At 50.8% G+C, this 130,561-nt stretch overlaps 4 protein-coding genes and 1 long non-coding RNA gene across 6 annotated transcripts; 3 read left to right on the forward strand and 2 right to left on the reverse strand.

The window, feature by feature from the left end:
* Nucleotides 1-7,331: 7,331 nt before the first annotated feature.
* LOC129195505 (uncharacterized) lies at nucleotides 7,332-11,824 on the reverse strand. Of its 2 annotated transcripts, XR_008573922.1 has the most exons (5): nucleotides 10,934-11,824; nucleotides 10,751-10,814; nucleotides 10,603-10,658; nucleotides 10,488-10,527; nucleotides 7,332-7,758 (listed from the first exon to the last, which is right to left on the reverse strand). It is a non-coding gene; the product is annotated as an uncharacterized LOC129195505 (long non-coding RNA). The 2 variants fall into 2 exon arrangements; XR_008573923.1 differs by lacking the exon at nucleotides 10,751-10,814 and having other exon boundaries at nucleotides 10,365-10,527; nucleotides 10,856-11,824.
* Nucleotides 11,825-67,968: 56,144 nt separating this feature from the next.
* On the reverse strand, nucleotides 67,969-68,591 carry RPRML (reprimo like). Its single transcript, XM_054801647.1, has one exon. It carries the CDS (start codon nucleotides 68,438-68,440, stop codon nucleotides 68,105-68,107), a length of 336 nt encoding a protein of 111 aa, XP_054657622.1. The 5' UTR covers nucleotides 68,441-68,591; the 3' UTR covers nucleotides 67,969-68,104.
* Nucleotides 68,592-72,500: 3,909 nt separating this feature from the next.
* On the forward strand, nucleotides 72,501-94,182 carry ITGB3 (integrin subunit beta 3). Its single transcript, XM_054801786.1, has 15 exons — nucleotides 72,501-72,813; nucleotides 77,754-77,839; nucleotides 81,919-82,102; nucleotides 84,130-84,382; nucleotides 84,869-85,031; nucleotides 85,645-85,806; nucleotides 85,968-86,063; nucleotides 86,275-86,364; nucleotides 86,748-86,882; nucleotides 87,303-87,732; nucleotides 90,028-90,250; nucleotides 90,483-90,583; nucleotides 90,704-90,823; nucleotides 91,906-92,072; nucleotides 92,806-94,182. The coding sequence occupies exons 1-15, from the start codon at nucleotides 72,669-72,671 to the stop codon at nucleotides 92,872-92,874; spliced, it is 2,424 nt and encodes an 807-aa protein (XP_054657761.1). The 5' UTR covers nucleotides 72,501-72,668; the 3' UTR covers nucleotides 92,875-94,182.
* A 318-nt stretch (nucleotides 94,183-94,500) lies between these two features.
* On the forward strand, nucleotides 94,501-106,883 carry EFCAB3 (EF-hand calcium binding domain 3). The gene is made up of 17 exons (XM_054801542.1): nucleotides 94,501-95,756; nucleotides 95,902-96,001; nucleotides 96,399-96,598; nucleotides 96,732-96,811; nucleotides 97,711-97,815; nucleotides 98,393-98,491; nucleotides 99,096-99,428; nucleotides 100,027-100,098; nucleotides 101,039-101,131; nucleotides 101,996-102,095; nucleotides 102,710-102,783; nucleotides 103,269-103,412; nucleotides 104,424-104,550; nucleotides 104,877-105,070; nucleotides 105,749-105,912; nucleotides 106,001-106,117; nucleotides 106,498-106,883. The coding sequence occupies exons 1-17, from the start codon at nucleotides 95,545-95,547 to the stop codon at nucleotides 106,780-106,782; spliced, it is 2,499 nt and encodes an 832-aa protein (XP_054657517.1). The 5' UTR covers nucleotides 94,501-95,544; the 3' UTR covers nucleotides 106,783-106,883.
* Nucleotides 106,884-107,025: 142 nt separating this feature from the next.
* Nucleotides 107,026-121,281, forward strand: METTL2A (methyltransferase 2A, methylcytidine). Its single transcript, XM_054801544.1, has 9 exons — nucleotides 107,026-107,150; nucleotides 109,050-109,141; nucleotides 113,084-113,445; nucleotides 114,818-114,867; nucleotides 115,331-115,391; nucleotides 116,555-116,694; nucleotides 117,503-117,609; nucleotides 117,809-117,874; nucleotides 119,251-121,281. Exons 1-9 carry the CDS (start codon nucleotides 107,062-107,064, stop codon nucleotides 119,400-119,402), a joined length of 1,119 nt encoding a protein of 372 aa, XP_054657519.1. The 5' UTR covers nucleotides 107,026-107,061; the 3' UTR covers nucleotides 119,403-121,281.
* Nucleotides 121,282-130,561: the final 9,280 nt, after the last annotated feature.

Consider the following 130,561-nt stretch of genomic DNA (forward strand, 5'->3'; position numbering starts at 1 on the left):
TCCGCGGGATAGTAGGACCTCCAGCCGGCACCGAGGGATTCTCGGGGAGAACCTCTGATCCCTGGACTGAAGAGCTCCGAGCAAGACCCCTGGGAAGGTAAAGGCATTCTTTTCTTTAAGGGACATTAAAGGTTGCCTGCCCGTAAGGCGTGGCGAAAGCCTCGCGGGGTTGGCCTATAAAGGTGCCTAAGGGAAGGATTCGATCCTATCGGACAAAAGTCTGAAGGACACCCGGGTTTGGAAGAGGTGGGTTAGAGTCCCGCTGGTATGAGGGGTTCGAGTCCCCGACTTCCAGTTATTTTGTGTTAAATCATTGCTTTTGTGTTTTCATCTTGTTATTTTGTGTTAAATTATTGGTTTAGCGTTGTTGCGTTACGTTTCGTACTATTTTGTAACGGGTAATAAACCCTCGGCGGAACGGGGGATTCTAAAAAAATCTCCTCTCGGATGTATATTGAAATATTGGAGAAAGGTGCGGGGAGATCTTCTCGCTCTGAGGCAGCCTGTGGAATATTGTAACAATTGTTGGCCATTGTACGGCCAAATAATGGAACGTTAAAATATAACACCCTGTTACAATTAATGTTGTTTTGTAGAAGAGAAAATAAGCGGGATGAAGTACCGTATGTAGATTTGTTCTTTACGTTAAGAAATCATCCGGAGTGGCAAAAGGTTTGCGGGCATGCTCCGCAGGACCCTATGGTTATAGCCCTGGTAAAGGAAAGCGGGTGGGGGGTGGAGCAGGAATTTGAAAAGATGTTGCTCAGCCTGTAGCATTGGAAAAAGGTGCTTGAAATGTGAAAGAGAGAGGATGATTTGGAGTTAATGGTTGCTCCTCGATGGAGATAGGAGAACCCTGTGGATAAGAAATGATGATGACAGCAGCGTAAGAGGAGAGAGAGGGAGCGGTCGTAGACAGGATGGTGAAGTTAGAAGCGCAAGAGGAACGGGAGGCGGAAGTCGTGAAAGAGAAGGATGACTTGGTGGGGCGGAAGGATTTAGCCCGATTGCAGGAAGAACATGGGGGAGACGGGAAGAGACGAGGGGAGTTATTCAAGCTCCTCTCGGGCAAGGAGTCGGAAATAATGGGCCAGTAACAGTTAAAGTGCTGTTTTCAATAACAGAGCTAAGATCCTGGAAAGAAATGGCAGGTACTTACAGGGAAGACCCAGAAAGGGTGGCAAAGGTGTTTGAAATCATAATTAGAGCTCAAGACGCTGATTGGAATGACATGCAGGTTATAACGGACACATTGTTAGATGAAACTGAGAAAAAGATGGTATTAAACACTGCCCGGAAACAGGTAGGAGGGTCACGTGCTAATGGGGATTTGCAGGGAAGGGTAGATCGGAATTTTCCTACCGTAGACCCAGGGTGGGATCCCAACCGGCCGGACCCCGGGGGCTTTTAGCAAGGTGTCGGAGACGGATACTATTTGGCGTAAGGCGTGCTATGCTAAGAACGATCAGCTGGTCCAAATCATATGAGGTTAAGCAACAACCAAATGAATCCCCGTCCGCCTTCGTGGAGCGGTTAAAAGTCACTGCCAGGGAATATACTAATCTGAACCCTGCAAAACCAGAAGAGGCTGTCCAACTGGCTTCTACCTTTATGGGACAATTGGCACCAGATATAAAAAAGAATCCTCAAAAATTAGAAAGGGCAGACTCAAGGGATTTGGGAAAGATGTTAGAGGAGGCATGGATAGTTTTTAATAATAGGGAGAAAGAAAAGGAGACACGACAGGCTCGAAAGGGAAAAAATCTAAGAGCTGGGAGACTGATTGCTGCTTTAGCAGGGGCTCCTGGAGGAGCCTATAGAGGAAGGCGAGGCACAGTAAGGGGTTACCGAGGAATGGGAAGAGGAGCATCCGCTCGGTTGGGTCCGAATAGGCGTGCAATTTGCAGACGGGAGGGACGCTGGAAAAGAGAATGCCCCCCGAGGGAGAGGGGGAGAGTCCGGACTAAGGCCAGAACAGGCTCAAATAGCCGCCAGGCTGCTTATCCTAGGTGGAGATACTGATTGATGATGAGGACTGGGGGAAGTCTCGAAAGAAGCCCCAACGGAACCCTCGGTCACGATAACATTGGGGATTTTCTGGTAGATACCAGAGAGGCCTACTCAACGAGTCATACTTATAAATAATACTTATAAAAAATACTTATAAAGGGAAACTAAGCCAAGAGAATGTAGTCGTTGTTGGTGCTACAGGGAAAAAAAAGAAAAGAGACTGTTCTTTTAACCGCTACATTTTAATACTGGGAAACAGCGAGTAACCCATCAGTTTTTATACATGCCAGAGCACCCCGTTCCCTTGCTGGGAAGAGACCTCCTCACCAAAGTCGGAGCACAAATAAATTTCGAAAGAGGAATGATCTGTGTAAAGATACCTGAATCTAAATCTTTAGATGCTGAAGTTTATACGTTACAGGATCCGGTGGAAACGGAAATCCTGCGGGAAATAGAGGATGCGGTAATCCCGTTGGTATGGGCCAGTGGAATTCCGGGAAGGTCATGAGCCGTGGAACTGGTGAAGATTTTTCGGTTAAAGCCGGGAGCTAAACCGGTAAGGCAGAAACGATACCCTTTACGGTTAGAGGCTAGAGTAGGATTAGAGATGTTAATAAATAATTTTAAAACATTCGGGCTATTGGTTGAATGCCAGTCAGCGTTTAACGCTCCGATCCTGCCGGTAAAGAAACCTCATTCAAATGAGTACCGTCTGGTACGAGGCCTGAGAGCTGTCAATCAAATTGTAGGCAATTAAAGAAACAGACACATGGTTTACAGTTCTGGACTTACAGGTTTAAAGTTCTGGACTTAAAGGATGCTTTCTTTTGCATACCCTTGAACACGGGGAGTCGGGAACTGTTTGCCTTCAAATGGGAAAGCTGCACGACAGGGTGAAAAAATCAATGGATTTGGATGGTTCTTCCCCAGGGGTTTAAAAATAGCCCGCTCTGTTCGGGGAATCAATTAGCCAAAGAGTTAAAAGAATGGAAGCAACATCATGAAGACTCCACTCTGCCGCAATATGTGCGTGATATGTGAATTGCGGCCGAGTCACCTGATAAGTATATGGAAATTGCTATAAGCCCTTTAAATTTCTTGGGATGTGTGGGGTATCGAGCATCTAAAAAGAAGGCTCGACTACTAAAATAACAGGTATTATATTTAGGGTTTGCTATTTCCCCAGGTTTGCGGAGCCTGGGGACAGAGAGGGAAGAAGCTATATGTCAAATACTGGAACTGACTTTGAAAAGGGAACTGCAGGCTTTTTTGGGAACGGCGGGGTGGTGTGGGTTACAACCTCTTTACGAGGCATTGAAAGAATCGGCAGACAGCTTGGTCTGGACCCTGCGGTGTCATCGAGCCTTTGACTCGCTTAAAAGAACCTTAATGATGGCCCCAGCTCTAGGACTACCAAATCTGACTAAACCTTTTGAACTGTTCGTTTGTGAAAGGTTTCACCTGGCTCTGGGAGTCCTCGCCCAACATTTGGGATCCCAGAAAAGACCGGCGGGATACTTTTCGAAACAGCTGGACAATGTGAGTAAAGGCTGGTCGTCCTGCCTCCGGGCCATAGCGGCGACGATATTGCCGATTCAAGAGGCACGGAAGTTTGCTACGGGGCAATGGATGACCGCGTAGGTGCCCCGTATGGTGACGGCGGTACCGGAGCAAAAAGGAAATCGCTGGTTATCGCCGAGCAGAATGATGAAATATCAAGCCATCTTTTTGGACACAGATGAGGGGAACTTAAAGGTAACATCTATGCTTAATCCTGTATTATTTCTATCCACCTCTTTGGAAAATAGTGGGGAAATAGAATGGGACTGTTCGCGAACAATCGAACGGGTCTACTTTAGCCGAGAGGACCCGAAGGATACCGCGCTTGAACGCCCTGATTGCGAAGTATATATGGATGGAAGCAGCTATGTGGAAAAAGGAAGATGGTTGGCAGGTTATGTGGTGGTTTTTCAGGAAAAGGCGATTAAAGCAAAGGCTCTTCTACCTAACACCTCAGCACAGAAGGTGGAATTAGTGGCACTTGAAAGGGCATTAACGTGCTCTCAAGGAAAGCGAGTAAATATTTGGACATACTCCAAGTATGCCTTTGGAGTGGAGCATGCTCATGGAGCTATTTGGAAAGAGAGGTCTATTGTCAGCTCGAGGGTCCCCCATTACATATGGAGAAACTATGGTAAAACTCTTAAAGAGCGTCCGGTTACCGGCAGAGTTTGCAGTGACGCACTGTAAGGCTTATCACTTTGGAAATACTGAAATCTATGTGGGAAACAGGTTGGCGGATCAGGCGGCTAAGGAAGCAGCTAAGGGGGGGCATCTTTTGATTGTCCCTAATAAACACATTAACCTTCCCAAGGATAGGCTGTGATATCAGGCAAAATTTTAGATGGCTGCCTATGGGAGTCATCAGAAAAGGGAATAGTCCAGGAGATTACTGGCAAATAGGGTTTTTTTTTTTTCCTGAATTGCCCCGTCAAAATGGTTACCGATATTTATTGGTAGTAGCGGACACCTTCTCTGGATGGCCGCAGGCTTTTCCCTGTAGCACCGACAAGGCTAGAGAAGTAGTAAAGGTATTAATGAAAGAAATAATTCCCAGATTTGGAGTACCAATAGGAATGTCCTCTGATAGGGATCCCTGCCTTGTGGCTGAAATCCTTCAAAATTTGGCTCATATATTTGGAAATTGGGATTTAAAAGAATACACGATGAAAATGGGAAAGATTGTTTCCTTGTTTCAGATATATGTAACACCTCTTTCTTCACCTCAGGGTTTGGATACACGGGTTCATCCTTACCAGCCTGGACATTGGGTCTATATCAAGGTCTGGAATGAGGAACCCCTTCAGCGAAGATGGAAAGGACTGTATCAAGTGATATTAACTACTTTTACTGCTGTTAAGGTTGCAGGGAAGGAGTCCTGGATCGATTATACTAGAGTAAAACCAGCATCAGAGCCAAAAGAAGCTCAATGGAAGGTCTGCTCATGGGATAAAGAACCTCTCCGAATAAGAAAATTCAAAAATCAACATGAAAATGAGCCAGTAAGCTGTGTGTGTTTTGGTTGGAATAGCCACAATGTTACTAACTGTTCAGCTAACCAGGGGGACAAATCACAACAACCTTTATGAGGAGATGAAAATGTGATTGGCTAAAGAGCTTAATGTGACAAATTGTTGGATATGCTCACAGATAATGTTGGAAGGAACAGGGTTCCCTTTTACATCTTATTAAATGGCCCAAAATAGAATGGTGAGTCTACAAAATTGCACGGCCCTAGATTATCTGTTAGCTAGTCAAGGAGGAATTTTGCTTTTATAGGACAAGAACATGGTATTGAGACCCAACAGAAAGAAGTCAATTTGATTGAGAGGGCGGTGGAAGAGTGGCAAAAGGAAAAGGAATCTTCCCACTTGTGGTAGAATTGGTTAACCTCACGGCTACCAAACCTAACCTGACTGAAGGAATTATTTGTAGTAATCATAGCTGCAGTTGTTTGTGTATATGGTGGTGTATTGTGATTCAATATTTAACCTTGATCACATGGTCTTGTACCCAATTGTGTGTACCTGATGGTCAAAAATGATAATATCAAAATTATGCCATCTAGGTGAAAGTCCCAAAGAGATCTTACTTTGGAAGTCTCAAAGGGGGGAAATACTGAGAAATTCTTGTACCGAGCAACAACTAGCTTTGAATTTAACAAGGCCTATGAGCAATTAACGTGTATGGAGAAGACATCCTAACCTTGAGAAGAGAACTGTCCTGCTGTGATTGCCCAAACAGGGTCGATAAGGAAGAACAGCTTGGCCTGATGACAGAGTTGGGAAACATCCAAGGAGAAGAAATTGTCCTTGAGACTTGTGACCATAAAAGGGAAAAGGAGTGGGGGGGCTAACTGCCCAGATGACCACCCGAGACCCCCGTGCGTGCGTAGCGTAGTTTTGCGATGCCAGCATCGTGTAAAAGTAGTAGATAGGCGGAGACTTCTCAGAAAATGGATGAATGTTCACACCTTTAAGATATATAAAGGATGAACTTTTGTTTTAAGGTAGGTGCGATAGGTGGAGCTAGCCCCTGTGCATCTGGTGCTGTAATAAAGAATGCCTGCTCTTTAATATTACATCCCATACTGGGATCAAGCTGGGCATCGTACTGGGAGTACTGGGACAGGGGGTGGGGAGTGTGGGGCCATACTGGTGTGTTCAGGGGCTGGGGTGTCCCCATCTTCCCCCCTCACCAAAAACACCAGCCTCAGCCACTCTGTCATCACCTCCAGGAACTCCAGGTCTGACCCATGTCAAGGGCCAGACCCACAAGTGTCCCCACTGCCCCATAACTGCCCCTATCTCCCACTCACCCCACACCTACCACCCAAGTGCCCCATAACTGCCCCCAATCCCCCCCACTGACCCATTTTCCCCATTCTGCCTGGTTTTGTCCTGTGTCCTTCCTGGTTTTTCCTTTAGTTTACCTGGGGGTTTTCCTCCCCGCTTTTCAGAGACTCTGTTTTACCATTTTGCCTTTCTTGCCCCAAATTGTGCCTTACCTTACCCAGAATCCTCACTGTTCTCTTCCACCCTCATTTTTTTTCTCTCCTTTTTTTCCCTATTTTCCTTCCAATGTTCCTGTTTCCCCTGTTTCTGCCCACTCCCCTCTCTAACTGTTTCTGTTTTCTCCCATTTTCTCCCCCTTTCCACCCTGCTGCAGGATACAGTTGTCCAGGGGTAGGTCCAACAGCACTGGCCAGGTGCCACCGGAGCATCACCCCACTGCATCGTTCAGCTGCTGTGCCACATACATCTACTGCCCATTTCCCCTCCACAGCGACCACCGGTCACCGCCAGAATGCACAACAGTGCGCTGCTGGCAACTGGTGGCGTTGCCTCCTCTGCAGTGCTGGCTACCTGATGCTTGCCTACCCGGGAGCAGGTGGCGGTTACCTTGCCGCTCCTCTCCCACCAGGCTTCCTAGATGCACAGCAGCTCACACACGTGGCTGCCTGAGACACCAAACTCCTGGTGCTGTGTGCTGATGGTGGACCCTTGTTGGGGAACGCTGGGAGGGATCCTTCCTAGCTACAGTGACCAGCTGTTCCTTGTCAGAGGCAGCTGCCTGTGACAGCCCCTTTGTTTCTCTCCTACATGAGCTCCCAAGGCTAGGCAAGCACAGGTGACCTCTGCCACAGCCCTTGGTGCAGGAGGGCCAGCCCCATCCTCAGTGGCTACACAAATAGCTGCCCTGCCCCTTCCCTTCTGGTGAAATGTAACTCTATCCCAGCCAAAACCAGATATTATCCACCCTTTATTCTAAACCATCTACATCCTGCCCTCATCCAACACTTCCAATTAATCACCACCACTTTCCCTCTCTTTTACATATATATAAAAAAAAATTAGACACACAGATATCATTCCCTTAGGCTATGGGCCATGCCTCTAAAATGTCCATTGAGTTCATTTAGTCCATGACTTGGGGCTCCATCTGCTCTAACAGTCTCTCAGGTCAGGAGCAATGCTGTACACTGTTGGATTGTTGTGGCTGCTTCTGGAGCTCACATCTGGCATAGCTGATGTGGTCCAGGCTCAGGGTCGGACCTCAAAGTTGTTGATTTTGAGGAACTTGCTGGGCGCCAGTTACTGAAGTCAGTTCTAGTTCCATCACTGCTATGCTTTGCTCAGTTTCATCAAAGTTCATCCTTCATTAATTTGGGTGATTCTTGTGGTATTACTGTGGATAGAGCATATAGCAATTGTAGTAGCTATGACATATGATAGTAGAGTTATTTAGCAATTCACATCATGCAATTTAATTTATTGGCTATTCACACCCAAAATCAGATCCCCTTGAGATACAGATTCGACCGCCCCATCCTTTTGCATCACCCGCCGAGTGCACCCAGGTCCCTGAGCAAAAGCAATCTCACAGATGGGTTTGGTTTTGTCCAAAGCAGGGCTAACCCAGACTATCTTCCCAAATCTATTCTTCATACGCACTGTGGGGGACTTTTATCTCCTTGTACAGTACATGGAAGTTTATATTGGGCAGGGCCAGCTCGATTGGCAGATCCCCTGGCATTGTCTAACCAGGTGCCCTTTGCTAAATGTGTATCTTAGTGTTTGAGGGTCCCACCACCCATTGCTGAGTAGTCTTTAGCAGTCCATCTTATCATCGGATGTTCCCAGAGGCTGGTGCATGATAGGGGATGTGACAGACCTGCTCAATGCTATGCTCTCACAATCATCTTATGATCCAAAAGTAAGACCTTTGGGTTCTCTGTGACAGCGGTGGACTGTGTGAGCCAGGATCTCCCCTGAGCTGGAAGACCTCGCAGGGGAGATTTCAAGAGGATTCAAAGATCATGCATCCATGGTTTTGTAAGGACTCAAAGGCCTGATTTTGCAAGATTCGCTAATTACCCTTTGACAAATGCCAGCACATAGAAGTGAGTGTGTCATGAAATCGGAAATTTTATTCGTACATCAAGCTCCATGTGTGTGTGCCTGTACAGTTTGGTTAAAAATTATTTGCCTGTCTGTGTGCCTGTAACAATCCAGGATTGTTTGTCAGCCTGTCTAGACATGTGATTTGATTTAACCCCCATCTGTGCATGCAACCCTGCTGTAAGTTTTGGGTCACCCTAGCCCTGCTCAAATTTTTAACTAACTCGCTGTTTTGATTGTAAAAAATTCCATTGAAAAGCATAGTTAGACTGGCTGATGATTAAGTGCCATTAATAATTATGTAAGCTAGTACTGTTATCTGTCCCCAAAATATTAATAAGTCCTGATTGCTACTAAATTAAAACCACATAACAAAATCTATATTTGTGGCAGCACCTTGATTTTGAGCTGGTGTGCCCCAATTTCTGGCTGCGGCACCCTGGAAAGGGGCATGCAGACACATTTTCTTACTTTGCACCCCAATTATCTGGCTGGGGTGCCACAAAGAGGTGCATGGGTACTTTTCCCTGCTGTGCACCTAAAAAAAAAAATCACATGGTGCTCAACTACCAGCCGGGGCTAAACCATAACAAGAAGGCACCAGGATGCAGAGCAATAGCTGAACAATTTCAAATGGCATCTACAGTCCAACTACACACTGCAATTAGAAGAAAAAAACCCCAAAGTTTCAGCCCCACACAGACAGGCCTTTGACCCCTTTGAGAGTCATTCTGCTTTTATCACCCCTGAATAGCCCCTCCCAGGCCACTCCCATCGTGTCCACAGACCACTGTGGAAATGACACTGCAACACAGTCTGGCAACAGCTACTCCATCTGAGGCAACTACACAACCTTTGCCCAAGCATACTGGGCATAATCGCCATACCAACCCTACACTCTTATGGCTATTCCACCTAACCCTGACTCAACAACCCAGGGCAGAGCAGCTCCACGACAAAATGCACGCATGCGAAGACCAATGCTATAAAGAACGTGACTCAAGGATGAGGAGAGAAAACTCTCAGCAAGAAGGACTGCCTGACCAGAGACACTGCCGAGCAAGACTACCTACAGAGTACAACACCCAGGCCAGCAAGCCCTATGGCAATGCCAGAAAAGGATGGACTGTAATGGCCCATTATAAGAAGTTACTGTCAAAAACAACAGGACAGAGGTGGCAAGAAGCCTGTGTTCAAGACCTAAGAATGTAAGGATGCAGGGAGGAAGCCCCATTCTGTTAAAACGGTTGGCTGTAAATGTCAGCTCTCCTGATGCAGCATGCAAAGAGACTGCAAAAAGAAGACCCATCAAAAACTTCTGAGACACAAGATCCATCCAGGCTGTAAGGCTTGCTATGCAATCAAAGAAGCACCCGATTGGCACTATGCCGACGAGTATGGGCATTCGAGATCCTAGCGATGGCACCCGAGAAGCATGCCATGCCTCTTGAGCACAAATAGGGCACTGAGACCAGAGGAAGGGCTAAGACACAGAAGACAAGATATACAACAAACATACCACAGACACAGGCTGGAACTGCCCTGCCCAGCACAGGCTAGCACAGCGCTGACAAGTGACCTGCTCCCTTTGCCTGCCCAAAGGGGACAGCCCCTGGTCAGCCCTCTCCCCTACACTAAACTTTAAAACCCCTCCCCTGCAACTCCCAACCTCATCCCACTCCCTCCCCGGCTGCAGTCCCTCAACTTAGGTTTAGGAGGGCCAAGGATCTAGAACCATCTGCAACAGAAGATGCTGCCTGGTCCCTCTTCATCACTGACAATTAAAATACTAAACACAGAAGAAAACAGTGCTGGCAGTCAACATCGCACCCACCAATGCCAACCTCTCCCACAACAACCCCCCCCTCAGAAGCACCGCGGCTTTCCACGCACCTGCTCGTTCCAGGGACAGACACTGCAGCTGTCATCACTTGTGGCACCAGACACACAAAATGACTCCTACACTGGGGAGAAGTCACCGCTCCCAGGATCACCCTTGCTATTCTTTCAGCTCACCTCAAACGGGCATCCAGTTCCAAACGTGGCCACGCGGCTCCTGCTAAACCAAGTGGCAATGCTTAAACTAGGTGCCATATAGTGCTATGCGATTATACACTGACAACCGCCTCACCTTCTCGGACCGCTCATCGGCATGTGGCTTTGCCCCTCTGAGGCTCCCTACGGCACCTGCAAAAAACAACGCAAAAGAGAGACACATGCTATGTTAGTGCCCAAAACCACAGCCTTCCCACAGCGATTCCCTTCTTCCATTCCTTAACCTCAGTCACTCATCCTCGCCCCCTCTGCCATTTACATGTTGCCACGCTAAAGCGTGTGTCCTACCTGGAAAACACAAAGGATACCTTTAACTTAGCCAGCAACACCTGAAAAATAACTGCTACTTCAGCCCACGAGTCACTGCTCATCTGACCCAAGTCAGCTCCAGCACCAATATGCTCTACCTCCTTACAGCACTCTGCTCGCCTCCTCCGCCGCTCTTTGGTGCGCATCTTGTCTGTCTGCATCTGAAAAAACCACACCAAATTATTAAACAAGTCACCCAGATGCTGAGCGAGAGCCAAACCATTCCAGACCGGACATATCAACATACTAACCGTACACTCTTATTGCTAGTCCACCTGACCCTGACTCCTCGACGGCCCCGGGCAGAGCAGCTCCACACCCAACGCACGCACACAGACCAAGGCTACAGAGAACGCTACAAACCACGCAACTCAAAGATGAGAGAAAACTCTCAGCGAGAAGAATGACTCCCGGACCAGAGACGATGTCGAGCAAGACTACCTACAGGGCGCAACGCCCAGGCGAGGAAGCTCTACGGCAACCCCGGAAGAGAACTGATTGTGATGGCCCGTTACAAGAAGTTACGGTCAAAACCGAGATGACGGACGTGGCAAGAAGCCAGTCTTCAAGACCTAGGAGCGCAAGGATGCGGGGAGGAAGCCCCAGTCCCTGAAAAGGGATGGCTGGAGAGCAGAGCTCCCGCCACAGCCTAGGATGAGGCTGCAAGAAGAAGAGCACCCAGCAGAAACTTCCAAGATGCAGGAACGATGCACGCTGTAAGCTTGCTATGCAAGAAGAGAAGCGCCCGACTGGCGCTATGCCAATGAGTACAGGCATTCAAGACCCTAGGGATGGTGCCCGAGAAGCATGTCATGCCCCTTGAGCGCAAAAAGAGGGCGCTGACACCCGAGGAAGGGCTAACACACAGAAGACAACATACACAACAGACATACCACAGACACAGGCTGGAGCTGCCCTGCCCAGCACAGGCTAGCATCGTGCTGACAAGTAACCCGCTCCCTTTGCCCGCCCAAGGAAGGCTGCTCCCAGACAGCCCTCTCCCCTGCACTAACCATAAAACCCCTCCCCTGCAACCCTCAAACTTGCCCCCTTCCTACACCCCACTCCCTCCCTAGCCCTGGGTCCCTCAACTTAGCTTTCAGAGGGCCGGGGATCTGGAACCACCCGCAACAGAAAGCCTGCGTGCCGCGCATTGGCAAACCAGGACGGCCCTGCAGTCACTTGGTTCCTCTTCATCAGCTACCATTAAAAAAAACCCACAACACAAACAATAAAACAGTGCCGTCAGTCAGCATCGCGCTGCCCAACACCAGCCTCTCCCACAACACCCCCCTCCTCGTAACCACCGTGGCTTTCCACTCACCTGCTCATTCCAGAGACAGACACCGTGGCTGTCATCGCTTGTGGCGCCTAGGATGCCAAGAGACACAAAATTACTCCTGCGTTTGCGGAAAGTCACCATTCCCAGGATCGCCCTCGCTATTTTGCCAGCTCACCTCAAATGCGTATCCAGTTCCAACAGTGGCCACGCGGCTCCTGCAAAACCAGAGGAAAATGCTCAAATGAGTTGCCGTATAGTGCTCTCGTATGAGACACTGACAAGCGTCTAACCTTCTGGGACCGCTCATTGACACGCCGCTTCGCCCCTCCGAGGCTCCCTGCAGCACCTGCCAAAAACAAAGCAAAAGGCACGTGCTGAGACAGCGCCCAAAATCGCAGCCTGCCCACGCGGATTCCTCTCCCCTGCTCCTTTACCTCAGTCGCTCGCTCACCTGGCCTCCGCCATTTTGGGCTGCCCTGCTTGCACCCCACCTAGAAAACACAAACAAAGGATACCTGCATCTTCACCAGCAATGTGACACCTGAAAAATAACCACTACTTCAGCCTGCTAGTCACTGCTCACCTGGCCCGAGTCACCTCCCGTGTTGATATCCAGCTTCACGCCTTCAAAAATCAAGGAGGCCCAGACTAGTCTTAATGGAGCCATAGAGCCACCAGCCAGATCTTCCCTCCGACACCACCGGCCGACCCACCTTCATACGGCGCTCTGCTCGCCTCCTCCGCCGCTCTTTGGTGCGCATCTTGTCTGTCTGCATCTGAAAAAACCACACCAAATTATTAAACAAGTCACCCAGATGCTGAGCGAGAGCCAAACCATTCCAGACCGGACATATCAACATACTAACCGTACACTCTTATTGCTAGTCCACCTGACCCTGACTCCTCGACGGCCCCGGGCAGAGCAGCTCCACACCCAACGCACGCACACAGACCAAGGCTACAGAGAACGCTACAAACCACGCAACTCAAAGATGAGAGAAAACTCTCAGCGAGAAGAATGACTCCCGGACCAGAGACGATGTCGAGCAAGACTACCTACAGGGCGCAACGCCCAGGCGAGGAAGCTCTACGGCAACCCCGGAAGAGAACTGATTGTGATGGCCCGTTACAAGAAGTTACGGTCAAAACCGAGATGACGGACGTGGCAAGAAGCCAGTCTTCAAGACCTAGGAGCGCAAGGATGCGGGGAGGAAGCCCCAGTCCCTGAAAAGGGATGGCTGGAGAGCAGAGCTCCCGCCACAGCCTAGGATGAGGCTGCAAGAAGAAGAGCACCCAGCAGAAACTTCCAAGATGCAGGAACGATGCACGCTGTAAGCTTGCTATGCAAGAAGAGAAGCGCCCGACTGGCGCTATGCCAATGAGTACAGGCATTCAAGACCCTAGGGATGGTGCCCGAGAAGCATGTCATGCCCCTTGAGCGCAAAAAGAGGGCGCTGACACCCGAGGAAGGGCTAACACACAGAAGACAACATACACAACAGACATACCACAGACACAGGCTGGAGCTGCCCTGCCCAGCACAGGCTAGCATCGTGCTGACAAGTAACCCGCTCCCTTTGCCCGCCCAAGGAAGGCTGCTCCCAGACAGCCCTCTCCCCTGCACTAACCATAAAACCCCTCCCCTGCAACCCTCAAACTTGCCCCCTTCCTACACCCCACTCCCTCCCTAGCCCTGGGTCCCTCAACTTAGCTTTCAGAGGGCCGGGGATCTGGAACCACCCGCAACAGAAAGCCTGCGTGCCGCGCATTGGCAAACCAGGACGGCCCTGCAGTCACTTGGTTCCTCTTCATCAGCTACCATTAAAAAAAACCCACAACACAAACAATAAAACAGTGCCGTCAGTCAGCATCGCGCTGCCCAACACCAGCCTCTCCCACAACACCCCCCTCCTCGTAACCACCGTGGCTTTCCACTCACCTGCTCATTCCAGAGACAGACACCGTGGCTGTCATCGCTTGTGGCGCCTAGGATGCCAAGAGACACAAAATTACTCCTGCGTTTGCGGAAAGTCACCATTCCCAGGATCGCCCTCGCTATTTTGCCAGCTCACCTCAAATGCGTATCCAGTTCCAACAGTGGCCACGCGGCTCCTGCAAAACCAGAGGAAAATGCTCAAATGAGTTGCCGTATAGTGCTCTCGTATGAGACACTGACAAGCGTCTAACCTTCTGGGACCGCTCATTGACACGCCGCTTCGCCCCTCCGAGGCTCCCTGCAGCACCTGCCAAAAACAAAGCAAAAGGCACATGCTGAGACAGCGCCCAAAATCGCAGCCTGCCCACGCGGATTCCTCTCCCCTGCTCCTTTACCTCAGTCGCTCGCTCACCTGGCCTCCGCCATTTTGGGCTGCCCTGCTTGCACCCCACCTAGAAAACACAAACAAAGGATACCTGCATCTTCACCAGCAATGTGACACCTGAAAAATAACCACTACTTCAGCCTGCTAGTCACTGCTCACCTGGCCCGAGTCACCTCCCGTGTTGATATCCAGCTTCACGCCTTCAAAAATCAAGGAGGCCCAGACTAGTCTTAATGGAGCCATAGAGCCACCAGCCAGATCTTCCCTCCGACACCACCGGCCGACCCACCTTCATACGGCGCTCTGCTCGCCTCCTCCGCCGCTCTTTGGTGCGCATCTTGTCTGTCTGCATCTGAAAAAACCACACCAAATTATTAAACAAGTCACCCAGATGCTGAGCGAGAGCCAAACCATTCCAGACCGGACATATCAACATACTAACCGTACACTCTTATTGCTAGTCCACCTGACCCTGACTCCTCGACGGCCCCGGGCAGAGCAGCTCCACACCCAACGCACGCACACAGACCAAGGCTACAGAGAACGCTACAAACCACGCAACTCAAAGATGAGAGAAAACTCTCAGCGAGAAGAATGACTCCCGGACCAGAGACGATGTCGAGCAAGACTACCTACAGGGCGCAACGCCCAGGCGAGGAAGCTCTACGGCAACCCCGGAAGAGAACTGATTGTGATGGCCCGTTACAAGAAGTTACGGTCAAAACCGAGATGACGGACGTGGCAAGAAGCCAGTCTTCAAGACCTAGGAGCGCAAGGATGCGGGGAGGAAGCCCCAGTCCCTGAAAAGGGATGGCTGGAGAGCAGAGCTCCCGCCACAGCCTAGGATGAGGCTGCAAGAAGAAGAGCACCCAGCAGAAACTTCCAAGATGCAGGAACGATGCACGCTGTAAGCTTGCTATGCAAGAAGAGAAGCGCCCGACTGGCGCTATGCCAATGAGTACAGGCATTCAAGACCCTAGGGATGGTGCCCGAGAAGCATGTCATGCCCCTTGAGCGCAAAAAGAGGGCGCTGACACCCGAGGAAGGGCTAACACACAGAAGACAACATACACAACAGACATACCACAGACACAGGCTGGAGCTGCCCTGCCCAGCACAGGCTAGCATCGTGCTGACAAGTAACCCGCTCCCTTTGCCCGCCCAAGGAAGGCTGCTCCCAGACAGCCCTCTCCCCTGCACTAACCATAAAACCCCTCCCCTGCAACCCTCAAACTTGCCCCCTTCCTACACCCCACTCCCTCCCTAGCCCTGGGTCCCTCAACTTAGCTTTCAGAGGGCCGGGGATCTGGAACCACCCGCAACAGAAAGCCTGCGTGCCGCGCATTGGCAAACCAGGACGGCCCTGCAGTCACTTGGTTCCTCTTCATCAGCTACCATTAAAAAAAACCCACAACACAAACAATAAAACAGTGCCGTCAGTCAGCATCGCGCTGCCCAACACCAGCCTCTCCCACAACACCCCCCTCCTCGTAACCACCGTGGCTTTCCACTCACCTGCTCATTCCAGAGACAGACACCGTGGCTGTCATCGCTTGTGGCGCCTAGGATGCCAAGAGACACAAAATTACTCCTGCGTTTGCGGAAAGTCACCATTCCCAGGATCGCCCTCGCTATTTTGCCAGCTCACCTCAAATGCGTATCCAGTTCCAACAGTGGCCACGCGGCTCCTGCAAAACCAGAGGAAAATGCTCAAATGAGTTGCCGTATAGTGCTCTCGTATGAGACACTGACAAGCGTCTAACCTTCTGGGACCGCTCATTGACACGCCGCTTCGCCCCTCCGAGGCTCCCTGCAGCACCTGCCAAAAACAAAGCAAAAGGCACGTGCTGAGACAGCGCCCAAAATCGCAGCCTGCCCACGCGGATTCCTCTCCCCTGCTCCTTTACCTCAGTCGCTCGCTCACCTGGCCTCCGCCATTTTGGGCTGCCCTGCTTGCACCCCACCTAGAAAACACAAACAAAGGATACCTGCATCTTCACCAGCAATGTGACACCTGAAAAATAACCACTACTTCAGCCTGCTAGTCACTGCTCACCTGGCCCGAGTCACCTCCCGTGTTGATATCCAGCTTCACGCCTTCAAAAATCAAGGAGGCCCAGACTAGTCTTAATGGAGCCATAGAGCCACCAGCCAGATCTTCCCTCCGACACCACCGGCCGACCCACCTTCATACGGCGCTCTGCTCGCCTCCTCCGCCGCTCTTTGGTGCGCATCTTGTCTGTCTGCATCTGAAAAAACCACACCAAATTATTAAACAAGTCACCCAGATGCTGAGCGAGAGCCAAACCATTCCAGACCGGACATATCAACATACTAACCGTACACTCTTATTGCTAGTCCACCTGACCCTGACTCCTCGACGGCCCCGGGCAGAGCAGCTCCACACCCAACGCACGCACACAGACCAAGGCTACAGAGAACGCTACAAACCACGCAACTCAAAGATGAGAGAAAACTCTCAGCGAGAAGAATGACTCCCGGACCAGAGACGATGTCGAGCAAGACTACCTACAGGGCGCAACGCCCAGGCGAGGAAGCTCTACGGCAACCCCGGAAGAGAACTGATTGTGATGGCCCGTTACAAGAAGTTACGGTCAAAACCGAGATGACGGACGTGGCAAGAAGCCAGTCTTCAAGACCTAGGAGCGCAAGGATGCGGGGAGGAAGCCCCAGTCCCTGAAAAGGGATGGCTGGAGAGCAGAGCTCCCGCCACAGCCTAGGATGAGGCTGCAAGAAGAAGAGCACCCAGCAGAAACTTCCAAGATGCAGGAACGATGCACGCTGTAAGCTTGCTATGCAAGAAGAGAAGCGCCCGACTGGCGCTATGCCAATGAGTACAGGCATTCAAGACCCTAGGGATGGTGCCCGAGAAGCATGTCATGCCCCTTGAGCGCAAAAAGAGGGCGCTGACACCCGAGGAAGGGCTAACACACAGAAGACAACATACACAACAGACATACCACAGACACAGGCTGGAGCTGCCCTGCCCAGCACAGGCTAGCATCGTGCTGACAAGTAACCCGCTCCCTTTGCCCGCCCAAGGAAGGCTGCTCCCAGACAGCCCTCTCCCCTGCACTAACCATAAAACCCCTCCCCTGCAACCCTCAAACTTGCCCCCTTCCTACACCCCACTCCCTCCCTAGCCCTGGGTCCCTCAACTTAGCTTTCAGAGGGCCGGGGATCTGGAACCACCCGCAACAGAAAGCCTGCGTGCCGCGCATTGGCAAACCAGGACGGCCCTGCAGTCACTTGGTTCCTCTTCATCAGCTACCATTAAAAAAAACCCACAACACAAACAATAAAACAGTGCCGTCAGTCAGCATCGCGCTGCCCAACACCAGCCTCTCCCACAACACCCCCCTCCTCGTAACCACCGTGGCTTTCCACTCACCTGCTCATTCCAGAGACAGACACCGTGGCTGTCATCGCTTGTGGCGCCTAGGATGCCAAGAGACACAAAATTACTCCTGCGTTTGCGGAAAGTCACCATTCCCAGGATCGCCCTCGCTATTTTGCCAGCTCACCTCAAATGCGTATCCAGTTCCAACAGTGGCCACGCGGCTCCTGCAAAACCAGAGGAAAATGCTCAAATGAGTTGCCGTATAGTGCTCTCGTATGAGACACTGACAAGCGTCTAACCTTCTGGGACCGCTCATTGACACGCCGCTTCGCCCCTCCGAGGCTCCCTGCAGCACCTGCCAAAAACAAAGCAAAAGGCACGTGCTGAGACAGCGCCCAAAATCGCAGCCTGCCCACGCGGATTCCTCTCCCCTGCTCCTTTACCTCAGTCGCTCGCTCACCTGGCCTCCGCCATTTTGGGCTGCCCTGCTTGCACCCCACCTAGAAAACACAAACAAAGGATACCTGCATCTTCACCAGCAATGTGACACCTGAAAAATAACCACTACTTCAGCCTGCTAGTCACTGCTCACCTGGCCCGAGTCACCTCCCGTGTTGATATCCAGCTTCACGCCTTCAAAAATCAAGGAGGCCCAGACTAGTCTTAATGGAGCCATAGAGCCACCAGCCAGATCTTCCCTCCGACACCACCGGCCGACCCACCTTCATACGGCGCTCTGCTCGCCTCCTCCGCCGCTCTTTGGTGCGCATCTTGTCTGTCTGCATCTGAAAAAACCACACCAAATTATTAAACAAGTCACCCAGATGCTGAGCGAGAGCCAAACCATTCCAGACCGGACATATCAACATACTAACCGTACACTCTTATTGCTAGTCCACCTGACCCTGACTCCTCGACGGCCCCGGGCAGAGCAGCTCCACACCCAACGCACGCACACAGACCAAGGCTACAGAGAACGCTACAAACCACGCAACTCAAAGATGAGAGAAAACTCTCAGCGAGAAGAATGACTCCCGGACCAGAGACGATGTCGAGCAAGACTACCTACAGGGCGCAACGCCCAGGCGAGGAAGCTCTACGGCAACCCCGGAAGAGAACTGATTGTGATGGCCCGTTACAAGAAGTTACGGTCAAAACCGAGATGACGGACGTGGCAAGAAGCCAGTCTTCAAGACCTAGGAGCGCAAGGATGCGGGGAGGAAGCCCCAGTCCCTGAAAAGGGATGGCTGGAGAGCAGAGCTCCCGCCACAGCCTAGGATGAGGCTGCAAGAAGAAGAGCACCCAGCAGAAACTTCCAAGATGCAGGAACGATGCACGCTGTAAGCTTGCTATGCAAGAAGAGAAGCGCCCGACTGGCGCTATGCCAATGAGTACAGGCATTCAAGACCCTAGGGATGGTGCCCGAGAAGCATGTCATGCCCCTTGAGCGCAAAAAGAGGGCGCTGACACCCGAGGAAGGGCTAACACACAGAAGACAACATACACAACAGACATACCACAGACACAGGCTGGAGCTGCCCTGCCCAGCACAGGCTAGCATCGTGCTGACAAGTAACCCGCTCCCTTTGCCCGCCCAAGGAAGGCTGCTCCCAGACAGCCCTCTCCCCTGCACTAACCATAAAACCCCTCCCCTGCAACCCTCAAACTTGCCCCCTTCCTACACCCCACTCCCTCCCTAGCCCTGGGTCCCTCAACTTAGCTTTCAGAGGGCCGGGGATCTGGAACCACCCGCAACAGAAAGCCTGCGTGCCGCGCATTGGCAAACCAGGACGGCCCTGCAGTCACTTGGTTCCTCTTCATCAGCTACCATTAAAAAAAACCCACAACACAAACAATAAAACAGTGCCGTCAGTCAGCATCGCGCTGCCCAACACCAGCCTCTCCCACAACACCCCCCTCCTCGTAACCACCGTGGCTTTCCACTCACCTGCTCATTCCAGAGACAGACACCGTGGCTGTCATCGCTTGTGGCGCCTAGGATGCCAAGAGACACAAAATTACTCCTGCGTTTGCGGAAAGTCACCATTCCCAGGATCGCCCTCGCTATTTTGCCAGCTCACCTCAAATGCGTATCCAGTTCCAACAGTGGCCACGCGGCTCCTGCAAAACCAGAGGAAAATGCTCAAATGAGTTGCCGTATAGTGCTCTCGTATGAGACACTGACAAGCGTCTAACCTTCTGGGACCGCTCATTGACACGCCGCTTCGCCCCTCCGAGGCTCCCTGCAGCACCTGCCAAAAACAAAGCAAAAGGCACGTGCTGAGACAGCGCCCAAAATCGCAGCCTGCCCACGCGGATTCCTCTCCCCTGCTCCTTTACCTCAGTCGCTCGCTCACCTGGCCTCCGCCATTTTGGGCTGCCCTGCTTGCACCCCACCTAGAAAACACAAACAAAGGATACCTGCATCTTCACCAGCAATGTGACACCTGAAAAATAACCACTACTTCAGCCTGCTAGTCACTGCTCACCTGGCCCGAGTCACCTCCCGTGTTGATATCCAGCTTCACGCCTTCAAAAATCAAGGAGGCCCAGACTAGTCTTAATGGAGCCATAGAGCCACCAGCCAGATCTTCCCTCCGACACCACCGGCCGACCCACCTTCATACGGCGCTCTGCTCGCCTCCTCCGCCGCTCTTTGGTGCGCATCTTGTCTGTCTGCATCTGAAAAAACCACACCAAATTATTAAACAAGTCACCCAGATGCTGAGCGAGAGCCAAACCATTCCAGACCGGACATATCAACATACTAACCGTACACTCTTATTGCTAGTCCACCTGACCCTGACTCCTCGACGGCCCCGGGCAGAGCAGCTCCACACCCAACGCACGCACACAGACCAAGGCTACAGAGAACGCTACAAACCACGCAACTCAAAGATGAGAGAAAACTCTCAGCGAGAAGAATGACTCCCGGACCAGAGACGATGTCGAGCAAGACTACCTACAGGGCGCAACGCCCAGGCGAGGAAGCTCTACGGCAACCCCGGAAGAGAACTGATTGTGATGGCCCGTTACAAGAAGTTACGGTCAAAACCGAGATGACGGACGTGGCAAGAAGCCAGTCTTCAAGACCTAGGAGCGCAAGGATGCGGGGAGGAAGCCCCAGTCCCTGAAAAGGGATGGCTGGAGAGCAGAGCTCCCGCCACAGCCTAGGATGAGGCTGCAAGAAGAAGAGCACCCAGCAGAAACTTCCAAGATGCAGGAACGATGCACGCTGTAAGCTTGCTATGCAAGAAGAGAAGCGCCCGACTGGCGCTATGCCAATGAGTACAGGCATTCAAGACCCTAGGGATGGTGCCCGAGAAGCATGTCATGCCCCTTGAGCGCAAAAAGAGGGCGCTGACACCCGAGGAAGGGCTAACACACAGAAGACAACATACACAACAGACATACCACAGACACAGGCTGGAGCTGCCCTGCCCAGCACAGGCTAGCATCGTGCTGACAAGTAACCCGCTCCCTTTGCCCGCCCAAGGAAGGCTGCTCCCAGACAGCCCTCTCCCCTGCACTAACCATAAAACCCCTCCCCTGCAACCCTCAAACTTGCCCCCTTCCTACACCCCACTCCCTCCCTAGCCCTGGGTCCCTCAACTTAGCTTTCAGAGGGCCGGGGATCTGGAACCACCCGCAACAGAAAGCCTGCGTGCCGCGCATTGGCAAACCAGGACGGCCCTGCAGTCACTTGGTTCCTCTTCATCAGCTACCATTAAAAAAAACCCACAACACAAACAATAAAACAGTGCCGTCAGTCAGCATCGCGCTGCCCAACACCAGCCTCTCCCACAACACCCCCCTCCTCGTAACCACCGTGGCTTTCCACTCACCTGCTCATTCCAGAGACAGACACCGTGGCTGTCATCGCTTGTGGCGCCTAGGATGCCAAGAGACACAAAATTACTCCTGCGTTTGCGGAAAGTCACCATTCCCAGGATCGCCCTCGCTATTTTGCCAGCTCACCTCAAATGCGTATCCAGTTCCAACAGTGGCCACGCGGCTCCTGCAAAACCAGAGGAAAATGCTCAAATGAGTTGCCGTATAGTGCTCTCGTATGAGACACTGACAAGCGTCTAACCTTCTGGGACCGCTCATTGACACGCCGCTTCGCCCCTCCGAGGCTCCCTGCAGCACCTGCCAAAAACAAAGCAAAAGGCACGTGCTGAGACAGCGCCCAAAATCGCAGCCTGCCCACGCGGATTCCTCTCCCCTGCTCCTTTACCTCAGTCGCTCGCTCACCTGGCCTCCGCCATTTTGGGCTGCCCTGCTTGCACCCCACCTAGAAAACACAAACAAAGGATACCTGCATCTTCACCAGCAATGTGACACCTGAAAAATAACCACTACTTCAGCCTGCTAGTCACTGCTCACCTGGCCCGAGTCACCTCCCGTGTTGATATCCAGCTTCACGCCTTCAAAAATCAAGGAGGCCCAGACTAGTCTTAATGGAGCCATAGAGCCACCAGCCAGATCTTCCCTCCGACACCACCGGCCGACCCACCTTCATACGGCGCTCTGCTCGCCTCCTCCGCCGCTCTTTGGTGCGCATCTTGTCTGTCTGCATCTGAAAAAACCACACCAAATTATTAAACAAGTCACCCAGATGCTGAGCGAGAGCCAAACCATTCCAGACCGGACATATCAACATACTAACCGTACACTCTTATTGCTAGTCCACCTGACCCTGACTCCTCGACGGCCCCGGGCAGAGCAGCTCCACACCCAACGCACGCACACAGACCAAGGCTACAGAGAACGCTACAAACCACGCAACTCAAAGATGAGAGAAAACTCTCAGCGAGAAGAATGACTCCCGGACCAGAGACGATGTCGAGCAAGACTACCTACAGGGCGCAACGCCCAGGCGAGGAAGCTCTACGGCAACCCCGGAAGAGAACTGATTGTGATGGCCCGTTACAAGAAGTTACGGTCAAAACCGAGATGACGGACGTGGCAAGAAGCCAGTCTTCAAGACCTAGGAGCGCAAGGATGCGGGGAGGAAGCCCCAGTCCCTGAAAAGGGATGGCTGGAGAGCAGAGCTCCCGCCACAGCCTAGGATGAGGCTGCAAGAAGAAGAGCACCCAGCAGAAACTTCCAAGATGCAGGAACGATGCACGCTGTAAGCTTGCTATGCAAGAAGAGAAGCGCCCGACTGGCGCTATGCCAATGAGTACAGGCATTCAAGACCCTAGGGATGGTGCCCGAGAAGCATGTCATGCCCCTTGAGCGCAAAAAGAGGGCGCTGACACCCGAGGAAGGGCTAACACACAGAAGACAACATACACAACAGACATACCACAGACACAGGCTGGAGCTGCCCTGCCCAGCACAGGCTAGCATCGTGCTGACAAGTAACCCGCTCCCTTTGCCCGCCCAAGGAAGGCTGCTCCCAGACAGCCCTCTCCCCTGCACTAACCATAAAACCCCTCCCCTGCAACCCTCAAACTTGCCCCCTTCCTACACCCCACTCCCTCCCTAGCCCTGGGTCCCTCAACTTAGCTTTCAGAGGGCCGGGGATCTGGAACCACCCGCAACAGAAAGCCTGCGTGCCGCGCATTGGCAAACCAGGACGGCCCTGCAGTCACTTGGTTCCTCTTCATCAGCTACCATTAAAAAAAACCCACAACACAAACAATAAAACAGTGCCGTCAGTCAGCATCGCGCTGCCCAACACCAGCCTCTCCCACAACACCCCCCTCCTCGTAACCACCGTGGCTTTCCACTCACCTGCTCATTCCAGAGACAGACACCGTGGCTGTCATCGCTTGTGGCGCCTAGGATGCCAAGAGACACAAAATTACTCCTGCGTTTGCGGAAAGTCACCATTCCCAGGATCGCCCTCGCTATTTTGCCAGCTCACCTCAAATGCGTATCCAGTTCCAACAGTGGCCACGCGGCTCCTGCAAAACCAGAGGAAAATGCTCAAATGAGTTGCCGTATAGTGCTCTCGTATGAGACACTGACAAGCGTCTAACCTTCTGGGACCGCTCATTGACACGCCGCTTCGCCCCTCCGAGGCTCCCTGCAGCACCTGCCAAAAACAAAGCAAAAGGCACGTGCTGAGACAGCGCCCAAAATCGCAGCCTGCCCACGCGGATTCCTCTCCCCTGCTCCTTTACCTCAGTCGCTCGCTCACCTGGCCTCCGCCATTTTGGGCTGCCCTGCTTGCACCCCACCTAGAAAACACAAACAAAGGATACCTGCATCTTCACCAGCAATGTGACACCTGAAAAATAACCACTACTTCAGCCTGCTAGTCACTGCTCACCTGGCCCGAGTCACCTCCCGTGTTGATATCCAGCTTCACGCCTTCAAAAATCAAGGAGGCCCAGACTAGTCTTAATGGAGCCATAGAGCCACCAGCCAGATCTTCCCTCCGACACCACCGGCCGACCCACCTTCATACGGCGCTCTGCTCGCCTCCTCCGCCGCTCTTTGGTGCGCATCTTGTCTGTCTGCATCTGAAAAAACCACACCAAATTATTAAACAAGTCACCCAGATGCTGAGCGAGAGCCAAACCATTCCAGACCGGACATATCAACATACTAACCGTACACTCTTATTGCTAGTCCACCTGACCCTGACTCCTCGACGGCCCCGGGCAGAGCAGCTCCACACCCAACGCACGCACACAGACCAAGGCTACAGAGAACGCTACAAACCACGCAACTCAAAGATGAGAGAAAACTCTCAGCGAGAAGAATGACTCCCGGACCAGAGACGATGTCGAGCAAGACTACCTACAGGGCGCAACGCCCAGGCGAGGAAGCTCTACGGCAACCCCGGAAGAGAACTGATTGTGATGGCCCGTTACAAGAAGTTACGGTCAAAACCGAGATGACGGACGTGGCAAGAAGCCAGTCTTCAAGACCTAGGAGCGCAAGGATGCGGGGAGGAAGCCCCAGTCCCTGAAAAGGGATGGCTGGAGAGCAGAGCTCCCGCCACAGCCTAGGATGAGGCTGCAAGAAGAAGAGCACCCAGCAGAAACTTCCAAGATGCAGGAACGATGCACGCTGTAAGCTTGCTATGCAAGAAGAGAAGCGCCCGACTGGCGCTATGCCAATGAGTACAGGCATTCAAGACCCTAGGGATGGTGCCCGAGAAGCATGTCATGCCCCTTGAGCGCAAAAAGAGGGCGCTGACACCCGAGGAAGGGCTAACACACAGAAGACAACATACACAACAGACATACCACAGACACAGGCTGGAGCTGCCCTGCCCAGCACAGGCTAGCATCGTGCTGACAAGTAACCCGCTCCCTTTGCCCGCCCAAGGAAGGCTGCTCCCAGACAGCCCTCTCCCCTGCACTAACCATAAAACCCCTCCCCTGCAACCCTCAAACTTGCCCCCTTCCTACACCCCACTCCCTCCCTAGCCCTGGGTCCCTCAACTTAGCTTTCAGAGGGCCGGGGATCTGGAACCACCCGCAACAGAAAGCCTGCGTGCCGCGCATTGGCAAACCAGGACGGCCCTGCAGTCACTTGGTTCCTCTTCATCAGCTACCATTAAAAAAAACCCACAACACAAACAATAAAACAGTGCCGTCAGTCAGCATCGCGCTGCCCAACACCAGCCTCTCCCACAACACCCCCCTCCTCGTAACCACCGTGGCTTTCCACTCACCTGCTCATTCCAGAGACAGACACCGTGGCTGTCATCGCTTGTGGCGCCTAGGATGCCAAGAGACACAAAATTACTCCTGCGTTTGCGGAAAGTCACCATTCCCAGGATCGCCCTCGCTATTTTGCCAGCTCACCTCAAATGCGTATCCAGTTCCAACAGTGGCCACGCGGCTCCTGCAAAACCAGAGGAAAATGCTCAAATGAGTTGCCGTATAGTGCTCTCGTATGAGACACTGACAAGCGTCTAACCTTCTGGGACCGCTCATTGACACGCCGCTTCGCCCCTCCGAGGCTCCCTGCAGCACCTGCCAAAAACAAAGCAAAAGGCACGTGCTGAGACAGCGCCCAAAATCGCAGCCTGCCCACGCGGATTCCTCTCCCCTGCTCCTTTACCTCAGTCGCTCGCTCACCTGGCCTCCGCCATTTTGGGCTGCCCTGCTTGCACCCCACCTAGAAAACACAAACAAAGGATACCTGCATCTTCACCAGCAATGTGACACCTGAAAAATAACCACTACTTCAGCCTGCTAGTCACTGCTCACCTGGCCCGAGTCACCTCCCGTGTTGATATCCAGCTTCACGCCTTCAAAAATCAAGGAGGCCCAGACTAGTCTTAATGGAGCCATAGAGCCACCAGCCAGATCTTCCCTCCGACACCACCGGCCGACCCACCTTCATACGGCGCTCTGCTCGCCTCCTCCGCCGCTCTTTGGTGCGCATCTTGTCTGTCTGCATCTGAAAAAACCACACCAAATTATTAAACAAGTCACCCAGATGCTGAGCGAGAGCCAAACCATTCCAGACCGGACATATCAACATACTAACCGTACACTCTTATTGCTAGTCCACCTGACCCTGACTCCTCGACGGCCCCGGGCAGAGCAGCTCCACACCCAACGCACGCACACAGACCAAGGCTACAGAGAACGCTACAAACCACGCAACTCAAAGATGAGAGAAAACTCTCAGCGAGAAGAATGACTCCCGGACCAGAGACGATGTCGAGCAAGACTACCTACAGGGCGCAACGCCCAAGCGAGGAAGCTCTATGGCAACCCCAGAAAGAATTGACCACGACGGCCCATTGCAAGAAGTTACTGTCAAAACAGACGATGGATGCGCAGGAGGCCTGTCTTCAAGATCTATGAAGATAAGAAAGCAGGGAAGAAGCCCCAGTCCCTGAAAATGGATGACTAGAGAGCAGAGCTCCTGAAACAGCCTGGTACTGTGCTGCAACGAAAGGACCCTTTGGAAATATCCAAGAAGCAAGACCGATCCACGCCGTAAGCTTGCTACGCAAGAGAAGCGCCCGATTGGCACTATGCAAATGACTACAAGCATTCGAGAGCCTAGGGATGGCGCACGAGAAGCACGTTGTACCCCTCGAGTGCAAAGAGGGTACTGAGACCCGAGGAAGGACTGAGAGACAGAAGACAAGATACACAAACATACCACAGACACAGGCTGGAACTGCCCTGCTCAGTCTAGCATCATGCTGACAAGTAACCTGCTCCCTTTGCCTGCCCAAAGGGGACGGCTCCCAGACAGCTCTCTCCTGCACTACCTTTAAATGCATCCACTTCCCCCCAACTCCACCCCCGCAGCTCCCAACCTTGTTCCCTCCTCCCAGGCCCTAGTCTCTCAACTTAGCTTTCAGAGGGCCAGATATCTGAATCCATCCTCAACAAAAAACACACCTACCACACATCAGCTAACTGGGAGGTTCCTGCAGTCCCCTGGTTCCACTTCATCATCTGCAGTAAAACCACACCATAAATGAGCGGTGTCCGCAATAAGCCATCGCATCAGCCGATACCGACCTCTCCCACAACCACCCCCTCCTCAGAAGGGCCATGGTGTTCTACTCCTCTGCTCCTTCCAGAGATGGACACTGTAGCAGTCACTGCTTGTGGTACCTGAGATGCCAAGAGACACAAAATTACTGTTACTCTTGGAGACGTCACCAGCCCCATTCTCCTCCTTCTACCACTGCAGCTCACCTCACATCGTCATCCAATTCCAAAAGCAGCCAGCGTGGCAGCTGAAAAACCGAAGAAAAAACACTTAACCGAGCTGCCACGATTTCCTGCTGAGACCCCAGTCCTGCTGACGACCGACTCGCCTTCTCAGACCGCTTATTGGCATACAGCTTTGCCCCTCCGAGGCTGCTTACAGCACCTGAAAAAACCAAAGCTAAAGCCACATGCCGAGGTGCTGCCCAAAACCCCAGCTTGCCCGCAGCAATTCCCATCTTTTGTTCCTTTACCTTGGCGGCTCATCCTCATCGCCTCTGCCGTTTACAGGTTGCCGCATCGAGGCTAAGGTGACAAGTGATGCAAACTACCTCCTTACCTACAAAACCCTTCAGGGAATTACAGAGGCAGTCAGCCGATGGAAAAAAGCAACGATCGCGACACGGCGTCTCAAAGATCTGAAATGGGTACCTTACCACTACAGAAACTGGTGCTAAAAACACAATAGATAAACAAGAGCAAGAGAACATAACCGCCGTGACCGATACTAAAGCGATCATCATCGCGTGCTTAAGGAAAAGGCAAAACTGGAAAATAGAAAAAGCTTGCGTGTCAGGACCACAATAAAAGACAGACCCCTGGCTGGAGATTGTTACGAGCACAGATAATACACATCCTCTTCACCAAGAGATTCCAGAGAATACAGTTGCTCAAGCCCGTGCTGAAAATAAGCGCTTAGTCCACGTCTCTAAGTAACAGTGACATCCAGAAGGACGGTGAAGGGATGGATGCAAAAATTAAGTTGGGGAACAAAGAAAGTAGAAGATACAGGGAAGCAAAGATGTCAGAGTTCAGAAGGGTATATGTGAATGCACCCCATGCTTCATGAGAAAAGACTCTTCCGACGTTCAGCTCTGCTTATTGCTGTGCAGAGGCCCAGACGGTTTACACCACACATCTCAGGATTGTCGTACCTCCGGTCAGCTGCGGTGAGACTAAAATAGACCCCATCAACACCTAAACCCAGCTATAGAACTTAAGAACAGTGATGAGCCCTCCACTTTCACACCTGTTCTTCAGTCCCAAAACTTTAGAAACCCCTTCTTTTCCCCTGAGCTCCCAGGGAAAGACCACCATTCCTTCCTGACAGCTCCTTCCCTGTATTCATACCCCTGAACCCCCTGCATCAACCGCTCCTCAGGAGCTGCTCTTTGCAGTGTTACCCTGCACTCTGCAGACAACTCCTATCGTTCGCCTTCCCGCAAACTCCGGACTCTGCTACGGGCTCATAAAATAAACAAAGTCCCGATGCTTATAATCTACAAGGAGGCTGCCACAAGCCACAAAGGTTCTAGGAACAACATGGTGCTCTGTGGGTGATCAGGAAAAGCGATGAGCTGTCCTGTAGCCTGAAATATGCTATACCTTACATCCCTGCTGCTTTCTTCAGATATGCTAAAATTCCATATACAAATACATACAAGATGCTCACCCTAACCCCTGCTAGATAGTCCCACCATGAGTCCTATGAAGACAAATAGGACTGGCAACTTACCCATGTACAGGAAAACTGGAAAAAACCCCAAGGTTCCATCTTCTGTAAATTCAGGTATTCCAGTAAAATACAATGCACCTAGGAAAAACCCAAATGCAAGCCCCCTATATTATTAAATCATGTTACAAACCTCTGAATAATCAATACAAAATTACTGACCTGAAAAAAAAACCCAAAAAATAAACCCCCCCCAAACCACATAAAGTGTACTTTCTATTACATATGCTTGCTATATACATATATATAACCTTGACTAGTCCTGAAGCTCTTATCTCTGATGCATCTGCCCAAAAAGCTGAGCTAGCTCAAAAAGCTGTCCTTAACCAAAGGAACAGCAGAACACCAACCTCCTCCAAAGCCCGGAAGCAAAATGAGCTCCTTGGCAGAGGCCTCTGGTTCATATAGCCCAGGCCCCGCCCACTGCCCTTCCCACCATCCCCTGGGAAAGGGGAGGGGCCGACCACCAGAAGGCTTAAAAGCGGCCGGAGGAGCAGCGATACATTTTCTCATGTGTCTTAAGTTTGTGGTGTGCTGAGTGCTGAATAGAGAAAGTAGCTCTTGCTAGAAATGGTGATACCTGCTCTTTTACTGCAGCTCCATATATTTTATCAGTCATGTGACTGGGTATGTAATTAAATTTAATTTTTCTGGGATGTGTGTAGAAAAAGATAAATGTCATACTAAACCTTATAGAAGAGTAGCTAATTAAATGCAATGATAATGTTATTATTGAAAATTATGTACTTTAGTTTCCTATAGGAAAACCCAAAATGCTATGGGTTTGCGTATTGTTTTGAGCGAGACTGTGCGTAGCGCCTAACTTCTACCAGAACTCTGCTCCGGATGAGGCTGAATGACAAAGCGGGAATAGATCCTGTAAGAATCTCTTCTCAAAAATATCTCTGGCTGAAAACTAAATTATTTACTGCAAGTTGTCGACTAACCTCGACGGTCTCTCTGACTGACTCCCTTAATAGAACAGTCCCAAAGGAGAGAAAATGCAAAAAACCATAGAAACACAAGAAATGCATCAGAAACTCTACAAAGCAGCCTAACGAATAGGCAAGTACCTACAACAAAAATAAATTGCGAAATGCAATAGCAAACACCATGGGAGATGCATCGATAAAAATAGATGAAGGCTGTCGCCTTCTCTGAAAACTCAAGAGTAGACCTGAATACAGACACCCGGTGGGGTGAGGAACGGACAAGGCCTCGACGCCGTGCAAGCGCCGCTCGGCAATAATTAATGCGTTGCTGCGTTGTGGACGCTGTTTTTGGCACAAATCCAAAATGTAGCCCCATACCGGCTCCTGTGAAGGAAACTAACCCTATCCCATCCAAAACCGGCACACGCAGAAACAAAATTTTAAAAGCTGAGGTACGGGAAATGCAGGAAAAGAATTAAAAATGGGGACAGAAAACTTGATAAACAGAAACTTAAAATTTGGAAAGCGACGGGGTACGGGAAAGACAAGAAAACAATAAAAACCAGAGATGGCAAACATAAAAGTTGTCATAGAAAGCAAGCGTAATAAAGGATGGCATTAAAAAAGACAAGAAAGTCTTGCAAAAGTGGCAGCCGGCTGGATGACGGGGGAGGGGGAGCGAGAAAGCACGAGGCAGGGAAAGGGACGGCAAGTGAAAGACGGGGACAGGGAGGCCGATGGAGAAAGAAGCGGCAGGGAGAGAGAGCGGGACAGCGACCGACAAACAAGGATGGGGAGCGGGAGGAAAAAAGAGTAGGAGCAGGGAGCCGGACCGAGAGAGATGGAGAAAGACAAAAAAAAGCGATAAAGAACGGGGCAGAGAGGGGGGAATGAATCGACGGGGCCAGGAAGCCGGGACATCGAACGATGGAGGGAAGAGGCGGTGGGGCACGCGAACGGACGCCAGCACAAACCAAACCCCGTAGCTACGCGCCTCAGGGCAGAGAGGGAAGAACTAAGAAACGGGAACCAGGCAGCTGGAAAAAGAGAGCTGCAGAGCAAAAAGACTAGCAATGCGCGCAGAAAGAAGAGGGGGAGGAATTCTGAAAGGGAGTCGTTGGGGAGCCAGAGACAGTGAGACAGAGCAAGGACAAAAACAACAGGCTACAGGGCTGGATTGGGCCCCCGCCCCTCCCAGCCACGGGGCTGGCAAGTGTTAGGTTTTTCACTGATTTTCTCGTTATTTCATCATTCTGGGAGGACAGGGAAGGAGAGCTGCCTTTGCTTATTGTGATTTTCCCCAAGAATAATTGCTGGTGCTTTCTACTATCTCTAAGTTGTAGCGTGCTCTGTATTTCTGTTGTATCTTAAATGACGTGGTGGGTGTTTTCTGATTTCTCTTGATTATTTGGTTGGGTTTTTTTTAAAACTTGTGCTGTTTTCTCATGCATACATTTTTTTCACAAGCCAGTAGGATGATTTGAACGTATTTACCCTTAAAGCACTTCTCCCTCTCCCTACATCTTGCCTCCAGAAACCCTGGTACAAGCGAGAAGGAGTTTTTAGCCTTACTCTTCCAAAGTTTCTGGCTGTCCGTATATTTTAACTGCTTACTTTTAGTTCTCAATGGACAATCACAGGTACCCAAACCTCATTTCCAGGACAAACAGGAACATTAACAAAACACACCCTTTTTAACAGATTGCGATCTGAACCAAGAGATTGCCAGAAGTGTCTCAGGCTTGAATCTAAACTTCCCGCTGGAAGCTGTGGGCTGAGCTCTTTCTTAGGATGCACCCAAGCCGGCAGAAGGACTTGAAAGTCTCCCCTGGTATGTGGCCACATTTTGCTCTCCTTTGTCTACCAACTTCTGTCATTTCTCCCTCTGAGAATTTTGGCATGTGTCATTTCCCCTCAAAACCACAATTTCCTATTTTCTTCAAGGTGTTATTTTTTCAGATATCCTCCACAGCCAGTTCTAGGTACCCTCCATAGCCGGAGACCCTGGAGTCTCCCTCTCTTGAGTGAGGGGGTAAACTCACCCTCAGTCTAGGCTTTCTAGGTTTTCCCTGCCTCTTGCTCTGCTAGGATTTCCACCAAAAAAGCTTTGCATAGCACGCTCATGGTCTATCTCCTCCTCCTTCCCTCCGATCATCTCTCCTACCGTGTCTTTTCTGCTAGGATGTCCCCAGCTATATTCCTTCTTGTGCATCCTGCCCAGATGGACCCCAGAAGAACGGCCGTGTTTCCCGCAAAGCCCAGACCTGGCGAGCACGACCACGGTGGGCAAGAGACGTGACGCTGGCCGGCCTGTGAGCCGTCGCTAAGGTGACAGGGAGAAGCAGCAGATACCTCACTGCCATGGTAACAGGGTGTTCCACAGTGCGCAGTGGGGCAGGATGCTCTGTGCTCCAAGTGTCTGGCCAGACCTTGGGGGACCTGGGGTGCTGGGGGCTGTGGGGATCCTGACTTTGGTGCTTTGTAGCTGCTCAGGTAAAAGACCAGTGTGGAGGTGCATATATTCTGCTCTGACTCCTCGGAGGGGCGACGGGAGCCTCGGAGGGGAGAGGAGACCAGAGCGTAGCGAGCATCCTCCAAGCCGAGCCTGAGGGCTGCCTCTCTGCTTTCCTCCTAGGACAGCCAGAGTCGCTGCCTTGGGACCTGCCAGCCAGCTCCAGCTGGGAACACCAAGGGGGTGAGATCTGCAAAGCTCTCCTGCTGAACCTCCCTGACCCGTGCACTTCTCTTTCCTGGGTGAAGTAGTCTTCCCATCCAACCTGCGTCCGGGCGTTGGTCAGAGGACCCTCTCCTCGCTGCCCGCTCTGCCGGTGACCTGGACAGAGGATGTGGCTCACAGCCGACGTGAGCAGAGATGGCCCAGTCTGACTCTGTGGTCTCCACCAGCTTTGCTCACCATAGCCTCGCTTCTTGCCACTTATTCCTACAGCTCCTGGCATTTTCTCTCCTCTAAGCACATAAACGACCTCAGGTCTCCCGGTAGCATGGTCCCCAGTGGGGCTAGGTCCATCCGCATGACACACAGGTTGCCAGCCTGCTCCGGTCGCTTCCCAACCTTCCTGTCTCCTCGGCTCCAGGACTATTTTTCACAGTGCCCCAAAGTTCCTGAAATGCGTCCCCAGCTTTTGTCTCTCTTGCTCTGGCCTAGGCCTTGTCTTCATCCATATGGAGAGCAGCCTGTATTTGCTGCCCTGCGGCCCTCTTGAGACGGAGGTGGCTGATCCCACCTACCACTGGGTGCAGGACAGGGCAGGTAAGGTCCCCGCTCACCTAAGCTGCCCAGTCAGGACCAAGCAGCTGCGATGGGCTCAGCTACCGTGAGGAAAGAAAGGGGTAGGAGGGGAAACGGCCACCCAAGGAGGGAACAGGTCAGCGGAGCAGGCGAGGGACGCGTGAAGACTGGGATCTCACGAGATTGCGTGTGTTGAGGGGTGCTGAAGTGCAAAAAAGACATGAGGTTATGGGGTAAACCTGTATGGGCTAATACTTACCCCTTTTTCTGTCTTAATAAGGTCTGAGAGGTTTTGCTGAGAAAGTTTTCAGACATTCGGATGGTTCTTTTGCAGACAGAAACATTTCTGGCAGAGGAGAGCGCGCTGCGTTTCTTAATTTCTTCTTTCCTCTCTCTCAATAACTCATCAGAGAAGGAAAGGGAAGAGCAGCTCTGGGAGTCCTTGTAGAGTCTCAGCGGTGGTTTAAGGAGACCAAATCTGGGGTAGTCCAAGAGAGCATGACACAGCCCCAAGGAACTGAGCCAGGAACAGCTCAGCACAGGACAGCCAGCTCCTGGCGGTCACCATCAACTCCTCTGTCTCCTGCAGTAGACCCCAAGTTGTTCTCAGTCACCAAAGAGGGACATCTCCTCTTCCAGCACTTCCAAGCAGGCGACAGCGGGAAGTACTCTTGCACCATCTCCTACACGAAGCACGGGGTCCCCGTGTCCCAAACGTTTCACTACAGCGTGTTTGGTGAGTCCAGCGCCATGCTAACAAGTACGGTGGCCAATGCAACAAGGGCAGGAAGGGTGGAGAGGCCATGGGGTGAGAGGAGGGGAGGGACAATACTCGGCTCTCTGGACGAGGGAGTTCTCTCTTGGCAAGGGGGAAGAACCAGGCACCTTTCAGGGTTTTCCTCCACAGGCTACCATGTGCTCGGAGGCCTGGACGCTGTGCTGCTCTTCCACAGCAAGTTCTGTGAGGATGAGTGGACCAAAAGGTTCCTGTGGGGTCTACGGGAGAAGCTGAGGCAGCTGGAGATCGAGCAGCACTGCAAACTCCGGCTCACTGCCGCCTTCTGCTTTCCCTCACTCAACAACCCTTTGGATGAGTTCATCATCCAAGTACAGATAGAAGGTACAGCCTCGGGCACAAGCACCGCAGCAGAGTCCCGGGGGGACTACAGAAGCGGTGGGGTGGAGCGAGAGGAGTTCAGGGATCACAGTTTGTACTCGCAGGGGGAAGAGGGAGGCAGCACAGGGCTGAAGGGGTTGTAGTGAGATTAGGGGCTCTTGGAAGACAGTGGTGTCTAATGGCTAGATTTGTTCAGGGCTTCGCCCATCTCCTGCTGGAGCTGGGGCTGCCTGAGCTGCACCGGTGACTCTCCATACTCTAGTGTCCCTCTTTGGGCCCCGCTGGGACGAACGCTGCAACTCCCAGGACATAGAGACCGTCACAGACTGCTACCGCAAAACAGTCCGGCACAACCTCGGGCAGGTATGCTCTGGGGCCAGCGTGCCGGCAAAGGAGGGAGCGCAGCACAGGGGTCGTGTGGAACCAGGACGCTCTCTCCAGGCCCAGATATCTTCAGCAGTGCTGGAACAAGAGGAGCACCCCTGAGGGTTTGCTCGGTCTCCCTGGGGCTCAGCTAGAGGTCCCACTCAGGCTGGTGTGCAGCGCCTGTCCCCCTTGGCTCACACGCCACGGCTCCTGCACTATCGCGCTGGGAGGACGTTTTCTGTCCGACAAGGTCTCGGCTCCTCTCTTGGACCCCAACGTTGCCCTGCTGAGCTCTGCCTGCCCTACCCTCCCCAGGTCCAGCTCGCCCTTACCAGGTTCTTCAAGGAGCACAAGTCTTTCCGCGTCACTGGGGCTGATATCCCCAGCATCAACTTCACCAATGAGTTTGTCGGCTTCTTAAAGACCGAACGGTGCAGCGGGGGCTATGGGCAGACCAAGCAGCTGCAAAGATGCCTCAACTGTTGCAGTGAGCCAAGAGTCCCCAGCCCTTTGGTCCCCTCTCTTCTTTCCTCCCGCTTGTCTCTTCCCCTCGCCATGCACAGCTCTGCGTTTCCGGGTCCTTGCTGCTCTCCCCATGCCACCCAGCCCAGGAAATGTAGTGGATGGGGTAATTCTGGGCCCTTAAGCATCAGGGCTCAGTTTCCCTGACTCTTTGTTGAATACAACTTTATCAAGCAGTCAATGCTGTTGTTTTAGAAAGGCCTTTCTACATGTCCTCTCCTCAGTTGTGTGCCCACCAGGGATGTTCAGCCCTCCTAAGAACGGTCAGTGCTCCCTGTGCCCTGTTGGGACCTACAGCCTCACCTACGGGGTGGCATTTTGCACTCCCTGCAAGGACGGCACGATCACCAGGGTGCCGGGTGCCAGCTCCGTGACGGACTGTGTCGAGAAGGAAAGGACTAAGCAGGGTACGCAGATCATCTGCTACTGAAGCAGGGCAGGGAGGGGACTGGGGGACTCTGAACTGAGGGCAAGCACTACAGTGGGACCCCAGAGCAGCTGCCCCAAATGTGTTGGCCATGGTGACTTCTGCAGCCCTTGAGGGTCTCTTTGGAGATAGGTAGCTCTCGTCTCTTCCGTCACCATCCCTGAAGAGATCACAGCTCCCTCGCTGCTCCTTACACCAGGCCAATGCTGAACAATCTGACTTCTCTCTCACCACCTTGGTGTCCCCAACTTGCCTTGAGCTCTGACAACCTCACTGCTAGGAGTAATGTAGCCTGTCTCTGGGGCCCGGGAGAATTAGCATCAGGATTATCTCCAGGGCCTTTAGCAGTGGGACTTCTCCCTTTGAGTCAGTCCTACCCACTTCTCTCTCCTCAGCTGTCTCCATCGTGCACAGGATCCCGGTCCTGCTTCTTATCATCTTGCCAGCATTACTAGCCATCAACTTTCTCTTCATCCTGTAAGTCTGAGCTCTGTCTCCCAACATGGGACATTTTGGGGCAGCGTGTTGGTGTTGAGTCCCCCAGCTCTACATTCCTCCTTGGAAGAGGAGATGAAGGAAAAGCAGAGCCCATCACTGTGACACTGGCAGGAGGTGGCATGCCAGAATAAGCGTGCGGGACACCGACAGCTGAGATAATCCTTGGCAATAGCTTACACAGCCGTATAGGGAGTGGTTGGGTATGGCCCTGGGGAGTTCTGGCCCTGAGGGCTGGCGCTGGGTGGCTGCAGGGCTCTGGTGCTGGTTCTTGGCACTGAATTCCTGTTTTTCACTATGGAGTTCTGTCTCTCTGCAGCAGCTCTTGTTACTGGTTCTATCGAGAGTACCAGATGCCATCTCCAAGGGCTTCCAAGATGACAGGCAGCACCACAAGGATGGAGACGGTGACCAGTTTCTCTAAGACGCCCGGGGAGGGCCCCCAGGCTGGCCCTGATGCTGGACGTGCCAGTGACACTGGTCATCTGGACACCAGCGCATCTCAAGGAGGTGATGAGGAGCACGCACGTGGCGCACCATCCCCTGCCGTGACCTCGAACCTTGCTCCTGTAACTGATGAAACAGCTCCTGTGCTGACGCTGGAGGACAGAAAGGATGCTTTTTGACATTCCCTCCGTGTGCACAACAACATTGAGGAACAGCGTCCCTCCAGCCGTCGCTGTCCATTTTGTTTGTGTGCCCAGCCACCTCACATTGGATGAAATATCCGGCAATGGAGAAGAGGGATACCCTTCTCCTCTCGGAATTTTTCTTCCCAAATAGCTCTGACTACAACCACTCTTTTTGCTAATAAAGATTGGCTTCTATTTGCATGTCTCTGCAACACTGGATGCACCAGACACAGCAGGACTTGGGGGTTACAAGGAGGGGACCTATCACACAGGTCGAACCGAGCATTTACCTCTTAGTCATTGTCCTGGTTCTGGCTAGGATAGAGTTAATTTTCACAAGGAGCCAGGACAGGGTGAGCCAAGCTGACAAGGGGGCTAGTCGGGGAGGGGTGGGTTCTGTGCGGCTCCGGGACGGTCTGAGTGTGGGCTGAGCGTCCGGTCGGTCGTCGGATAGGTAAATTGCTTTCTGTTATCACCCATTGTGAATATTCCGTTACCAGTACTGTTTCTGTCTCCCTTGCTGTCCCGGTAAACTGTCCTTGTCCCAACCCATGAGGCTTTGCCTTTGTCTTTCCCGTTCTCCTCCCCATCCCGCCAGCGGAAGGGTGAGCGAGCGGCCGCGTGATGCTCAGCTGCCGGCTGGGGCTAAACCACGACAGTCATGAAAGGGATCGTTCCCAGTCTGTCCTGCACTGAGGAATGACTCTGTTTCCTTCCTATACCGCTTTTTTTATACACCCCTGAAAAAGCAACCCCCGGGAAAAGCTTCAGCCAGAGCATTTGCTGCGGTCAAGATTATATAGGACAGAGCAGGAGAAAGCTCAGCCTCAAATTTCTTCTTTTCAGAGCCAGGCCTTGCTCATGCAGGAGACATGGGGCTTCGGGAAGGATTCCCACCTTCCTGGCCTCAAAGAAGAGATTAGCATCTGCAGCTGAAACTTTCCTGAGCCCAACGGCTGTTGGTGAGCCCAGGAGAGGGCAGCAATGCGGTGCGAGAGGCGCCGCTCCAGCGCAGAACAGCCTGGGCAGGAAGTGGGTGATTTTTAGCAGGAATAAGTTCTGGATCCAAAAATGCAAGCAAGAGAAGAGACTTGCTCTGCTTAGAAGAAGCGTAGAAGCAGCAAACTCTGAGCAGGGACGTTGCTCCAGCTTCAGGTCTTATGTTCGGTACGGTAGTTTCAGGGGCACTGAATTGTCCCAAGAAACTTAGCAGAAAGCGTGGGCTGGCAACTGTTTGTTAAGGCCCAATGAAGGAAAAATAGTGCGAATCGTCCGTTGCCCGCAGACTGGTCCACCCGACAATGGCCAGTCCCCAGGCAGGAATGCCAGAAACTGCCTTGGAGATGTGAGGAGGGAGAAAAGCAAAGTGGAGGAGGCAGAGCAGGGGACAGATGTAGGTGATGCCTGAGGGGAGGGGGGCTGTGAGTCTTCAGGGAGGAGGTGCAGGCAGGAGATTACAGGAGGGCCACTGGTTAGCTATAAAGCTCCATGGTTCTTCTGCTCCTTGTAGCTCTTCTCCAGCTCACAAGGCTCCTCTGTGGGACTGCAGCGCAGATTAAATGCAGCTTTGGCATCAGCAAGCTGAAGGCAGGGAAAAAGCCAGCGATGGGAGGGCTGGCTTCCAGGGTCTCTGATGCAGGGAGAGCGGAGACCTGGAGTAAAGCCAGAGGAAAGGAGATGGTGGGAACAGGCAGGTCAGTTCTGGGTCTGTCACCTTAAAGTTCCTCTGCCAGGCTCGAGGTGAGGTCCCTGGGGGAAGATTGTGCATAGCTTCCTGAGGTGTGGGGACCGAGTACGGGGACTGAGGAGCACTGGGGCTCTCCCGCTCTGCTGTGGCATCTGGATGTGCTCAGCCTCCTCAGTTGCTCTCAGCTTCTCCCCTCTGTACAATCCTAAAGGGGGCTGCAAACCCTCTTTTGAACGAACCTGAGTGCCAGCAGGGATGCAGCCCAAACCACAATCATGCTAATGAGCTAAAGCTAATGCCCACCCACTGCCTTCCTGTGTACATGCTGGAGAGACCCAGCAACTTGTAATGAGACTGCTCGCTTGGCATCGGCTGGGATGAGGAGGCGGCGGCAGCTGCTGCCCAACTTGGCTTTGCAGCCCAGCTTGGAGGGAACAGATTTCCTCTGACTAATCTTGAGACAAGTGTAATTAGCAGGTCTGTGGCGGGGACTGTGGGTGGGAGTCATAGTTGTCCCCTGTCCCCCGTCCCCCGGCTGCGTGGGCCGGGGAGTTGGTGGGAAAGGGGTGGAGAGACCTGGCTCTCAAGGTAGGCTGTTTTGCCCCTGAAATCACGGGCGGAGCAAAAAGCCTGGCAGTGAAATCCCCCACACCCAAGTCAGTCTCCTTGAGGAGGGTTTGAAGAATGGGGCCATGGAAGGGGTTTGGGCAGAGGAGGGCTGGTAGTCTGGAGATAGGCAGATGATGTCCAGCTGATGGCACGGCTGCAAACAAGCACGGGTCTAGTGTACACATCTCTGAATGCTCTGTCACAGGGTTGGTCAAAAGCCTCTTTCGGTGCATTATGTCAGAGTTTAATGCCCTACTGCCTTCCTGATGCTGCTGTTCCATGTGAACAACAACAAAAAAAAAAGCTGCGCCTATACTGGGCTTAATTCAGAAGTCTGTTAGCACACACTTTATTTTCAGCATCTGGGGATGTTTGTGGTAGCATGTGTTTAGGTGCTTCCCTGGGCTGGGATCTAAGAGAAAGACCGAGATCATTGGTTTCCTGGAAAATCGAAGGGATTTTTGGTGTGAGGTGTTAAGGCATTAAGTGGCAGCAACGCAATCGTTTGTAATCGTCTGCCCACGGTGCTACTTAACCAGACTGAGATAACTAATTTATGCTTATGTTTGCAAGCAATCATCTTGGAAAATATTCTTATTTATGTCAGATTTCAGTCTTGCTGGATCCAAAAAGGTCTTCTGTTAAATCAGGGCAATTCTGTGCATGTGGGTGCACGTAACAGAAGCTTTTCGCAAGTAACTCGGGAACCGAAGTTCCATCTTCTGTGGTCCCTCATTAATTGCCGTTTAAAAAAAAAAAAAAATGTCCCGGTTCAGAATTTATTTTATGCTTAAAATCTAACTAGAACACTGTGATCAACTCTATAGGGAAAAAGCAATGGGAAATTTTGGTTGGCCAAAATGAAAAACAAAAAAACTGTTGGATAAATGGAAACACTGATTTCAAATGGCAAATCCAAAACATTTCAGCATGAAATAATCCGACATCTCAGTTTTATATTTGGAGAGATGTTTTCCTCTGAAAATGGAAACATGGCAAAATTTGCCTGCATTTGTAAAATTTCTCTAGGTCACAAAGTCAGTCCTAGACAGGCTGGGGGGAAATTCTGAGTAAAGCTGCTGACCCGTTCTCTGCAGGGGCCTGAATCCAGCCAAGAAGAGGTTTGATCTCCGCAGTAATTCCAGGATTTGGGCCTTCTCCCCAAAGGAGACACCTTTCCTTGCACGTACCTCTTCACTCGTCTTCCTTTCGACCATCAGCAGCTGGGTAGCCTGGCTTTGTGCTGGCTTTGTGCATTTTGGAATAACCGTGCTAGTTTGAGAGGCTGCGGGCTGTGCACTCAAACCATTGTCCCAGTTTTTCCCTCATGCAGATCTGTTTGAATCCAGACTCATTCCAGTGAAATGGAAGCTGAGAAGCATAGCTAGGTGAATAAGAGTTGGGAACCGAAGCCACATTCATAGCAGATTTTATTTTTCAATTGCCTTTACCTCCATGATTTGAAACGGGGCCTCCACAGATCCCACACAAAAGGGCAAGGGAGGACAGGAGGAGCAGAGCAGTGCAGAATTGGACCCTCGATTGCGGGTTGGTATCCATGACAACCTCTCATTTCTACTTGCTCACAGTGCTGAAACTCTCCCCCTGCACCGGAGCATCTTGTGCTGGGACTGCACCTCCTTGCTGGGGGTCTAAGGGAGCCAAGGGACTGCAGAGTGTCTATAGTGAATACACGTGTGATGAGTGGGAGATGGCACAGAGGTGCAACGCTCACAAGGACAAGAAACTTTCCACGTAGTGCCAAGATTGTGAGCATCACTGCCCTCGGCGCTCTGGCATCAGTGGTGATGGACAGACCCTCCAGAGGGGTCACTCCATCTCTGTATCTGCCTTGGGTTCTGGAGGCACCCCCGGTGCCCCCACCCCCTGAACCCCAAGTGCAGAGCAGCCAGCAGGCACGGCCGCGAGAGCTCCACGGTGAGCTTACCCTCAGCAAGCGGCCGCATCCCCCGTGCGTTGTAAAATCGTGAGCTCGTAGCTGCCCCTGCAAGCATGGCACAAGTCCACAGCGCAGCGGGAGCCACCCTGGTGTCGAACGCTCCCAGTGAATCTCTCTCGGGCGGGTCACCCTGCGCTGCACTGCTAATGCTGTGCTGTTTTCCAGCACCGAGGTCTGCAGACCCACAGGCTCACTGGTTTTAATAACATGGTGTGGTGGGTTGACCCTGGCTGGAGGCCAGGTGCCCACCAGAGCCACTCTCTCACTCCCCTCATTCACCAAACAGGGGAGAAAAGGCATAACGAAATGCTTGCAGGTCGAGATAAGGACAGGGAGAGATCACTCACTAATTGTCGTCACGAGCAAAACAGACCGAACTTAGAGAGGGAATTCATCTAATTTATTACTAGGCAAAACAGAGTAGAGGAATGAGAAAATAAAATCAACTCTTAAAACACTTCCCCCCACCCCTCCCATCTTCCCGGGCTCAACTTCACTCCCGGCTTCAACCTTCCCCCCCTCAGCGGCACAGGGGGACGGGGAATGGGGGTTACGGTCAGTTCATCTCACGGTGTTTCTGCCGCCTCTTCATCCTCAGGGGGAGGACTCCTCTCATCGTTCCCCTGCTCCAGCATGGAGTCCCTCTCACGGGGTGCAGACCTTCAGGAGCAAACTGCTCCAGCGTGGGGTCCCCCACGGGGTCACAAGTCCTGCCAGCAAACCTGCCCTGGCGTGGGCTCCCCTCTTCACGGGTCCACTGGTCCGGCCAGGAACTTGCTCCAGCGTGGGCTTCCCACGGGCCGCAGCCTCCTTCAGGTGCCTCCACCTGCTCTGGCGTGGGGTCCTCCACGGGCTGCAGGTGGAATCGCTACACCCCCTCATCCTTCCTCCATGGGCTGCAGGGGGACAGCCTGCTTCACCGTGGTCTTCACCACGGGCTGCAGGGGGATCTCTGCTCCGGCGCCTGGAGCTCCTCCTCCCCCTCCATCTGCACTGACCTTGGTGTCTGCAGAGTTTCTTACATGTTCTCAGTCCTCTCTCCGGCTGCAAAAGCTCTCTCTCTCTAAGTGTTTTTCTACTTCTTAAATATGTTATCACAGAGGCGCTGATTGGCTTGGCCTTGGCCAGCGGCGGGCCCGTCTTGGAGCCGGCTGGCATTGGCTCTATCAGACACAGGGGGAGCTTCTAGCAGCTTCTCACAGAAGCCACCCCTGTAGCCCCCCCGCTACCAAAACCCTGCCACGCAAACCCAACACACGTGGGAAAATTTCCTCCGCACAAAGGAAGCGAGTGGGGTCCTTTGAAGCCCGGCTGCCTTCCCCAGTCAACACCAGCAGGACCACTGGGCTCATGTGATGTCTCGTTAGGCAGCTCTCTTGCACACAGGATGCGTTCTGGGGAGGCTGCACATCAACTCCAATAATGAGGCAAGTTGCAACCCAAACCCCTATGAGGCGGCCGCTCGTGCCGGTAGGACCAAGCTTGCTGAGAAACATTAAAGACCCCCCCATCTGGCTCACAGCCCTCCTTCTCCAAGACAGGGTCAATTTGAAGGCATAAAATGAAGGTCTGGCTTTTGATTAGCATGTGGTGCTGCCTGGAAAAGCAACGGCACGGTGGATGGGTGTAGGAGTGAAGGGCAGTGTGTCTGTAGCTGTCAGTGACAAGCTCACTGTTCTCTAGTTGAGCAAAGGACCCTGAGAGAGAGAGAGAGAGAGAGAGAGAGAGAGGAAAGGGGTTTTTTGCGGGACTGCAAGCAGAGCTTTTCTCGGGCCTTTCTTGCAGGCTGCCACGCTTGAGCAAGAGATTGTCACCAAACAGTGGAAATAGGCCAGGGAAAGGCCTGGAGCCAGATGAAGGTTTCTCAGTGCCTCAAGCAACACCAAATTTTGCCATCCTATGAAGGATGACTGTGGCCAGAGTCATGCGATCTTCAGTGTGAGGAGTTTGCTGTTCTTGCTGCTGGGGGGGGAAGGAGATGGGGTTGCTGTTCCCAGCCCCTTGCTGCCCATATCGACACACCAGGCAGGCCAAGGGGTACCGACACTTCTGAATAGGTGAACTCCATCCAGACATCCTCCTCTTGGCCCTCTAGTTCTCCCTGTGCTGGAGGATGGCCTCCTGCATCGCCTGCAACACCAATTCAGGAGAGCAGCCTCCAAGTTTGCCCTTACTGAGGCCACCTGCCTCTGAGCCAGCCCACGGGTCTCCGGTGGTTTGTGCTCCACCTGTCATTCAAACACCTCCCAGGGAGCCCCCCCACACTCCTGGGATAGAAGGCTTGTGCCATGAGGCTGTCCCCTTCTCATAGAATCGCAGAATGGTTTGGGTTGGAAGGGACCTTAAAGATCATCTACTTCCAACCCCTTCTCCTGGGAGGCTCTCTGTGCTGCAGGGGTCCATCTTCCTTTGCAAGCCAAGATGGACGTGGTGGAGGTGGAAGCCAGAAGAGGAATTTCCTCTGCTAAGGAAGAGCTTTGCCTCTTTAGTCCTGTTTCTCTCCCTCTCTTCCTCAGGCTTTGCTGCTGCTTTGCTCCTGGTGCCCCTGAAACAGAGCCTCCCAGCAGCAGGGTGAGCCAGGTGAACGTGGCCCTGCCGGTCTGACGGGTGCTGCAGGTGACAGACTATACCTTCACCCTGTAGATTCTGGGATTGCTGAATAAAACCACTTCTAAAACATATCTGATCACCAACTACTTGATACACAATTGGACCTTTTTTAATGAAAGAAACCCAAAATAATTATGAGCAAATACCATGACCGCTGTAGTTTGTGACAGTTTATAAGTTACTTCCTATCTCAAGGTAACTGCGAGTTCAGTTTACAATTTGCAGTTCCAGTGCCTGGTTGTGTAACCTCAGCCTTAAGCAAGACCTGCTTTAAATTTGAGCATTGGGAATTGTTTATTTCTTGTTATAGTTGCCTAATCCAGTGGAGGTATAAACATCTTGATGACAGCCTTGTATTAATTCACTGCGACTCCAGGAGTATCTTGGATCCCGACTATCCACTGCACAGCAGTACCCCTGCACGTGTGGCAAACGGCCTACAGCCGGGGATCTAGCAGGTGTGCTGGTTTTGGCTGGGATAGAGTTAATTTTCTTCATAGTAGCTGATACGGGGCTATGTTTTGGATTTGTGCTGAAAACTGTGTTGATAACACAGGGATGTTTTCGTTTGGGAAGGGTGGGACGTTCGGAGCGATGGCGTTTGTCTTCCCAAGTCACTGTTAAGTGTGATGGAGCCCTGCTTTCCTGGGCATGGCTGAGCACCTGCCTGCGATAGGAAGCGGTGAATGAATTCCTTGTTTTGCTTTGCTTGCGTGCGTGGCTTTTGCTTTACCTGTTAAACTGTTTTTAATTCAACCCACAAGCTTTCTCACTTTTCCTCTCCTGATTCTCTCCCCCATCCTGCCGGGGGGGGGGGGGGGGGGGCGGGGGGAATTGAGTGCGCGGCTGTGTGGTGCTTGGTTGCTGGCTGGGGTTAAACCACAACAGCAGGAAAATCAAGTTGTTTCTTCTGCTTATGTGTTGTGAGATGGATTTCATCGCAACTCTCCAGGGACCTGGGACTGGGGAAAGAGCACGTCCCCATGCCTCACACAACATGTTCCACCCCAAACCGTGAAAACACAGTCTGCCCAGACCATTGCGTCTCACCCAGTACCTACAGGGAGGTGCACGCCGATCAGTTTAGGTGCAGTGGGAGAAGGTGGAAGCCCCAGGGAGCTGCACCGGGGGCTGGCGCATGCTGTTGTCTCAGAGATGAACTCCAAAGGCAGCAGTAGCTCCTGGATCAGTGCCGGCAGCACTGCTGTCAAGTCTGTCTTCAGGAGCCCGTACTCTCTTGCTCGGTTTCCCTTACAGTCCCCAGTCTGGCTGCAGCTGAGGATTCCTCCTGCCAGGCCACAAACCACTTGTAATTTCCAGGAAAAGGGGCTGCCTAGCTGGCAATGCCAAGGCTAACCTGTCGTGGTAGCACCTGCCGCTGTGAGTAAGCTGGCTTTGGGCCGACGGTCCTTGGCGATACAAGCAAAGAACAGGCTCCCCGTCACAGATAGCTCCTGCCAAAAGGTACCAAGGAAGCGAGAAGCCGAGTCGTGAACCCTGCCCAGAGGAGAATGTCTCCCTGAAAGTGCTTTGATCCCTGAGCTGGAGACTGCACTCTTTGAAGAAATGAGATGTAGAGATTTTTCTCTCCAGACAATAAATCACAGAAGGGACTCACTTCGATCTTACCCAAAATATGAATAAATACAGAGCTGCTCCACCATCTCAGGTCGAGTAGAGAGTTAACTAATTGTCTGAATGCTGGTGGGCAAAGGGCTCTCTTGCCAGCTGCTGTCAGTAGACAGCAATTAATGAAAAGCATTCCTGTGTAATTTTGCATATCTTTTCTTTCAAGCCCAAAAAGACCACTACCCACTTGGTCTGCTCTTTCTCATCTACAGATACATACTTACTATCATATGCAAGATGCGGGAGATAATTAGTGCACTTTGCTCACTGCTGATGGGTTCTCAGCTGGAGACATGCCCATGGAGCATCATGCCTTAAAAGATGACAAATTAGAGAGAGCAGATGACATCTGGAAGGCCTGAACCACTCCCTCCATAGAACCGAGAGGTCAGGTGTATTCAGTTCAGGTCAGAGAAGGCTAAGGGAGCAAGAGCGGGCTACCGGTCCCTGAAATGGCGTTGAGGAATGGCTGTCCACATCCGCTGAAAAGTAAGCAAGCAAATCGGCGTAATTCACGGCCCAAAGGATTTAGGCTGGATATTAACTTCTCATTGCTTGGTAGTCTATCGAAAGAGATACAGTTGCCTTCAGCAGAAACCAAACAGCCATCTACTACCCCCGCACCCTCTTCCCTTGCATCGGTGGGGGGAGAAGGGATTCAGGGGACAGCCCAGGCCAGAGCCCAGCTAAGTCCATGGGTGCTGGCAGCGGTGAGGGAGGGTTTGAGGCGGGAGAAGGGGTTTCTCTGAGGGCAGCTGGTACCTGAAGGGGTTTCTCTGAGGGGCTGCTGCAGGGTTGGGCTCTCTGAGAACCGCAGCGGTTTGTCTGAGTGGCCAATTTTAAAGGGAAACCCCCTGGAGCTCGAGTTGCAGACCCCACCAGCGAGTGCCAAAGCGGGTCTGTGTTTGGGAGCGTGTTCTGAGGCAGCTTTGCTGAGAGCTATGGTCGTCCTGGGCAGGAAGGTGCTTGGTTTCTTTGCATGGCCGCTTAGGGGCTGTAATTATTTCAGCACTCTGATTTGCTTTGCATCGCACAAAGTCTCAGGGGGGTCAACCAGAAAGGGGGTCTGATGGGGCATGTGAGCTGGCTGGAGGAAGGAAAGGCAAAAGTCATCGACAGTCTTCCCACTTTGCTGTTCGTTTGTGATTTCTTCAATTAGTGCTGAGCAGAAAAAGCAGTCACAATTAAAATAATACCTATTGAAGATGAAATTATAATTACCGTGGGTTGTTTCTGCAAATTTGGCAAAGCACATAGGAGCTGATCGCCCTGAATCTCCTGGTCTACAGGCTGTTCTCAACTATAGTTATGGCTCAGTTGAATTCAATTTTCACCCTTATGGTTTTCTTCTTTTTCATTTCTTGCCTCTTCTGCTTTTTCATGTTTTTAGGAGCAGTTGTATCCTGCTAAGCGTGCTGTGAGCTCTCTTACGGTGATTGCTCTTTAGGTGTTGAGGAAAACACTTCCAACCAGTCCAGCATGGCAGAGGTCACATAGCTCGACCTCCCTTGGCTTTGTCGCTGGGCTATGCTGCTTGTCATGGTGCTCAGCTAGCAGGACACGGACTCACGTGACTACAACTGGAAGGCGGTGCAGCAGCAGATGCTTTCTAATGCACTCTTCAAACAGCTTTTGAGTTTCCTCTAGCACATTTGAGCCATTAGATCTGATTGTCCTGAAGACAAATCCCCACAAACCATCATCTCCCTTAACGAGGTCGAGGGAAATGGATGCTCTTGTGTCAGGAGCTGGCAGGCTAGGATCCTCAAGCCTTTCCCCATGCCACTGTCTAAAACGCCACCTTTTCGTTCATGCTTTTGCCCTGAGCAAGTTGATGGTTCGATCGCTGCACTCGTTCCTGCATTTGAAGCAGATGTTTCCGTGGTCACACGAGACAAAGGGGAAGCCTGGCCGGGGGACGTTGCTACAAGCTAGAAAGCATCGACATCACATTGGTTTCTCATTTGCTTATTCTCACTTGACCTGACCGCTTGCTTAGCAACTGCTTAGCCTCGCCTTCCTCATTGCGAGGGGTCTGCAGGTCCTCCAAGCGTGGTGGTGATGGTTGTGCGTTTGAGAGACTCAATTTGCTTCTGTAGAAGGGCAGCAGAGTTTTTCCAGCCTGTGAAAAACAGGGAGCTTGACTGACAGGACCGAGTCTTCCTGGCCTTGCTCTGCAGGTCAGGTGGAAGCAGAATGGAGCAGCGGGAGAGACCATGGTGAGGGTTACTCTTCGCTTTGAACTCTGAGGTGGCCCCAACTAGACCAGGCTGTGCATCCTCACTGCCCCTTCCATCTGCACTGAAAGATTCAGAGCTGATGGGGAGGCAGGCAAAGAAACGTTTACATCGAGAAAGCCGAAGGCCAATTTGACATCCCTTGAAAGAAAGCCGTGACTCCCATCTGGTGAGCGGGAATGATTGCTCTGTAGGGTAAGAAAGTGCAGATATGGGTCTTACCGCACAAGGTGCAGTTCCGGTCTCCCAAGAGCAGTCAGGGCGGTAGGGAATGTCTCACCCTGGCTGATGCAGACATAAGCTCGGTTCTAGCAGAGGCTCCCAAAGTATTCAGTCAGGAACCACTTTTAAGTCTGTTAGTGTGGTTTGGCCCCCTGGGAAGCATCAAGTTGAAATGCAGGGCTATAATTAACAACTTGACAGCTTAAATAATGTAAGGGAGCTGGGAGACTGGAAATACATCCTCTCTCCTAGCGGAGGCTGTGGGGGTGGGCAGGCAAGGCAAACATTGCCAGAAGGAATTAGTCCCTCAGATAGGGGCATGTCAAATAGCTTTTGGCGCGGGTTCCGGACTGAGGCAGATGACCGTAGGGAGGAACATAGTCAGTTTGGCACAGAGGTCTTGTTAGTGGTGTTTTCCCATTCCATGGAACAGTGTGTACGGAGATGAGGGGATACTTTTCTCCTTCTCTTTTGGGAAGGTAGAAAGGGCTCTTAATGGAGGCATATGAGCTGTGATGAGTTTCCTGCTTGCTGACTGGTGATGTAATGTTTGACTCGACTTCCCCAGTGACCCTGTGGCAGGAAACCTGACGGCTGGGGTTGAGCCGCAGCCAGGCAACAGCAGTTCCACCAGCAGCAGGTGAGGTTTGTGTTGGCCAGCGTCTTCTTCATTGTCTCTTCCCCTCCACACCTGGGAGGTAATAGGTTATGGGCAGTGCAGCTATCATGGGCAGGGACTGGAGGAAGAATTGCTTTAACCCTGCAGGTGTCATCATCACAGCTGATAGGCTTTTCCATGTGTGTGATGGTCAGGTTCATGTCCACAACAATGTCTTTCATTCCTCCTCCTTCCCTGCACCGCTTCCATGACCACTAGCAGATGCATCCCTGTTTCCTTCAGCCAATCCCATGAGGAAGGAGAGAAAGCTGTGGCTGAGCCAAGTGATTGTATTTCACTTGGAAATAAGCAGATGGAGCAGACAGATGGGAGAACAAAGCTATATATATATATTTATTGCACAGACATCTAATAACCAATAAAATGGGTCTGGGACCACAAAAATCTCTGGCGTGGTTGCTATGGCAATATGCACACAGTTCCAGTGAGATGCAGGAAAGAAATCTTTTGTGTTGTTAGGGAGCTTTCTAAAATAAAAGTAAATGAGATTAAAATGAGTGATTATGGCTGCCTCAAGGAGCACCTGCCAAAAACTCTGGGCCAGACTATCTACCAGAGTATGGTGTGGTTTTTAAAAAAAAAAAGTGCAACAGTAGCAGAGTGTCCTTTGGAGCCAAAGCTGAGGGGCAACAGGAGGACCGACATCTTGGGAAATTTTATGTATGAAGGGAGTTGACATGTGAAAGTCTTTGTGTTGTTAGGGTGGTAGAAGTTTGCATGAATTAAAAAAGAAACTAGACAAATTCATGGAGGCAAAATCCCCAGAGAATTACTCAATGAAACCCCAGCCAGGTCTGGAAGTCTGAAAATAACTGGGAGAAGGGAGACTATCTGAGGAAAGAGTTGTTCTTAGTTACACAGGTATATGCCTGGGGCCACGGAAAGACTACTCAGACCAGAGAGGGTTAAAATTACAGGGATTAAATCATATAAAAATAACAGATTTATAGGGATACAAACCATTCCCTGCCCTGCTGTCAGTCTGACATTGAGCTGATCGCTACAAGCGGGTGAAACGCTGAATTTGGTTCTCTATGAATTTTTCATAAATGAAGTCCTGGGAGGAGGCAGAGTGTTGGATAATTCCACTTGTGAGACTTGAATATGGGGCTCATCGGAGCTTCCCTGCATTGCCAGCTACCCCTGCGAGAGATTGAGATGGGATAGAATTATTCACAATCTCACCATCTAAGTCTGTTTTAGTAGTGGTAATCTCACAGTCTGTCACCTTCTGTATCTGGGCTTGCTGGGCTCTCCATGTGGCCCAAATGGCCACGTCTCTTTCCTTTTCTCTGGATTTTCACATCTCATATTATCAGTCCTCACAGAAGCAGTCCTTGATCTATTTCCTGAAAAACTTGTTCTGCATATTTCACAGCTGAAGAACTGTTACCAGGTCTTTGCTTACTTGAATGTGTCCTTTCAGAGTAGGATGGTGTTCTGGATCAGTACATTTCCTTCGTTAAGGAGCACTGGCCGGAGTCCCAAAAGCTGGTGAGATTCTGAACTTGCTCTTAGCTTATGGCTGTGGTTGCCTCTGAGATGTCTCAGGGGAGCGGCGGTTCACTGAGTCTCTTGCCCTTGTGCTGTGATGTACTGCTGACAGAGAGCTTTCAGGAAAATTAGGTGTCTCTACTCTAGGAAGGACCGGGCCAAAAATCCAGAGCAACCAAGGGTGTTTGGGCACTGCCAGCCCTCTTTGTGTCAAGGAGCCAGAGAGGAGTTGGGACTCTTCTCCAGGGAGCCACAAACCATCTGCTGTCCTCAAAACAGGCATTTGCCCATGACTTAACACCAGAGTGATTCTGAGAGATGGGTCGGCATCTGCCCGGGACCAGATCACCAGGTTGGCTCTGAGCACTGAACCCTTTGGTGTTACCACCTGGGAGCATCTGCCTCTGCTTGCCCTGGCTGGAAACAGAAACCAGAGTGAAAGCCCTGGTGTAGCTTTTATCCCTGCCTCTTCTTCCTGTCCTTGGTGGGAAGCAGGAGACAGCTGCCCAAGACCAGTATGGTATGGATTAGACCTGCCACAGCCTCCGTTGGGTGCGGGGGGGGTGGGAAGCAGGTACCCCTGCTTGCCTTTGGGACGGGGCCTGTCTGCAGAGGCAGCCTGGCTGTGGGGAGGCAAGCAGGGAAGCAGTGTTGATTCAAGGCAAGGAAGCAAGCTGCTGGGTGAGCTCTGCGTGGGAAGGGAGCTGTGAAGTGTGACGCTTTGGGTGGATGAATTCTAGGCAGGCTTTCCTAGAATAGACTAGGTGGAGGTGAAGGGAAATTAATGCCATGGAGATGCACTGGCCCTCCCCTCCAGGCTTGAGCTGCCAGGGGTCGGGGCGTGCGTGATGCACACAAGTGCCTGGGTGCCCTCTCCGTCATTGCTTCAGTTTGCAGACACTCGCATTCACGCGCAAAACTACTAGCAGCACTTCGGCGAGTGAAGGGGTTGCCAGAGCTACATTGAACCTGGCTGCTGGGAAGTTTCATGCTATGCTGACCTGCTCTGTGACCGCTTCCATGAGGAAGAGGGGGAACTGTTGGCCTTTGTGAGCATGTGGGGATGGCTGCTGGATGAGAGCCCACCCTAATTCTTCAGCGGAAGCCACCCATTGAGCCATTCCTTTCACTTTTCCAAGGCTGCAGAACACCTTCATCAGCAGAAGAAAGAGGTTTTGTGTCACTGCACCCAGGATTCCTGTACATTTCCAGGTAACAGAAAAGGAGAGAAATCTCTGTCAGATAACACACCAGACTTTTTTGCAAGGAATTTTCTGCCTGGGCACCCCCGCTCTCTGAAGAAAGTGCCAGGTATGGCTAAGAGAAAGCAAGCACCTTTTACTCTGGAAAGTAGGATGGGAGTCTCCTAAAGCTGGCCAAAGATTGGCGAGCGGACTGCAGGAATCCTACAGCATCATACAGAGCTGCGGGCCTCTCACCATAGCTTTTCCCAGTCCTTAACCAGACTTCTCTGCACACGGAAAGGCATCAATACTGCACCCTCCAGGGTGTCTCTGTGTCTGGGGCTCACGTGCTTGCAGGCGATAGTGCTTTTTCACAAAAATCTCACGTTACAAACTCATTAGGAAATCTGAAAGAATTGTTCTGAGAAAATCCCTTAAAAGCTGACATGCGCAAATGCATACCGGCTAGCAACAGTTTGAATCGCAGTGTTCCTTCATGCTCTCTGTTTCCCAGACCGCGTGGGGCAGTGTTTAATGCACAATCTGGATTTGTCACTGGTTTACCTTAATGTAGGAAATTGTCAAAAAAAAAAAAAAAAAAAGAAAAAAGAAAAAAAAGTAAAAAGGGAGTAATGGGGGGGGGGAGGGCTCATGACTGTTGGCAGCAAACTTTAATTTGGGTTTGGCAGATGAGAAGATTTATTCATGGAAATCTTGTCCCAAAATAACACTGAGCCTGCCCTGCGTCAGCCAAGGCAGGCAGGTACCGAATTCGCCTCTTCTTCCCAGCCGTGGGGCCGAGTAGCACGCAGGGGGTGAGAACAGGCATGCTGGGTCGGACCAGAAGGCATATGGCTCTGCAGGCAGTGCTGTTTCTTGTCGTGCGATAGATGGTCTGGCTCTGCTTGTACGTCTTCCCTCACCAACAGCAGATTAGGGATTGTTTTACAGCTTTAAGTCCTGGTGAGGAGATTTCAGTGAGTGCATCTCACCCCACACCGAGCCTGTCGGTGGCTTTGGCTCCTGCAAACGTGGATCCCGTAGTGTGCAAAAGCACTGTTGTATATTTCTTTTGCACCTGCTGATTTTTCATTTCTTTTGAGTTCCACCTTTCTAGTTCTCAAAGAGTGAAGAATGAATAGTATTTGCTCCCTGGTCACTGTCTGAAGATCTTACAAACCTCAGCCATTTCTTTCCTGTCACTGAAGTCTCCTCCAGGCTGAAGATTTTTAGGTTAGTCCATCCCTGAAGAGGAGCTGTTCTGCACTTCTGATCTTTGAGTCCTTTCAATTCTGTTAGAAGCTGCAACATAGACACCACATCAGTCCCCTGTCCCTTCTTGCACTGCCATGGGAAAGGCTGAAGCCATAACATTCCTCAGAGCATCTTCTACAGACTGGGGGCCCAATCCATACTACAGGAGGGAGGAGGCAGCAGCAATCTTAAACAGGGATTACAACTGTGCCGCACAGAGGCTTCTAGGATGATTCATACACAGGTCAGAGGCTGCTTGTGCCCGACAAGACCTGAGATAGCCCGGAAGATCTTGTCTGTGCACAGATCGATGTCCATTGTATGCTCTTGTTTTCCTGTGGGAAGTTTCGATACATCGGGATCATCATGTGCCCTTCCTGCCTGCGCTCTATTACAAGGAGTCCTACATTAATGGCGCTGCTGGCTGGCAGGTGGTGGCTCATTCACAGTATCTTTGTCCCAAACACAGTTTGACAGACCTCTGGTACAGGTCTAACTTCTCAGGAGCCTTTCACAGGGAAACAGGCAGCTCTTTCTTTGCCATCATGGTGTACTGATGCCAGCAACGATCCTGGCTTTTGTTTCCTTGTAACAGTACAAACAGAAGAGAGTCTGATAAGGTCCAGAGACTGATGAGGGGAATGGACTAACAGCCAGTATCAGACCCAGGTCTATAGCACAGGAAACTGCATACTGCAGTACTTCTACAGAATGTGAGCATCACTGATGTTACAGATGGGGAAACTAAGGCACGCTGATTGACTGATACAACTTAGGTATCAAGCAGCCCAGAGCCAGGTGGAAACAATCCTGAGCTCTTTCCTCTCTGGACTGTCATATTGTTTAACCAGGACTGGCCTCCAGCTGCCCCTGGAAAACATGAAATAACCTTGCAATGATGAACAAATGCATTGCTTCAAACCATGACTTCCTTTTTACACCATCTTTGCTCTGGTGTAACAAACTGGCTCTGTTTCATTCAAAACTGGCTGTTTCATTCAAGGTGCTGCAGGATCAGGCCCTGAGATGCTGACCTTGGCCAAGTGATTGGCAGTTCTCTTCCTGCAGAGGCTTGCACTCTTCATGTGGTCAGCTCTGTGGAGCGAGCTGTGCTGCAGCGTGGGAACCGTGTAGGTGGCAGCTCTTTCAGAAAGGCCAGGGAGAGCTGGAAAATAGACAAATGCCTGACTGACCTTATTTGAGCCTCACTCCTGCTGGCCTGTTGCATCTGAATGAATGTGGGTACCATGCAGGAGGGAAGGGGAGGATCGAGCAGGAGGAGGGCCCCATTCTGGCTCCTTGAGGGAAGGGGAGCAGCAAGGATACTGGTACTGGCACTGTAAATAGCAAGTAATTTCCATTTCAGTGCTCCTGGTTTGGGGAAGGGCTGGGCTTGGGTGTGTGGGTGCAGACCAGCTCTGTCTCTGCCTCTGCCTACCTTGTGCTGCTTCTCTGCAGAATTTTCCTGTCATTGCATTTGCCCTGCTCCCTCACCTTCATATCTGCCCATCATCATCATCATCTCTTTCGCTTTATTCTCCTGAACCATCTTTAGATGGGGCTTGAATTATCCCTCCCAGGGCTTTGAGGTGGCAGCGAGCCAGAGAGCCCAGCGCAACACTAGCCCAAAGCAGAGCTGCTGCCAGCTGCTCATCCTTCACTTACAGTCTCCTGGTCCTCAGGGCTGGAAGCTGCTTTGCAGAGCCTTTTGGAGCTCCCCAGGCCAACGAGGGCTCCCAGCTCACAGTGGGAATGAGTTCAGTTCACAGCTCTGCCACCTAGTGAGACACTGATTTTTTCATCAGCCTCTCTGAATTCAGTTTCCCTATCCTAGGAAAAGAGGCTTTGGCTGCCTTAAACACCAGTGATTCCCACTGCTCCTTTGAATTCAGGGAGCGTCTTCCTCCATCGCAGGCAGGGAGAGACAGGAGAGCCATTGCTGACCAGTCTGTCAACCCGTTGCCAGGACAGAGGAGTGTGAGATCTCCTAGTGGAAAAACAGAGGGAGAAGGGAGAGAATTGCCAAGTGCAACACAGCAGAAGCAGGAGGCAGATAGATGCTGTGCCAAACAGAGATGTCGATCACTCCTTCCGCACCAGGCAGGCTGCAAAAGGAGCTGGCATCCTGGCAGCCGAGCAGTGCAGCAGAAGCGGCTCTCTCCTGCCATGGAAACAGAGCCCGCAGCATGGAGCAGCAGCCACCTGCACGGGCTGGTGCGGTTCATGCCTGTGTCCCCGTGTAGGGACATTCCTGCTTCCTCCAAGGGTATCACCCGAGTGACAGCAGTTTACAGTCGCCAGCTTCTCTGTGCTCCCCTTCTCTTGCTGAAGTGTGCTGCTCTGCCTACTGAATTTCTACTGCATGTCAGGGATCCATCTCTCACTAGCCCAGCCCTCCTTGAACATTGCCATGATGTTTGCGCCCCAGGAAGGGAGTTCAGTGGTCCCTTGCCCAGAGATAGAGTGATAAGCACAAAGACAGAGGCGAGGCAGTGGCATATCAAGGAGTTTCAGAAACTGGCTTTTATCAAAGCTTTGGCTTGCCCAGAGTCCTCTATGTGCAGTTAGTGTTGGGTCTATAAGAAGAAGAGCCGGTATTGGACACTAGCTGGCAGAAGGAGACCCTGGCCTAGTTTTCCTGGTCTATCTGGGTCTTCAGGGTCAAAGAAAACAGATTGGGCCAGCAGTCATTGCAGTCAGGTAGTGGGGGGGCTGTTCAGTGGCTCTGCAAAAGCAAACACTCCACCTCAAGTACCGGTCCACTTCCAAGCCCCATCTTTGGCACAAATTCCTGTAGGAGAAGGCCTTGATGTAGGTCACAAGGCATGAGAGAGCCAGGGGAGAAATGTGCGCGAGGTGGCCGGCCCCTTGCTCCAGCCTTCTGCTGCCTCTTCAGCTCTGGTGCCAGCCGTGTGCTGGCAGCACACACCATCTCCAAACACCGCCTCCAGCGCAGGAGACAGCAGAGGAGGAAACACGGAGGTGATATAAAAAACAGCATTTGCTTTCTTGGCCATCTGTCACAGTGTCGCAGTCGCGTTCCCAAACACATCCCAGCTCAGCGCTGGCTGGGAAAAACAGGGAGTTATTTTGATTCATTGGCATCCAGCAGGAATGGGATGATAGATCCCACGTAGCAAGCAGGCAGGCAGTGTTCAGCATCGGAACTGCTGGCTTTGTTGCTGGTGTAGGACACGGCACCCTGTGCACCTCAAGCCACCGGGGAGGGGGGTTCAGTCACTGCAGGAGTGTCTACCAGCATCTCTGCTGTTCCGTGTTAAGTGTCTCCAGCTGCAGGGCTCCTCTGTGATGGAGAGTCGATTCATCTGAAGATTCGTTCACAATCTTGAGGCTGCGGTCAGGGAGATGCAGACCAGTGCCAGATGGAGGATCCCATGTTCCCATTTGTCTGCCCTGTGATGGCACTGGCAGCAAATGGATCTTCATTGTGAGTCAGGTCAGGGAGCTGATCCAGAGAACTGAGGGCAAAAAAAGCCCAATATTCAGCCAGATCAGCTCCCTGATCTGCCTCGCTGATGGGCACAGGAGAGGGGATGGGAGGAGGGAATGCCCTTCTCTGGCAACTGCCTGCACCGGTATGTGATCATCAAGTTGCAATTTCAGCTGGTGTAAGCGTGCAGTCAGAGCAGGACCTGATTTAACTAAGCAGGGCTTTGCACAAGGGATTGTGCATACTGAGAGCCTGTTCTCAGCAGCTCAGTGGGTTTCTGGCAGCCTGCAGAGAAAACAGTGAGGTGCTCGGGGCCAGTTTCAGCCCCAGCACAGCACAATGGGCTCCCTGTGTTCAGCTTGAATGTAGCAGCCGCGCCAGAGCTCTCTGGCCTTCAGGAGATGTTTTCCTCAAGCTCTGCTCTGGGCACGCTTCCCCCACTGTCTTCTCGTTTTCCTAGCCACAAGGCAGAGTCCCCAGAGCAGACACGGCAAAGGCTGGCAGAGTTTTGACACATTTTGTAAGGGGCATTAATAGCACAAAACTGGAGGTTGTTCTGCTGGAGGGCTTCGGCTCCTTCCGTGTTCATTTCTCAGGTAATTTATTATCCAGTTGTAATTACTCCCTCATTAGAAAGACAGGTAATTCTCTTACATTGAGCTTGGGATTTCAGGAGGAAATAACTTGCAAGAGACCCACACAAAGTAAACCATGACAAGAATGGCTTACAATTGGTTGCCCTAGGATATTTTTGAGTGGAAGCATTTCCTTGGAGTAGCCTAGATTCACAGGGAGATTGTCCCATCTAGGCAAAGGGAGCAAATCTGAAGGAGAATGGGGAGAAAAAAAAATGGAGGAGTAGCAAGAGGAGGTTAGACATTTTGACATAGGCAAAGTGACAAGGGCCAAATTTGTAATAAAAAGTTATTTTCTCGTCACATTGCAATAAATGGGGACTAAAAGAAGGGAGAAAAAGCCTGAGAAATGGAAACGATGTGTGGCAGCTGGACTAAGGCAAAGCAAGCCAAGTTTTATCACGAGATTTTAATGTTATGTCTCTGTTTATTTCCCAAGCTCCAAAATTACCCATCAGCAGGAAACCAATGCCACATACTCCCACCATCTCTGCATTGTCATCCAAATTCAAAGCAGGAGTAAAACTTCCCAGTTCCACTGCGATGAACTGATCTACACAGAAGACTTGACGTTGAGTAAGGGAGCAACAGGTCCCGTGTTACTTTGGGCAAGGCATTTATTACTGTTGCAGATGGCAGACTTGGCGGCACGCTACCTGTGTTTCCCAAAAATGCCTCACCGCACCCAGAAAAGAAAAGCAAGGGAGAAGCTGCCAGAAAACAAGGGGCTTCTGCACAAGGACTGTTTGGTAGCTTGAACAAAGGAGACTAGGATGTGTAATACGTTTGCAGACACCCCGCACTGGGAGGAGAGGTGTGAATAATGCAAGGCAAGATGAGAGTTTGAAAGGAGTCCAGTAAAACAGAGAAATGGCGCTGAAATAGCCCCTGTGATGGGGTTCACTAGGAACAAATGCAGCGTTCTGCAGACCTGCATTGATATCAGCTATACAAATTGTGGATGGGGGACAGTGAGCTAGGCAGCAGCTATACGGGGATGGTCCTGGGGTTTTAGTGGATCCAAAGCTGAGGGAGAACTCTTCTAAAGCTGTTTTCTGTGGAGCTTAAGAAATACCTGTCACAACGTGACAGCCTTTCCCTCCTCTTTCCTGTAGCAGGACACAGTTCCAGATGGTTGTGCCAGCAGTGGTGCCTAGGGGCTGCATGGTGAACTAGAGAATGAACTGACCAACGTGGAAACCTATGTTTATTGTTATTTTACTACGTTTTTTTTTTTCCAAGTTCCCCGATCTGGTTCACAGAGTGACTCCCCTGTGTGTGAAGTGGGGAGGCATGAAGAGACAGCAAGGGTGCAGGGAGCTGGGGATGCTCTAAGCTGTAGCTGTCACAAGCTTTAGCACATGAAACCACAGTCCTAAACGATCCCCTCCTCCAGAAATAGCCGTAACTGTGAGGCTCAGCTGGGTGTTTCCACCATAACAAAGAGGGGAGTGCTGATGCTGAGCTTTGGTGTTGCTGTTCTTCAATTTCTTCACCCCATTAACCCCCTGCACATGAGGAGGGAGCTATAACAAGGGACTTTGGCCCAGTGCATCTAAATGGCCAGCTGTGTTTCTTTGTGTTTTGTTGCCAGGTGTTGTTCCCTCCTGTCTGTTAAAGGGTAACCTGGTATATACCTCGCAGAGAATAATGGAGCTATTAGTCATCCGAAAGCCCTGAAATAAGACACCTGCAGGCAGCAGGCCTGAGCCATTTAAAGTAACTGTGCATGTGGCAAATTCCTAAGCAGCTGAGATTCTTGCTAACTTCTCTCTCCCATCAGCCTTCATTGCTCCACCTCAAGCCAAGGAGAAGGAGGTGGGTTTGTTGCAGCTCATACAGCAGTGCCAGAGACTTCATCTCTAGTGCAAAGTGCTTTGAAATCAGCACCTCAAACACAGGAGGATGGGAGTGGGCAGAGCCATTTGTACCACTGTGAAGTGTGGTCGGTACAGAGGAGCGCTTTGGAATTGCTTTGAAGCCGGAGGGAAAAAGATGTCAGGTCTTGACTTGAAACTGAAACATCCCGAGCGCTCAGCCACCACAGAGCTGCCTTCTTTCTTTTCTCTTCCCATTCATTTGGGAAGCACATACAGCTGGAAACAGTTTTAACCCCAAAGCAAAAGAAATATCCCTAGTGATACAGCCCAGGTAGATGGAAGTGTGAGAAAAGCCGCACAATACAGGAATGGTGCAAATGTGATTAGTACCTCCCTTCTGCATCCCCTGCCCGCCCCAGTGATTATTACATTTCTGTACAACAAGATGACAAACAGTCAGCGCTGAGTGAAATGTGTGTGTAATTTTTCATCCCCCCCATGCCTTCCCCAGGCACTTTATAAACTCCGTAATGAAATGCAGCCACCTGGCACAGAGCACACTGCTTAGCAGTGGGAGAGAAGGGAAACTTGAGCCAAGGATGCAGAATAAGTCCAACATTTTTCTAGACATGATCCTTTAAGTGCTGCAATGAAAAGAACAGCATCATGTTTGTTCCTACCTGTGCAACCTCTCTAAACCATCCCTGGCCACTGGGAAACTGCCATCTGTACCAAATACCAAGCCTTTGACCCATGAAACAGGGATGTGGAGTCTCACAAGGGACTTGCTAGAAAAATTGCGTGCACCTGGGCGAAGCAACCTAGTTCCTGAAGCTCCTCAGCCGGAATGATTGCTTCACTTTGCCTTGTCACATTCATGGTGGAGACACCCAGTTTTGTCCAGGTAGAAGGGAGCTCCAGTAAAGCCAGGGACAACTAAGTCTATGGTTTTCTACCAGAAAGCATTGCCAAGGCAGATCTAGAAGCGTCACTGCCAACTCCAACTTGTGTCCTAGAGGTTTCCATCAGCCCAGGGCAGCCCTGATCATGAAACAGAGCTTCTGGAAACCCACCAGCTGAGGCAGACTGAGCAACAGAGACAGGAGAAGGGGCAACCAGCACAGTTGATTCAGCACTGACCATACGCAGCTGTCTTTGAGCCAGACAGCTGCTTGCATGCTGTAATCATGATGGAGACAAGCAGAGATTAAACTTGTTGTCCTTTCTAGCTGTAACCCTCTGGCATGCTGCAAATGGTCCAAGGTAGGTCCCGTCACACTAGGATTGTTGGTGTGCTCCTGCCTGGGTGTGTGAGGTTTAGGGTCCCACCAGCTCCCCGGTTTGTGAAGTGTGGGATGAAGAACGATGAGCCTTGCTGTGTACATGGTGTACAGCCTCGCTGTAGCCTGGGGGGTTTAGGGATTTTCACATCTCTCTGGGGATGACGAATTGGGCCCTGCGGAGTATCACAGGAGGTCACTGGGTAGTAGTGTTCAGTTTCTAGGATGATCCTTGTGCATTGGTGTGGCAGCTGGCATAGCACACACCAAGCTGGATGGCTGTCTGTACTGGGAATTCATTGCAACAAATTAGTCCAATTTTCAATTATCTGAGAGAACGAATGTCGCTAATTAAAGCCTAATTACATTTTGCCTGCTTCTTCACTGTCTTGTCCTATTAAACCTGCATTTTGGGACTCAGTGAGGCAAGAGGAGAGTACTCACAGCTGCACAGAAACCTGTAAGATGTGAACATTTGTGGGGCCTGCCAGAAAGGGTGACTCTGGATTTAACCCCCACATGCATGAAAGCTTGAGCCATACCAGGGCAGAGAGTCAGCATCTAGCACCAGCCAGGCAGCTGTCATGAAAAGGGAACAGTGCCATGAGTACTGGGCTTTCATGCACACCTTGTTTTCCTGGAAGGTGCAGTGTTCTGCACAAGCACCTGCATCCATCCTCACACCCAGGCTTCTGTATCAGCCTCCAACAATACCAACAGACTCACTAAGGTGACAGAACCTGCTCTTTAATGAAGAAGCAGAGTTGTGTAGCTCTGCGGTTCCAGCCCCTTTTCCAGAAAGGTCACTCTAGTTGCCTGCTGCCACAGGGCTGATGTTTCTCCTGCCTTTTGTTGATTATTGCCTTGATCATCTCCCCTTCCAGTGACACATCCACAGTTAGAATGAGGTGATAACTCATGTCCTCACAGTATTGGCCCCTTTCAGAAGAACTGGAGCATCACAGGAAGGATGGGTCTTGCCTCCTTCCCCCCTAGAGTGATTCAGAGTGAAACCAAAAGTGGTGTGGTTCACCAAAGGCACATATCAGCAAGGCACACCTGGTGCTGCATAAATCATAAACAGCTAGTAAGCCCACATGGAAAGAAAGGGCAGATCTGAGAAGGGATGCTGGTGCCGTGTCCTCTAATCTCACAGCTCCTTGCTAGGAGAGTAAGTCCACTTGCAGTGGTGGTGTCTTCAAAGCTTGTCACTGGGGCACGGGAACTCCATTCATCTGAGAAGCAATGTTTAGACAGGTCTTATTAGCTCAAAAAGAAGAAACTTTTTTATTTAATGGTTGCTCCCTGGCTGCACCCCAGCAGAGAGCACTTTGCTGTGGCCAGGACTCATGATCCTGACTGGCTGAATACCATAGGTTGACAAAGAGTGGCAAAACTGCTTTCACCTTGAAGTCACCTGTGACCTGCAGCCAAGATGATTGTCACTCAGACCCACCTCTCAGCTTCCTGCACTACTGTTCTAAAATCTTCGTCATTAAAAAGACATTTTTGCTTTGTTGTTGACTAACCTGCCTTAAATTAATGATGTAAAAACATCGAGCTGTTGGTGTGAGTCCAGAGGAGGCCACGAAGCTGATCGGAGGGCTGGAGCACCTCTCCTGTGAGGACAGGCTGAGAGAGTCGGGATTGTTCAGCCTGGAGAAAAGGCGGCTCCGGGGAGATCTAATTGCGGCTTAGCAGTACCTGAAGGGGGGCCTACAGGAAAGATGGTGAGGGACCGTTTATCAGGGAGTGTAGTGACAGGACAAGGGGGAATGGGTTTAAGCTGAAGGAGGGTGGATTTAGATTAGAGGTTAGAAAGAAATTCTTTACTGTTAGAGTGGTGAGGTACTGGAACAGGTTGCCCAGAGAGGTTGTGGATGCCCCATCCCTGGAATTGTTTAAGACCAGGTTGGATGGGGCTTTGGGCAACGTGGTCTAGTGGAGGGTGTCCCTGCCTGCAGCAGGGGGGTTGGAAATAGATGATCTTTAAGGTCCCTTCCAACCCAAACCATTCTATGATTCTATGATCATCCACACTAAAGAGCTTCTGGGAATGAGAGCTGCAAAGGCATCTCTGAAGCTAGACTTCTGTTATACTTACAACCTGAAATACATGTATATGAGCAGTGTTTTTCAGATCAGTCACTTTGCATACCTGTTCCTGTCTTTGAGTGTTGCCAGTGCCCCCACCACTTTCCAACACATTGACAGTGATATCTTCAGAGATGTGCCAAACTATAGTGATTGTTGGAAACATTCTGATTCTCTGTGAACTGAATTTTCCATAATCATGTGCTCATGGAACAAAGAAGTCCGAGAAACTGCCTGTCTCTAAAATCAGTGGAATGCAAACTTGACCAAACTGCGGGGGAATTAATTGCTTGGATAAGTCACCTTAATGGGAGAACTAGTGTGAGCCCAAAGATCTATCCAACACCATGGAACAGGCAGTTGTCAAGGACGTTGAGGATGTTTCGTGCTTCCCTGCATTCACTGTTTTTCCAAAGAATGTATTCTCCGGGACTAAAACAAAGGGTTTCCAATCCCTCATTCATACTCAAGAAAACCAGGTTGGATTCAGAAAGCCAAACAACTGCCTTAAAGACATCTACACTGGCACGTAAATCCGCCAATTCTGAGGAGATACTCACCCTGCACAGATAGCACAGTCCAAAGCAATGTCCTTGAATGCACGGTGGTCTTTTAACTCTGTTGTTTTGCCACTGCCCAGGGACTGTTGGGGTCAGTTTGTTGGCACAGGTCTGAACCATACCAAGAACCATTGTCACAAGTTAACAGTATCATCAGTCAGGTTCCAGTGCCCAGGAACATTCCTGGCACTGTTCATTTTCCTAGTACAGGTGGAGCTCCAAGATCCACATTTTATACTGAGGACTTTAAATGCTCACACAATTCCATAACAGCTCTGATTTGGCAAAGGACAAGAGGGACAACCCACATTTACTTGGAAGCGAGATTTCTGTGCCCTGGGTGTTGTGGTGGGTGGCAGGTGCTCTGCACACCTCAGTAGGGAGCAAGCCCTGTGCCAGGCTAGTGACTCCAGGCAGGCTCAAGGATGGGGCCAGGGCAGGACAGGGGATCTGAGGAATTCGAGGCCAAAATGCCATCAGCAACCACAGCAGCAAAGCAGCTGGAAAGATGCAGAAACTGGGAAATGTTTCTCTTTCAAACAGAGAAACTGGTAGGCAAAGTCTCTGAAGCTGTGAGGCAATGCTGGCTCTTGAATTCTGTCATCATTTGGCCTCAGTTCTCCCTTGAGACTCCCATAGCATCAACTTGTCCCTCTCTGGCAGAACTAATGGACTACAGAGGCTTTATCTGGAGGCTAATGGCTCTCACACAGCCGATACAAGAGAACCACGCTGAGCTGCAGTGGGGATTTATGGAGCGATGTTCCTGAGTAATTGCACTGTGTATTTCAAGCCATCTCTCTGCTAAGTGAACCCCTACATGCATTGCCTCAGCTTCCTTAATAGAAAATGGGCTCACAAAACTGCTGATTTAACCAGCACTAAATTAAAATTCAATATGAAGATCAGCTGAACAAACCTGACACACTTGGGTGGCTTAGGAGGGGAGATGGAAGTGGCTTTTTATCCATCAATGGGAGGGTGGGAGGGGGAAACAGGAGATTTCCATTCTGTCTTGACAGTTGCCCCTTTGGGGAGCACAGCAGCCTGGAGACCTTGCCAGAACTCAGGAAACCTGTGTTTTCTTCTTAGATCTGTCATGTGGCTTTAGGAAAAGTGGTCTGTTATCTCCTTTCCAGCCACCAAGCTGCCTGCCTCATCTTGGAGACCAGCTTTGGGACCTTCATCATTTGGGATGCAGGCTGCGAACTAGGATCAGCACAGCATCCTTCTGTAGGCTTGGCTGGGATGAGGGCTTGTCAATGACTGCTCTCCCGTGCATATACACTTGGAGAGACGCATGTGTCCTTCCCATTAGCCAGCTGGGGACATGCCTGAAGCCAGGCCAGAGGTCTGGCAGGGAAACCAGGTGGTGGCAGAGCATCCCAGATGCACCCATGAGAGGGGGTCCAGCCCCTCACCCCCATCAGCACTCGGTTTCAGACCTGCAGAGATCCACTCCAGCCATTTCCCAGGCTTTCCAGGACAATGTGTGTCTGGAAGAACCTGGCTCCCTCCACCTACCTACAGAACAAGCCCAGAACTGCCAGACAAGAAACTGTCACTTATCTAATTTTATTTTATTGTACTTCTTTTTTATTTTTTGGGCTCTCAGAAATGTGTTCAGTCTGGATTGAGGTTACAACCTGGGTAATGCCTCCCTGCCTAAAAAAAAAGGCTGTTACCATAACAACCTGACTCCGCACTTCATTACCATGGCAATTCTCAGGAATTATTAAATACTGTGTGTGTTTGGTGCACGCGCTCCAGTACATCTGGTGCTCAGCTCAGGTTGGGATCCTCCCTCCTCCCTAATCTGTTTGTCTGTCTCATCTTGTTTAACTCTTTCATTGTACTCAGCCAAGACTGCCAGGGCTGGGAGAAGGAGGTGGGTATCATCTGGTACTTGGTTTGGGTTTTTCCCCACTGCAGGTAGAACCATATGACCAGGGTTGCTGGTTTTTCTCAGGTGGGTCAAGCCACCTCTATTTCTCCAATTGCAAAATCAGTGATTACAGAGGTAGAAGATTTCTCTTTGCAGACAGGCTGCTCAGCAGGGGGGACATGCTCTCACATGTCTCCCTGTCTAGAAATTCTGTCACTTCTCCCTGTCTAGAAATTCTAGCTGGAACGGAGCTGCGGCAAGTGGCGACCAGCCCAGAGACAGCCGTTCCTGAAGGAGGATTGTGAAGGTCCAGTGCAGGTTGCTCTTGGTGGGAATCAAGAAGCAGTTCCCCATTAGTAGGATAACTTGACTGACCATGTACTGCCTAAAATCATGATTGTTTTCAGAGAAGGAATGCAGACTAGATGGACCAGTGGCCAGTCCCGCAGGATTGCATGAGTATCTTGTGTTCCACTGCTAGGAGATGATTTTAAATGAGACTTAATGTCTGGTCCTCACTCTGCCACTGATGTGATGATCCACCTAAGTAAGTCCCTTCTCTCCCTGTCTCTCTGTCGTACTTTATAGCCAGCAGTGTCTCTCAGTCATACTTGTACAGCTCCTGGCACCCCAGTGACATTCTGGAAGCTAATGTGCTACAACTAACAATTTAAAAAAAAAAAAAAAAAAAAAGCCCCCAAAAGGCAAAATAACATTAAACCATCTTCATTAAAAGAAAAACTGTTTAAATTTTCTTGGGAGCTAGTACCCACTTACGAGTTTAAGCTAAATGAGTAGGTGTGAGGTGAAAAAACACAGCTATTTGTGGGGAAAGGCAGCAGAAAAAGCCATTATGGTCTGCTTTGCTTACGCAAGCCCTGGAGTAACCACCTCATCCTCTGGCTGCAGGACTCATGCCTCTGGGACAGGGCAGCTGGGTTTTCAGCTGTCAAGAGATGGCAGCCCTTTCCCCTGCGATCCAGGTAGTCGCATGGTGCCCTCGGCACCTTCCCTTCCACCAGGCATGACTCACAGTGGCATCTGCTCTGTGGGAAAAGGATGGGGCAGGAATCAAGGCAGTTAAAACAGCAACCATGACTTTACCTCAAGAGGGTCTTTAGACCCCAAATCTCTAACTCAAGGGGTTCCCTCACCATGCCAGCCCTCCATTGCCTTCCTTCTGGTCTCCCCTTACTGTCCCAGTGCTGGCATCAATCGTCCAGAGATCTCCTTTTCCCCAAATAATTCCTCCTCTCAGTGGGGCAATCCGCCTTTTATTGGGAATCTAATGGGATGGGGAACTGTGCACAAGTGCCTTGAACCCACTGCAGAAGCCCAGTAACCCCATGGGGACACATGATGAGGTTTGGCAAATGTGCTCACCAATGGCTTCGTTCTGCAGACCCCCTTCTGTTGGTCCACGTGACCTAGTAATGTAGACATAGCCCTTATGGTCAGGGAAGAGACACAGAACGACCAGAGGATGAACAAGCCAATGTAAAGTTGGGCTTTTGTCCCAAGGGGCCACGTGGAAAGTCTTCCCCTCTCCTAAATGACTCCTGAGGAAGCTCCATCTGCCTCAGCAGGTGCCCAGCTCTGCTTTCTGGGGCATTACATTGCTCCTCCACCCCATGTATACATGATCCTACTGTGGCTGACATTTCTCCTTTGCTCTGGAAGATTTCACAGCACAAAAGGGATGAAGAACTCCATGCCCCACTCCTGCGTGTGGCTGATAAGGACACTTGGCGAGTTAGTGGCTGTGGAGGATTTCAGAGCCATGTTTCCCCACTGGGCAGCAGGACACCCCCCCCCCCAACACACGCATCAGCTCTCATGGCCCCTGGTAGATCAAGGCAGGTAGGGACAGCTGAGATATAGATAATTTCACCAACTCCTTCACTGAGGACATTGCTGCAGGTCAGAGTCAAGGTGATTGCAATGCTTTCTTTGGATTAGCAACTTTTCCTGTGCCTTGCTTGCATTACAAAGACTGGAAGGTTTCTTCCATCATCTCTGAGTACTCCCTTGCACTGGTGTCCCAGCTGGTGGATGGATTGGCAAGAAGGACCAAATGCTAGCTTAAAGCAGAAGCTGGATGAGAGTTTAATGAGTACATTTGGTCTGATAGCTCAGCGACATGAAGGTGCAGTTACACATTTAGGTTATACATGCAAGTATGGTCCGAAGTGTTTGCAGAGCAGAGGTCATCGTATGCATCGGGGTTATTTACATCTCACCCTGCTGTTGTGACCAGGCCGTGCTCCCACAGTGGAGCAGTTCGCACTCATACACAAAGACATCAATGGCCGTGACCCCCCCCCGCTTCAGCAACAGGGACCAAAAATCTCCTTCCATGCTGCTGCATGAAGCCACTTTTACATCTGCCGGCAGGGCAGCAAGCCCTCTGTGCTGAGAACGCTGCTCAGGTATGCAGAGCTACAAGCTGCTCATAGAATTCGGAGTCCTGCCTGTTCAGCCATTTCACTGACACCAATGGGATGTTTCAGAGTTTTGAATCCCAAATTCTGGTCCTGCTGCCACATTGTCTTTGCGCTCTTAAGGCATTACAGACAACAGGTTAGTGGGAGCAACCAGTGACAGCGCTGCACTAGTCCTGCTCTGCATTGGGTTTAGTCCACCAATACCTCGTGGGAACCTTGAAGAAGGTGTTCAGAAAATATTGATTAATTACAAAATGTACTCTAATCTTGTTCCTCTTTCTGGGAAAAGCAGAGAGCTGTTCTTCAGGATTTACATCCAAGGAGATCAGCTCATCAGGTCCTTCAAGTATCCAGGATTTCTTTCCCACTACAGAAGTGGACCCAGCAGGAATATTGTTGGTACAACAAAACTCAAATTATTTCCATCTCACACCCACAGACAGAGCTGTAATTCCATCAAAGAACAAAGGTCAGGAGTCCTCCTCCTCTCACATAATTTAGTTTTGACAGCTCATCAGGATCAGAGGAGCTGGAGATTTTAACTTGCAGGCTGAAATCTGGCTTTGCAAGAGGCACTCAGTGCATCTTTATGAATCTCTGCTTCAGTACCGTGCAGGTATTTAACGCAAACTCAAAATACATAGTTCTTGACAAATTTATTTGCTATTGATAACTGATACTTGCCTGTGAAAAATGTATGGTAGTTTCTGCTTTAAATAAGTATCTTTAATTAGAGTTCAATTGGAAGGTGAGATGATTATATTTGGAACTAGGATGGAAATACCTGAACTCGGCATGCATAGAGAAAGAAAATGAAGACAACACCAAATTCTTTTCAAACAGATTCTTTTTTTCCTGACTGTTCACCAGTTTTCAAAAAAACTACAAAAACCTCAAGGACTGTAACAATATAGCATTTGGGAAAAAGGCTGTCGTGTACAAAAAGAAGCATGCTTTAGTTTGGGGGTTGGAGTGGGGTTTTGTATTTATCTGGGTTCTTTTCTTCCTTCAGCATAGTGTGAAAGAAGAAAGTACCATTTTATTTAACAGGATAGGTCAGAAATATAAGGAAGAACATGCTTTATCCATTACAAAATGCTACCAGAAGATGCATGCTTGAGGTCTGAAGTACAAACAGACTGATACATTTTGTAGCATGCAGACTTGGTTGTACAACCCACACGGCACTTCCCTTCCCCTGCCCCATGGTCAAAGATGTGGTCCATGCCATGAATTTTGCTTTCCCTTTATTTTGTTGAGGGTTTTTTTTTTCTTTTTTTAGTGAGTTATTTGCCTTTTTTTTTTTCTTTTTTTTTTTTTTTTGTTTAGCCCTAAATCCCAGGTAGCAGTATCCAAGGTAACAGCAGAATAGAGTCCAGGTCTGCACATTATCACTATTTCTGCAAGTTTCATGCAAAACTTAAGCCATTTCTACATGCAACATGATGCTGGTCATTTATTGTGCTTCATACAACTCTGGGGAGATCTCCCCATTCACAACAACAGTTTGTTGACTGGGAAGTGCAGGTTTGCTTTCCCATTGACACAGATACATTAAAAGAACCCTCCTCCCTTTCCACTCCCCCCCCAGCTGCCCCAAACACATGGGAATCTGCATCTCAGCACCAGGTCCAGACAGTTCACTTGCCTAAAAATGGCCGGTGGCTTCAGTAAAGTCCCATGATTGCAGCTCCCACATCCTTGGAAGGTCTTCGGTCCTTCACCAAAAAGTTAATCATGCTCTCCGACTTGATGAGCAAGTTGCAGCCCAAAAAGAAGATGCCAAACATCACAGTCAAGGAGAGGACACAGAGGACAGCGATCTGCACCACACGTGTGATGTAAAGGCTCCTCTCATCAGGTGCCAGGACTGAGGAGCCGCCATCAGTCGCCAGCACTGCGCCGGTCCCGTTGCAGCAGGCCATGAGCATCCCCAAACCCTGGGTCCTGTTGGGGTAAGCTCCCTGCTCTAGGAGAGCCTGGTTGAAAAATGATCCATTCATGGTCTATGCGTGATCTCAAATCTCCGGGGAAGGCAAGAGGAAAGCTTGCTGTCACCCTGCCCACCCCTCACATGCCAATGCTCAGAGTTGTGGGCTGGTGGGCTCCGAGCCACCTCTTGGTTGTTCTTCTCACAACACCTCAGATGGAGGGGAAACTTCCTTAAGGCATCAAGCAGGTGGGAAGCCAATTTGTGCAGCCAAGGGATGGCTCGCTCCCGGATCCCTCCTGGCACAGGCAGCGTTAGCACGAGTCCCCAAACAAGCAAAAAGAGAGAGAGAGAAAAGGCAAAGGGGACATGGGGGAGAGGAAGGCAGCCAAAGAACGCCCCATGCCTCCTGCCCTCGCCGCTGCCCCAAAGCTGCCACCCCGAAGTGCAGGGCAGTGGAGCAGTGCAGCCTGTTCCCTCGGGGGGCTCTCCCGAAGGAGGGAGAGCTGATTCCTGCTGGCTGGGAGCTCCACAAATGCAAGTTCCAAGCTAAAGTCTTCACCGTGTTTGAAGAAAAAAAAAAAGCAACTCCACCCCCTTCCAGCCTCCCCCCAGGACCGCCTTCCTCCCCCTCCACGCTCACCCAGGCTGCCCACCCCTTCCCCACGCGTGTGCAACCCCCCCACCCCCCCCCCTTTGCCCTGCCACGGGTGCCTGCACCCACTCCTGTGCCACCCCCAAGTGGGGGCTGACCCCTAAGGCCCTGCAGAGAGGCAGCAAACTCATCCTTCCTCCCAGATCCCCCCACCTGCTCACAAAAGCAGCCCGCATGGTCGGTGTTCGTCTTGGACCGTTGGCAGGTCGCTGTGTCCCCCCGCCACGCGGGCTCCCTGAGCCTCAGGTCAGCACTGCTCTGGACGATCCCCGGTTGCTGCTCTGTGCCACCCACTCCTTCTATGAGCAGTGCTGGCCCAATCCAGCCCGGTCCACCCCCAGCTCTGCTCAGTGATGCCTGTCCTGTGCCTCCAGATGAGAGCTGGATCCATCCCCCTCTGCATCTTTATATTCCTCTGTCTGGGGATATCCTCCCCAGGCACCTTTGTCTTTCCCTTCTCCTGCTCCTTTAGCCTCTTTGAAGGAGAGCACTGCGATGCTGCACCCTGATCCCTGCCCGATACCCCTTCCCTGCCATGCCCCCAGCTCTGGGTCCTACAGCAGCATCACTGCTGTGCCCAGAGCTGGAGCATTGCAGACCCTCTCCCTCAGGCCCCTCAGCCCCACCGAGGGAATCCCAGGGGAATTGTCATCGTTGCTCCCCTCTCCTTGTCTGCATAATCTCCCAAAATGAAAGCACGAGTCGGGTTGTCCAGTCATGTCTGGCTTAGTCCCAGCCCTGCCCATCCCAGGACTATGCCCGTGGAACGGCCATGTCCCAGCTTTCCCAGCTTTGTCCTTTGATGTTTGCCTGGAAATGTGTCTGGATGGCATAGAACAGAAGATCACCCTCGAGCCACAATGTGGGGACTTTGTCCTGCTTTATCTGTGCACATCTTGGCTCGCTTTCTTTGCCCAGCCCCTGAAGGGGATTTTTAATAAACCTAAATGAGATTTGATAAATTGCAGCTAAAGGCAGAGGCGTGAGGCTGGCTGGCTGAGGATGGAGGGTGGCTTGGTAGAGTGTCAATTGATTTTCCTCTTAGGCGGCTGGGACCTGTGTCCCTGTTCTGCTGCAGTGACTATGGGGGCTCAAAAACCTGTTTGGTTTGGGTTTTACTTATTGCTTTTTCCTCCTGTTTTGCACTTGGCATTTCTCTTCCTGAAGGGCTGCCCGGTCTGCAAGGGCAGTTTGCAGCAGAAGTGCTTGTGGCAAGAAGGTGGAAAGCCCTGATTCAACAAGAGCATCTGCTCATATTTAACCTGAGGGCCAGGAAAAATCCCCATGGGAAACCAGAGCATCCCTGGTCTCCCAGCCCAGGTGGGAGCTCCTCTCCCCATCTCACTCCCAGACTGAAGGAGTTTCTGCTCCCTCTGGTGGCTCCAGCTCCAGTCTCTTCTCTCCCTGCACACCCGAGCACAGATTTAGGCTGCTGCACCCATCACTCCTGGGTCACAGCCTGTGGTGCTGGGGCAGCTGGGGTCATGGGGCCGCTCAGCTCTCAAACACTGCCTGCTCCTTGCCTTCATCCAAACAGGGACTTCAAAACCCAGAGCACCCCATTAGCTATTACATGGTGCCCAGAGTTAACATCACAGCGATGTTTTCAGGACAAGCAGCACCTTCTTGCAGTTGGCATGAAAATTCAGTCCAAATGTGCTGAATTAAATTCATGCCATCCTTGTCCTCAGGCAGGACAAGAGCAGGCAGGTCAAATACTTCATTTTGTGCCTCTTTCCTTCTTTTTCAACATCTTTGCACCATGCTGGAAGCAAGGGCTGGAGTATTGCAGCTCCTGCTGGGCAGGGAGTTTCAGGACAGACAGGGCTGTGTGTCCCTTTGAAGCCTGCAGCACTTTCTAGTTTGGGCAACCAGCTGCTTGGCAGGATGAGTACCCCAGCGAAAAGGGGCTGCAAGATGGATGGCAGGTCAGGTCTGTGGGGTGTGCAGAGCAGGGCTCCCACATTTCTCTCTTTAGAAACTTAGACAAATTCATTGTCCCTGCCATCAAGCACCAGACATGCTTGCAGGGTGATGCAGTGCAGCGCATGGGGACAGGCTGCTGTGTGGCCAAAAAGCCCCGCATGATGGGAAAAGGCCACATAGGCAGCATTTCCAGGTAGGACATGTGCAGAAAAAGCAGGAATTTAGATACCCTAAAACTGGCTAATGGTGTCTGTAGTGCAAGATGACTGGATCTGGAGTGGGGCAAGACCTAGAGCTCCCCAGAAAGCAGGTTTGGGGTTTGTATTGATGTCTCAGCCAAGGTGCAGCCCTTTTTTAACTCTGCGTGAGGGTCGATGGGCTTCTCCTAGTCCCCTTTACTAAACACTCATTAACAAGTATTGGGGAGGGGGCTGGATCGCAGCAGGAAAAGGATCCCCTGATGAGTGGAGCCCATGCAGCCGCGGGAGGGCAGTAGCACCCCACAGGAACGGTGGGACTGAGTGGGGAAGCAGAGAGGCATCAAAATTTCTTTTAAAGCCAAGAAAAGTCCCCGGCTCCTGGGGCTGAGTCCCCATCTCCATCTCACTCTCCCAAACACCGTCATCTCTCGCTGAGAGCTGCACGGCTCTGGGGCAGATGCCGTTATCCCCATCTCTCCCGGCATGGGGCTGCGGTTCTCGTACAGCACCTTGCACATCACCCCGCAGCTTCCGGCACCACCAGGCTGCGGCTGCAGCTCTCAGCACCCACACGAGCTCGTTTGCTGCTGCCTGGCGTTTCTGTGTGTTGGATCATCCTGATCCAGGGTTGTGTCATTACTGTCTCCAGCCCGTCACCTGGCGGGAGGGAGTAGCCCTGGGCTCCAGGGAAACAGCCCTTTTCTCCCTTGTGCCCTCCAGCCTGTATTTTGAGTGCCTCAGTTTCCCCATCTCCAAGAAGGACCTTGTTATCACAGGGGAACAAGAGGTTTATAAAACCCCTTTGGGAGGCACCCACGAGCAGCTCTCTTGTTTCAGCAGGGACAATTCTTGTGTAGATCCGACTCCCTGTACTCGCTTACAATTTCTGAGGACACAGAGGGGAAAAAAACAATACAAGTGAGAAGAAAATCAGGTCCAAATTATCTGACCCAAAGGTGAACTTCCCTCCCCTTGCGATGTCCAGGTTTAAACCCAAACTGCTGGTTTCACCAGGTCCAATTCCTGGCTGGGTCTCAGCTCCCAGCTCCATTCCAGCAGAGATATTCCCATTTGCACCAGTGCTCTGGGGAGGGGGGCTGAGAACCCACACTTTTCTATGTCTGTGTGTTTGCTCTATTTCCCCTTAAATCCTTGAACTCAGGGGCAGCTCAGACTGAGTTTAAAACCTAGGCTGCCTTTCACGCAAGAGTTAATAAAAGGAGGGAGTAAGCAAGATGATTTTGCAAGGAATTAAACCCAGGCGAAAGAGCCTATGGGAAAGAGCCTGTTACCAGCCCTGGGGCTGTAGGTCACCAGTGTGTGTACTTGCAGTCAGGGTTTATTAGGTCCTTGCCTGAGCTGAGAGAGCAAAAAAAAGCATGAGGAGCTGTAGGCAGAGCGGGCGGGGGCACTCCCTGACTCAAAATTGAGTGACGAGCCAGCGCAGTTTCCTCCATCCGGCCCCGCTCGCCATGTGTGTCATACACTCAGACTCATGATTCATCTCCTGGACTGCTCAAATGCTCTGGCCACTCCAGAGCTCTTCTCCATCGCTCACGGCGGGGCTGGTCCAAGCAGCCCCCCGCGCTCAGGGCTCGGAGGAGAAGATGGGAAAACTCTACGTGGCTGTTGGGATCCTCATGCTCTGCGCTGTTGGCGGCTGGGGTAGGTTTACAGCCTGTAGTGCTGTCACTTGCTTAAAGCCAGGTCATTTAGTGATTATGTTGCCTGTTATTTCCCAAAATCCCAGGACTTGCTGCATTCCCAGGGTCTGCGATTTCCCGGCGCAGTTCCCAAATACAAAGCACCGCTCAAGCCGGTTGGGCTTTGGCTGGGTCGGGGCCAGGAGTTTCTAAAAGATGTTAGAGGGTCAAGACGTGGTTTGGTGCATTATTCTCGCACTGAGTGCAGCAAGTGTATATTCTCTACCTACACTGTGTTTGGCTCTGGGTACTGGTTTGTTATGGAAGGAACTGGGGTATGACTTGGGCTTAATAAACAGAAGATACGCTGGGTGAATTTGCAAGGCAGGTAGTCACATTTTAAGGGCATGGAGGGTATTAAAGTCAGCGTTGCTGTCTTGTGTTATTTTTTCTCATGTTATTTCGGTGCTTTTCTTTAAAAACTCTGATTTCCAGCATCAGGTGATTTCAGGACAAATGTAGTTTGTATTTAAAAAAAAAAAATTTCCGATGCCTGAAGCACAGTGAAGAAGCCTAGAAAAGCATTATCTCCTCCCCAGGTATGTTTCTGGGGCTCAGAGGAAATCCTGCAACTGCAAAATGGTGCGGTGTTTTCAGCTCCTGGTTTATAAATCAGTCCCATTGTTTTTGAGGCCAGACTCAAGGGGGTTTGGGGCAACATTGTTCTGTCTAAAGAATTCCAGACTTTGGTGAATTCCCAGGAGCAGCCTGAGGCTCCGATCTGCTGCTGGAGCAAGCTGCCTGTCATCAGTACAGGATACAGGATAACCCCTGGAAAAGTTTAAGTTTATAGAGCTGCAGTTTAGGGCTGTGCAGGGGATTTCTCTGCTGCTCTGTCTCGGTGCCTATAATCAGCTGAGCTCAGTTTGGGGCATCCCTTCTCTGGGAAGATGCTGGCAGAGAGGGAGAAGTTCAGAGAAAAGACACAGCCCCAGGATGGCGTGGGCAGGAGATCTTTATCAAGTTTTCTAAACTATCTTTATCAAGTTTTTGATGGGCATATTCTTGCTCAAATTGGCAGAGGGGGAAAAAAACCCAAAGTGCGTGGCTGGCTAATGTGGTATGTAGAGGAGGTTATGTGGAGTGCAGATTGGGGACTGAGTAATTTGCTCCACCCAGGGAAGAGCAATGCTCGGCCACAGATGTCTGGGGTATTTCAAGTTCATTTCACCTCGCTCGGGGCTGCAGTGCTGTGCAGCCCCAGGCAGGTGGTTCCCATGCTGCTCAATTTATCTCCTGTTTCCCTGTATTTCATGTGCTAGGATTTCTTTTTCTTTTCTTTTTTTTTTTTAAAGCCTATGAGTCTTTAGGATCGGATGGTTATATAAGACAAGCTGCTTTTGTAGTAGAAAAATGCAGCTTCTATACTTCAGCTTATTAGTTTTTATTGCCAGAAAAACAAGCCCCAAAAATGAAAAAAAAAAAAAAAGAGAACTAAACCCCACAGAATTTATTAGTTTAGGTTGTGCTAGAATCTTGTTAACCTGCTCACAGCCAGGCAGCATCCTGAGCCTGGGAAGCACTGCTGGGTGCTCAGGGCCATAGCGTGAAGGGGCTCAAGCTGCAGCATCCTCCTCCCTCCTGCAAAGCCCTCCCGACACCGCACTCCCGCGTCCAGCAGTGCTGGAAATGCCAAAATAGAGACATTTCCCCGCAGTGAGGGGGGTGAGGCTCCCTGCTCGCAGCAGGATGAGCTGCATGTTTGGATGGTGATAACTGCTCTCTGTTCATCACTGCTGGTGCCCAGGGGATTTCAGCCCCTTCCCAGGGGAAGGGATAGCCCTACTCTATCCAGCCCTGTGTTAAGTGCAGCCAAGAATAGCCCCATACGGTGCTGGAGGTTGGGGAAGGGTCCTCTATCCCCGAGCATGTGTCTTGGTCATGGAGCAATGGAGACCACAGGGCTGGATGAGTCTGGGGCAGACACCCCGGGCTGGGGCTTCAGGCAGCCTGAGGGGGTAGGTGCCCACCTGTAGGGACTCCCTGGGCAAAGCCACCACTACCAGCAATGGCATGGTGGCATGCTGTGACAGCAGACCCCAGGGCAGCCTCAGGCATGGCAGCATCCCTCCCGCAGGGACCCTCTGTGCTGCAGCTCCATCTAACCCCATGTGCTGCTTCCCAGCCACGGGGCCACCGCTCTGTCTGGGGGGACAGCCTGGCTTGTGGGCCTTCTTCCAAAACCAACCAGAAAATTGGGTTTACATATCCAGCATGGAGGGGGAACACCAGATCAAGGGCCCCCTGGGCTGTGGGGAGGAAAGGAAACCACTGGGGCTCAGAGGCTGTGCACAGGCAGGAGGTAATTTGTACAAATGCTGGGGAGCAGAAGAGCTCTCCAGCCCAAAGGGATGGTCCTGAGGCTCATATGCCCCAGAGGTCAGTTTTTGCGGCATGAGGAAGCAAAGTGGAGGCAGCCAGGGGGCTCGGCTGGCAGACACGAGCTTGGAAATTCTCCACATTGTGTGTCAGTGTAGCCAGGTTTCGCTGAGACCGGAGTTAACACTGCACAGGGGAAACTGAGGCAGGGAGCGGCTGAGGGACTTGGCTCAAGTCACAAGGGAAACCTCTTTGAGAGAGGATTTGGACCAGTGCATCTCACGTCCCGGCATTAAATAGGAGCCTGGGCCAGGAGCATTGCTGGTGGTACTGGGTGCTATAACCCAGCCCCAGCCAGTGCTGCAGCCACCACAGCTGTGAGTCGGCAGCTGGACACGGTCACTACAGGGAGGGACGTGAGAGCGGAAAGCAATGAAACTCCTGGCATGGGACAGACAGCTACCTGGTGCCTCTCCCCTGACCCCAACCGAGGGGCCGTGGCGCTGGTCCAGGTATCAAAGCATCGGGACCCCCCAGGGACCTGCAGTTTCAGAAGCTGTTCCCATGTTCAGGCATGTGGCCCCCCCAGTTAGCAGCTCTGAGAGTTTAATCCTGAGTACCTCGAGCTGCCAGGGCTGTCCCCATGCCCAGGCTGCCAGGGTAATGTCTTCCCTGCCCTCCCCAGAGGGATGAGCCGCTGCCAGCTGCGCCAGAACTGGCTCCCAGCTGCACAGCACAGTGCAAATCCAAGGCACGTGCCCCAGCGCTGGGCTGCAGCCGCCGGCGCTTGGCAAGGCAGGAGGGATTTCACATAGACACAGCAGGAGCAGGCGTGAGAAGCGAGAGCCGGCACTGTTGGTGCTGCTGCTGTGTTCCGAGAGCCCTTCGCTGTCTCCCTACTCAGTTGCGGCTATCTGGACTCCTCCACCTCAGGAGGCAATACTGCTGTTAACACATTGCTAAGTGGCCTTGGTGCAGAAAGCACCGGAGATCGACCTGTCGCTCTTTTGGGCAATGCTAAATTTAAAGTCTTTCCCATCCTCGCACGCTGCTGCCGGGTATTTTAGTGTACGGCAAAAGCTCCAGGAGCAGATGCCACCCCAAAACTGGTGCTGAGCCAGGTAGTTGGGGTTTAGCCTTTAGTTTAGTCCTCCTCCATGGGATGAGCAGGGGGTGCAGGTGGGGCACACCAGTCCTGGTGCCCCAGGGCACATCCCCGAGCAGCCGTTGGCCTTTGGGACAGCCGCAGCATGTCCAGCTCAGCCTGTGACACCACCCTTGTACAGACACACACATCCACGACATGCTGCACACATGGCCGCTGTGCGCGCGCGCACACACACACACGCGTGCACGGTCGCGCTCCCAGGCTGCGTGCCAGCAGACATGAGTGCACAGTGCTGTTGCCGTGGTTCTGCCCAAAGACCTGACAACATCTTTTCACTGTTTCCTCTTTCTGCTTTGTGTTGCATTTCCTGCAGCTACAGAAAACGCCGCTTTTTCTGCCTGTGGTTGCTGGGGAGAGCTCTGGGCAGGGACTGGGAGACACAGAGCAAAGGGGAGACCCTAGCACCTGCTGCTCCACGTCATCACCCCCCAGGCTCCCTGGACTGCAGCGTTCCCCCAGCCAGGCAGGCACATGGCTGCAGTCTGCTCTGCTGGGGAATCCTAAAACTCTGCCAAGACGCTTGTGCCCTGGGAGGGAGGAAGAGCCAAGGGTGACGCCACCACAGGCATGCCCCCAGCTGCTCACCGCTTCTGCTGTTGGCAGTGGGAACCGCAGAGCCGCACAGTCCTGCCTCTGCCAGAGGAGCAACTCTGCCCCGGCAGGCATTGGCGCTGCCCTGGGGCCCCTGCAGGCATTTTGGGGCCTTTTAATCCCCCACACAGACCTGCTGGCCTCTGACCATCACAACTGGTGCTAGCGCACATCTCCGAAAGTCCCCACTGCCACTTCCACTGACAGACCCCAACCTTGGCCTGGGGCATCGGTGCAAACTACTGCTAGCACGTTTCTGGACTCATGCCCTTTCCCTCCCCGCCCTTTCCCCAGGTTTGAACCTGAGCCAAGACCAGCCACCGAGTTTAGCGTCTGCAAAGAAAGCACCGACCACGCTAGGTCGGGGGTGGTGGGAAGAGGCAGCAGTTCCCTGGCTGCTGGCAGGGCTGTGTGTACTGCACTATGCTGCTGGGAATTCACCCCTTCTCCCTCCCCGCTACCCCAAAATGTCTGCAGGGAGGCACAAGGGGAGATGACCCCCCCCTACCAGTGGTGGGGGCTTCACTCCGACACGTGTGCAACATTGCAGGTATGGGGGGACCCTTTAAGGAGCTGGCAGGTGAGAAATGATGCTCAGTCCTGGGCAGGATGAAGCCCAGCTGATACTGGGCTGGGGAGGTTGCTATAAAAGGGGCAAGGGGGCAGTACTTGGAATTTAGGGCTGGGAAAGTGGTTAGAGCAGAGCCCTGCTGGGATGGGGGCTGCAGCTGCTCATGAAGCTGCTGGCTGAGTACTGACACTTCAGCACATGTGTGGATTTTGGGCTCTGCAGGTTGTAACTGCTCTCTGTTTTGCTGTTTCAGGGGGTAACATCTGCACCACCCGTGGGGTGAACTCCTGCAAGCAGTGCCTGGCTGTGAGCCCCCTCTGTGCCTGGTGCTCCATGGAGGTAAGAGCAGGGAGAGGCTGAGTAGGGCTGAAGCATGTCCCTGAGCAGGACAGGGGATGTAGGAAGGCACGAGCCTTTGGACTGTAGGATGGATGCTGGTTCCTGCATTACAGCCATAAGCTTTGTCTACACCTGTTCCCACTGTGTCTAAACTCATTCCTTGGTGGCATCTGGCTCTGACCATGGCTTGAGATGTATCATGGGGCTTGAGCTGCCTGTTCCTGACTTGCTCTGAAAATCTGCCCCTTATCTGGGTCTGTTGGTGGGGGCTACATTGAGCTGGCTGGGAAATGCTGATGTTTCCACTGGGAATTCACTTTGTCTTTCAAAAAATGTACATTTGAAAACTTAGTTTACTTTTGGTTTGCTTCTTGAAAACCCATTGTAACTCTCTGATTAAAAGAGCTTAATTGCTGCAAGGGCTGGAAAGGGGGCCCAGAGGGAGGAAGATCAAATACTGATTAGAAGTTAAGGTTTGGGTTTAAAGCCTTTTTTTCATTGGAAAGAGGGGGGAAGGAACACAAGGTGCATGGCTTTGATTACTGAGTATGTGAGAGCTGAGCTGTGGCTCTAAAAATCACCCTGTTTGGGTAGGTGAGAGCCTGGAAGTTCTGCCATGCTCCCCTCCAAAAATGCTGCCCTGGGGGTTAGTCTGTCTGGGAGGTAGGAGGAGGGAGTTTCCTGGCAGGATGGGATGGGTGAGCAGACCAGGACTGAGACAAGGTGAGGCTGGGATGGGGACAGGTGATGAAACCTCCTTCAGGGCTTTGCAGCCAGGAGCTTCCCCTTCTGGCAAGATTTTTCTTGCTCTCTGCTTCTCCACCTGGGAAACCCTGCTTCCTTCAGCTGCAGCTCTGCCCATGGTGCCCACCAGGACTGGGAAAAGACCTGGGAAAAAGTGATCCAAGCTGGAAAATGCTGTTGGGTTGTGTCTGTATGGCTTGATGCTTTAGGGTCAGTGTGTATCTGGAGGGGATGCCTCTGCTTGCTGTGCCCATCAGACACTGTGAGGATCTCAGTGTGAATAAAGATGTTTGTGCCCCATTTTATCTCCTGCAAGGAGTGGCTGAACTTTTAGGGATAAGGGGCCTCGCTCCCCTCTCTGGCGGGAGAACGGCCAGCTGGGCTGGGCTCCCTCCTTCCCAGCCGCCTTCCTGGGCTGGGCTGGTGTCTTGATGCTGCAGCAGGGGCTGTGATGGGGTTGGGCTTTTTTTCCAGATCAGCAAAGGTTTCCAAAAAAGGAAATATTTCCAGTGCTGCTCAGGGTTGTGCTCATGAACGGACGTGACAAGCGGCGAGGGAGCTGTTCTGTTGCCAGCAACCAGCCTCTGGAGAGCCAGGCTGTGCAAGCTCTGCTTGGTAACTCTGCCTCCAACATCTGGACCACATTGTCTTAATTTAGCAAATAAGGGTGTTTTCTGTGGGTTTGTTTAATCTCCCTGGGGTGGGGAGGTCTCTGATACTGTGCCCCCCCTTTTTTTTTTAAAGGGATAGTGCCCTTATGTGTGCTCCTGCCCCCAATGCAGCCCTATCCTACCCACACTGCCTTCCTGAGGAGCCAGGGGTTATCAGTTACTCCTGCTCCATTCTGGCTTTGCACAGAAGGATCTTGTTGCAGTTTCTTGTGATCGCTGATCCACCAAGTGCTGATGTAGAGGAGGATTGCATTTTATTTATTTTTCAGAGACCTTGACCACTCTTACCAACAAGGACATGCCTATCCACTCACTTTTCCTTTTGGAGAAGTCAGCCAAGTCTTGACATTGAGAAGTGGCTCTAAAATCACTGTGGAGATTATTGTGGCAGATCTTCAAGGGTCTCATCCACCCAAAATGTCACCTGCTCTGATTCCCATGGAGGCAAGGCTAGACCAGGGTTTAATTCAAAGAAGCTACTGGAAAGTTTTAGCTTAATCTGCAGAGGCATCTGTTCTTTGGGTCTTCCCAGGAGCTCTGCTGCAGAGGAGCTGATGCTGTATGTGGTTGCCTGTGAGATGAAAATGGAGATGCCGTAGGGATGTGTGACTTCCCATAGCCTCCCTGCCCAGCAGGGAGGAGCTCAGGGTTGGAGATGGCTCTGCCTGACCCTGTACTCACAGGGATTGGAGGCAGCAATCGGGATAAACTCATCAAGTTTCCTGTCCTGGAGGAAGCTTGAGCGGATACTAAGCTGAAACCTCCTTCCCTGCAGCAGGACAGAGGTGATCAAAGGGGAGGTGGAGCTGGGGAGCATCTCAGCCAAGGGCTGTGTGCAAGTCTACAGAGGGTGGGGGAATAGAGTGGGGGCTGCAAGGGCCTTGTAGCCAAATGCCCCATCAGTAATTTTTTTCCTTTGCCTTCTGCAGTAATTTTGTTGCTGGGGAGGCTCCTGTAAGTCCTGAGTCAGTCATGATGTTTAGGGCTCCAGGGAAAAGGGAAGGATGTAGCCATAAGGTTAAATAGCTTCTCCATGGAAATCTTGCAGTGGGAATGATGCAATTAATCCCATAAGGTGCCATGTGTCCTCTGAGGGCCCGGGAATCCCTCTGGATCTCCAGGTATCACCCAGTGCCACAGTTAAAAACCAGTCTGCCAAGCCTGCTTTTCACCTGCATAGCTTTCCAGTGATTTCCCTGCCCAGGACAGGAATGTATGTGATGATTGATGGGATCTGGAATAAACCAGGCACTTCTTCGCACCGTGGGGATCCCAGTGGGACTAGCCTGCAGGGTGGGTGCAAGGGAGCTAGTTTAGAGGGATGTCTTCACAGACAGCATGCTGTCCAGGCAGTGGGAGTGGGAGGCTGCGGGGGAGGAACACGCCTGCTGATGTATTTTCTGGCTATCGCTTGGCCGCTGTTTCCAGAAGGCTGTGGGCCAGCCAGGGCCTCCTGACACAGTTTGCACTTTTCCACTTGTTTGCTTAAAACGTGCAAATTCATTCCTGGGTTCAACCAGCCTGAACCTGGAGGAACTGATATCCTGGATGGGGAAACTCTCCAGTACTGGGAGGCTGCAGTGTTGGGTCTAGCCTCCCAGGAGCAGAGAGGGAGCTGAACCAGCCGCACCAGGACTTGTGCCACCCCACTTTGCTGCAGGGAAAGGCTGTGCTGGTCTGCTGCAGGACTTTGAATGTAGAAAGGTTTGGGCTGTAGGCAGGAGATAGAGAAAACACTTGGAGGGGAGGGTGGCTGCTGCCCAGCTGGGAATGTGCAGCAGCAGATCCTGGCAGTGTTGGGCTGTGAAACAAATTCTTCCCATATTTGTCTTTGAGAAACCAAAGTGATGAGAGCCCTTCTGAATGTGCTGTGATAAGGGTGAGCAGCTGGGAGCTTTCTAGGAAAAGAGGGATGGGGCTAAAGCCCCACCATGACTCCACAGTTTGAGCTTCCTGGCCCTGACAGGCAAATGCCAGCTTCATCCACAGCCCCATTGCTCTTTCACTCCTTTTTTGGTTCTCCTTTCCCCCAGCTGGCTCCATCCGGCAGGAAGCTGGAGAGCTAGAGATAAGCCTGAACCATTCTTGGACAGGAACCAAGTGCCACTGCATGCAACAGGCTCATCCGCAGCAGGGTTGTTCCTTGCTCACAGTGAGATTTCTAAGAGTGTGTGTTGAGAAAATGGGGAGGGAAAAGGTGGCTTGTATTTTGCCAAAGTTTAGAAAATAATAAAAAGAGCCCAGACTCTACCTTTCACCCCCAGCCTGCCATGTTCACATCCCACCTCACCTTCTTCTAGCCATCTAACGTACACGGGCTTTCCTTTTAGCTTTGCCAAAAACCAAACCTGAGGCTCCAGCTGCTAGGAGTCAGGAAGGGGTTTGGCAGGGATGTGTTATCCATTGCTCTGTCTTGGCAGGGGTTCTTGAGCTCCCATGTGGAGCACAGCAGACCAAAACCTGCTCTGAACCCCAGCAGGACTTGCTGATCCTGGATCCCCTCTGTCTGCTACCACCCTTTTAGCAGAGACTGTGTGCCCCAAAAAGCCCCTTATCCTGGTCTTGCAGTAGGTGTGATAAAGCAGGGGCTCTCCATCCTCCTCCTGGGATAACTCTGACTTATTTCTGGGGGAACTGGCTCCTGACCGTGTCCCTCTCCCACAGATGCAATCATCCCCTCGCTGTGACCTGCTTGCCAACCTGCAAAAAAGTTGCAGGCAGGAATATATTGAGTTCCCCACCAGCACCGTAACCATCCTGGAGGACCAACCCCTCAGTGACAAGGGCTCGGGGAGCTCCACCACCACGCAGATGAGCCCCCAGAAAATACAACTGAACCTGCGGCCGGGTAAGAGCCCCCAAACTGCTGTGGGAAGGGGAAGTACAGTGGGAATAACCCAAAGGGCTCAAGCAATGAGTGAACTATCACTCTGCCTTGCTGGCCAAGGCTTTCTCATGTCCACTGGAAGCAAGGCCAAGGGCTGCATCAAACACTCTGGGAACATCCCTGATGGGCAGCTAGGCTGTCTGCAAGCTGCATTCTGCAGTTCAGTCTCTTGCCTTAATCCTGTGGTACCCCAAGGGGCAGGATGGGATGCGACTTCAACAATGCACGGGCTCATTTTATAAAATCATTTAGACCTTAGCCACTGCTCCTGTACTCTGAATGCTTTAGTAGAAGTCAGCTTGTCTAACGAGCTGCAGAGCAGCTGGCAGGCTTGGACTGCCAACAGGTTCCTGTAATTTCCCAGGCTTGTTTCAGCCAGGCAGGCTGGAGCAAATTAACTGTTATGGTCATTTGCCAGTATTGAGGAGTTTCAAGTGATGCCAGGCAGGAGGCAAAACTAATGGGCATCACTTGCCCAAGGTCACAAAACCAGTTGGGGAACAGGGAGTGAACAGTGTTGTCACCGTGGCTGTGCTCTGCACTGTGCATAGCCCATCCCCGGCCGTCCACTCATGATGACTATTCCAGTCCTGGCAGTAACAAATTTTGGTTCCTTGTGCTCATTAAAGGCCTGGGGCCAGATATCAGTGGCTGATAGCACGTGGCACGCTGTTCACATCCCTGGGCCTGGGCAAGAGGAGTCCTGACTTGTCTGAATGACAGTAGTCTGAAGCATTCCTGTGCAATGGGGACACATAGCTGCTGAGTAGCCATTCCTCTATTTAGGTCTGAAGGTATTTAGCAGGAGGCAGCTAGGTGTGCTGCTCTGGAGAGGAACAGGGGCAGCATGCAGTGTCATTAAGTTCCTGTTCCTTGGAAGCAGTAAAAGAAAACCCCAGCTTGATATCATCTCTGCCCAACCTACAAGACTTGGCATGAGTCATCTGCCTTGACTCATGAATCAAGACCAAATGCTGAAGGACAGGTCACAGCTCATGTCCCACAAGCTCAGAGTCCTCATGGCTTGAGCTCAACAAGGAGAAACAGACGTTCTCTGAGCACAAAGCTGGGACCCTTGACAATGTGGTGGTGCTCCAGTGGTGCAGCTGCAGGGGGGATGGAGCTCTTTGGGGTCTTGTAGATTTTGAAACTTTCTCCAGACTGAAAGTCAGACTCTGCCATGCAGTTCTAGAAGGAAATATGAAAACAATAACAATTTAAGCTCAATTAAAGCTTTTTTCCTCGACATTTGAGGTGTTCTGAGAAGGCTGCAGCTGTGCCCCAGTTTACAGTTCAAAGAACAGCGAGAAAGAACCTTTGTCTCTTTTAAAAAGCAGAAAGAAAAGGTCAACCCAAAGTGTTTTCAGTGCCTTTTTTTTTAAGTACAAAAGTCATCAAAACTGGCCTGTTCCCCAGAATGTTCTGTCTAAGGAGGTTTTTGTTTCAATAGAAAATGTTTCACCAAAAATTTCCCAGAAGGGACCAGAAGGAGCCAAGAGGAGAGGGAAGGAATAGGGATGGGGGAGGCCCTGGGAGATGTTCAGAGGCCTCAGGAGCCCAGAGAAGCCCGAAGCAGCCATGCAGCCCCCAGTAATCCCTGCAAGACCTGCTGCCCATACGCTGAGTGTTTCACTTACTCCATCCAGCACGTGTTGGTCACACTGTTAGTGCAGGACAGCTTGGGGGGGGGTCAGCTCTGAGCAGGAGGATCTGCTAATCTCCTGGTAATGAGAGGTTTGGAGAACAGGAACCATAAGCCACACTTGCCACCTCCAAGGGGTGCACAGCATATCTCCTGTGCAGGCACCCTGCCATAAGGGCTTTGTCTTTTTGTGTCTGTTTAACTGTGATATTCTCCTCCCAGCAGCTTTAATTCATCTCCTTGGGTTCCTGCTGACCCCATAGGTTGACTTTCTCCCTAGTCCTGAGATGAGCCCGTTTTGCTCCTCCCAGGGGAGAATCTCTCACTCTGTCCTGTCATGTTACAGATGACTCCCAGATCTTTCATGTCCAAGTGCGTCAAGTGGAAGACTACCCCGTGGACATCTACTACCTGATGGACCTGTCCAACTCCATGAAGGATGATCTGAGGAACATCCAATACCTGGGTACCAAGCTGGCCAGCGAGATGCGCAAGCTCACCAGCAACCTACGCATCGGCTTTGGAGCCTTTGTGGACAAGCCCATTTCCCCCTATATGTATATCTCTCCTCCTCAAGCCATCGCAAACCCTTGCTATGAGTAAGTCCCAGGCCAAGGGAGTCCTGTAAGGATCAGAAGTTAATGGAACATCACTGGAACGTGGCTGGAAATCCGTAGCAATGGATTTCAGCAGGGAGTTGGGCACCTGGTTTTGGGCAGGGTTTAAACCTTGCTGCACTGCTGGTGCAGGGAGAAGGAGCAGGTCTAAACTAAAAGTATCATTGTCACTCTTAAGGAAACAAACAATTATACACTGGTTTTTTTCAGGAGGGATGTTGAGGCTCAAAGAAAGTAACTCCTAAAAATCTCAGGAGGACAGAGGCTGGGAGCTGACCTGAGCCCAGCACCTCTAGACCATGTGATTGATTTTTTTAAAAGGTCTTTCACCAGCCTCAGGCTCTTGGGGTGCTTGGGTCCCTCCAGCACATCCCAGGCAGGACCATGGGATGTGGGATGGCTGCAGGGTGGGGATGGGAGCTGGAAGAGCCCTGCAAGCCTCATGCCCTGACTGTTTTCATCCCGCAGGATTGGGGAAACCTGCCTGCCCATGTTTGGCTACAAACATGTCTTGTCACTCACGGATGAGGTGACCCGCTTCAATGAGGAGGTGCAGAAACAAAATGTCTCACGGAACCGTGACGCGCCTGAGGGCGGCTTCGATGCCATCATCCAGGCCACTGTGTGTGATGTAAGGGGCAAGAAGGCCTGGCTGGGGCCAGAAGGTTGTCAGGCTGGCTCTGGTGGGTTGGCAGGGACCACCCAGCCCCACCAGGACAGGACCGTAAGCCCTGTGGAGCTGCTGTGGGGATGAGATCCAGACAGGGTAAACATTCAACAAGGACGTTACTAGGCCAAGAGCTGAGGCAAGGGAAGAGCAGGACCCTCGTGTGGCTTCCTGGGAGGAGAGAGGAGCAGAGCAAGTGCTTGGGGACTGATGATGATCCCATGTCAGCCCTGCAGTAACTGGCCCAGAAGAGACATCTTCTCTCCTTGCTGGAGATGGGATGGGTTGCATCCTTCAGTCATTAGCGACTTCAATTAATGCTCTGGCAAGTTAAAACCTATCTTTTGCCTTTGCAAGCAGCCCATGCCCACCTGCCAGGCTCCGTGGCCCACACACACACCCCCACACAGCACTTCCCTGGGAGAGTGATTGTCCTTGGTTCCCACTGCAGTGACAGGTTGGTCCCTATGGCCAAACCATGACCCAGGGTGGCAGTGAAGGCAGCAGTGGGATGCTGGCACACAGGGCTGTCCTCAGCACATGCTGCCACACCACTGGGAGCTGCCTTTCACTGCAGGAGAAAATCGGATGGAGGAACGATGCTTCCCACCTACTCGTCTTCACCACGGATGCCAAGACCCACATTGCGCTGGATGGCAGGCTGGCTGGCATCGTGCAGCCCAACGATGCCCAGTGCCACATTGACAAGGATAACTTCTACTCTGCCTCTACCACACTGGTAAATCCTGACGCATGTGTGGGGTTGTGGAGCCCAGAGTTCCTGTTGAGGGTCCCCATGGGATTGGAAAGTTGGTCCAGCCCTGGTTGGAGGGCATGATGAGGACCAGGGTGGTGGTTGGGGGTACATGTTCCAAGGGTATAGCCTGTCGTCTTCCCCAGGACTATCCCTCTCTGGGTCTGATGACTGAGAAACTATCGCAGAAGAACATCAACTTGATCTTTGCTGTGACAGATACGGTTGTTGGCCTCTACCAGGTAACAGCTGCTGTGAAAAGCCACCTTCTTGGGGGTCTGGTGGGTCCTGAGGACCACCCTTTGCAGCTTACCTTGAGTGACTGCACATAGCTTGGTGGTCTCCTGCCCTGTCAAAGCTCCTTGGGAAGCTCCTGTGTGCCTGGACAGGGTTTGGCCCAGCTGTGGCACATTCACCTGTGATGAGCAGACCATGCTTACGATATTTCTCCAGAACTACAGTGAGCTGATCCCAGGCACCACCGTTGGCACTTTGTCCAGAGACTCCAGCAATGTCCTGCAGCTCATAGTGGACTCTTATGGGGTGAGTGTGCAGTATGATGGCCCAACAATGCCTCTCTCCCTCCCAAAATAGCCACTGCTTCATAATGCAAATAGCCCATACAGATTTGGCAACTCCCCCAGCCCTGAGCATTGTCCTTGGACCAGCTGTGAGCATCTACCTCCACCCACACATGTGGGGACCCTGGGGAAGGGAGGTCACTGTGTTCACTGCCTGCTTCTTCCCATCCTTGAAGGCACTTGCCTTTAGGGAATGATGTAGCCAAGTCCTGAGGAAGACTCTGGGCACTTAGCTCCTTTCCCGTGTGTGGGAACATCACTGTGGTGCTCAGGGGGACCCCTCCCCAGGACTGAGCCCTGCCCAGCCTGTGTTGTCGTCTTCATCACTCCTCTCTCCTCTCCTAGAAAATCCGCTCCAAGGTGGAGCTGGAGGTGCGTGACCTCCCTGAAGAGCTCTCGCTGGCCTTCAATGCCACCTGCCTCAATGATGAGGTCATCCCTGGGCTCAAGTCTTGCGTGGGGCTCAAGATCGGGGACACGGTGAGAATCCTGCTCATGGGCTTGGCGGGGGGGGGGTTCCCCTTTATGTAGCAGCACTGCCAGCTTGTCCGATGCTCCCCACAAGCACTGTCTGCTTGTCCCACCACGTCCTGGGTGACACAGACCCTGTAATCTTTGCAGTGGAGAGACAGGTCCAGCTGGGTGGGTGCAAGGCAGAAAATGGGTTTTTGCAAACTCTATGGTCCTCTTGCTCAGCCCAGAGTGCTGGCCAGAGTGTGCGGGATTTAGCCTGATTACTGCAGCAGGAATGTGCCCTGGCCCAAACTGTGCTGGGACAGCTTTGAAAAGCCCAGAGACCTTGTAGGTCCCATTTCTGGGCTCCTTAGGCATGTGCTGGAATGGGTACCCCAATACTGTCCTGGTGGTACTGACACCTGGGCGCACCCCTCTGCCCTACAGGTGAGCTTCAGCATTGAGGCCAAGGTGCGGGGATGCCCACGGGAGCGGCAGAAATCCTTCACCATCAAACCTGTGGGCTTCAAGGACAGCCTGACAGTGGTGGTGAACTTCGACTGTGACTGCTCCTGTGAGAGCCAAGCCAAGGCCAACAGCTCATTCTGCAGCCAAGGCAATGGCACGCTGGAGTGCGGCGTGTGCCGCTGCAACCCCGGGCGCCTGGGCTCGCACTGCGAGTGCTCGGAGGAGGAGTACAACCCCTCGCAGCAGGACAACTGCAGCCCCAAGCCAGGCCAGCCCCTCTGCAGCCAGCGTGGCGAGTGCATCTGCGGGCAGTGCGTGTGTCACAGCAGTGATTTTGGGAAGGTGACAGGCAAATACTGCGAATGCGATGACTTCTCCTGTGTCCGCTTCAAGGGCCAAATGTGCTCAGGTGAGTGCTGGGCTTGGAGAGGAGGCAGCTCAGGGTGTTTATGCTGCCTGGGCTCATGGACGAGGGAGACCGGCTCTTCTGGGACTTGTCCCATGCATTGTCCCTATCTCTGGCTTGCCCAGCCATGGCTTTCCCTGGACCAGTCATAGGTCTGAAGTGATGCCAGGGAGAATTAATCCCTTTTTGGCAGCTGGTATCACCTTCTGTGCCCAAGAGCCATGGCAGTGTGATGGGCTCCAAGGATTAAAAGCAGACCTCAGTCCCTGCTTAGACTCAGGAGTCCCATTAGGCTGGCTGGTGGGCACCCTGGGAAGCAGCTCTGGGGTGTGCAGGGCAGGGATTGGCCAGACCCTGCTTGAATTGCAGCCCCTGACATGTCAGAGGTGTTGCTTTGCAGAAGGAAACCCAGGGTGGAGGGAAAGGGCTGGGGGGAGGCAATTTTTATCCTCTGCCTGGTTCTTGAAGACTCCCCTTGACAAAAACATTGAGGAAGCAAATCCCTCCCCCTTGCTGGCCTTACAGCATCGCCCCTCCTGACTATTCATCTCTTCCATGTGCTACCAGACTCTCCTGCTCCAGCCCCAGCTGCTGCTCCCAGTACTGGGGAGAGAGGACTAGGCCCTTGGGTACTCTTCCCATGCCAGGAACCAGGGAAGGAGCCCTTCTCTGCAAAACACCCATCCCAAGTCCCAAGAGTGGGTTTACATGTCCTGATGTGCCAGGGCCTCTTCCCCATTGGGAATAACCATCTATGGTTTCTCCCACCCATGTCTTCAGTAAGCACTGGAGATCTGAGCAAACCCCAGCACTCTGACCCATCTCCTGGGTTTTCAGAGGATGTGAGAGGGGTGGCAGTGCCTGAGACTGGGTCAGGAAGCTGTGGCATGTTACCTCCAGGAGCAGAGCATCCCCAAAAGTGATTCAAGAGGGGAACAAGAGAGGGGTAGCCACCCCTTTTCTTATCCCCAGCCTCCCTCTGTGAGCCCAGGTGAGGTGGCTGCTAACACAGTGACAAAAAAAGCCACCGCTTTCATGCTGTGAGCCAAAAAAATCTCCAGGAAAATGTCAGTGGCCAAAGCTGATCCCACTCTGCTGGAACCCAGCAGGTGAGATGAAACCTGCTGGCCAGATGACACCAGTTCCTGCTCCCCAATGTTCCCAAATTGAGTTTTTGGGACCCCACCTGCCCCTCAGCCCAACTTCATGGCCCACAGCTGCCTCTCTGCTGCTGGGATTGATCCTTTATCTTAACAGCCTGTTGATAAAGAGAGGTGGAAATGCTGGGGTTTTCCCCACCCTGAACAGTCAGTGCCCTCAGTGCCCCAATGAGCTGGGTGCCTGTCCCTACTCCTGCTCCTTGTTTACACAAGGGCTGCCAGTTGACTGGCAAAGGGTGATGATGAAGCACTGCCTCCAGCCTGGGCAAGCTGTTAATTAACCCGTCTGACCCTATTGGAATCAATCCTGTCCCATTGAGCCACTTCTCCCCAGCCTCCCCATCTGTTTCCATGCCTCGTCACCCAGTGTGGCACTATTTTCCTGTGATTCAGCCCTAGTTCCTCATTAATGGAGTTACACATCTATTTCTCATGCCAGTGCCTCCAAGACCATGGTGGGGATGGTGCCCAGCTGAACCCTCACCAGGAGCAGCATTCCCAATGTGCCCTGGTGTGCTCGGGGCTTGGGATGGGTCAGCATGTGTCAACTCCACTGTGTTTCCACTGCTTACTGTGTCTTATCTCTGAGCTGAAATCAAACCACAATCCAAATAGCTCCAGGCTTTGGCAGGATCTGAGCATATCTGTCTGTCTGATTAAACCAGTTTCGGCAAGCATGCAGAGCTGCTTGGGTTTTTCCCAGCAGTCAGCTTCCTCTACCTAGTCTGGGGCTGGGAAGTGAGTGGGATTTGGGGGTTTTGACCAGATGTCCTGACTCAATCTGAAATTAAAAGCCAAAGCTTGACTAGCTCAGAGATGGATCTGATTGAGCATCTCCAGCTGCTGCTGCTACCAACCTGCCACAGCTGGGACAGCTCAGCCTGAGATTTAGCCTTTTTTTTCTTGAATAAGGGGGAATAAGAGGAGTGTTGGGAACATGAGAAAGGTTGAAGTTTCATGTGAGCTGCTGTGTGTCACACCCCAAGGGCAGTGGAATGGGGTTGTCCTGGGCGGCTGGTCTGCTTTGCTGTGCCCATGGAGGTGGAGCTGCCACTCTGGGTACATGGGCATCCCATATGGGTGATATGGGATCTATGGGGACACCTGAGGGTTCTGATACCCTCTGGGTTGTCCCCAGGCCACGGGCAGTGCAGCTGCGGGGACTGTCTGTGCGACTCAGACTGGACCGGTGACTATTGCAACTGCACCACCCGCACCGACACATGCATGTCCAGCAACGGACTGGTGTGCAGCGGCCACGGCTCCTGCATCTGCGGCAAGTGTGACTGTACGCAGCCCGGCTCCTACGGCGACACCTGTGAGAAGTGTCCCACGTGCCCGGACGCCTGCACCATCAAAAAGTGAGAGAGGGCAGAGAGCTGGGACAGGTCATACCCCATCTGGGAGCTGGCAGAGAGCTGGGATGGGTCATATCCCATCAGGGAGCTGGCAGCAGTGGTGGCGGGAGCTCTCACCAGCTGCAGCCTGGTTGGGTTGGAATTCCAGCAATTTCTGCAGTCTGAGAATGAAAGGTGTGACGGTCCCCTGGGGAGAGCATGGAGGAGCTCATGGTACCTCCCTCCTCTTCCTCAGGGAGTGCGTGGAGTGCAAAAAGTTTGAGCGAGGAATGCTGGTGGAGCAGCAGACCTGCAGCCGCATGTGCCGCGATGAGATCGAGACGGTGCAGGAACTGGGTAAGGGACTCAAACCCCTGCCCTAAGTGTGGAAATCTAGGGGGCCATGTGTGCTGTCTGGTTTCCCTCCACGTGTGGATCCCCCTGGCACAGGGGACTCTGAGCCTCTCACTCTGGCAGGTGACAGGGGCAAGGATGCCGTGAACTGTACCTACAAGGACGAGGACGACTGCGTCGTGCGGTTCCAGTACTATGAGGACTCCAGTGGCAAGTCCATCCTCTATGTTATTGAGGACCGAGGTAAGACCCAGCTGCTGCAGTTGGGCTGGGTGGGTGCAGAGCGTGCCATGATGGGTTTCTATGCTAAACAGGGGGGTTTTGTGTCCCTTTTGTAACTCCCACTGCCACCAGGCTCACGGGGCACCGCGGTCAGGGGCTGAGAGGGATTAGAGCTGCTTTGTTCCCTGCATGGCGATTTCCTGCCTGTCTCACGTTTCCCCACTGCGTTGCTGTTATTTCACCCCCCCATGTTGAGGCCAAGGATGGGGGCTCAACCTTCCCACTGCCCTGATCCTGCTTCTGACTCTATGGGTGTGACTCTTCTTGAGAAGTAGATAAAAGCTGGCTCCTGTTAGCCAGGCAGTAGCAATGCTATGGTTGCGGCTCAGGGCTGGGATATGGCAGTCCCCCACCACGCAGAGCAGCCCCGGGGTCTCCAGCAACTTCAGGGTCTAATTTCCAGCTGAGCCAGGGGCTGCATGGCCACAGATTCTTCAAAAGCAGGGCCATGAGGGCAGCTGCTTGCTCTCTTAGAACTGGCTGCCATCAGCAGGGCTGCAGCCCACCCCCACCCCCCCCCCACCCCACCTCTATGCCTGGAGGGGAGTGGCAGGCGAGGGTGGCTGCATGGCCCTGGGGAGCATGCAGGGGGAGCAGGGTGGGTGCTGGGATTCACACCAGATCTCGCTGCCCCGGGTTTGCTGGCATGGTGTTGACACACAGCCAGAGAGCGGGGGTGCTGTGGGGTGTCAGCCAGGCTGGTGGCTTGGGGATGAACTTCCACCAGCCCAGGGACTTGGTTTCTGATGTCATCACCCACCATGGATGGGACCTGCGATGCCCCTGATCTGGACTGCTCTAGGCTTGGGTGCATACCCCTGCCCTACAGACAGGAGCTTGAGGATCTCAGCACAGGCACCCCATGAATGGGCTCTTCCTTTATAGAGCCTGCTGTGCTCAAGGGTGGAGGCTCCTGCTCCCTAACAGGGGAGGGTGAAGCCCTCCCGAGACCAGAAGAGTTCCATGTACCCATGGCCAGGCAGCCCCAAATTTAATTTCCCTGTAGGAGCTAAGCCCCCCCAACCCTGCCTTCCTCCCTCCAGACTGCCCAAAGGGGCCAGACATCCTGGTGGTCCTGCTGTCAGTGACAGGTGCCATCCTGCTCATCGGCCTTGCTGCCCTGCTCATCTGGAAGCTCCTCATCACCATCCACGACCGCCGGGAGTTTGCCCGCTTCGAGGAGGAGAAGGCCAAGGCCAAGTGGGACACGGTGAGGGCCAGCGGGTCGGGTGTGCTAGGCAGGAATCCCTGAATCCCACAGCCCCTGGGCTGAGTGGATCCAGATCCCAGTGCTCCCAGCACAACAGCTGGTTGCTGTCTGTAGTCCCAGGTCATGGTCCTTAGGGACCAGCTTGTCCCACCCCTCTCTGAAGCGTGGCAGTGTGTCACGGGCAGGATTCGGGATGACACTGCCAGCCTGGACACCCCCTCCCTGAGACTGCTGCAGTCCCAGGGGCTGTGTACAGGCAATAGCAGATGTCCCAGATGCTTTTCCCACCTCCAGCATATCCCAAGCACTTGTCACCAGTGTGACCCTCTTACTCACTGCCTACACCAGTGTTTCCATCCCATGAGTGAGGCAGAAGGTCCCTCCTGCCACGGGATGCTGGAAGGGCTGAGGCATCCGGAGTATGGGGAGGGGGGCTGGGACAGCACTGATGCCTGTCCCCTATCTGTCCTCCACCTCCCCAGAGGAAAGGAATGGGGTGGCTCTTTCAGGGGGTCTCTGCTCCTGAGCTCCTACTGGCTTTCCTCTCTTCCACAGCAGCTTTTCTCTGCCCTCCCCCATGAAACTTTATGGGGAGCTGTTAAACTGCACAGTCAAAGCCTTGAGTGGAGACATGGATCCACCACTCAATGCTGGAATGGTGCCTCAGTTTCCCCAGCTGTAAAGTAGAATGAATGCTGATGCCAAGCACAAAGTGATGATGCTCTTTTTCCAGGGCCACAACCCTTTATATAAAGAGGCTACGTCTACCTTCACCAACATTACATACCGTGGGAACATGTAAGGATGCCACATCCAGTGCTGGCTGTGGGATCAGCCGAGGATCTGTGGGATCTTCTGGAGTCCGGTTTACAGAAGAGCTTGTGTGTATCTGTGTGTGAGTGTGTGTGTGTAATTTAACAATCCCTCGACTGCCTCCAAAGCCCTGTTGTCCATCACCCCACTGTAACTGCAGGGATGTGCTTTCCACAGCAAACCTCTCATCCTTACCTCGGTGGGTCGCCTTGCAGGAGCCGGTGGCCCCTCCATACACTGAACATGGAGAAATGGGACTTTCTGTGCCTGGCGCGTCTGTGAAATGTTAGGTGTTCATCTGGCTGAGCAGATTATCGGAGCAGCTGCTTGAAGCGAAGGCTGAGCTGTGCTCTCCTCCATGGCCTGTGCTGGAGAAGCTCTGCCCACTTCGAGTCCCCTCGTGCACTGGACAGATGTAGTCCCCCTGAGTATGGGAGCAGTCTCCTTGGGGGACAGGGCAGCTGCGCTTGCTGGCAGCAGGCAGGAGCTGTCATGTAGCTTTGTAGGTTGAGGACAGCCCCCTGCTGCTTGCAGCCACACATTTCTGGTGCTGCTGTGGTCTGGGATGGTGAAAAGCAAATCCCCTGGTATTGCAGTGCCCTTCTTCATTCCCTCCATGTGCACACAGTTTGCACCTTCAGCCAACTCTATGTAGCAGCAGCTGCACTGGGCTCAGCTGCAGCTGGGCTCAGCCCCAGGGATGGTGCTGAGCTCCCCTTGTTCCCGTGCCACAAAGCACATGGCTGTGAAGGCAGCAGCCTGGGGAGGGCTGTGATGCCCATTAGCCTTGAGCCTGTCCACCCCTCTCCCTTTTCTTTGTTTTTTGGGCTGAATAACTGTACCACACTTGGTTTTCTGCGTAGCTCAGAATTCCAGAAGAGCAGGCATGGTTCAGGCCATGTCCTGCTGCCTGGGGCTATGTATTACCCGTGGTTTGCCCTGTGGGGAAAAACCAAAGAAATGTCTGAGTAGCAGAGTTTGGCTGTAACAGCTCTGCTGCCTGATCCATTCCCCAGCCAGAGCATGGTGGTTCTGGTCCCCCAGATTGCACCAAAAAGCAACACTGACCTTGTGCCTTGTGTGGGGCTGGCCCTGAGTGCCCCAGCAGCATGTTGGCTCAGCTGGTGGTGGCGTTGCGTCTCTGTTCCCTGGCTGGCCTGTCCCCAGCAGCATGGGGGCAGGGGCTGGCTGCAGAGTGGGAGCTGGGGCTTAGCCCTGGAGAGGGGAGGGTTGGATGAGCAGCAGCAGAGCTGTAGCAATTCACATCACAAAAATAAATACAAAAAAACCCCTCAAATTACTAACGGTGTTGGTGTCCACGCCAGCGGTTTGTGCCCAGGCTTCCTGCCCCGTGGGCAGCCCCTAGGACCCCGGCATGACAGGGACAGCTGAGCTGGTGGTGAAGGTGCTAAACCTGGGAGCAGGGTCCTGCCTGTGCCCCCAGCCCATGTGCCCGCTCGGCGCTGCGTCGCACGGGGCTGCGGGGACACCCAGCGGTCACTCTTCAAAACAGCATTTTGGGACCACAGAAGGTGCCGGAAAAACGGTTTGCCCGGCTCTCCGACATCTTCCCCCCCTCCACTCCTGCACCCCATGGGCCACGGGGTACCCCCAGCCCACGTAGCGGGTCCAGACACCTGGAGGCAGCACCCAGTGCCCCCAGCTGCACGGGGCAGGGGCTCGGGGTGGGTGTTAACAGTGCCCAAGAGGGCTCTGGGATTAGGCTCAGCTGGGTTTGGCCCCAGAGAGCGTTTCAGCTGCAAGGTGGGCTGATGGGAAGGCAAAGGGGTGCCCAAGGCAGAGCCTGGCTGCAACACGGAGAAGACGACCCTTAGGCTGGCTGGAGAGGGAGGCAGTTGGGGGTGCAGGGGCTTCGGCTGAGCCCTCCGTACTTGCCCTGAAGCAGCACTCAGTTTGGGCACCTGCTCAGAGATGCTGCAGAGCTCGTGGTGCCGTAGGGGGGCGGTGCCAGCCCAAGGTTCAGGGCAGTCACCCCTTGCCCCGCTCAGGTCCATCCTGGCAACCTGCCCCACTCTCCCTGCTGAGCCTGGCCAGTGAGGTCCTTCCCATGGGACACATCTAGCCTGCACGGGGACGGATCCTGCTGTCTACAGGCATGGTGCAGGGCCCAGCAGGCAGCAGCCGGAGGGATGGAGGCACAGTTGTACTCAGGCTCTGGATGTTGTCCCCATCCCTGTGGCACCCTGTGCCTTAGACACCCCATTGGACCCCATAGGACCCTGTCCCAGCTTGCTGATGGTGGGGAGCTGAGCCTGGGAATGCCACTGGTGCCACCAGGTGCTCTGTGACATCAGGCAGAATGGGGACAGAGAGGTAACACCAGGCAGCGAGCTTGGGGACTGCCCTGTGCTGCCCGAGTGTGCCTGAGGCCACCGGGGCAGTCACCCAGAAGGTGAATCTGCTGCAGTGTCCCTGGAGAGGGACACAGGGTGCTGTGGGGCAACCTGGCTCTGCAGCACTCTCTTGCTGGACATCCCCTGGCACTGAAGTCACCTCCTGCCCCAACACAGACACAGAGCCTGGGTTGCATCATTCCCAGCTGTGCCCTTGGCCGCAGCCCCACTGGATGTGAGGCCCCTGGGTGTCCGCAGGGCCCCATGAGCGTCCCTGTTCACAGCAGGGCCGGGACAAGGAGGGGATGGAGCCCTGCAAGCCGCTAAAACCTTATGGCCCCGCAGCCACTGAGGCTCAGCAGCAGCCATCGCGACGTGGCTCAGCACAGAGTCAAGACACATCTGCCTGCTCCCAAGCCCCATCGTTCCCCAGAAGAGTGTCCTCATCCGGCAGGACCTCCACACCCAGCAGGAGTGCCACATCCAGCAAGAAATCCACATCCAGCAGGACTTCCAAGTAAGCAAGGGGTTGGCTCCTTGGATGGAGGGAGCCCACATTTATCTATTGTTTCGGTGCTCTTCATGTTCCCTGCTTGTCCTCAAGGCAGAAAAGCTGCAGGATGGGAAGGGGAGGGTGATGGAGGATGGTGCCAACATTGCAGGGGGACTTCCCCATGGTGCATGGTACTGATGGCCGAGACGTATCCACCCAGGCAGGCAGTGTGCAGGAAGGATGTGCCGAAGGCAGATAAAGCAACGCAGGTGAGGGTGGGCGGCACTGGGCCCTGCACACGTTCACACACGTTCTTTTTGGAAGTGTGTCCACACCCCAAAAACCACGTGCCCATCACCCACTCACACAACCCTCAGCCCCCAGGGATGCAGCTCTGGGTCATGCCAGGGGCTGCGTGTCCGTATATTCTACTGAGAAACGCAGGCTAGGATTTGGCCTGGAGATGGATTTGGCTGCTGCTGAGCACCTTAATGTGGCCCAGCCTGGGGTAGACTCCTGTGCAGGCACTGGGGGACCTTCCAGAGATGGAGGACTGGACCATCCCAGAGCCTCCCAGATGGGGGCTGCCAGGTCCCTCCCGTTCCCCTCCCTGGGCTCAGCCTGTGCTGGGGCAGTGTTTGATGGTGTGGGTGCTCCCGGCCCCAGACCCCCTCTTCCTTCGAGGTGTTATGGAAGGAATGGCAGCCACAGGGCAAGAAGAAGAAGAAGAGCAAGTATGTGAGCGACACCCAAGATCAGCCGCAGTGGCAAGCCTCGAGGGCCAACAGCGCCACGGAGAGCTGTCCCCAGCCATTGCAGCACAGAGCCCCCAGCTCCTCCAAGGCGGCTGTCACACCCCAGGACAGGTAATGCAGGGACCATCTGGGGTTGAGCCAGTCCCACCCCTGAGCCTCCCTCCAGGGTGATCTGGGTCCCCAAGGCAGAGGGACGGGTACCGGGCAGGGTCATCTCACACATGTCTGTTTGCTCCCTTGGTAGGAAAAGCACGTCCAGCTTGGACATGAATCTGTACAGTGAGGAGAGAGAAAAGCAGGATGAGGCTGTGCTGGAACTGGAAGGTAACCCTGCTCATCCCCATCCAGCTCAGCTGTGTTTGCTCCATCGTGCTCCTCTGAAATCCTCTGTCCCACCTCGATGACTCCAGCATGCTGGAGAAACCAGAGTGATGCCACGTGTGCAATTCAGGCTGAAGATCTCCATTTCCCATTGAGCTGTGGAATGAGACAAGACCCCTGTTTAGCTAATAAGTTCACTGCCCCTTGATGCCAGTGGGCATGGCTGCTTGGAAGATCAGGCCCGTGACAGTGAGGACCAGCTGCTGGGAATCTGGAGTGGCCTTTCCCCCCCAAAATCAGGGCTGTGTCACGGTGCTGGCTGGCATAAAGGAGTGTAAGCAGCTGGAGGTGCCTCCTAGGGCAGGTGGTGGAGGTGGCGGTTGCTCTCAGCTCCCTGGGGGAAGCCATTTGCGAGCAGTAATAACTCCAGCCCTGCTGAACCTGCAAAGTTTGGGCTGCATTGAGGCTGTTTGTGTTAGGGACCACTAGACGGTCATGTCTGTATGTGCTGTCAGATGCTTCGCACCTTTCTGTGCTGCTTTCTGATCCTCTCCCACTGCAGGCAGGGATAGATCCCCAGGGAAATTTCACTCCTGGAGGTTTCCAGATAGTGGGGACACCCTGCAACCCATCCCACAGACAGCTCCTGCAGCAACACTTCAGGCCAGGGTTCTTTTTAATGCTACTTTTATTCCTGAAAGTGCTCTTCTTGGAGCCCATTAATATAGCAACTCATTTTGTAAACTGATGGCTGTTAATAGATCCAAGAATGAGCAAAGTGCTTACTGACACAGCTAGGAGATAATTTAAGGTGCATTCTGTCCCATTCACAACCCAGAACTGTTTTTTCCAGGTCTCCAGGAAATTTTCTGAAATTAAACACATCTCCCCATTGATTCTAGGAAAGCAGGTCGATGTTGGAGAGCGGAGGTCTCACCTAGCCCCAGTGGAAACCCGCTTACCAGACCAGAATCAGCAGGAGGCACTGGAGGACGTGGCTGTGGATGGTGAGTGTATCAGCACTATGGGATTGTTCAGGATCTGGAGCATCTGCTGGGCAAAAAAAGCTTAAGAATTGTGAAGGAAGAGGGAAAAAAAAGCTGGAATAAAAAAAAAAAAAACCAGCAAAGTGTTGAGATTTCCCAGGGCACAAAATCACAGAATAATTCAGGTTGGAAGGGACCTCGGGAGGTCTCTAGTCCAACCTCTTGCTCGAAGCTGAGAGATCAGACTGGGTTGCTCTGGGCTTTATCCATTATAGGATCTCCAGGGCAGTGAAGGAGTCGGGGTTAGCCTGGGATGAAAGAGCGCCATGCTTTGGGGAAAGCTTGGACCTCCAGCCTACATCCGGCCAAAAAGGCCCTGGTTTGGGAAGCAGTTTTGGGGTGAGATTCTCTAAAAAAAAAAAAAAAATCACCAAATCCTTTGCAGTTATGAGAGTTCTCAGTGTTGTAAACTGCCCTTTTGGTGAAACATTTAAAGCTGCAGCCAAGAGTCTCCCTGCAAACTCTTTCCGTGTTTTGGACTCTCCTTTCTCAAACATATCTCCCCGTTAACTAAACTCCATCTTCTCCCATACTGCAGGGAACACGGTTGACATCCAGGACACAGATTCCAACACGGGCAGCATGGAGGTCCCCTTAGCCAGCGAGGAGCTGCAGGAAGCCCTGGGACACATCAGAGGTGGAGACCAATATTCCCCTCCTTGCTCTCTCCTCCTACATGGCCCCTCCAGCCAGCAACCCAGCGACAGGAGCACGGGGAGGCTGCTGGGTCCCTGCAGCTCGTGCTTGTGGCTGGCGTGGGATATGCCATGCACTCAGCAGAGGTTAAGTTCTCCCCATTTCTACTTTCCCTTTAATCTTGTGTTGAATTTTTGCTTTGCATTATTTGGCACAGGGGGCATGGTGTGAACTCTGTGTATCTCAGCAAGATACAAATGCCATCCCTCAGCGTATCAAAGGAGAAGGGGCTGTGTCTAGAGCGTGTTACGCATGGTGCAGCATGTGGAGGGGAGGTGACGGGTGATGAATGACCATGGAAAGGGAATTTAATCTTTCTTGGCCTCAGCATCCCACCCTGCCTGGGGCAGGGGGAGGGAGTTTCATTGCATTATTGTGGCTACAGTCCCTTAGATCCTGGGATGGAAAGGGTAGGTGAAAGGCAAAGGAGCCTCTATTATTATTATTATTATTATTATTATTATTATTAATAGCCTTTTTTTGCCAAGTCTCTCTGTGCTGACTGCCAGCATGCAGAGGACGTTTCCAACACTTTCTTGTTACAGAGGACACAGCTGCTGTGGATAATCTGGGCTCTGACCTGACTATGGTGGAGACCCACTTGACCCCAGAGCCACAGGAGGTGCCAAGCCTTGCCGCTGTGGATGCTGTCTCTCTAGCTGCCCCTTCGCTGTCATTGCCAAGCCCTGAAATCTCCCTGGAGAACCAGTCCCTGCTGCTGGTGAGATGCCCTGCTCCATTCAAATACTGCCCGGGCCATACCTTAGGGTACAAAGGTGACACCCAAGACCTCCACTCCATCCTGGGCTCCATGGCCAGCGAGGTCCACCTGACCAGCAAGGAGGAGCTGGAAGCCTTAGGACACATGGAAGGTAAGGGTAGGTATCTGAGGGGTTTTTTTTCTTGGAGGAAGCCTAGAAATCTCTGGAAACCAACAGATTAGTTAAAAGCCTTCTGCATGCCTGTACTGGCGCTTGTCCGACGATGAGGACATAATATTTAACACAGAAGCTACATGAGGTAATTCATCCCCTTAAAATAATGCTGTGGGTTCCCACTCATGTGGGGTAAACATGGAGGAAAGTCTGGTGGTGAGGGACTCAATTGCTCCTCTAGTAGTAAAATCCTCCTCCCGTCTCAGCAGGGTCTAGTGCATTAGTTTTTGTACCCCCAATTGCCACAGAGGCCCCATGCTATGGGGGGGATTGTGCCCAATGAAGTCCGTCTGGATTCCCGACAGTGTAGAGAAGCAAGCCCCAGTGGTTTTGCTTTCAACTTTACCTTTTTCCAACGCCTGACCCTGCCCAAGGACTCCATCCTGCCTTCCTCTGGAAGGAAGAAAGCACTAACCATCACCTTGGGGAAGCCCCTGGCTGGTGCAGTAGCTGCCACTGGGTCCAGTGCCAGCACCTTGTCCCCTCTGTGCTCTGGTGTCTGTTATTACCACTGCTGCTGAGCACTGCTCTCCCTCTGCAGCTGATGGGAAGGTGAATCCGAGTGAATCCATGAAGGCCGTGAGGACAGTCCAGCAACCACCCCTGGGGGAAGGTGAGCAAGATCTCCATAACCCCAGTTGCTGCTAGATGACAGCAAATGGCGTTAGAGTCCTTCAGAAGAAAACTCTGAGGCCACCTGTCTTAATGAACTGGAAATTGCTGTGCAGGGAGAGCCAGAGACACACCAGTGGCTGCAGTAGGTTTCCAAAACTTCACTGCAGGGCTCAGTACGGCCACATGCAGCCTCACCAAAGCCAGACAAACACCACAAATTCCCACATTCACTAGCTTTCTTTAACACGTGCAATTACACATGGCAGTCACAGCACTTGGGTCGTGCAGCCGAGCTCCCAAGTACGGCATGCCAAGAAAAACGGTGTTAAACTCCGACTTCTCATTGAGGATTCAAACACACCGTCCCCAGTCCAACTTTCCAACTGAACACGTTTCCCACCAGAAACCTTAATATTGCTCAGGGTCATCAGAGATTAACACATCAAAGCTGGAGCTGCTGGAAAAAGCAAAGCATGATGCTGCTCTCAGAATGCTCCTTGCTCCGTGTCATAACTCCTGAGTTATGAGGGTGGGAAGTCACAGGTATAGGATCGGCTGCTTGAGACTGACAAAGATTTGCTTGACACCTTCTGGCTTCTGTTTCCCTTCTTGTTTCAAGACCCAATCTGTCTGCAAGCCACCCTTCCCACTCTGCTTCCCCCTCATGACAGTGATGGCAGGGCTTTTCCCCTCCCTGCATGCAGGAGAGATTAGTTTCACTAATGTGCTGAAAAGATTTTACATCCTCTGGAGGATGGAGCTGGAGAAAGGCAAAAGATGTTACTAACACCGCTCTTATTTTTATATAACCAATCTCCCTCCATGTCCTGGCTGTGCAGAGAAGGTGGTAGCACCTCGCTGATGTGTTTAGGATGGTACTTAAAACACCCACATTTAGAAGGAAAACAATGCTCAGAGGGCCTTTTTTATTTTCACAGAGGACCAAGTTGATGTCAGCGGTGAGGGCTCCCTCCTGGCCACCCCATGGAGCCATTCAAACCCAGAGGAGCTAAAAGAAGCAAAAGTGAATGGTGAGTGAATCACAGAAATCTTGGTGGGAAGGAGCCTCTGGAGGCCTCCAAACCAGCCTCTCACGTGGAGCCAACTATCAGGTTGGCTGAGGTTTTGTCTAGCCAAACCTTGGGCATCTCCTCTGGGACTGGGAAGTCTCTGGGAATGGCCCAAAGCACCTTGCCCAGTGTCTCACAGACTTTCTGGGGTGAAAGCGGGAACTGAGCCTGGGTCTTTAGCCCCCACCCCTTGAGTCCTATGTGCTTGGTCACAGTGCTGCAGGGGTGACATCCTGGCATGCTCAATCACAACTGTGTGCCCTCGCATCCATCAGCCAAACCAGGTTCTGGATTAGCAGGTGGAGGACAATAGCTGTAAGAGAGAGCTTGGTGTGATGTTATTTCCCCCCTGTGACTAGTCAGCCTTTGGCTGCCATGTTCAAAGGGCAGAGAAAGGAAAACCAGCTTGTCCATGAAGTGTCACCTCCATGGGTGGCAGTTTGTCTCAGAGTTACCTGCTGTTCCAGGCACTGGCTACTCCGGAGGGAAGGACAAAGAGGAAGGGGAATAAACTACCCTCCACATCCACTGCAGGTGGGAGAGGCAATCAGAGGCTTAAGTGGCAAGAAAAGGAGATTCAAATTAGTCATAGGGAAGAAGCTGTAGCAGAGAACAGGGAATGCTAGGAGGGCACAGGATTTCCATTGCTGGATAGCCTGCTGCCCATGAACAAGATGAGACAGTGAGTTAATGCTGTGGTAGCACAAAACAGGGACAGGTGTCATTGCAGAGTCCTTCCAGCTCTCCTGGTGATGTCTACAGCTGTGAGTCCTGCCTGGATGGAAGCCCATGATACTCACCGCTTATTTGTCTTTCCACATCCAGAAAAATTTACTCCTCCTGGCTGTGCTCCCAAAAGCAGTGTGACACCAAAGCCTCTGCCTAAGAAGAGGGTGATAAAACTCCTCCCAAGGGAGACAATCAGGTGAGCATGAAGGTGGAAACGGGGTGTGTGGAACTGCTGCTGTCCCCGGCCTGTTATGTGATCACATAACAGGGCTCCTGCCTTCATACTCATCCCTGCAGTGCTGTGCGTATTGGCATTATCAATCTAGAGAAGAAACACACGAGCCACAGGTGGGGGATTGGGCCAACTCCTGACAAGGGCTGTGGGTCACAGAGCATGGTCCATCCAGTGTTGCAGTGTGGCCAAGGGAAGTTTTGAGGGCTATTTTGTCCTGGCTGATGTTTCTGCTTCCCTGCACACACCAGGGTGGCCACAGTTGCCCTCTGTTAAAGCTGGCCTGAACTGGGGAAGGCAGCTGAGACTGCATTATTGTTTCTGTGCAGCCTTAAGCAGTTAACGTGAGCTGCTGCAGGGTGTTTGGCTCCCATTACTGTGAGTGTGGAGCTGGGTAGTGAGCTCTTCTCTGGCACTCCTTCCAGCACTGTCTGGCCCATAGGGATCAGAGAAGGACTGGCGCCTGCATTGCTTGCTCCAGCTCTATCAGTAGGAGCTGTGTATCGGTTGGTCTTTGTCAGTGTGTGCTTCTCAGTTGTCAGTGTGTCCATCTCTCTTTATGCCTGTGTTTGTGGCAGGGACCTCTCACACATCCCTCAGCAGAGAACTGAGTGCAAAGCAGCAAAGAACATGACAAGGAACCAAGGGAAAGGTAACATCACCTTGTTATGGGCTCCCCCCCTGGAAAGCATGTTGGCAGCATGGCCAGCAGTGGTTTGTCCTTTAGCTTAGTCCTGCAGCATTGCATGATCCTTCTGAGACAATAACCAGGAGTATACAAAAGAAGGAACAATCCCCTTTCCCAAGGATGTGGGGACCAGTGGCTGAGGGAAGCATCAGTATCCTTTTTGACAGATAACTGAAGTTCATGAGCGCAGAGCTAGAACTATATCAACCACCTCACCCAGCATCTCATGTTAAATACAGGATCACTCTTCCTCTGCCCAGATTCCCCAACTCCCCTGCGCCCTCGGTAGCAGTTTAAGATGTAGATGCTTTGCCACGGGCAGTAAGGAACCACCCGCCCCAATCCCAGTCCCAGATCCCAGTGGTTATAGTTCATTGTTTCCAAACAAATATAATATAGGCAGTGCCTCCCTCCAGCCCATTTAACCCGCTGTCCTCTCCTGCCTGCAGCATTCTCCGATCCTTTCAACTTACTCCCCAAAGACCCAGATGACAATATTAAACTTCCCAGCCTGGAGGTGACTGCTAAGAAGCTGGGGATTAGCTTAACCAGTCAAGAGGCGAACGATGAGCTGGTGTGTGCAGATGCCGACAGTGAGTCCACTAGACCTCACATTACTCCCCTGTGGGTTATTCCCAGCCAACTTCTGGGTGAACAAAGCGATCCTTCTCCATGTGCCTTCCCAGCCTGGGGCAATACTGCACCAAAATGCTTCCTGAGCCAGAGGCTGCACTTGGGCTGCTGCATTTTAGCACTTACCAGGGACTATCTTCATGAATACATGTTGCGCTCTTTGGACCTCTTTATGCATGCTGAAACACCAAGTTCCACAGCCCAGTTACATGTGAAAGCTTTAACTGCTTTTCTCCTGCTGTTAGAGTTTAGTAGCAAATCTTTGTGCAGCGCCAGCTCCAAGCTGCTCCAGCATTTCATTATAGCAAAAAACATGCCTTGCTAATGGAGATGCCACTTGCCTGCAGGAGACAGGATGGTGGATTTCTTTGACTTTCTGGACATCATTACTGACAAGGAGTGTTTTGCCCATACAACATGTAAGAGACATTCTACTCCAGCAAAAGCCTCGCTTATCCAGAGATATCTGAATTTACCTGCTTCTCAACCTAATTGGTACTGAGCAAGAAATCAGCATCTGGGACCCAAAGAAACAAAGGCTGCTCTACTCAGACAAGACAGCTATAGCTCAATGGGCCATGACAGGCCAGGTCAGGGTTAGCTCTGCTCCCAGGCCAAGAAGCAGAGAGAAACAATGGGGAAGGACCATCATTGTGCTTGTGGGTCTCAGGGACCGGGGCAGGAATTTGGTCCAGATGTTCCTGGCTACAAGAGCAGAGGCCAAACTCTTCTTTTACAAGATGGGACACAGAAGGAGTAGAAGACTTTACCTTTTTTGGCTAACGATAAGCTGCAGGGAATTGTCCTCCCTGCTAGATACCTAACCAGCACTCAGCAGAAAATGGGGATAGATCCCCATGGCATAACTTGTCCAGATCTTCCTTGGGGCTGCTGGGGTCTCTGCCCCCTTTGAGCTCTGTGAAGGTAACACAAGGCTCAGTCATGGCTCTGACCACTCTCCTCCTCTCCAGCCCCAGGGAAAAATGACTCAGACAGCTTCGATTCTGTCAATGCCAGAGGAATCCTCCTCCTCAAAGTCTTCTTGAAGCTGGCAGAGTTGGCAGCTGTGCCACAGAGAACTCTGTTCCGGATCATCAGGTGAGCCACCTTAGGTCTGTGAGATAGAGAAGGGAGGTCCCCATTTTACTGGGATATTTGTCCCTTATAAACAAAATATACAGAACACAGGGGCTCCAAAAATAGATTTCCAGAAATGTTTCATATCTAGTTGTACATCCAAAAGCACCTGCATAGCTCGGGCACCCACTCTACAAAGACACTGTCGTAAATGTGTCTATCACACTTTTGCAATTTAAATATCCTCACGCACCCGGTCTTTCCAGATATGCGGGTGCACAGCAGCCAGTGCTGAGCAGCCCTGGGCTGTGTTTCACGGTACAATGACGCCCTCTTTTGTCTTCTAGTTACTACCAGCAGAAGCTTAGGGACTGCACTGGCCAAAAAGTCAGAGTAGATGGTGACTCCCTCAAGCGTTGCAGAAAGAAGCCCCAAAAAACTCAGAAAGAGCCAGTTTACCCTATGTCTGCCTTTGTAAGCGCTGCCCACGTCTCAGCCAGGAACAAAAGGGACACAGCAGCTTACATGGAGCACCTCAAAGGTAAGGTTTGCCCACTGTCACCCCCACTCTGTCCAAAAGGGAAGTCACTGGAGCTACCAGAGTGACAACCCAACTGGGGCATTTGCCACAGCTTCTTTTGTTCCCTCCTGGCACGTGGCCTTCTCTGAAGGTGGAGGATCGGTGCTTCTGGTACTGAGTTCAGCAAGGCTCAGGATCAGGGTTAGCCCTGCATTAGCAAACCTTTCCCAAGGTCATTCCCAAGAGGATCACAGAAAATGGAGCTGGAGCAGACCTTGGGAGTCCATCCAGCCCAAAACCCTCCCAGGGCAAGAAGTGAAATCAAACAGTTGTAGTGGGTTGTGCTCCAGGGGTGAAGGAATCACCCTCCAGCAGCGTCTGTGCAAGGTGGCTGCCTTAAATGCTTAAAAAGTGTCTAGTGGTGGGTGAGCTCTAGGGTACCCCAACACCTACAGGCACCCCTACACCATAGATTGCTGCAGATTAAGCACTCCACACTGTAGCCAAGGGATCAGTGCCTTTGTGGATCTATGCCTGCTAACGGTGGGCAGGCCAGATGGCAGCTCCTGTGACTCTTGGTTCAGTGAGGAACTGACCAAGTCTTTCCCTGGCAAGAGGAGACAAACCAAGAGGCAGGAGGCAGCAGCTGTTGGCCGCACAGTCAGTGACTCCGGTTCCTATTACCTTTGCCCCGTTCAGGCAGCCCTTATGCTCAGGTACCCATCTTTCCGCTGATTTCTAAACAACACACAACAACACGGGCAAAGCCAAAAAGAGGCTTGCAGAAGGTGGCAAGGCAGAGGAATGAACCAACCACTTCGTTTGAGAGCCACTTTTTCCGCAAGAGAAACCGGGTGCAGGAGGTGAGGGAGACAAGCGATGCTTCAGCTGTGTAACAGTACCAAAGGAGGTGTGGGGACAAGCCTGAAAACACGTGCTTTGTTTAATCAGGCAGCTGCTCTCAAGCCTCCTGCTCACCGCAGAAAGCAGAGACACTTCCCTGACATCAACACCGAGCGCCCAAACACACCACGTCATCTGACAACAAATAGCCCGGGCAAGACACAAGTGAGTGTGAAATGCAGAGGGAAGATGTTACCCTTTGTTGTATGGGGACGGCAACTAGAGAACTAAGTGTGACTGGTCACTCGTGTAACCTATACATTAACTGTCTGGTGAATGCTTTAACTAGAACCGGGTATTAAAGAGCAGTTTTGTCATAAGTGCAAGGAAAACTGAAAGCAGAGATATAGTAATAGCTTAGTTGTTTATTACTGTTAATCATCAGCATGAATTGGTTATAACCTGCCAACCCCACATCATAACGTGTCACTGAGGTACTTTTTGTCTTGAATGTATGTACGTGGCGCGTGCTCCCACCCAGATAAAGCTGTGAGATTTCCCTGCCGCAGTCTGCCTCCTCTTCCAACTTCCCTCCCTCCTCCCAGAAGGCACAGGTGGCCAAGCGGTACAGGCACAGCCCGGCCCTCCGCCAGCGCCGCAGCCCGCTGAAGCTGTGCCGGAAGATCAGCAGGGGCCAGATCGGCCTGCAGACGGGCAGCGAGCACTTCCACCACACCTCCCATCCCTACTCCTGGTTGTGGAACACCCACCACGAGCTGGCAACAACCGCTGCACCCCACAGACGGGACCACCAGCGGCGGCCTGCAAGGCAGGAAACGGCAAGGGACGCCAGGCAAAGGCAGTGCCTGGATGCCACCGGAGGTTGGTGAATGCTGGACAGCGGTGACTTGGGCCAGGCCTGCTCCCACCCCGCTATATAAAATGCGAAATAAAAGCCGTGGAAAGACGTTTTTATCGTCGTGGTGATTGTTTCTCCCCCGCCGCCATTCCTCTACGGCAGCAGCCGCCGCCCCATGCCCACCGCGCGCTTCCCGCCGCCGCCCCCACGTGACGCTCGCGTCCCTCACGTGACCACCACCGCCCGCCTAGTCCTCTTTCGGGTCGGGCCGCGAAGTGATGCTTCCGGTTCCGGTGCTGCTCGGCCCGTCATGGCGGCACCCAGGGAAGTGCTGGAGCGGCGGCCCTTCGGGAGGCGCTTCCTCACTGACCCTACACGCCTCTTCCAGCACAACGCCTGGTGAGGGCGGCCGCCGCCTCCTCGCCCCGTCGGTGCCCGCCCCGGATCCCTGGCCCTTTGCTGCTCACGGCGGAGCGGCCCACGGAGCTGGCCGGGGCGCTCCGGGGTGCTGCCGCCCTGTGGTGCCTTTCTGTGCCCGGCCGCGGGGGTTGGATAGGGTGGCTGGGGAGGAGGGGGCTTGTCCTCACCGCCCTGACTTGCCGGTAGTCTGAGGCGAGGCGCTGTGTAACGGCGCTCCCGGCGGCCGGGGTCAGTCAGCCCCGAGCTGCCCCGCTCCGCTTCGCGGGGACCCGGCCGCACACATTGTTGTCGCTTCTCTCCCAGCGCGCTGGCCCGGTGCCCGGGCTGGCCTCTGAAGCGCCCGCCGGGGCGCGGAGCAGGCCGAGGGGAGCTGTGGGTGTGGGGCTAGCAGCCAGGCAGCGAGGAGGGCCTGGGGTCGGGGACTGTCACCCCCGGGCTGGGGCGCTGCCAGCGTGGCCGGCGGTGCCGTGAGGGCTTGGAGGTGCGGGAGAGCCTTGCCCTGTTCAGCTGGTGCTCGCGGGTGCAAATCCCCGGGGGATCCTGAGCCTTCCTCGGCTCCTTCCGAAGCAGTTGGGATTCCTCAGGCTCCCTTGATGCTTCAGGAGAATGTGTTGGTTTGCTTTGTAGCGATTGTTTCATTGCTATAATTAATAAAGTTAAATTATGCACTCTCAGAAACCTGGAACTCTTCTCCATCTGTATGCATTAATGACTAATGTATAAATTGAACAAAGACCATTTCACCTATCTGCTGCCAGGCAATGCTGTAGCACTGTGAGATCATGCTAGGTGTTAGCTTGGAACAGGATGTCTTTGCTTGGAGAAAGCTATTGCTTTAAAAAATGTTAAGCACCCAAATTCTCAAATTTGCTGGGAACTGAAGGTATTTTGCATTTTTGAGGTAAATATGTACACTTTTGTTCTCTGGCTGCTATACCCTGTTAAGAATTGGGTATGTTTAGTTTGTAATAAAGTAATATGTGCATGTATCAGCTTGTCATTCATTGTGAGACTATAGTATACCAAAGGTATGTTAAAAAGCATATCTTCAACAGTATTTTCCTGCAGAAGCTCCTAGTAATCTAGCTTTTCACAGACTTGACATTTAAGTCTCTGTTTTGTGAATTAATATCAAAAGAGTAATTCCTCCTGAGGCCAGAATAGTGCTTCTTGGTCCTTGTATTTTGCTATTCATTCACTTGTTTTAGTGAAAAAAGGTCAAGTGACTCACTTTAATGACTATACAAATGTGTATGCACATTTAAGTTTTATTAATAACTCTTAATGCTTTAAAGCTTCCTACATATTTTTCTCATAATTGGATTTAATATAATACTCTACTTTCCAAATAACCCTACTGCCTTTTTTGCTTTAACTTGAGAAAGAAAATGTAGTTTTCTAAGACAGCCAAATCAGATGGCCCATGTTGATGACCTGCTTGAGTGAAAGCATGCAGGCACCTACCTGTCCATCAACCTGTGTAGGAACAACTGCTTTTCACCATGTCAGAATGGCAGCTCCTCTCCAAGGAGGCCTGTTTGTGCTGAGTGTCCTCGTGGTTTTACAGTAAGGATTTATTTTCTCTAAACTTGGCTGAGCATCAAATAGGGAAAAGGATTAGGGGACAGATTTCGTGTCTCCTGGGATCCCTTCCAGTTACATCTTTTGCAATGCTACGAGTGCCGTTCACTCAGAAATGGGAGCCGTATGTGCTGATAGCTGTTGTACTGCTGCTGAGCTAGAATTAGAGATCGTGGAAACACAATCCACAGCTGTCAGTTTGGAGAGGGCTGTCTAGACCTTTCTCTTTTCTCTCTGTCTTTCCCCTACCATCCTCAGCTGAGTAGTTCATCTTTTTTTTTTTTTTTTTCACCACAGGGATAACGTGGAGTGGTCAGAAGAGCAGGAGGCCCGTGCCAGGAGTAAAGTTCAAGAGAATAGCTCACAGCTATTGCCACAAGATAAACAAGGTACTTTCAGATAGTCTTCTAATGCTGCGTCTTGACATGTGCATACAAGAGTGGAACAGTCTGGCCAGAGCTGCATATGCATCATCATTTATCCCTCCCTTCCTCCCCTCTCCCGAATCATTCAAAATACGTTACCTAGTGGTGGATAATGAAAAATGGAGGAGGAGGAGGAATCTTTCTGTTCTTAATTTACCTCTCTGTGACTTTTCCACCTTCTCCAGAGACTCATCCTACTGGAACAGAAATGGTCTTGGTTGGGAGGAGTCATCTTGGGTTAGCTTCTTTGTTCACATTGTGTATGTTTAAATACTTGTTGGCGTTCCTTGTCAACAAACTTCTTTCAGTGTAGCGTTATTGCCTCTGCTTGCCTTTGCTCTCTAAAGTTTAACTTCTAACAGTCAATCTTTCATTTGCTTGCATGCTGTGGAGCAATCCCTAATTCAAGCTTAGTTTTTCTCTTAAGAGAATCTAATAAAGTAGTGTCCATATCTGTCTCTACCAAGTTAACAAGCAGCATGATAATGATGATTAAATCAGAAGTGAAGAAAAATTATTTTATCCTGATTGAAGTCTTTATCATCAGAGAGGCAGAAAAGCGTTTCCAAAGTTTTTTCTTTCCTCTAACTTGGCTTAAAGGATATTGATACATCCAAAATGCAAAGCTTACCTGAATCTGAATCAAGCTAAAGGTGCACAGTTCTACAGTCAAGTAATACAGTTGAAGCTGTTCCGAGTTGGTTAATAATGCGTTTTCCCTCCACACCCGTTAGATATCATCCAGTCCCTTAAATGATGGTGAAATGGCTTCCTGTTCTTTGGTATGATAAGAGACTTTGATGATGATCTTGTTTCACCCTGCCGAGCAATAGGACGGATCTGCTCCTTTTGTTCAAATTAAATTGAGTGTGTCATCCGTAAAGCGATGCTGAACACTACTGGAGCTATTGAGACACTTCCCATATAGCTGTGTTCACAATAGCAAATTTAATTATACCAAAGAGCAACCCTCCTAATTTCTTGGATTCCCAGAAGTATCCAGCAGTTTCTATTGTGATACCCATTGTGTTGAGTTCATTTTAAAATCTGGTTAACATTAAAGGATGCTGTCTCTCATGCTTTGAGAACCTATATACAACTCTGAAATTGTGGAGCAATTGCTGTTAGAGCAGTTTGTCAGGTCTTCATGATGCATTTCCCAGACTGAACAATGGAAGCCAGTCAAATTTTGATGGCTGCTATTCAGTGGGAAGCGTGTAGAGACAATGGGATGGCTGAAACATAGGGAAGCCAGCCCAGCCAAATGTGCCTGAAGGGTCTAGTATTTTGAGAATCAGTAACGTCCAGGCAGGAGAACAAAGGCAGGCTCTTGGTCATTATGGCTGTATTATTCTGTGGACTTCTTGGGGCTGTCAGAATTTGTTCTGAAGAAGGAGAGAAGTTCTGTGGGGTATGTCGAAGACGTGTCTGCTGGCTGGGAACAGAGAAAGAAGTGGAAGAGTTTCTTGGTTTCTTTTTGAGGCTCCGTAATTAGCCCCTGTGCAATTGAGGGGGTTCCTGGTTCTCCTCTTGTATTTTGTGAACAGTTACTTTTGTTTGCACTTCTTCTGCAATGTGAAAGGGTGAGTATGGGCTTGACTTTAGGGGCGTCCTTACAAAGATGAGCAGAAAGGTCAGGGGTCCTTATCAAGGAAGTCTCTGGAGGAATCTGGCTCACACACCGATGTCGCCCTGAGCTAAGGGTCTTGAAGCGAGTATTATGTGAACTTTTCTGGCATAAGTTGTGTGGGAAGTCAGACTGAAAAATTAGTATGGTCATTTTTGTTTTAAATCTGTTTCTTGCATGATCTTTGTCAGCTGGCCCTTGATTTTTTGCATTGATATTGTTACCGATCCTTTATTCCAGTGCTTTGAAAACACTATAGTATGAGGTAAATGAGTTTTAAATATAGCTTCCACACGTGTGGGTTGGAGTATAGCAGCTGTTCAATAGCATCCAACAGAATTTCACGATAATTTAACACAGGAAGAGCACAGTGCCTTGTTCGGTGTTACACTGTGGCAAAAATGTGGGTAATCCAAAATGGCTGGGTTGGAATATTGCCACAGCACCTCAGGTGAGCATCCCATGAACAGCCAGGCTGTCATGGGATTGTTAGGGACCAGCAGGAATCAGGACTTCCTATTTTTGTTAGCTGAAAGAGCATTTCCAGCCCCGGCAGCCTTGCATATCCCTAGTAGTGCATGGAAGAAGTGACCGTTCAGGAAGGAGTGTGCCAGGGACTGAATCAATAATGGTGCTTCTTCTGACATGAGCAGGCATTGAGTGCTCCTATGCAAATAGTAAACTGACTTGACTCTGCTTACTTTGAGCTCTGGTGAGATTATGGCACAAACTTACTGCTCTAGTCTAATATCAGACATTAAAATTTCTTTTGGCTTGGGGTTTAAGAACAAGGCTTCTTAAAAGGAGAATATCCTTGTAGTTGAGGTAAAGAGATTATATATAGCTCTTTGTGCTAAAAATACACATATGACTGACTTCCGATTCTCTGTTAAAGCCATTTTGGTTTATATTTGGCTGAAGCTACCTCTTTTTCCAGCTGTTCTTGGTTCATTATACTACTTCATGTCAGATATCTTCTAAACACTTGCATGCTTTCCAGAAAGACTGATAAACTATGGTTCAGATAATACTAATCTCCAATTTTAAGGCGCCTGCTTTTTCTCTTAACCCTCCTCTTAGTAGATGTTGGAGAGAGGTTATCCATTCTTACTTACAGTCATCATCTTTAATTGTGGGAGAATCATTCGCATTTGGTAGTGCACCTGTTGCTGTGCAAAGATGGGTAAGGAGTTGCATGTTATTGGAATACAGTTGGGATCTCTGGCCATGGATGTTAATGCCTCTAGGTGATTACAAGCATAGGATGCTATAATTAGCTCTTATTTCCCAGGACAGAGAACTCATCACATCGATGAGAATTCAGGAAGCCAGTGGGATTCCTAGGTTCCCATGGAAAAATAGTTCCCCTAGAACTGTACTTGATCTGAAATCTGTGAAGGCGTGTGGAAATAATTCCTTGAGTAACGAATTTCGGTAGATCGTGGCTTTCTAAGAGTTCTTCCAGCTTTCTGTAATACTCATCTCGGAATGTATCCACTTGGTGTGAAAATGATAATGTTTGCTGCTAAAGTTAATACTTATCATCTTTAGCCTATCCATCTTAGCTCTCTCCTATTACTTTAATGACAATCGTCACTTGTGTTGATTCTCCTCTTTTCTTTTAATTTCATAAATGCGTCATGCTCTTAACATGCATAGAACTATGGAAAACAAAGTGCTGTAGACTGGACTCTAGCAACACTTGTGTAAAACATGCTGTCCTGTAATCTTGGAGTATTGCGCAAATGCTAATTGAGCTTTCTACCAGGCCTGTATAGTTGACTAATTTTTCTGTTTCTCCATCTGAAAAATGGGGTAGCGTGTCGGACAGGAGCTCTTCAGCTCCAGGCAGCTGTCATAGAATTCCTTAGAAGTTGTAAGTGCTTGACACCTAGTGTCATGAGGCTCCAAATGAATTGTACAGTGAACTGAACAAGTTAGTGTTAGAGATGGAAGTAAAACCTGGATTTCTTCATTCCAGCCTCCTTCAAAGAGGCCTTTTCTGTTGCTAGCTTCCTTTAAATCCTACCAGGAGACAGACAGTTTCCTCTTATATCTCTTTTCCCTTTTTCAGTCCTAACAAAGTGACTGCAAGGAGGCAGGCTGAGTGTTCATGTGGGATGGCACAATTTAAATAAAGGTGATTTTTCAGTCAATAACCTTACTTATTAAAGCAGATTGCTGAATAGATGTCTGCGGTGATCCCTGACTGTCTGAACTGATTAAACTCTGAGACTTTCTAATTTGAGTGCTGGTGATGTTTTTGTTTGTGTTTGCAGAGGAATATGAGGTGAATGCTAAGAGGTACTGGGATGACTTTTATAAAATCCATGAAAATGGCTTCTTCAAGGACAGGCACTGGCTGTTCACTGAATTTCCTGAGCTGGCACCTGGCAGGAACCCAAGTCAAAATAGGAATTCTGTGCATGAATTTAGTAACAGAGAAGAATCCAACAATGAAGGGCTGGGAAGCTATGAAAATGGACATTGTTCATTGGAAACCAGGGCAGAGAATCAGCTAAACCTGATAAAAACGACATCCAAGATCTGCACAGAGGAGTTGGCCACACAGAAGTATAGTGAGCTGAATCAAAGTGATGGAGATTACCCAGGATCATCTGCATCTTACCGAGTATTAGAGGTAATAGCTGTAAAACAGTGTCACACATCAAACAGTCCCTTATATCAGTGTTAGTGGGACTGAGACATAAAAATATTAATCATTGGCAAACAGTAAGTGAATGGGATGATTGCCTGAAGTCAATAAAATGCAAAAAAACATGGGGCAGCTTAGAACTGAATGAAATCTGTCGGGATTCTTTTGGTTCAGACTGTGAATTGGCAGAGCCCAAGGACCATAAGAAGTTTCTGAGTTTAAAATACATGCTATTACTATCAGAAGTTGAAACAAGCATTTTAAAGTCATCTTTTGAAGAAGCAGATTCATTTACTTGTCTGTATAAAGCTTTCCCTTGTCATTTATGTTTTGCTTGTTTGTGCTGACTCTTGTTTGCCTTAGGAGGTGTGAAACAAAACAATGAAACCAAGAATGTAAAGATGCTGTTTGGTTTATTCTTTATGGGCCATGGAATAATGGTGAATCTTAGACTGATACAGGGTTTGTCCCGGAAAAGTCTGTAGGACTTCTAAATATTAGATTCCTGAGAGTTGGTAATGACCTTTTGCTCTGCCACCTCTAGTTTGTTCATTGTTGATATTGCTGGTTATATTGAAGGCTTCGTGTTCTATGGAAGTTCTGCCCTTCCAGGGAGAGTCAATATGAACTGTCCTTTTGATTTTTTTATTTAATCTGAAGCTTTGAGACTTCCTCAGGCTTTAATGTTCTTGGGTCGTTGTGGCTTTCCTGTCTCACCTCAGCACCTTCAGTAGTACCTGTCACTGCAAGCCATCAGCGGTGTTTTCTGCTCAGTCTATTTCAATTTTACTGATTCCTTAAACATTCAGAGGCAAATTTTCTTAAACCCAGTTGTGTGAGCCATCTTGTCTTCAAATGGAATGAAGTAGAAGGAATAATAAGGCAGAATCATTTTAGGCCTAGCTGTAGCTTGAGGAAGAGCCATCCAGTGAAGGAAACTCTGAAACAGCAGGATTTAATTATGGTAAAATAAACTTCTTTCTCCATTGCTCTGATTTTCTGTGGGAGTGAATGCAACTAATCCACGGCCTTTGCCAATGCTTCAACGACTCATACAGGTTGTTATGCTTGGGATTCCAGCAATAACAGTTTTCTAAAGAGTAATGATATGTAGCTTGTTAGTAAGATTTCTATGAGAACTGGCTTAGTGGTTTTCTGCAAATGCTTATATGTAAACCTGCTCCTCAGAGCTGAACATATTCAGATCTCGCAGTGAGATTTGCAAATGGTCACTGTTATGCTCAGTTGTTAATCACGAGTTGCTCTCTGTTCCGTGGTTGTAGTGATGATTTGAAGTTAGCTGCATGGGACATGCTGAAGAAATTATTTTTACTATGTGTTCACTTTGTTTGCACAGGTTGGCTGTGGTGCTGGAAATACAGTCTTCCCAATTTTACAAACCAACAAGTAAGTAATTCTCAGTAGGTTTTTACCTGCATGATATACCAGCCTCTGAAAAACAATTGGAAAAGTGTTGCATGTGTTCTTAGTTCCGACAATCTCAGAGAAAGGCCAGATACAAATGGTACGTTTGCCATCTGCAGCTTCAAATGATTGCGTTTTGAGCTTGGGAATCTTTGGTCTTAGAATGTAACCAACGAAACGTGATGTGAGTTCACATGTCTCATTCTGCAAGCATTTTCATACAGGCCTTAGCGTCCCCTTTTCTGGAAGAAAAAGTACACAGTCAGTTCCGTATGAGAATAACAGAGGCATAAAGGAGCATCATGATCCACCAGATTTTGCACAAGGCATTATTGACAGACATAGACTAAAGTCCAGGATTTCTGGCTCCCAGTTCTGTGTGTTTGAGACAATTCCTGTGGAACACCTTTATATAAATGATGATAGTTTCTTTTATTTATTTCAGTGACCCAGGCCTTTTTGTTTATTGCTGTGATTTTTCTGCAACAGCTGTGGATCTTGTCCAGGTAAACTCAGTGGTGACTTATGAAGGTAGGAAGTACATGGTACCAATTGCACATTAACACAACTACATCACAGCTACCACCAGCTGTTTAGCTGTGTTGGCAGCTTACTTTTTTTTAGCTAGCTCTGATGCTGACCCTTGTACTGGTAAATCATGAAAATGAGCCATCAAAGATTGTAGAAATGAGGGAAGTTGGAGTTCTCAAAATGTCACATTGGCAGCAGACAAGTCAGCCAGATTTTCTTTCCCCTGTGGTTGGCAGAACTTTTCTAAATCCAGTGCTCTTTTAGCCGAGTAACTGCTGAACCTTGAAAACATTCAGGCTATTTTTTAACAGGAACTGAAGCTGGTTTTGGTTTGTGTGTGCATTACTGTCACTGCAGTACTGGGAACGTGGTCTGATTGCTCGGAGGGATACTGTTGTCTGTGGAGCAGGAGACTGGAATTTAGTCAAAGGACAAATACTGCTAACAAATTTCAGGTCAGAACAGGACTGAGAATATATGAAGTATCAGATGTAATCATTCACTTCATGAGATGAGATGGGGAGCACAGCAGCAGAGGCAGCATGCCATTTCATCTTCTTAAGGTGACACAAACACTGTTTATAAAGGCTACTGCAATCCATAGCAGCAACTTTAGAAAAATATACAACTTCTTTTAGAAGTCTAAATGTGATTTTTAAGAGCATAACTTTAGGGAGCCAGGTTTTATTTTTGGAGTATAGGGAGCAGTCTGCTTGTAGTTGAACTGAATATTGATTGCAGTGATGCAGAGAGGGGCCCTGACGCTCTCGCTTTTGTAAAGATTTCCAGCTTAACAGTGTAAATCCCTCACTTCTTACCACTATTAGTTGAAATTCTGACCTTAAAATTGCAATAATCCCTCAATCCAGTTTTGGGGTTTTGCCAGTGCTGATTGTCTGAAAGTAACAAGTCCAAAGCTCTTTGTAAATCCCCCATGTGTACTTATTTGTCACTTTCACCCCTGTTCCTTGTCTGACCAGGGAAGCTATCTGACCGCATCTGCCTTAGGCCAGTGAGGCTGAAACAGATCTCTGGACACAGCACTTTATTATGTGAAAGTTAAAATGCTCCCATGTCCAGGTAATATTGAGATCAGGGTCTGCCGCTAATGCTCTGATTTCTCTCCCCTTAAATACAGAACAACGCGCAGTATGATTCTTCTCGCTGCTTTGCATTTGTCCATGACCTGTGCAATGACCAAAGTCCTTTCCCAATGCCAGATGAGAGTCTTGACGTTGTTATTCTTATCTTTGTCCTCTCAGCGATTCTCCCAGAGAAGTAAGTTTTAATAATTCCTTCTGGTTGCAGAAGATAATGCATATAGAGCTGGAGTTCTTTAATAGTAGGTTCCCTCATATCAGGAAAATTAAAGTTTGTTCTTTGTCTGGTCCAGTTTTCCATTAAGCCTCTGAAAATGAAATTTGCAGGTACTTTCTGTTGTAACAAATTCTGGCATAGGATACATGTGATTTTGAAGTGCTAAGTGGCTACAGATGGCGTCTTGCTATGGTCACAGTTGCTCACCTGTTCTGAACCCCAGCCACACTGAACACTCAGCACCCATTTGTGGAAAGTATGCTGCTAGATTTTTAAGGCTCAAAGGCTGGATGAATTTCTCATATGGGAAGTGGCAAGGGAGGGGACAGGTTCAGAAAACAGTTAAGAAAAGTGCTGTGATCTTAGCGAGACAGCGTGTTAGAACCTACACTAGTATCTCTTTTTTGTTCCTTTTGGTTTTATTTCACAGCATTTTTCTTCAAGTTCACTTATTACTTGTTTTACAGAAACCAGTGGAGATCCTTTTGTAATTAGTAAGAGAGAGCAGTTAATCCCTGCTGTGGCAGGCTAAGTTATTGTTGTAAAAAAAAAAACCAAAAGCAGAATCAGGGAATGTCAGAAATAAAGTGGCCAAATAAAATCAACCCACCTAAGACTGAGAGAGCGCAGAAAAATGCTAGCTTTTGGTAGCTCTTTATATCAAGTTGAAACATATGTAAAACTCTATACCTTCTTTTTGGAAAGTGAGCTAAGGAAACACGCATCATTTTGCAGAATGTTGAATACTTCTGTTTTGTCCTTTCCTCAGGATGCAATGCATCGTTAGCAGACTGAGTCGCCTTCTGAAACCCGGAGGAATGATTTTGTTACGAGATTATGGCCGTTATGATCTGGCCCAGCTTCGGTTTAAGAAAGGTATTTTCTTTTCCCCTGGGGAGTCTTGCCAGATCACTAATAGATGATGCTTCTCTGGAGTAGTGTCTACCCTGTTTAGGAGGCAGCTTGTTAATTCCCCTTAAGCAGAGCACGTGCTGGGAGAAGTGCCTCTCGTTGGATGGCAGTTGTTGATTTTTAAATGGTAGCTGGTAACTGTTTAAATCCCTCTTGCCCTTAGGTCAGTGTCTGTCTGATAACTTCTATGTGAGAGGTGATGGCACCAGGGTCTACTTCTTCACACAAGGTAGGAGGCTAAAAAAAAACATCCCTCTGACTCTCCTCGCCTCTTCTTGTCTCTGTGCCCTCAAGTTTTGCCACTAGCTCTTTCCAGCCTGTCTTTCTTGGAGCAGTGTGAAATGTTAAGTGTCCCTCAATTGCATGGGGACCTGGGCTCGTCACTTGCTGACGCAAAAATATGGCATAGTGAATTCCTTAGTGGAAAATCCTTTTAGAGAAAGACTAGTGTGTTTGCTACACTGGGAGTGGTGGGATTGGAGGAGCTCTCCTTGAATCTCGTTGCCTGTGGAGGATGGAGTGAGATGGACACCACTTGAGGGAATTTCTCTTGACTTTAGTGTTCTCCTATGAGGAAATAAGAAGGGTGTGGTTCAGCGTAGAGCTGAGGCAGCCTCTCCAGTCCTGCTGCTGCTTGGTGTTCAGCAGGGGTTGTCTTCTCCCTGCTTATCACCAATTGCACCTCCAGTCACTTCCACCATGGGCCCCTCTGCACGGTCAGTTTTAGAGCAGTGGCACAACGGCAACGAACAATTCCTTCCCCACTGCACAAGTCTTGTTTGTCACAACAAAATTAATGTTTAATGCGTGTTTGGCAAACGCTTCACGATGGAAAGCATCTGATAAAAGAGCACAAGCTGGGACCTGTTAGCCCTTTTCTACAGAAACTCCATACAAACCACGTGCTCCCAGGCTGCAGTTGAAGAAACTCTCGGCTGCTCAGCGGGACTCGGTCTGACTTTGCCCAGGGCCAGCGTGCTGGGGCACTATGATATTTACTTGCTTGGTCAGGAATACCTGCCAGGGTAAGTGCTGGAGCCTCGAGGGCTCTTAGTGCTTTGATTGGGCCCCAGCAGGGTGTGGTTTTTTAAGGATTTTTTTTTTCCCCCAGTTAACCTTAATGAATCCCGTTCCCCTCCAGCCTATACAGCACAGATCTTATTGCCACCATTTAAAAGCGTAGGTCTGATCCCTTTCTTTGCTCTTGCAGACTCTGACATTCCTCTGGAGAGAGGGGGGAAGGGGGAAGGAATGGATCTGTCCCTACTTGCCAGAAGATGTTACCTTAATCAGTTACTAGAGGCGATACCCATGTCTGAAACTGCTGCTCTTTTCTCTTTGTCAAGTCTCTGTAATTCTAGTTGTCCTTCATGTAATTCTTTCCTTCCTTGGTGGAAGGTAAACTCAAGGGAAACAAGAGAAACTGTGATTTTAATCCCCCCATAGTACAGCAGTTAAGTCCTGTCTGATCTTTATGTTTCCCTGCCAGAGTGAGACTGTGAGTTTCCTCTGGCCCATCTTTCAACATAGTTTAGCCCTCAGTGTGAGCCGGTATCAGTTAAATGAAAGCTATGGCATCTTCAATCTACTTCTCTCTGCTTCCAGATGAATTAGATGATCTCTTCACAACAGCTGGGCTGGAGAAAATCCAGAATCTGGTTGATCGGCGATTGCAAGTGAACCGTGGGAAACAAATGACAATGTATCGAGTATGGATCCAGTGCAAATACCGCAAGCCTGCTGCCCCTCAACTGTGAGGAAACGGGGTGTGCTTTTTAGGTTGGAGCCTCTTCATGGCCATGTGCAGCGTCTCCTCCCGGTGAGATGTGGTTTTACAGAGTTGAGTGCACACAGGACCTCAGTGCCTTTTACAGTGCTTGCATCACTTCAAGTGAGTTTTGCTAAGGACGAATGTTCTAAGAAGAGACCAAACAGTATTTTAGATGTCTTACTACTGGTCTGAGTTTTCTAAATTATGGTTTTAATAACTTAAAAAATGATCAAGCTGTCTTACAGCAGCTGAGCAGGTTGAGTAGCGAGTCACTCTTACTCTGGATTTCCACGTGAAACAGAAGGAAGGCTTCGACCTTACCTCTGTGTTTTGTACTCCTGTCTTGGGAACAAAAAACATACAAAGGGGAAATCTGCTCTTCTCTACAACTGGTCACTATGCCTAAAATGGATCCCTTAGCCAACTTATCTCATGCAGCTCTCTTCTAGTCATTCAGGTTTGTGCAAATCCACAAGTTAAAACACATTGATTGAGGGCAGGAACTGAGAGCATGCTAGTTTCTCTGTGCCAGCTTCCCCATGGATGCCTCATGGTGTGCAGATAATCTGTGGAGAAAGCAGATTACGCTGCCTTGCCTTCACTTTCCACAAGGATGTTCCTCTAGAGAGCTAGCACACTATAGTCAGGTGCTATAAATTCATATCAGGCAAGGTTCAGGCTTTCAAAGATTTGGGGCTGATGCCAGTTCTGGGGCACCTCCAGAGTGCAGAGTATTGCAAGCAGTTCACGGGACCAGGGTTTACACAGAATTACCTGCTTTTTCTGCTTGAACGGTCAGAAACTGTTCTTGCTGGCTGCAGCCCCCAGGTCACGAACTGCATTGCCCTGTCATGGTGGCGTGCTAAACCCAAGTAGACAAGACACCTGTCTTTGATAAGAAATCTGAAGAATGTCTACCACTCTTGTTTAATTTCCTAGAGGAAGGCAACATTGTGGCTTTCTGAAGGTATTTCCCCACTTTTGACAGCAAGTATCTTTTATCTCAGCTTGTTTTCTTTTGTTATTTTTAGGGTGTGGTACAACAGGTATTAGAATAAATTTTGTGGTAATGCTTTTCAGTGCTGGTTTGATTAATATAAATCAGGCTTCCACAGAAACTCACATGCTGCTGCGCGCCTGACGTGAAGGATTTGGGCCGCCATTAAGTAACTGCAGTTTTTTTCCTCTTCTGTGATCATGAGTGTCACTAGTGCCTGCTCTCGTCTCTCAAGAAGGAAAAGCCTTGCCTGGTATCTCCTACCTTGTTTTAGTTCATGAAGCAACAAGGTCTATTGTGGGTACACCACTGGCTGAAGAGCAGTTCATGTGTCTAACTATTTTATTAGTTAGACACTTGTATTTGTAGCTTACAGTTGCGTAAGAATAACTGTCAACTATAGAGAACACATAGGTTATGAAATAACTGCTGTCTTGAAATGGGAGAAAGGGTAAAAAGATGAGGAAATGTCATTACTATCTTTGGAGAGTCTGCAGAAGTCTTTGGAGTCAAACCAGGAGCACCCTGATTTGTAAAGCATTGTAAGGGGCTGTAGCAGTTCTCTCTGCTGGGTGTGTGGCAGCACAATCAGTTTGTAACTTCCACGCCACTGTGTTACTCTGTATTCATGTGTCTGCTACCCAAAGGCTTCTGGGTTAGGACATTTCAGCCCTTCCTGTGAAAAGGTTACCCAGCAAATCCATTCACACCACAAAGGCAGGCCGCAGTGCTGGGGGGGGGAATGGAAATGCACCATTGCTTTTTTCTACATATCTTTTAAATAATCTTGGAAAGGAATCAAATAACTGGGAAGAGAATTCTTGTTCAATTTGTTGTACTGTATTTCATAAAGGGCTAAGAGACTTCCCAGTGTCTGCAAATGACATAGGAGGCGTTAAGGCTTGAAGCCGCTTGTTTTGGAAAGCAGAAAAATGAATGGGAGATGTTTTGCTTCACAGCTACTGTGCGGCCTTTTCTCCTTCTCCATTTCCTGTCCTTTTTCGTAAAGGCAATTAAAAAATCATGCCTTGCTACTGACCTGCCCTTGATGCATCTTCACCAGGGTGCAGGGGGCAAAAAAGTACATCGGGGGAGGATGTGTTCCTTGGCTCTCCAGTTCTTGCTGATCAGCACGTGAGCTTGAAAAGCTGAAGAGAACCATAGTGCTGAAGGCAGGGGAAACGGGTCTGTCTCCTCTGTCCCTTCCACTTGCCTCTAACATGTGGCTTCTGCTGGGCACAACCCGGAAGCTGTGCAGCCACTGCTATGTTTTCATGCTAGATCTACGAAGTCTGGTTCCCTGGCAAGGTTGGTATCTTAGGCAAGGTCTAGGCAAAACGCAGCTCAAGGCCTTCTGGGAGCTAAGCAAGCTCACGTCTCCTCGTCTTATCCAGACAAAGAGGCTTAGCAAAAGAAGTTCTGTGAGTGTTTGATGTGACATGACTCATGTAACCAGCTCTGTTGCTTTCAGTGAAAGACCTCCCCTGTGTTACTGGTGCCTTAAGCAGTTCCCTGGGGTCCTTTCCCTCTTGGTCCCCAGAGGGAGAACTCCTCCTGGGATAGCTTTATCTCCCTGGAAGAAAAATTATTGACTGGGGTAAACAAGCAGCATAATTAGTGTGAATTAAAGTAATTTGAAAAATGCCTTATTAATGATCCAAGGGCTTGTAAGCAGCGCAGGAAAATATGTTTTTAATCATAAACATGATTTATTTAAAGTTGATGAAGTCCCCTTTAAATTTAAACTCCTGAATGGGAGAAAATGAAGGCTAGTAATTTATTTGTTCCTACTTTCAAGGCTGCATCCTAGTTGCCTGCCTGGTTTTGACTTGGGCTTCGTGCAAAAACTTGCGGCCCTGTGAGCCTGCAGCCATTGAAGTGGCTCTTTGCCTTTCTTAATGCTCTTCATTCTGCTGGAGTATTTAAGCAATCGTTCAATATGAACCATGCTGGGCAGACATGCTTTTGTTTCCTGTCCTGTTGGTGGTGTTCAGAAAGCAACAAGTTAATGGCCTTAAATTGAGCCAGGCCTCCTACAGGCAGATACTGTCTGAGCTTCCTTCATTAATCTCTGCCAGCTCCTGTTCTCTCTGAAGCTGCTGCTCTCCTGCGACTCCAGGCCTTGCCTCCCACACAGCTCTGCTCAGGTACCTTGGTCTTGACTTGCAGCAGCTTCTGCCATTCCCACCTTGGGCCTGCTGAGCAGACTGGGTTGCACAACGGCTTTCTAGCATGTACAAAGGAAATCTCCAAATTCACTTTTACTACATTGAAAAGCCAGGTTAAATACCTTTTCTTTTCTTCCCCTCCCCCCCCCCCCACTTTTTAGCAGTGTAACATTAGCTTTAAAGCCATTCTGAACGTATCTGCTCTGGTTTTGTTCCCAGCATTGCAGTCTTGTGGTCTGCGGCTAACAGGCAATGCCAACATAGCTTGTTGAACCTCCCAAGCAGAAGAGATGATTTCATAGCTCTGCAGAGGCGCTGCCCCTGTGATTCTAGAGCCAGACATTGTTACACTTGGGAAAGTCTGGTCCTGGTTCTTGCCAGAGAATGGTGGATTTCCTTGGAGGTTCGTAGATTGTTTTGGCTGGAAGGGAACTTTATCATCACCTATTCTGACCCTTTGTATAACCCTTTCATGTAGGGGTTATGGCATCAAGCCTGTGACTTGGGCTGAGCCAGAACTGGTCCTTCAGAAGGGCTTTCAGTCCAGCCAGGATGCTGAGGGCTACAGTGAATGGCAAAGAACCCTTTGCCTCCCCAGGTATGTTGTTCCTCTCACTGCATCGGGATTTCACAGATTGGCTAGAAACTGTGAGGCAGGAAGGGAACAGGGAAAGTTAAGAGAATGCGAGGCTGGGGAGTATTTCTGATATCCTCAGTGCAAAAATAAATAAATTGTAACTTCCACTGAAAATTGGAGCTTTCTCAGGATCTTCCTGACAACACAGGGAAGTGGGAAACGGCAGTCATCCTTAGTGATTTTTATTGTTAAAACAGTAACCATCAACTGCTGCTGACCAGAAGCATATGAGACCAGACACAATTGTCTTCTCTCCCAAATACTTCAGCTCCACCTTCTCAGGGTGTGTCACCACCATTTCTAATTCTGTAGTTAGTTGTAGAGCTCCATGATAAATGAGACCTGATTATTTTCAATAAAACAGAGGTGTGAGCATCCGTGTATGCAGGCCAGCGGCTTTTGGCATTGCATCATAACCAAAGCTGAGTGAGCTTCCTTTTGTCATTGGCATTGGGATGAGCCCCGGCTGGTCCGCAGTTGGATTCCGTACAGGAATCACAAACCCAAACTGAATTTAACTGTTTTTCCTGAGCACAAATGAAAGATGCACAGGTTTCAGTGAGGGCACGGATGAGGATGAGGCCACAGGGATCAAGTGATTAAGGGCTTTGAGGAGCATCCTTCCATCTCTGTAAAGACAGATGGAGAGAAACTGAGTCATGCAGTCGTCTTTCTTCTCCTGATCAGTCAACTGGATCTGATTTGTCAATCAGAGCAGTGCCACCACTTTTGGTTTGGTGCCATATTGGTGAAAATTAGTCCAGAAGAGAAGACACTTGATCAGGATCACTTTTGCTATTGTAGCCATGTATCTACCTTGACAGAGGTGTGTGCTTGGCACGCCTCTTTTTGTACAGTGTCCATAGGATTCTGATTCTAACAGTGTTGTCATATATGTTTTCAGGGCAAGACAGAAAGTACTAGAAAAGCGAGGAGGAGGGAGGAATTTTTTGGAGGACTCTCCTGCGAAGCGAGGTGCTCTAGAGGGAAAGGAATTGTCAGCTCTGCGCTTAATCAGCAAAGCTCTGGAGTTTGTGCTTAGCTCTTGCTAAAGGCACTAAGTTCCTGTGCGTAAGTGCCTTGCTGAATGGGAGCTTGTATTGCCAAGAAAGTGGGACACAGTGCAGGAAATTACCTATGCAGGCAGCAGTGAATGCTAATCTGAACTGAATAGGATACAGCTACCTTTGTTACGGACAGCACAAGCCAGACCTGGTAACTTGGCTGGAACACAGGCAGGGAGACGAAAGAGAATGTTTGCCAAGTGTGCCTCTGCTTTTACCTCCCTTCCAAAGGCATTACGGAATGACAGAAGGTGTCATGCCAGTGAAGGGTTTTACTCTTGAAAATACAGTCTTTGACCCACAATTGGGTGAGTGGGAACTGGCTGTGGTTGGAAAGCATTGATGGCAAAGATCACTAGCAAATCTAACATGTCAGCACCTGCCTGGAGCTCCCAGCCTGTTGGTCCATGACTATTTCCAGGAAGGAAGAACATCCTGATGAGGTTTGGACCCTGCTGCTCTAAAATGTGCTCCCTTGTATTGAATAACTCCAAAGAGTCTTCTCTGCAAGTGCCAACACAGCATGTGAACAGCAGCTTGATTTTGGGGTGGAAAGAGAGAGTGACTACTGTATTCAGGTTGTTTTAGTGTTCTGTAGTCCAAAGGACTCTTGTAGCTCTTGCATTTTCATGTTGTTTGGGGGTTGGGGAGTTCTGGGGGATCGCAGCCAATCCCTTGGCCTATGAAACTTGCTTTCAGCTCATGTGAAATGGGAAGTTGCTGTTTGCAGACCTGGGTCACAGAGGCCAGACTCACACCTCTATGGTGTGTGTGGGGAACACCAGGAGATCTGCTCTACAGCTGCAAGTGGAGAGGTACCCTGCCACCCTTCTCCAGGGGCACTGGATGTGGCTTTCCTCATTTAGAGAGAGAATTGGCTGATCTCCCTTCAGACTACCACGTCATCCATGGGATCTAGCACGAGGCGCACTGCTGGGTCCTCCCCCATCTGGGGAGCACCACCTGGGCAGGTACACTGCACTGCAGTCTTTAATTACTGCCGCATGTTTTTTTCCACATTCAGTGCCAAGGGTGGATGTGAAAAGGTCGATCGAGGTTGCATGGAAAAGTAAATCTGGCTTTTCCTCAACTTCAGGTGACTTCTTCCCTACTGAGATGAGCCTTGTTATGAAGGTTGGTATGTATTTACAGACATTCACACAGAGGCTGAATATACTTACAGAAATATGCATGCAGTAACTCTAGCTTTACAATAGGATGTTGATTTAATTTTCCCTCTTACACAAATCTAGAGCAGTTTGTTTAATTGAGGCTTTCAAAAGCCCTCTAAAGTAGGGTGTCGTTATGCCTGTTTTACGCTGGAGTAAGAGAAGCAGGGGGCAAATCCTGCCGAAAATAATACCCTCTTGTATTCTAGGAAGCTGGTGAGTGAGAACAGGGAAGGATTTTCTGGCACATAAAGGAGAATCACTTTGTTTCAGGTGTGTGCAGAAGAAAAAACTGGGTTTTGATTCCCTTCAGCCAGGCCGTGGCGGTTGCGTGGGTCCACATTTCCATGTATGGCGGGCTGCCTCCTCCCTTGGCTCGACACCGCTCTGAGGGTGCACTTGGCTTGCTGCGTGTGTGGAGGTTGAGTGACCTGGATGCTTTCCTACTGGGTTCAGGTATCAAAGCCTCCCTAATGGGATACCTGAAAGTGTAGAGAGAGGGAGGGGCAGGAACAACCTCCAAGATAAACTCCATTGTGTGGGAGGATGGAGGCTCTCTGAATGGCCTCAGGAAGGAGTCAGGCGATGGCATGTTATCTTTGAGCAGCTGAGATACTTTCTCCCAGTCTAATGAAAATGAGGAGAGACCCTTTTAATGTTCCTAGTGAGGGAAAGGCTGTGCCGGGAGCCTTACCCCTTACTAGATGCTCAATCCACACAAGGGTGAGATGTTGTGAATGCTCCTTCACTTGCAACTCATCCCTTCTTAGGTACAACAGAATCTGCTCTACGGACAAGGGTTAGCCTCTTCTGGATGTGATACCTAGAGGTGAGATCATCCCTGGTGCTAAAACCTTAAGAAACCTGTTGAGTGCTGAATGTTTTTGTTTTGTTTTTTTCTCTCAATGGCTGTAAAATTTGTGGATTTGAGATCACTGGTGCCAGCTTTTACATTTTAAAGGCTCAGGCTGTTTAATGCTTTTCTCAAGTCCCCAGCTCCTAGAGTCCTGCTATCACTGAGGAATCTCTTTTTTTTGTGTGTCTGTTACATTATGTCAATACATTTCTAGACCTCACGGCAGTACAGAAATGCTAGGAAAAATGTAGTTAGAGTATTTTACAAGCCTGGAAAGCAGAGGCAAAGGAAAGTCACCAAAACCGCATTAGAAAGATCAGAAGCTTGACTTCTGGTATTTTATCTTTTCAAAATTCAAGACAAAAAGAACTTGTTACATACTATGTTAAAATATCTATAAAATCTTATCTAATTTTGGTGAAATCTAACATCGTTTAACAGTGAAGCAGTAATGCAAAGGCAGGAGTTTGCCCTTATTTTGCTAAGCGCGCCATGCTGGCTGGAGGGGAGCTCTCAGAGACTGCTCAAGTCGAATTCAGTGACAAAGAAAATGGCTGCGGCAGTTGAGTAGTTCTTCAAAACATGATACAAATGCAACATGCCGAGGATATTGCTGACATCCAAGGAGACCGATGCAAGAAGATGAGAGCTGCCACGGGGGATGTAATAGGAAGCATTAACACTGGCTGATGGTAGACCTGGAGAATAGGATGCTGTATGGGAGGAATCTAGCAGAGATGATGGTGTAGGAGGGCTGGCTTGCCCCCATGAATGAGATGGTGTTTGGTCAGCCATGTACATACTGCGTTGCTCATAATCACCCTGTTGCCAGCTCTCAAACTGAGTCTGAAAGGACCAGAGATGAGGGGCTCTTACGAAGTTAATGAAAAAGGGAGAAAACAGAATAGGTTTTGTGTGTCACTCAAGTGTGGGCCGGAAGGAATTTTCCTGCATGAGAATTCTTGGAGATTCAAATATTCTCTTGCTGGGCCAGAAAGTCAAACACTGAAACGGTTCACAAACTGAAATACTATAGGGAAAATCAAGTTGAGATCGAAAGAATTTTCGTTTCCTAACCATAAGCATTGTTTTAGTTTTTATGTTTTATAGGCTTTTAGAAGTAGTATCTTAAAAGTTGACATTAGAATTTTTAATTGAATCTAAATTTTTCCTATATAAAATGATTAAATATTTACATATTCCAGCCACTTTGAATTAGAAAACCTTTCTCTTTAAAAACTGTGTCACCAACTAACCTTTTCTTGCCAGAAGCACATTCTAATAACTTGGCTTTTCTTGTTTAGAAAAGAGAATTAAAAAAGAAAAAGTCCACCACTTCTCTGCTGAGTCCAAACCTGGGGGAATTAGCTCCCACAGGAGATAACACCATAACAGAGTCCAAGCGTGCTGTGTCTTATCACCGATAAATATACTTTTACCTTAGAGATCATTGCTGTTCCAGGGAACTCATTCTCAGATGCATTGGCACAGCATGGTAAGAAGTACCAGGCTAGGACGGACAGTGCATCCCCGCTCAAAGCAGTGTCCTGATGGAGCGTAGGAGGAAAAACCTCTGAGATCACTGACTTACGGGCTCTGTCTGCACTGGGAAATCTATCCAGGTATCATACTTCCTACTGAGGCTGTCAGATGAACTTACGTAAAATCCCCTTGTACCTACCTGGCGGTCAGCAGACAGCAAGCAGTGTCCTTAAAGGCTACTCCAAAATTTTTACAGCCAGAAACAGTTGCAACTTGTTGATTCCTTCCTGATCTATGTCACAGAAAGATGAGTTGCCATGTCCTGTGTGTGCTGCTGTTTCGGCATCTTGGAAAGGAAACTGCAGGTGAAGGTGTTGCTCCAAGCTGCAGAGGGGATGGTATTTGAGTTTGCAGCAGAGGAGTCAGGAGGGATGTGACTGTATGGCTAACCAAGGCTAAGAGGGAAGGGGTTTGTGAGCACTTGCAGCTTGCTGAAAATCCAGGAGCAGAGCTGAGCCAGTGGAGCCCTGGGACGGCAAGCCACAAGGGCTGTCTTCCCAAAGCTCCCCCAAAACATGCTGAAGGGGACATGCTTAAAGGAGACGTGCTCCATCCCTGAAATCACAAGAGAGAAGAGAAATCGCAACCATTTTCCTGAGCATAGAGGAATGTGGGGCAGGGAGAAGGGGCAGGTCACAAGAGGAGGATGGTGCAACCTCAGCTTATCAGCTTCGTTATCAGAAGTCACCACGCACTGCTCCAGCCTGACCCTGGCAGAGCCCAGGACTGCAGCCACGGGTCTGATGTCAAGCCCGTAACTCGGTGGTGCACCAGGGGCTGTCTTTTAGAAAACATTTCTGTCTGCAGTAAATCCTCCTCCCTGTTACCTCCCTGGGCATCTGGTCCTGCCAGAGGAAAGAAGAGTAGAGTCCTTGATCTGTCTGACTGCAGTGAAAACTATAGCAAGCAAAACACCATTAGGAAATGACAGCCCCGTGGTCTTTTTCTGGTAGCCTACATGAAACGATGGCGATGGGATCCCTGGCAATGCAATCCCCAGCAACGCATGGAAGAGGGGGAAGAGCCTCAGCAAGCTCCCTCCAAAAAGCACGGGAAAATTAGATCAAAGTGGCCCCCGTCATCCCTAAAACACAAAGATGGGGGGATGATGCCATAGATTTGGTGTTACGGTATCTGGTTCCTGGCCAGTGCTCTGAGAGGTGAACTGCTCCTTTTAAAGTTTCTGGGGGTGGTGGTGGGGGTCCAGAAGATCCAAGGGGTACAGGAAGCCAGTCCCTTTATTAGGTCTAATGGCTCCCAGATCTTCTCCTCCTTCCACCCAAAATCAAACTGAAACGCGCAAATGACATTTATACCTCCCTGAACAATGTTAACTGCAAGTGGTACTAATTAGCGCTCTCCTAAATGGCTGTGATTAGTTTACCAGCTGATGGAATATTTACTGTAGAATTTTTTCTTTTAAAAAAAAAAAACCCACACACGAAATGCTATTTATTTATTTATTTATTTAAAAAATTCCTGCACTGGTTGTGCTGAAAATGTGACTCACGCAGCAGGAGCTGAAACTGGAGTGGCTCTTCTACCGAAAAAACAGATTAAAGCACAGGAAACACAACTTGCAAGAACAGGCAGGCACTTCGAAAGCTATTTGCAACACCAAGTTAACAAATAACACTGGGCTCGAAGTACAATAATTGAACAATTTTAAAATAATACAACTTCCCTGTCGCCTTCCGAGAGCTCTGCCAGCTTTTCTCCACATCACCGCTTTTGCCAAACTGGTAGGTTCCATTTCGGTCATGAATTGCTCGATGTTGGGCGAGCAGCAAAACGAAGGTGACGGACGTCTGCTTTCCCTGCCCCGGCGTTTTGGAACGCAAATCCTTAATAGAGCTGTGAGAGCCTCCGCTCCCATCACTAATCCACGCCTGCCTCCCCTTGGACAGGCCTGGCCATTTCCTTTCCCAACAAACCTCTTTTTTTATTTTTTTTCCTCCCCCTTCCCCTGCTTGTTTGCTTTTCAGAAAGCTGATTCAGCCTAAAGCTGAGCGGGTTGCAATGCCCGGCAGCAGCGTTTTGCATTCTGCCCCCACGGCCCAGCAGAAAGGCGAATAAACTGCGATGTAATCGCTCATTTGCTGCCAGCGTGAGCCCTGATTTTTATTATTTTAATTCTTTGGGGCTTTTCTGACCGTCGTGGCAGCCCAGCCTTAGAAAGGCGAGGGTGGACAATGGTTAATGGGGAGCTGCTTGGGCACCCAGGGTTGTGTTTCACACACGATATCCGTATTTGATCGGCCCCCAACAAGGGGGCGAGCGGGGCCAGGCCCCCTCCTGGGGGGTTTTGTGGGGTCCCCAGGGTGAGGGGGTGGGCAGGGGTGGTGTGCTGGGGGGTACTGGGGTGCCCTTGCACCCTCCCTTGAGGTGATGAGGGTGGTTTTGGGAGGGAGGTCACTCCTGGCTGTGAAAGATGGCAGACTGGAGATGGGGTGAAGAACTGGGGTGGGGGGGGGGTGGTGTGCATGGACACCCTGCCTGCACCCCCTTTCTGGGGACACCCGGGGGGGTGGAGCAGGTCAACCTCTGCTCCCCTGAGGGGGAAATGCCCCCAGGCCTGCCCTGACCCCCCTGTTATGCTTGCAGCACAATGTCCCCCCCCACGCCTGCCCTGACCCCCAGATCCCTCCACACCCCGAGGCTGCACCTGACCCCACCTTGTGCCTGCTGCCCCCCAGGCCCCCCTGACCCCCA

The sequence above is a fragment of the Grus americana genome, chromosome 22, assembly GCF_028858705.1.
Source record: "Grus americana isolate bGruAme1 chromosome 22, bGruAme1.mat, whole genome shotgun sequence".
NCBI classification, from domain to species: domain Eukaryota; kingdom Metazoa; phylum Chordata; class Aves; order Gruiformes; family Gruidae; genus Grus; species Grus americana.

What these genes read in the sequence shown, in the direction of transcription:
- EFCAB3 (XM_054801542.1), top strand. Translation starts at nt 95,545, where the DNA reads ATGGAGCCCTGCAAGCCGCTAAAACCTTATGGCCCCGCAGCCACTGAG. An exon ending in GGCTGTGCTGGAACTGGAAG is followed by an intron (nt 96,812 to 97,710) that starts GTAACCCTGCTC and finishes CATTGATTCTAG; the next exon opens with GAAAGCAGGTCGATGTTGGA. An exon ending in GGTGTGTGCAGATGCCGACA is followed by an intron (nt 103,413 to 104,423) that starts GTGAGTCCACTA and finishes CCTCCTCTCCAG; the next exon opens with CCCCAGGGAAAAATGACTCA.
- RPRML (XM_054801647.1), bottom strand. Translation starts at nt 68,440, where the DNA reads ATGAATGGATCATTTTTCAACCAGGCTCTCCTAGAGCAGGGAGCTTAC.
- METTL2A (XM_054801544.1), top strand. Translation starts at nt 107,062, where the DNA reads ATGGCGGCACCCAGGGAAGTGCTGGAGCGGCGGCCCTTCGGGAGGCGC. An exon ending in CTCTTCCAGCACAACGCCTG is followed by an intron (nt 107,151 to 109,049) that starts GTGAGGGCGGCC and finishes TTTTCACCACAG; the next exon opens with GGATAACGTGGAGTGGTCAG. An exon ending in CAGCTGTGGATCTTGTCCAG is followed by an intron (nt 115,392 to 116,554) that starts GTAAACTCAGTG and finishes CCTTAAATACAG; the next exon opens with AACAACGCGCAGTATGATTC.
- ITGB3 (XM_054801786.1), top strand. Translation starts at nt 72,669, where the DNA reads ATGCTCTGGCCACTCCAGAGCTCTTCTCCATCGCTCACGGCGGGGCTG. An exon ending in TCCAGGCCACTGTGTGTGAT is followed by an intron (nt 85,032 to 85,644) that starts GTAAGGGGCAAG and finishes CTTTCACTGCAG; the next exon opens with GAGAAAATCGGATGGAGGAA. An exon ending in CTATGTTATTGAGGACCGAG is followed by an intron (nt 90,824 to 91,905) that starts GTAAGACCCAGC and finishes TCCTCCCTCCAG; the next exon opens with ACTGCCCAAAGGGGCCAGAC.